Source organism: Primulina tabacum, chromosome 5 (genome assembly GCF_025594145.1).
Source record: "Primulina tabacum isolate GXHZ01 chromosome 5, ASM2559414v2, whole genome shotgun sequence".
NCBI lineage: Eukaryota > Viridiplantae > Streptophyta > Magnoliopsida > Lamiales > Gesneriaceae > Primulina > Primulina tabacum.
This window is the reverse complement of record NC_134554.1, coordinates 39,515,839-39,660,017: the sequence shown is the minus strand read 5'-3', so window position 1 is coordinate 39,660,017 and position 144,179 is coordinate 39,515,839. Positions and strand designations below refer to the sequence as shown.

Sequence of the window (144,179 nt, the reverse complement as noted above, 5' to 3'; positions counted from 1 at the left end):
GCTTTACCGCTTTCCAATCCTGATCTAAGCCCGGTCATGCTTTACCGGGGTGGAGAGGTCCTCGGCCACGTTCACCGACTTCCAAACCCGTTCATAGTTGGAGAGGTCCCTGGACACGTTCTCCGGCTTCCAAACCCGTTTATAATTGATCCAAGACATTTAACATATCTCAAAAACTTAAAATATTTTTTTTTGCACGTCAAACGTACTTACTTGGCGTTGAGGGATTCGTTGGATCTCGCTTGGGGCTACTGCTGCACATACTAACATAAGTTCAAACACTTATCTTTCATAACTTAGACGTATTAGTCATGCTCACAACCAAAATGAAAAATTTCCTTATGACGTTCTAAATCTCTCGGGACTTGACCTCTTTTAATAATCGTACTAAATCATGACATCAAACTCCAAAACAATCCCTAAAAAAAATATTTTTTTTATATAGGACACAGACCCCCGTGTAAGGGTCCAGGTAAGGATCCGGGTAGATACTGGAATTTCGCATTTCAAAGGAAACAAGGGCACGGATCCCGTGTAAGGGTCCGGCTTAGGGTCCGTGTACATGCTGGAATTGTAAACCAACGGAGAAACACTACACTTATGGCTTATTCCTCCTAACTCGATCATATGGAACGTGAACAAACGCCTCGAGACCTATCCTAGGATGCTACAGCATTAACTCAAACCCATACAAACGCCCCAAATGACGACGCACTCCAAACAACGCAACACAACCCGTAAACAATACATTTTGCACCAAAACGCATCCTACGACTTCTAACGCAATCAATTGCCTATCGACGCAAACCGACACACCAAAAACCATCCCAAAATTATACTCAACATACGTAAATGCATCAGCGATCACCCGTCGATCCCCAACGAAGCCTGCAATAATAAAACTTCAAAACACATCAAGAACACATTTTCAGAAAATCGCAGTTTGAGCAGTCCCACGAAAACCATCATAACTCACTCATTTCTTATCCAAATATTTTGAATTTACTATAAAATCGAAGGTATCAAAAAGTTCTACGATTTATATGTTGAAAGTTTTCCCAGAAAATCGACCAAAAAATCGCAGTATTTAAGATGACAGCAAATTTCGAGTTTTGAGATCCAAAAATCATTTCAAAAGCGATCCAACCATTTTTGCTCAAACATTTGCATAACATACACATGTTTTTCATACAATAAACATCAAAATTATTACTATGACAAGATCGATGTGAAAACTAAAGAATATACATGCCTTTTAATTTTTAAAGTTACCGAAACAACGATACCGAAGCGGAGATGATGCAAATGTTTATCCGGGACGCAAATGACACAATTTCTCGAATAAAACCCAACGTGAAATGCTGAAATTTTTGAAGAGAAATGGCGGCTGCTGGAGAGCACCAAGAACCCTAGATTTTCCTCTAAAAATATGACAATAAAATGTGTATGTGTGTGTTGTGTGTTTAACGTGTAGGGTGTGTGTAAATGTGTGTGGGCGTTAGTTAAGGGTAATTAGAGGAATATAATTGTTTAATTAAGGGTTAAAATTTTAATTAAAAGGTTAGTCCACTCTAACTTTAAAAAATCCTTAATCAAAATAAAATACACACTAACTTTACAAAATTCTCTAATTAACAAAATAAAAGACACAATGGCTAAACTTTAAAAGTTTTAAAAATCTTAAAGTCACTAAATAATTAAAGTAGGCTTTAAAAATGCTAAAAAATTAATAAATCATTTAAAATGACCCATTTTGAACTTAAAAAAAAATACCATATTTTAAAATTGCCAAAATCTTGCCGGTCTCTTTTCCTCGATCTCGCATCGAATAATCGCCTGAAACATGAAACTCAACAAAACATTTAACATGCATCACATAAACATAAATAATTTAAAATAATGCAATTTCATAAATCATGCATCTCAAAAAAATCATTTTAAATTTGATTAAATAATTTAACAATTAAATAAATGCTTGAGATTTACGTGTACTATTTTGGGCTCTACAGTTTCTCCCCCACTTAAATAAATTTCGTCTTCGAAATTAAACTTACCAAACAGTTCCGAGTTACGAATTCTCATATCTGTCTCAGCCTCCCAAGTGGCCTCCTCCACTGCTTGATTCAGCCACCGGACATTGACCAGCTTGGTCACCTTGTTCCGAAGTCTCTGCTCCTGTCTGTCTAGGGTTTGGACAGGTCTTTCCTCATACGAATGATCTGGAGCAAGCTGCAACGGCTCATAGCTCAAAACATGCGAAGGATTCGCTAGGTAGTTCCTCAGCATCGAGACGTGGAACACATTGTGTACACCGGCTAGATTCGGCGGTAGGGCTATACGACAAGCTAGTGTCCCAACTCTGTCAAGAATTTCGAACGGTCCAATAAATCTCGGACTAAACTTGCCTCTCTTCCCAAATCTCATAACACTCTTCATAGGTGCTATATTTACAAAAACGTGATCACCTATGGCAAACTCAAGATCCCTTCTTCTCTTGTCAGCATAACTCTTTTGACGACTCTGGGCGGTCTTCATCCTGTCTCGGATCTTGACCACCACATCTGTAGTTTGCTGAACAATCTTTGGACCAAGTTCTGATCTCTCACCGACTTCATCCCAATGAAACGACGATCTGTACTTCCTTCCATATAGTGCCTCGTAGGGAGCCATACCTATAGATGATTGGAAGCTGTTGTTGTATGTAAACTCCATAAGAGGTAGCTTCGATTCCAATTCCCATGGAAATCAATCACACAAGCTCTCAACAAATCCTCCAAAATCTGAATCACTCGCTCAGACTGGCCATCTGTCTGAGGGTGGAAAGCTGTACTGAATAGCAACTTCGTCCCCATGGCTGCATGTAAACTCTTCCAAAAGGACGATGTGAATCTCGGGTCCCTGTCGAACACGATAGAAACTAGGATTCCATGCAATCGAACTATCTCTCTGATATAGAGCTCCGCATAATGCGTCATGGAGAAAGTCGTCTTCACTGGCAAGAAGTGTGCCGACTTAGTAAGTCGATCCACTATAACCCAAATAGCATAAACAACGAAGTCCATGGTGATATTCTCCCACTTTCACTTGGGGATAGGGAGCGGCTTAAGCATCCCTGCTGGCCTCTGATGCTCTGCCTTCACCTGTTGACAAGTGAGACATTCAGAAACAAATCGGCGGATGTCTCTCTTTATACCTGACAACCAATAAAGAATCTGCAAATCCTTGTACATCTTAGTACCTCCTGGATGGATAGAATACGGAGATGCATGTGCCTCTGTCAGAATATCCTCTCTGATCGAATCAACACTAGGCACCCACATCCTTCCTCTGTACCTCACAATACCGTCAGACACAGTGTAGAGTACACTGCCCTTGGCTTCTTCCTTCAATCTCCATTTCTGCAACTGCTCATCTGAAGGCTGACCTCTACGGATTCGGTCAAACAAAGAAGACTGGACTGTCAGATTAGACAACTTAGGAGCTCTACACTTAGGATAACCTCTAACCCAAATCTCTGAATCTCTGACTGCAGAGATCTTTGTACTGACAGCTGTGCTACGACTGCAACCTTTCTGCTCAAAGCATCCGCCACAACATTAGCTTTTCTCGGATGGTAGCTAATCTCACAATCGTAGTCTTTACCAATTCCAACCACCTTCTTTGTCTCATATTCAGCTCTTTCTGTGTGAAGAAATACTTGAGACTATTGTGATCAGTAAATATCTGGCACTTCTCGCCGTACAAATAATGTCTCCATATCTTCAACGCAAAGACAACGGCGGCTAACTCAAGATCATGAGTCGGATAATTCTTCTCATGCACTTTCAACTGTCTGGAGGCATAAGCTATGACCCGACCATGCTGCATCAACACTGAGCCTAACCCGAGCTTAGATGCATCGGTGTACAACACGAAATTGCCTTGCCCTGCTGGCATGGCCAACACTCGCACTAAAATAAGAGCTTGCTTCAACGTATCAAAGCTCTTTTGGCAATCATCATTCCACAAAAATTTGGCATTCTTCTTGGTCAATGAGGTGAGTGGCACCGCTATCGAAGAAAATCCCTGAATGAACTTCCGGTAGTAGCCTGCTCTGACGCATTCTTCGGCTCAACCCATTTTTTAACTACTGCCACTTTAACTGGATCCACCTCAATACCACTGCTGGATATTATATGACCCAAAAACGCTACCTTCTCCAACCAGAATTCACACTTACTGAATTTTTCATACAACTTGTGACTATGCAAGACCTGCAAAACTGTACCCAAATGCTGACGGTGTTCCTCGTGGCTCTTCGAGTATATAAGAATGTCGTCAATGAACAATATGACGAACTGATCTAGGTAGGGCTGAAATAGTCGATTCATGAGGTCCATAAATATCACTGGAACATTCGTCAGTCCAAATGGCATCACTAAAAACTCGTAGTGCCCATATCTAGTCCTGAAGGCTGTCTTATGTACATCTGCATCTTTTACCTTCAGCTGATCATACCATAATTGTAGATCTATCTTAGAGAACACCATGGCTCCCTGCAACTGATCGAACAAGTCCTCGATCCTTGGTAGTGGGTATTTATTTTTGATCGTTACCTTGTTTAGTTCTCGGTAATCGATACACAATCTCATGCTCCCTTCCTTCTTCTTTACGAAGAGTACTGGTGTGTCCCATGGTTAGAAACTAGGGCGGATGAATTCTTTATCCAAGAGCTCCTGAATCTGCTGTTTAAGTTCTAACATCTCAGCTGGAGCTAAACGGTACGGTGGCTTTGAAATTGGCACGGTGCCTGGCACAAGGTCAATGAAAAACTCCACATCTCTCTCTGGAGGAAGGCCTGTGACGTCATCTGGAAAGAAGTCAGGAAAATCTCTGACTACTGGTACCTTAGATAACAACGGAGTGGATACGTCAGGTGTGGAAACAATGCTGGCCAAGAAAGCCTGACAACCTTTATGAATAAGTCTCCATTCCTGCATGCAATAGATCATGTGAGTGAAACTCCTCCATCTATCCGGCTCAAAGAGAAACTGCTCTATGCCCAACGGTCTTACCAACACTGACTTTTTCTCGAAATCAATGAGAATTCTGTTCTTCGCCAGCTAGCCCATTCCCAAGATAATATCAAATTTTGGCATCGGCAACACAATCAGATTGACATACACTAGGTGGCCTTGCAGTTCGAGATCGATGTCTCTGACCACGCTAGTAGCTGACAATTCTTCCCCTGATGGGACTGTCACTGAATAGCTAACGTCGAGTCCACTAGACTTGACGTCCAGATGATTAACGAACGTCTCCGAAATAAAAATAATGAGTGGCCCCTGAATCTATCAAGGCCTTCGTGGCTACCCTCTTAATGACAATATTTCCTGAGAGATGTTGGTACAACACAAAACTTATATCCCAAAATTCTAATATTAAAATCAAGCATAGTAGAAAAATCTCTACACAAATCACTCAACAATATTAACTAGCACACTAATAATCCCAAATAAAGATTCGAAACATGCATGGCAAAATAATGCGGTGCTGAATTAAATAAGTTACTAGTCAACAAGGTCGTATCTGGGTTCGCCTCCTCTGCTTGCATGTCGAACACTCTTCCCTGGGTCGGCTGCCTCGACTACGGGCAGTCCTTCAACATATGATCGCTGGCTCTGCATTTGAAGCATTTGCCCGATCCCATTAAACACGGTCCCGGATGCTGACGGTGGCACTTCGGGCACACTGGGTACTCACCGGGCTTCTGTGGAGCCTTCAATTGAGGAATAGGACCCTTGCCTTTCGGCGGTCCCTGAAATGGTCTCTTTCCCTGCTGTCCATGGAAAGGCCTTTTAAACTGAGGTTGCTGCTTTAGCTGCTGCTGAATCTGCCGTGGAGCCTATCGACCTCAATGTCCCTTTGGTCCTGCTCTGCCGCCTAAGCTCTCGACACGGCAACTGCATAAGTCGTTGAACCAGCAACTCGAACATCACTGCACAAGATCGTCCGCAACCCATCCATAAAATGCCTCAGTTTCTCCCGCGCATCATTTGCAATCAGAGGCATAAAGTGACACCCCCTCTCAAACTTTCTGACGAAGTCTGCCATGCTGCTGTCTCCCTGTCGCAGCGACATGAACTCCCTGGTCAGGCGGGAGCGTATTTCTTCAGTGAAGTACTTGGAGTATAAAACCTACTTGAACCCATTCCACGTCAGTGTTTGTAAGTTCACTGACACTGATGCACTTTCCCACCAAAGTCTGGCGTCTCCTGTCAGAAGCAATGTGGCACACCTGACCCTGTCTGCATCCTGCAGCTCCGTAAACGCAAAGATTACCTCGATGGACTTAATCTATCCTTCTGCTATCATCGGGTCAGTAGTCCCCGAGAACTCCTTCGGATCCATCCTCCTAAACCTCTTGTAAACTGCCTCTGGTCTGGGCCTCGCCCTTGTATCCACGGTAGCTTGGTTCCTCGCAAACTGTGCGAAGAACTGAGTCATTCCTGCAAGCATCTAGGCCTTCATATCTAGGGGTGGACGATGAGGAGTAACCCTCTCCCCATCCTGAGGTTCTCTATCCTCATCGCCTGCTCCACGCACAATCATACGTCTGGGAGGCACACTGTTCCAAAATTTGTCCAACACGTAAACCCAATATGCGTGAACATAATAACTATATCGTAAGATGCACGTAATTCGAGCTTAAAACATGTACATGCTGAAATCATGACTTGATGCTTACTATATGAAATAATTTAAAACTTTAAAACTTACAGACTTGAGGTATGACTTCGTGAGCTACTCGTAACTAGCAGTAGGCATAACCCTTTACAAGAACACCTCTCTGATATCAACTGTAATCAACTGTACTTTTGACTATTTTAAAATTTGCGGAAAAATTAAAATTTTCTTAAACACAAAATAAACTTTCAAATTTGCATTAAAATAACTAGCTCGTCTAAAAATATCTGCAATAAAAACAACCACAACCAAGTTTTCCAAAAGTAATAATCGTTTAAAAATCATAAACCACTTCATGAAAATCAGAGTATTTGAAACAACATTAAAAGTATTCATAAAAATATGGGCGGGCCTCGGGTTTAGCCTCTTGCGCAGTCCAAGCCAGCTCATTGGTCCCCATCCCTCGTCTCCTAAAATCATCCTCACCTGCATCGATCAAGTCTAGTGAGTCTAAAAACTCAACATGTATAAACTTGAAATAACAAGTAATACGTAATAAAACTGCATGCATATTTAAAACAGAGCGTACATACTTGAAACTTGAACATTCATATATAAGCTTGAACATACATACATAACATAGACGTGCCATCAATGTAAAACTTTTCTTAAACATGCTTGCATCATACATATTTGAACATACATAAAATTCATCATTTTGTGTAGATATATGTTTCAAAGCAAGTGACCCATACATCAATGCGTCTGATCAGACTAAACCACAATACTGCGCTGACAGGGAAGATCCAGTGCCACATACATGAGATCCCCAGTCATGCTTTACCGGGTGGATTGGTCCTTGGTCATGCTTTACCTCTTTCAAATCCTGATCTAAACCCGGTCATGCTTTACCGGGGTGGAGAGGTCCTCGGCCACGTTCACCGACTTCCAAACCCGTTCATAGTTGGAGAGGTCTCCAGACACGTTCTCTGGCTTCCAAACCCGTTCATAATTGGTCACAAGACATTTAGCATACCTCAAAAACTTAAAATATTTTCTTTTGCACATCGAACATACTTACTTGGCGTTGAGGGATTCGTTGGATCTCGCTTGGGGCCACTGCTGCACGTACTAACATTAGTTCAAACACTTATATTTCATAACTTAGACGTATTAGTCATGCTCACACCCAAAATGAAAAATTTCCTTATGAAGTTCTAAATCTCTCGGGACTTGACCTCTTTTAATCATCGTACTAAATCATGACATCAAACTCCAAAACAGTCCCTAAAAAAATATAATTTTTTTTGACACCAAAATGGATCCTAGGATGCTACCGCATTAACTCAAACCCATACAAATGCCCTAAACAACGACGCACTCCAAACAACGCAACACAACCCGTAAACACGACATTTTGACACCAAAACGCATCCTACGACTTCTAACGCAATCAAGTGCCTATCGTCGCCAACCGACACACCAAAAATCATCCCAACATCATACTCAACATACTTAAATGCAGCAGCAATCACCCATCGATCCCCAACGAAGCCTGCAACAATAAAACTTCAAGAACACATCAAGAACGCATTTTCAGAAAATCGCAGTTTGAGCAGTCCCATGAAAACCATCATAACTCACTCATTTATTTTTCAAATATTTTGAATTTACTATAAAATCGAATGTATCAAAAAGTTCTACGATTTAGATGTTGAAAGTTTTCCCAGAAAATCGACCAAAAAATCGCAGTATTTAAGATGATAGCAAATCTCGAGTTTTGAGATCCAAAAATCATTTCAAAAGCGATCCAACCATTTTTGCTCAAACTTTTGCATAACATACACATGTTTTTCATACAATAAACATCAAAATTATTACTATGACAAGATCGATGTGAAAACTAAAGAATATACATGCCTTTTAATTTTTAAAGTTACCGAAACAACGATACCGAAGCGGAGATGATGCAAATGTTTATCCGGGACGCAAATGACACAATTTCTCGAATAAAACCCAACGTGAAATGCTGAAATTTTTGAAGAGAAATGGCGGCTGCTGGAGAGCACCAAGAACCCTAGATTTTCCTCTAAAAATATGACAATAAAATGTGTATGTGTGTGTTGTGTGTTTAACGTGTAGGGTGTGTGTAAATGTGTGTGGGCGTGAGTTAAGGGTAATTAGAGGAATATAATTGTTTAATTAAGGGTTAAAATTTTAATTAAAAAGTTAGTCCACTCTAACTTTAAAAAATCCTTAATCAAAATAAAATACACCCCAACTTTACAAAATTCTCTAATTAACAAAATAAAAGACACAATGGCTAAACTTTAAAAGTTTTAAAAATCTTAAAGTCACTAAATAATTAAAGTAGGCTTTAAAAATGCTAAAAAATTAATAAATCATTTAAAATGCCCCATTTTGAACTTAAAATAAAATACCATATTTTAAAATTGCCAAAATCTTGCCGGTCTCTTTTCCTCGATCTCGCATCGAATAATCGCCTGAAACATGAAACTCAACAAAACATTTAACATGCATCACATAAACATAAATAATTTAAAATAATACGATTTCATAAATCATGCATCTCAAAAAAATCATTTTAAATTTGATTAAATAATTTAACAATTAAATAAATGCATGGGATTTACGTGTTTTTATTTTAGGCTCTACAGTATCACCTATGAAGAGAGTAGGCCACTTCAGCGAATAAGAAATTAAACCCAAGAAATGTCGTACCCTTCGAAATTCTCGAAAAAGTCGGAACCTTAGCTTATCGGCTAGTCTTGCCACCGGACCTGTCAAGAGTCCACAATGTCTTCCACGTTTCACATCTTAGAAGATACATACCCGACCCGGGCAATATTCTTGAAATCGCACCGCTGTTAATTGAAGGAAATCTGAACGAAGAACTGAAATATGAAGAAGTTCCTGTTCGAATAGTGGACATCAAAGACCAAATGTTGAGGCGCTGAACAATTCCATATGTCAAGATACAATGATCAAATCATACCGAGCGAGAATCAACTTGGGAATTATAAGAAAAGATGCGCACTCAGTATCCTCATCTCTTTGAAGATCATGCTAACTTAAATTTTGAGGACGAAACTTCTAATAAGGAGGGAGGGATGTGAGGACTCGGATTTCTCGAAAAAAATCACCTCGAAAAAATCAAGAAATTAGTTAAAAAGAAATCAAAGAGATGCCAAACCGCAAAGATCGACGTGTGGCCGTTCGGGGAATAAAAACCCTAGCTCATGAACCCAAGATTCTACCTCAAGGAAGCTCATTGATCCATGTCCTAAAGGAGCCAAAAATTCAGACATGGAATGAGCTAGAAGTTGGACATAATTAAGATGTAAGGAATGACCCTTGAGTGGACCAAGGTGTCCGTTAGTTTTGGATAAAATTTTACCATTTGGAGGTTATTTAGACCATCACTTGTGGGTATTTGGAAGGACAATTTTGGCTGATATAGGGGGGAGGATCTACAATTTTTTCACCTATAAATACCTCATCATGTGGTGAGAAATAACACACCAAAAAAACTCTCACAAAAATCCTCCAAATTTCAGCCACTCTCAAGCAAGGAAGGAGATGTTTTGCTAGTCCGTTTCAGGCAGCAACTAAAAGATACCCAAGATGTTATTCTGCTCAAGAATTTCATCCAAAACCTACTCGAGACGGTACCCAATTCACACCCAATAGTTATCCAGGTTCAGCCAAGGTTTCATTCAAGAATCAAGCAAGTTTCGAACCACATCTTTGAATTACAGTAAGTTGGCTTTTGCTATGTATTTCTTTATAAGTGGGTTTTTGCTTAAGTATTTTTATGACATGCTTGTTTATTGCAAGTGTGTCTAATTATTATTGAAAAATGTTACAATATATTTTAAAATCTCCATCTATGTACTATATGTCTATTTTGTTCTCGATTTCCTTTGATACTGTTGATTCAACTCAAAAATCAGATAAGTTCTATTTGATGAATTTGATTCTGTAATAAACTGTTATGATTTGAGTTGGATATGGAACGAAGATTGTAAATTCTGTCTGGCCCCCATCAGTGGGCATAAAACTATGTTCTGGCCCCACCAGAGAGTATAAAACTTTGTTCTTGCATGACCCCTTAGAAGACTAACATATGAGGAACAATTTGACCATGGATAACGAGATGAATAACAGTTTTTCGTTTGTTTTGATTTGATATATTCTGATTTGTTCTGATAAGCTCTATTCCACATTTCGATTTTGTTATTATTTTGATATGATAAATCGATATAATATGTTTTGAAAATCTGTTTACGATATGTATTTTAAATCTATCTTTATATGTATTTGTGATAATCAATCGGTCCTCCCTTACTGAGTGTTTTTCAAAATACTCACCCCCTTACGTCCTTTCCCAGATAATGATGAAGAACGGGTAGAAAAGACTGAACAAGATCAATTTTGGGGCTTGTGAAGAAATCCAGAGTCACGAGGACCAAGTCCCGTATTTCATGATTATATTTTATTCGGTTCCACATTTCACAATTTCTTTGTAAGAACAACTTCCGCATTATTCGTATTTCAAATATGTAAAAACAATATTTTTTTATTAATTAGACTGGTTTTTGGCTATTTGCTATGAGGCTTATTGTTTTATGAAACTGTTAAAACAATGCCGGATGTCACCGACGCCTCGATCTCGTGGTGTGACATACCCTTTTACCACCAATCTAGCACCATACCACTCCACTTGGTTATTACCATCACGCTTGATCTTATAGATCCATCTGTTACCAATGACTTTTCTCCCTCGTAGTAGTGTAACAAGATCTCAAGTTTTATTCTTATCTAATGCCTCCAATTCTTCTTGCATTGCTATCATCCACAAGGATACATCCAAGCATTGAGTAGCCTCGTGGAAACTCGCCATCTGATAATAAAAACTATGCAACATTACTTCCAGTGATATAATCTGAAAGCCAACTTAGCGGTCTTCTGTCTCGAGTTGACTGTCTCATATTTGAAAACTCAGACTCAACATGTTTTTGTTCTTCGTGCTCTGGTACTGCTTCACAAGAAATTTGAACTTAGTTTATCTTATTTTCTACATGAAATATAGTAGTTTCTGAATTCAGCGTGCCTTTGTCTCCCTTTACTTTATCTTCCATGAAGATAACATCTCTGTTGATGACAAGCTTGCGGACAGTAGGATCCCACAAGCGAAACGCCTTTACTTAATCAGCATAACCCAAGAAGATATATTTTCTAGATTTCGAATCCAACTTCGATCTTTCTTAATAATTGTACAAAACGTACATAAAACTTCCAAATGTATGCAAAAATAGAATAATCAGTCAGCTTCCCAATCCACATCTCCATCGGAGTCTTCAGATCAATCGTCATTGAAGGAGAACGATTGATAATATAAAAATTTGTTTTAACTGCTTCCGCCCAAAATGAATTATCTAGACACACAGTCTTCAACATGGCCCTTGTTCTGTCCAACAAAGCCCTGTTCATCCGCTCCGTCGCTCCATTCTGTTGAGGTGTGTAAGCTGTCGTAAACTTTCTTTTGATGCCATCATATTGAAAAAATGCATCAAAATTTTCACTGGTATATTATCATCCATTGTCAGTTCTCAAACACTTGATTTTTTTTCAGAATCAAGTTCAACTCGCGCTTTGAAATCTTTAAAGATCTAAAAAAAATCTTATTTCTTCTTGATTGGATACACCCAATATCTTCTAGAGAAATCATCAATGAAAGAGACAACATATCTCGCTTCTCTAATATAAAATCGGCGCTTGCCAAACATATGAATGAACCGGCTCCAATATGCGTTTTCTTTTGGCATTGGAAGTGCCAAACTTTAATCTGTGTTGTTTACTGGTAACACAATGCTCACAAAAGGGTAGTGACACTTTTGAAAGTTCCAGAAGCAGCTTCCGTTCTAAAAGAATTTTCAAACCTCATTTCAACATATGCCCGAGCTTTCTATGTCATAACATTGTTAATTCTTCTCCTAAACCAATTGATGCAACAACTAGTTCCGCCTCTTTGTGTGTTTCTCCCAAAAGTATATACAGATTTGCAGCAACTTTTTTCGCCTTCATAACCACAAGCACGCCCTTCACAATTTTCATTATCTCATTCTCGATACGAGTTTTGCACCCGATATCATCCAATTGCCCCAATGACAAAAGATTTTCTTTAGTCCCTTTACATGTTGTACATCCTACATGGTGCGAATGGTGTCATCAAACATTTTTATTTTGATAGTACCGACCCCAGCGATTTCCAAGGCATGATCATTTTCCATGAATACAGATCCTTCTGAGACTGGTTCATAATGATCAAACTATTCTCTCCGAGACGTCTTGTGACACCTCGCTCCTAAATCCGTAATCCATGTGTAACAAAATTTGTGCCTGCTTTCTACAACTATTGTCGCTTCGCTGAATAATATTTCACCACTGCCTGAAGTACTGGCCATGTTTCCTTGAGAACTCTTCTCGATATTCGTACACTCTTTCTTCAAATGCCTTTTACCGCCAAATTTGAAGCAGTAAATATTTTTCTTCTTACTTCTCGACTTTGATCTACCTCATCGTTGGCTCCCGCTGGAATCACGGTCCATAAATCTTCCTCTTATCATCAGTAAAGCCTCTGCCTGCTTCGAATTTACCAACATATCTTTCTTATTATTGCGCCGGCTTTTCCCTCCGAGAACCGCAGTTAAGACATCGACGAATTTTAAAGAGCCCATAAGAATATTGTTGGTTAAATTGATGATAAGTTGATAATTTGAATCTGGTAGATTTTGAAGTAAAAGCTTCACACGTTCATTTTCTTTTATTTTATGTCCCATATAAGTAAATTGAGAAAATAGAGTATTTAGTTTGTTAATATGATCGGTCATTGATGATGATTCCACCATCCGAAGAGTATAAACCTTCTATTTAAGAAAATATTTTTGTGTAGTGACTTGACCTCATACATCTTTGTCAGAGTATCCCAGATAAATTTTGTTGTTTTTATCTCAGAGATACTTGATAGTACTTCGTCCACTATAGCCAAGTTTAAATTGGTAACAACATTATCATTCATCTCATTTTACTTTCCATTGTCCGTCATTTCCACCAGTCACCAATAGAAACCAAGCAATATTTCTTTCTTAAAAATACTTGTATCTTTATTTTTCATAATATAAAATTGCTTCAATTGAACCTTGTTATCTCGTACATGTCCGCCGTTATGTATACAACAATTTAGTAGACTGGATAAAATAATCTAGCCTTAATAAAAAAAATTTCAAAAAATTCTTTTTTGATGTGAAATATCAATCTAGGCTGCAACCACAGAGCATACTCAAAATTTATTAAAATTTAAACCAAGGCTCCGATACCCTCTTGTTGGTCCCACGTGCGACAACTTGATATAATAATATGAAAATAAAAAATAAAACTGAACATCGAGATTTACGTGGAAAACCCCTAAAAATTATTATGGTAAAAACCACGGGTAAGATGAAAAGAATTTCAATATAATATTTTATGGTGAACAATCACTCACTATATTTCCAAAGAGAACATACACTCTCTTAATATAGGAGAACAGACACCTTACAAATATTATAGAACTAAGCACTTAAATGCTATGAAATGAGAGAAAAGAACTGATAATGAAATGATTTCTGAATGAGAGGAGGGAGCATTATTTATAGAGTTCCTCGTTAATGTGAAAACGCGTCTTCCCATCTGAATGCTTCTGTTGTCAAATTTGATACACGAATCATTTCGCTCAATAACCACAACCAGAAATGCATTTAAGACATTTCCTTTGTCAATCCATTTCTTTGCCGACATTTAAAAGATATAATATAATATCAAATGTTAGTAACTTGATCATGCTATAAATAGACGCATAATGCATCCTTTATTTGTCAGACTTGATCCAGTGATCAGAAAATCTGAAATTAAAAACAATAAACTATTGGATTGTGAAACAACTTGTCGGACCGAGTGCTTACCGCTTTACCAAAAGCTATAGTTAGTGGTAATGATGCAACTCAAATCTTTTAAACCGCACAGCATCACAAGCACCACGGTTCGATCGCTCTACCAAGCAATGACAATTATTGTACCCAACAATCTCCTTCCCAATAATTGCACTCCTTGCAATCAATGAGAATCGAACCCGTGACCTTGGCCTGATACCAATTGTAGGACCGAGTGCTTACCGCTTTACCAAAAGCTATAGCTAGTGGTAATGGTGCAACTCAAATCTTTTAAACCGCACAGCAGCACAAGAACCACGGTTCGATCGCTCTACCAAGTAAAGACAATTATTGCACCCAACACAACTCAATGCTGTTATTTGTCAATCACCAAAATTTAGGATACTAAAAATATTCTAACCAACATGGATTTTTTTTATTCTTATCTAGGGCGGGAGTGTGAGGAGTGAATATTTTGTGAAATACTCAGCAAATGAGGGTCGATCAAACAAAAAAAGCAATATTTTTTCTACTTTTGACATAAAAAGTAATACTTTTGTAGTGAAATATGATACTTTTGACATACAAAATAATTACTTTGAGTCAAATAAACATAGATTGTCAAGTAATACATTTGACATAAAAAGTAATACATTTATTATAAAAACTAATATGTTAGACATAAAAAGAAATACTTTTATTCATAACCTAATTAACACTAAATTTTTCTCACTTGTTATAGTAATTATAAAAATGATACTTTTACAATAAAAACCAACACTTTTGACATAAAAAGTAATATTTTTCAGTCAAATAATTATATAATACAAAGTAATATTTTTACTGTAATAACTAATACTTTTGACATAAAAGTAAAAATACATTACAAAGTAATAATTTTGACATAAAATTAATATTTTTCAGTCAAGTAAGCATATATTACAAAAATACTTTTTAAATAAAAAATATTTTGAAGTGAAACTAATATTTTTGTCATAAAAAATAATATTTTTATAATTTAATATAAAACAACTTAAAGGTAAATAAATATTTTAGTGAATCAAGAACCAATTTTAATTTCTAAATTGAAATGAGGAGAAACATTCAAGACCCATAGCAATCAAGCATATGTTCAATGCTAATTTTGCAAGAAAAATAAGAGATGAAGGGATTTTTCATTTGAAATAAATAGAATATACTGAGTGAAGTGTTATTTATATTTTAAATAGCATTAATAAAGTTTTAATTTGATTTTCAAATTTCTAATGAAATTCAAGATATATTTAAAATTTGTAAATTTAACAGACAATTTTATTATTTTAAAAAATATATATTATTTTAAATTTTAACTATTGTGTAATGTGTCCCGAATTAATAAAATTGTAATTTAGTTTTAAAATTTCTAATGTAATTTACGTTACACTTCAAAAATTGAAAAATTAATAATAAAATATATAATTTTAAGTAATATATTGATTTTAATTTAATTATTGTATAAACTCTATTTATTAGATAAGCAAGGAAAATTGCAATTTTAGTCATCCACCGAATATTGCTTATTTGACTCAAATGTTCTCCAACATGGCTCATGTGACAAAAATAAAGTTTATATTACACACATTAAAATATATATAAACAAAAATAAATGGAAAAGACAAAATTTTTACCTCACATTTTTAATTATTGAGGATCGTTTTGCATTACTTTTCTCTTTTTTTATCAGATAAATTTTAATACAAACTGATATGATGCATTTGAAATTAAATATATTCTGATATCAATGTTCAAGTCAAGAATCTCATGCTCAGTCTAAATGTGCCTGGTTGTGTAGTCTCTGATCTGCCCTAGACATGTTTTAGCTCCCACACTCATCATCAAGACATGGACATGAAATGTCTAGGGTCATCAGAGCCCACGGGTCCCGTCAGACACTACTGTAGCTCTTGATGCCTTATCGTCCATAATAAAGAACAGGACTGAGCAGCCCCAACAAACGAGGTATACCTCAAAAGATATCAGGCCCAACGTCATATGTCATGCAAAATATGCCAAAGCAGTAAAACATGTATCATGCAACAGATAAATATATTACATATAAATGTATATACTACGTTTGAATATCTCTGTCAGTACTTCAAATACCTCACTAAAACCAAGATTCTAAAAAGCGTGAAGCGCCCCGAAGCGCGGATGTCGAGCTCCAAGCTTTTCAACTTTAAGCGAGATTAGAACAAGTTTAAGCGTGAAAAAGCGTTTTTTATTTTTAGTATAATTGTAATTATCTCAAACTAATAAATAGATAAAATAATACATAAATATGATAAATTTAAGTATGATGCATTAATTCTCATATTTATAAAACCATAAAAATCTCAAAATTGCAATCTTTATTTGTTTTTGCAACTAGACCACATTAAAAAATGCTAAATATTCGACAAATCATTATCTGATATGCTTAATCATAATTAAAATTAAAAAATAAAAATATAAATTATAAACATAATTTATTATTTTAAAATAAAAAGATATACCTTCAAAATAATTTTTTTATAAATAAATAGATGCGATTAATTGTGCTTAAGCACACTTAATTAAACGCCTTAATTACGTTTAATTCGGTCAAACTACAATTTGACCGTATTTTTCCGATTTTCTCCGAATCAGCGTGTTTTTGTACAGTTTAAAACAATATGACAAAAAGTTTACTCGTCTGAACCTAGACAATACTAACATAATAAAATCATTATCAAGCCTGATCCTGAATCACCAAACATGCTTCAAAGTTTCTTTTTAATGATCCTTAAATCATTATTTAACGCTTTAGGATTATACATGCATCCGTATTCAGCCCGCTGATGATGTCTTGATCTGGGTCCCGGTTCACCGACCCTCCTCGATTCGGCACTAGCTCCGAAACTTCCCGACACTAAACTGCCTTAGAAACTGTCTAGAAAATCTAAGGTATATGGCTAGAACTCAGAGAGAGTAGCTGAAAGAAGTGGTGTATGAAATAAATGAAATCAGTTTCAATTTTATATACTGCATCTGAACTAGTTCAAATGATCCAAAATCAATCTTATCTGCCACATGTTAGAATCTAATTCTTCTAGTTGGATTTCTCGGGATAATGGAATATGAAGTAGATTGGGTTGTCCATTTCAAATTCGGTGGATCCCAATATGTTGATCTCGAATTATCAATTCCTTAATAATGCTCAATTAACAACTCTTTAGTCATCTCATAATTAGTACTTTATTCAAAATAAGGATTTGGGTCATTACGTCCTCCCCTCCTTACAAAGATTTCGTCCTCGAAATCAAAACTGAAATACAATACAACTGAATAAAATACAACTCATGATTACAAAGATACAACTCAAAATAAATGAGGATACTCTGAGCGCATACGACTCTCTAACTCCCTAGTCGCCTCTGCAGTACCTCAGGTTGCTATTGCACTAGAACAAGTTGAATGGTCTAGTTTTTGAGCTTATTCTCTTTCCTACCCAGGATTAAGAGCGGTTGCTCAATGTAAGTCAAGTATTCTTCAATTTGAATATCTGACTGATCAAGAACGTGCGATTCATCTCCTACATACCGTCGTAGCAACGATACATGAAAGAAATTATGAATGTTGCACAGATATGGTGGTAAAGCCAATCGATACGCAAAATTTGCAACACATTCCAATATCTCGAAAGATCCGATGAATCTCGGGGCTAATTTTCCCTCAAGTCCGAATCTCATCACTGTGCAGAATGATGAAACTTTAAGGAAAATATTTTCCCCTGATTGAAACTGTAAGGGTCAACGCTTAGTATTTGCTTAACTCGGTTGACAATCTTATGCAATTTTAATTCTCTTCTTGATCAGTTCCACTTGCTCAATCGCTTGTTGCATCAATTCAGGTCCTTGCATTTGTCATTCTCCTTGCTTAATGGTCAATAGTCCCATCTCCTTTGCCTGACAAAGAGCCGGCGGAAAGTGATGATTGATGAAGGCCTGACGGAAATGTTCCCAACGAATCCGTCCATGCTGCTGAACTAGAATGGCAGAAACATGTTTCCACCATTTTCGAGCTTTTCTCTGGATCATAAAACCGTCTACGTCCATCTTCTCATCCTTGTCATAGTGCAGCACTCGAAAACACTGCTCCATGATATCGACCCAAGCTTCAACAAAATCAGCATTCTCATCTCCTGTCAACGGTGAAGGTCCAAGCTTCAGCAAATCCATAATGTTGCTGCAGTTCCTATGTCTCATTTCATCATGATCTCAGTGACGCCTTCCGTCACGATCTCTACGACGATGTTCTCGGCCAGCCTCATCATCGCCATAACGGCCATGTCCCACACTTTCGTGACTGCTTCCATCTCCTGACATTTTAAAGGAAACAAAAATCAACCTCTAAATCCTTGAAAAAGAATTACTATTGTCCCAAAAATCTTGGCATGATCTGATACCACTAAATGTAGCGCCCTTACCCGAGCAACTAATAAACAGATTAATAAGCAAGCAAAATTAAAATTTGATAACAACAATTAAATAGCGGAAACAAAATAATTTAATCATTTTACAACCCAAACGAAAAAAAAAACAATAATCTTAGTCTTAAACGTTAATACAACCATATTGAAAGAATAATCGTGCACGAAAATACGAGAAACCAAATAAAACCTCTACTGGATCACCGCCGAAAAGCCAACTGCTCTAGCTACTGCCCTGGCCGTTCGAACCGTCCAACCTAAGACATGTCCCGTGGAATGGAGTGCCCAAGATGAAAACAAGGACGTGAGCAACAATCGTCCCATACGAGAATGTACGAGTATACAAACTGATATGATTAATGTGAAATGCAATATGCTCGGATATCAAGGAGCAAGTCAAGAATCTCATGCTCAGTCTAGATGAGCCTGAGTGTGTAGTCTTTGATCTGTCCTAGGCATGTTTTGGCTCCCACACTCATCATCAAGACGTGAACCTACAATGTCTAGGGTCATGAAAGCCCACGGGTCCCGTCGGATACTGTAGCTCTCGATGCCCAACCGTCCACAATACAGAACAGGACTGAGTGGCCCCAACAAACGTGGTATATCTCAAAATATATCATGCCCGACGTGATATGTCAACTATAATATGCCAAAGCAGTAAAACATGTAACATGAAACAGATAAATATGCAGCGTATAATTGTCTATACTACGCTTGGATATCTCAATCAGTATATCACGTACCTCACTAAAACAATACGATAGAATGTTTACTCATCTGAACCTAGACATACCAACATAATTAAATCACTATCAAGCTAGATCCTGAATTACCAAACATGCTTCAAAGTTCTTCCTAATGATCCTTAAATTACTATTTAAGGCTTTAGGATTATACCCGCATCCGTCATCTGTCCACTGACGATGTCTCGAACTGCGCCCCAGTTAATCGACCCCTCCTCGAGTTGGCACTAGCTCCAAAGTTTCCGGATAATAAACTACCCTAGAAACTGGCTAGAAAACCTAAGGTATATGGCTGTAACTCGAGAGAGAGAAGCTGAAGGAAGTGGTGTAGGAAACAAATGAAATCAACTTCCATTTTATAAGTTGCATCTGACTAGTTAAGAAGATACGAAATCAATCTTATATGCCACATGTTAGAATTTCATTTGTCTAGTTGTATTTCTCGGGATAATGAAATTTGAAGTAGATTGTGTTCTCCATTTTAAATTTGATGGATCCCAATAGTTTGATTCTGAATTATCAATTCATTAATAATGCTTAATTAAAAATTCTTTAATCATATCTTTATTATTAATTTATTCAAAATAAGGATTCAGGTCATTACATTGACCCCATATGTTGTAGGTCTTTGCAGTGGTGGCGGATTGTCATTGAAGTTTGTGTTTCTCATCCCTTGGATTGTGGTAGCCGCAATGGTTGATATGGCCATTAAGTCAGCTTGACTTAGGCTTAATCCTGTGGAGGTGGCGGAGGTGGATTTCCTTCATTGTCATTGTTCCAGTTGTTGTTACAATTTCTGTAGCGTGGATTGCGGTTGTTTCATACTGGTCTTCCGTCCATGTCCTACAAGTGGACAAGTTTCAAAGATTTTTTTTTGTTGCAAATATATATAAATCAGTCAGTAATGAAATGGAGAATCAATGAAATCGACAAATGATTAAACCAAATAAATTTTTAATTATTCCAACGAAAAGGGAAAGCAATATAAAACAAAATTTTAGGAATTACAAAAGGAAATAAAATGCAAAAGAAAGCAAATGGATTATAAATTCTTATAACAAGAGTACAATGTCATTATCTAGTCTAATCATTTAAAATTTATCCATTTCCCACCGCTTCATCTTCCATGGGCTCTACTTCAGGCTCTTCCTCAGGATCCTCCTCATCCAAATTGGCCAACAAATCTTGAAGATGATTAACATGGTTGTGCAACTAGTTGTTTTGAGAAGGTGAGGCCTGTACTGAATTTTGCAGCCCTTGGATGGTTGCCTCATCTTGTTGACGATGTTGGTTTTTCATCAACATAATCTGTTGAATATGGGCCTGGAGTGCCTGGGCTTTCTATAGCATTTGTTTGCGTAAGCGGTCCAGTTCGAGGACTGTTGCCTGTGAAGCCTCTAGTTTGTTCTTGATCACCTCATGTTATTTTTCCTCTGAGTTGAGATATTAGGCAAATCTCTGTACATCAACCTGGAGGTGGTCCTTGAGCTCTTATAGCTGTTGTTTATCCTTCTTCAAATCTTCATATGCCAAGTCTTAGGCCAACATTTTCTCTTGATGTTCTTGTTGCTCTTCGTAGAGTTGAGCTCTAAGGTTCGTCATCGCAATCTCGTGGTTGCTAAGGGCGAGTTCATGCATACGTTGGGGTATTTCAGCACATGTACGGGGAGCCATTTCCTGAAATGAAACAAATGGAAAAGCTTTAAACAATAGGATAAGATCAATAATGATACAAGAAATATTAATTGATAGTTTTAAATTATTTCAACACAAGGTACGAGTGGGATGAAGTTTTTCAATAAAATTTTCAAAAATAGAAAGCTAGGAAATTTTTATATGGATCGAAAGCTTAATTCAGGAGGATAACGTAACCGTTGACGGAATTGGATTGCAGGCTTTCTACAAGAAGTTAATGGCTTCACGATTATTGACAAAAATAGAAAAAACACGATTTTGGATGCCTAAACGATTGAATTTGGCTGAAATAAGGGTTTGATCATCACAAAAATTATCGTTTGTTGGATCATTTCGAAGGGGAGTACATTAGGTTTTTCCATCACTATGTGAAATCTCACATTTTTTTGGAGAATCCTAGGCGGATTATGAATCTGACGGCTCTAATTCCACTTGAATTCATGCCCCGAGACAGAGACGCGTCATCAGTATTATTTAACAATTTAAAAAACAAGTCTCACAGTATATAAAATAGCCAAAAGTCAGTCTATTACATAAATTAAAATTGTTTTTACAGTGAAAAACACAAATGCGGAAATCTAGGGGGCCATTCGCACGCAAGAATATTGAAATATACATATAACATGGGTTCAAGGTGACATGTCGTAGAACAGGTCGCAACATGAATCAAGACATGAGACAAACAAAATTCAAAACAAGGCATCATATCATAACTGAAGTATACACTTATACAAGACACTATGTTGGAATATTTCATGTTCGCAATCTTGATTTTGATGTTAACAAAACTTTTTATTTTGTTTCTAATGAATTTACCTAAGTGCGTAGAGTTAGGATCAATTATGAGCTGTCAAAGTCGCAAACTGAAGACTAAACTCATCGCACAAACTGAACCAGTCGAACTGAAATGTCAACGAACAATTCAACTAATTGTCCAGCTGATAGGTGGTTCAGCAGGAGAACTTCATAAGCATGTCCAGCTGATGGAGTGTTCAAGTGATGAAGAGCCCAGCTGACCAGTTCAACTGAAAGAGTGAAATCAGTTCAACTAACGAGTCAAGTGATTTCACCAGCCCAACGAAAGATCAGTTCAGATGACCAGTTTAGAGCATCAGTTAGAATCAACCAGTTGCAGATCGAGACAAGATTATTCAAGTGGATTCCAGCTATGCACAAGGTACAAAGCAATTGTCCAGTCAAAGGACAATAATGAACGTTGCATCATAGCTTAAAGACAAAAGGTTCTAGAAGAGCTGTCGGAAAAGTCGAGACACAAAGTTCAAGAAACGGATTCAAAATGCAACATATATAGTAATTGAGTCTCACTGTATGATCAAGCTTCGCGCTTATAAATATAAGATGAAGATCAGTGAAGACATAATAGATGAACAAGAGAGAAGTGAGGAAAAAGAAAGGACACGCATATTGCACATCAGCTTACAAGAAGCAATCAGCCCGGAGAGAACACTTCAAGTTATATCAGCTTAGTTTAGAAGCTCATTTCCCTCAGTGTGTGAGAACATCTTTCTGGTGTATTCATTGTTTAGTTCTCACACACACGCATACACTCCACCACCACTCAAAAACAGTCTTGTACAAAGACAATAAACTTGTGTATGTAGTCTTTAACACATATAAGTTAAACAAGTGTTGGCTGAAAGGTGCTGTCTTCGGTCTAGGCTAGGAGTTTAGTTTAGGCAGTAACGTAAGTCCTAACTGAGTGAGTTTATATAACGTGTTGTATAGATCAAAGTCTTCTAGTGGATCATACCCGAGGAGGTAGAAAGGGTGACGTAGGAGCAGTTGAAGTCTCTGAACATCCATAAACATATCTTGTGTGCTTAACTGATTAACTTTCGTTTCAAAGTGATTTGATCAGTTCGAGTTGTCATCAATTCAGTTCTCATTATAACTGAACTAATATATGCGAGAACTGATCCCTTTCTTTTCAGTTACTCAGTTCACATAAGTTAAAAGGCTTTCAAATACAACATCTTTCCTCACGAATGATTACTTCGGATATTTTCCGCTTGGTGTTTAACCAAACCCGATTTAATTCAACGGTGTTAACATTCTTAGAAAATGAACTACTGCAGTTCATGGAGAATATTGTGTTTGAAGCACCTTTGGGTGCCCAGCACACGATCCATCACATTGTTATTATCTCTTTATCCATGTTATACTGATCAGTCCCCAATATTTACTCTTGTAAGGGGACAAGACCATATATCGGTTATTATAATTCACTGCATCAGAGCCATATCTTATCATGTTTCGGAAATTTCTTTACCACTTTTAATTTGAATCCTAACAATGCATTTCAATATTTCATAGAAAAACAAATGAATGTTCAAATAATGCATTTCAATATTTCATAGAAAAACAAATGAATCATGTGGAAAAATATATATGGAATCAAAGGACATGAAACAAGTAATGTACGATCGAGTTTTCAAAAACAGAAACATCATTATTTTAAAACGTATATATAAGCGCCTTACAAAAATATAAATGTACAAATTTTATAAAAAGAATATAAATACCAAAAGCCCACTTATTTGATTATTATCTTAAAAATGTGAGAATGATTAACAGAAACAATTGATCGTAAGGGCTTCCTAATTGCTTCAAAAATAGAAAAAACTTAGCTTTGAAAAGCTACAGCAAGCTTTGATTTTAGCTTTTGAAATGTCTCCAAATTGTACAGGAACTCGGATGGAAAGTTGATTCAATTGGACCGCAACTCTGTTCACAAAAGGCACCACAACTTTGTACGAAATTTTGTTTGTTCCTTGATCGTTTTCGGGAAAGATTTTGGCTTGAGATATACTGCTAAAGATTTGATAGTTGTTGCAGATGTTTTGCTTCAGAACTTGGACAGAAAGTTGACCTCAGAATGCTGTTGAAAGAATTGAAAAATGGGCAGCAACTTGGACTGTTTTCCTCTTCAAATGCTGCTGAATTCTCGAGTATTTTGGCAACACTTATGCTCGACAAACTCAGCACTTGTGCTCAACGGTCTCGGGTTTTTTGATGTGGTTTTCCACTCATCAAATGTCTCCATTTATAGGCTACAAGAGGTGAGCTGAAAGGGAGACATAATGGCCCTCCTTCGATGGTCATAAATTTGTTTTTATGAGAAATAACAACCCCTGATTTTCTTGTCAAATTCAGCAATTATCTTGTGCCAAATTGAGCCTTTAAAATTTAAAAAATGCAAGGCTTGGATGGTTGTTGCATGGCCAGAGATTGTGGTTAGCGCCACCATTATTATGAAGGTAAATGAATATAATTAAGGTTGTTTTCACAATGTATCCATTTCTAAATCTTGGCTTTGTACAAGGGTGTATGCATAATGGCTGCATGAATGTCAAAATTCGATTTCCCTTAAATTCAAAAATGGAAATCAGATTTACACTTTGTCCCTTGATATAGATAAAAATATCGAATTAGGTCCCCGCATGCTGATTAAAATTTTTGGTCTGACATTTAGTCTTCCCTGGGCATGAAACAGTAATGCTTGATATGACCAAGTTTGAAACAGTAATGACACTCAAAGTGACGTTTCCTTTGCTTCGGCTTTTGAGCAGCAGCTTGCTTGTTTGGTGGAAACTTCTTAGCCGTAGAAGCAATTGAAGGTGTTCCTGACTTATGAATTCTTTCTTTCACAAATATAGTTAGTTTAAATGATTCATCAACTTCAAACAAACTATTGTTGAAACCTAGATCAGCCTTTTTGTTCTTTCCCTTCATTAGTATTGAATCAAGCTTGGTTGTGTTGGTGTTAAACTTAGTAAGGGTCCGAGTTGCCGTTTCAAGTTTACCCTTGATCTTGCACAATTCCAAATCCTTGTTGCTTAGGATTATTTCAAGTTTGGCCAAAGCACTTTTAGCTCAGTATTTTCTTTTGAGAGAATGATGTTCATTTTATTTCTCTTGATCCAATCGGCATACAACTTGTTTTTATAATTTTTGTACACTCTCCAATGTGACATTCTCTCCATCTTCCTCCAGAGTTTTTTGAATACTTGAATCCCCAGCAGTTGTAGCTTTAAGGCATACTGATTTTGGAAAGATGTTCCAACCAGGTGTGGCAAAACTTAGTGGATTAACCTGCAACTAACGTTTTTCTTCCAAAGATGGAGTCATGGAAGTATGTTTTTCTCCTTCATTGGATTCTTGCTCTTCATCAGATTTCTCATCACTCAAGGAGACATTTCGTCCTTTATTTTTACGAAGTCTATTTTTACATTCATTTGCATAATGTCCAAACCCCATGCACTATCTATACTGCACAGAATCAAATTGATTCTTGCCTTCATTTCCTTAGCCGAGGCTGTCCTTGAGTCGGCAGAGGTCTTTGAAATTTTTCAATAGCAGTGTGACTTGGAAGCATAGATTGTTGTCTAGTTTTCTTTTTTTATCTAATTCTTTTCAGAAAATTTCTGAACTTCTTCGTGATCAAAGAGATAGAGTTTTCACATAGATCTGACTCATTGACTTCCTGATTTAATTGAAAAAGATAGTGGAAGGAATCATTGGACACTTGGAAAGCAATGGTCTTACCTTTGTCATTCTTTTGTAAGCCATGTTAATCTTGAAAGTATGAAGAGAGCTGACCAAGTCTTCCAGAGAAAGTTGAGATGTGTCTCATGCTTCATCAATCACACAAATCTTGATATTGAATCGTTTATATAGTGATTGTAGAACTTTTCTAACCAGTTGTTCGTTTGAAATTGGATGACCAAGGCTGAATGCTTCATTGGTTATCTCTCTCAAGCAGCGATCATATTCTGTGATTGTTTCAGCCTCTTCCATTCTCAAAATTTCAAATTTTGATGAAAGCTTCCTCAACTTTGTCCTTCGCGCACTTTCAGATCCTTCACCATATTTTTGAAGGATTTCCCATGCATCCTTAGTAGAGATGCAGTTGGTAATCAAACTGAACATGTTTAGATCGACTGATGCGAAGATGTAATTTAAAGCCTTTGAATTATGGTTCGAAACTTGGACTTCATCATCTGCCTATTCACTTTTTGGCTTTGGCCGATTGTCACCATCTTCATCTACTCTTTTTGGTGGAGTCCAACCGCTGACAAATCGTTGCCATGCTCTCTCGTCTATGGCCTTAACATATATTCTGATGTAGATTTTTCATAGACTGTAGTTGGATTCATTCAAGATAGTGCAGTGTTTGTGTAACACATAATTAAACATAGATTTCAATTAAAAAATCTAAAAAATAATAAAATTAACAATACTATTGATGTGATCCCGTTAAAATGGGTGAGCCGGGTACGGGGCTCCAACGGACCAAATCAATAATTTATAATGTTTGGGAATTTGAGTGAAGATAATGGCTTGGATCAACACCTGCAAACAAGAAAGTAACTCGTGAATGGGCGCCGGAGGGATGTCCGACGTGGCCACTCCGATGCTTAAGTCAGCAGGTTTTTAGATGAACACGAGCAATATTTGAGGGAAAATATGTAAGTGCTTTTAGTTCAAAGATCTCAGAATCAGTAAATGACTTTAATACCTGCTATTTATAGTGGAAGAATGGGTAGTTACCTCGATTATCACACCACCTACTAAGTCGGTTTATCATACTAGCTTCTGATGACTTCTCGGACACTCCAAACCCAAGTGGTTTTGACGGATTAGACTGCTTGTATCGATCACACTCGAGTGTGGTGCGATTCTCGAGGTGGCCTGGGTAGTTGGTTACCTGGGTACCTGTATGCGAAACCGAGTGGAGGAAAAGTACCCGGGCAGTTGGCTTCTGATCCGGGCTATTCAACCGATAACCCGGGTCATCATTAACCCGAAAATGGGTCACCATTAACCCGGACCTTTACAGGGGTATCACCACACATCCTAAAAATAGTCGGGCTAGAGCTTGACTCGCTGTCCCGATCAGTTATGCATGTTTACTTCAAAACATATCCCAGAGTGAATAAGAGCATTGGGTCTCTAAATATCCTGCAGAAGTGAGGAGGTGTCAGGTTTCCATATCTATCAGGTTTTGAACATTCATCGTTTAGTACTCTCGGGAAATCCAATGAATGTCGTTATGTTGCATGCGTTAACAGTGATACCGTCGAAAATTTGTTCGTATTCCGAGGTAATAATGAGCCTGCTTCCTCGATATCCGTACACGTCTTTTCATCTGCCTGCTCAATTTCCTAGATTCCCTCTGATCGTCCGATTGGATTCGGATCGACGGTGGAGACTGATTCCTTCCTATATATATACAGTAACCCGCTTACCTATTCTCCTACATTCCATCAATTCAGTCCTCAAGAAGTGCAATGGCGGGTCCAGTGGTTCGAAAGCTCCCGACATGACAGCAGAGTTCATGCAAGCAGCTTTTGAGAAACGGAAATCTGAATTGGAAGATGAAGTCTTTCAAAAGATCCTCCATTACTGGGAGGAGCTGCAAGGATTTCAGCTTCTTCACGAGTGGGAGGAGGCTATCACTCCTGAGCTGTTGGCCAAGCTTGCAAAGTATCGGGAACGCTTGTAGATTTCCGATACGGAGGACCTCTTTGAGGACGACTTCCTCCTCCAACTATTGCTTCATAAAGAGAGGAGGACGCTGCAGAAGATTGCCGACTCCGCTAGCTTTATGAAGGCGTTCACTGGTAGCTCTGTAAAGAGTTTTGTGATTAAGTGGATAGCCTCTGTAGAAGAGGAATTTTTTAATGTAACGGGTAAGGAATTCCCGGAATAATAATAATAATAATAATAAATGCTTATCTAGTTACTCTTATTGCCCGTATTTTATTGCCACCACATGATATATGTACCATAAAATGAATCAGAATAAATATCCAGAACTGATAAGTGACCAACTGAAAAAACCGGGCCTTAAAATTCACCATGCTCAAAATGAAGTACCGGGGTCTTACTCTTCCCGGGATGAAGATAAGATGCCGGGGCCTCAGACCTCCCGGGCTTAAGATAAGATGCCGGGGCCTCAAACCTCCCGGGCTATAGTGAGATCTTGGGTAACCCACGGGGTGCCATGATAACGCGTGCCCTTTCTTTCAACGGTCAGGAACGTTTCGTATTTCGAGGAGCCGATAAGTCTGACATTTTTAATTATTGCGTGTGTCCCATCATATGCCTGGTACAATTTTCTAGGCAAATCGTGGTCGTCCACGCATGCTTTTTAAATAAACGGCTGAGATCTTCCCCCACCGACTATATATACTAATTAACAGGTTTTCCAAAAATTACTCTCAAATTCGAAACTGCAGCGAAGCTCTTGCGAATTCTCTTCTCGAGACTCTATTTGTGCGAAATTATTTCCGGCAATCTTCCACCGCATATATCGTCGTAAGTTTTCTTTTTCTTAAAATGTCTCACTCCACTTCTTCCACCTCAGGAGCGAATGCGCGAGGCTCTCCTAGCGATGAGTCTTCCGCACTTCGTTCCGATTCTCCCCCCTCTCCCCCACGTCGCTCCATCACCCAACCTTCTAAAAAATCAGTGACACTTCCAACAAAACCTCTCTTTTCTAAACCTTCATCTTCTGGCCCCTCCCGGGACCGAGCTCTTGCGAAGAACAAGGGTAAGGGTAAAGCCAAGGTCTCGAGTCCTCGGGCGGTCGAGATCTCGGGAATTCCCTGGTTCTCCTCTATGCGAAGCGCCTTACGCTCGGGGGCAGATGAGGAACTCCGAGCGCTGGGCAATATTCCTTCTTCCATTTCTATCTTGATACCTGGGACTTTTGATAGGGCCGATAACCCTCCTCCCAGGTACACAACTTTCATTCGAGACCAGGTTAGGAATGGTCTTCGTTTTCCTGTTCATCCCTTTTATATTGATGTTGCCAAATTTTTTGGTGTACCTGTCAATCAATTTCATCCCAATTCTTTCATGATTATGGGCTCGACCTATGTCCTTTTTAAAATGAATAATCTTCTCATCACCCCCCTCATCCTCCACTATTATTTTTCTTGCCATTTCGGGGATAATGCATTTTCCCTTAAATCCCAGCTAAACACCCGATTCCTTGATGACATCCCTTCCTCTCAAAAGGGATGGAAAGGAAAATTTTTGTACATCCAACTCCCGGGTCCTCTACCTTGTTTAACTCGGTTTCTCCCTTCCCTTCCCCAACAACCTTACCTTCCTCCATCCTACAAATTTGAGGAGCCTTTCCTTATGAGTCAAACCCTCGTGGAGGGACACAAGTACTCCTCTTCCATCCTTATCTCAGAAGAGAACTTAGTGGCCTACGGGTTGAGTTCCCGAGCTGAGGACCCCATAGACCGGGTAATTGATGAGGTGGCTGGCTCGGGCTCTCAACCTGGTACATACTTTATCTTCTGTGCTTCCTTATTTCTTTGTCCTGTTTATTTAATGTATCATAACCATGTCACTCCTCTATGCAGATAACTTTGAGATGCAAGCAGCTTTTGCTAAAAGGCGTGCAGCTGAGAAGGCAGCCCGAGAGAAGGAAATGGCGGCTCGTCGGGCAGCTGCGGAAGAAAAGAAACAACGGGATGCAGAAGCGGCAGCCTTGAGAGCTGAGGTGTCCCGGGAAGAACCTACCCAGGATGGCGCTTCCCGGGCAATGACTGAGAACTCGGAGGAATCTGAAGATCTCATTCCCATCAGTCAGAGAAAACGAAAAGCTACTGCAGAACCCGAGCTGGTTATTCTCGAAGACCCTCCCGAGGGTGACCAAGGCGCCTTCCGATCTGCTCCACCTCCTCCTCTCCCCCCCCAGTCCAATGAAGAACCTTGCCAAGATCTCCCTCCAACCGACCAGCTTTCTCTGGCTAATTTCTTCGAGGGAGCTTCTGCCGTTGGTGTTAAACGCTTCAAGAAGGTGCTCAGCCCTTCTGAGATAGCTATCCTGAAAAGCACTCCTTCTAGTGTGAGGTTTTTGGAGGGGTCCAACCGTCTTTTGTCTGTAAGCTTTATTCTTTTATTTCTTTTCCCTCTCTCTCCCTCCCCCCTTTTTCTTTTTTAAGGTTCCTTCTTGTCCAGGCTGCCCAGATGCTAGTTTCGGCCTTTGAAGAGGTGGCAGCGGTGGCAAGCAAGAAGGGTAAGCAAGCCCGGGCGGCTCAGGATATCCATGACCATCTTCAAGGAGAGATGGCCCGGGCTCAGAAGCTTCACGAGGAGACAACTGCCAGTCTCCAAGCTTCCTTGGAAGCAGCTAATCAAGAGCTGGCCGCGGCTCAACTTTCTCGTGATGAGAGCATATCCCGGGAGGAGGCGTCTCAGAGGCAAACTGCGTTCCTGGCATCTCGGATTAGCTATCTCGAGGATGAGGCCAGTGCCCAGCAACATCGAGCCGAAATTGCTGAGGATAAGCTTAGACTTCTTCAGCTGACCCATGAAGAATGGAGGACTATTTTCCTTTAATCGGCGGAATTCCAAGCAGCTGTTGAAGATAGGGCATACAAATACTTTACAATTGGCTTTGAGAAATGCCAGGAGCAATTTGAGGAGATAGGTGTGATTCCAACAGATAAGGAGGGCTTTCCTGATATTGATAAGGCCATTGCTTCCCTTCCCCAAGATGATGCTATCGAGAAAGAGACTGAGAAGACTCCCGGGGAATCCGGAGAACCATCAGGGCAGCAGACTTTAGAATAGGCTTGTAATTTATTCTGTATTTTTTCCTTTGTATTTCTTGCCTTTGAACTTTTGTAAGGAAATGTTGATTTCTTTCCATCGCTGTGCCTTTTTCCATATGGTTTTTGACAATTTTTCCGCAACCCGGGTAATGCAATAACTTATGAATATTTCTTAATAAGAGAAAACGGTAATTTCAATAAAATACCCGGGGTCCCGGTCCATACGTTAAATAAGTAGCTTAACTAATACTCCAAATGTAGAGATTTAAACCTGAACTCAAAAGGAGTATTTCTTGGATTCCACAAACCAGGGTGTAGTGCCCTGAGCTTTTAAGAAACGAGGTTCGGAGCCTTGGGCCGGGGATCATGTCCCGGGACTTGGGAATGGTCGAGGTGTGGTGCCCCGAGCCAGGGAGTAGTGCCCTGGGCTTTTTAGGAACCAAGGTACGGAGCCTTGGGCCGGGGATCATGTCCCGGGACTTGGGAATGGTCGAGGTGTGGTGCCCCGAGCCAGGGTGTAGTGCCCTGGGCTTTTTAAGAACCAAGGTACGAAGCCTTGGGCCGGGGATCATGTCTCGGGACTTGGGAATGGTCGAGGAGTGGTGCCCCGAGCCAGGGTGTAGTGCCCTGGGCTTTTTAAGAACCAAGGTACGGAGCCTTGGGCCGGGGATCATGTCCCGGGACTTGGGAATGGTCAAGGTGTGGTGCCCCGAGCCAGGGTGTAGTGCCCTGGGCTTTTTAAGAACCAAGGTACGGAGCCTTGGGCCGGGGATCATGTCCCGGGACTTGGGAATGGTCGAGGTGTGGTGCCCCGAGCCAGGGTGTAGTGCCATGGGCTTTTTAAGAACCAAGGTACGGAGCCTTGGGCCGGGGATCATGTCCCGGGACTTGGGAATGGTCGAGGTGTGGTGCCCCGAGCCAGGGTGTAGTGCCGGAGCCTTGGGCCGGGGATCATGTCCCGGGACTTGGGAATGGTCGAGGTGTGGTGCCCCGAGCCAGGGTGTAGTGCCCTGGGCTTTTTAAGAACCAAGGTACGGAGCCTTGGGCCGGGGATCATGTCCCGGGACTTGGGAATGGTCGAGGTGTGGTGCCCCGAGCCAGGGTGTAGTGCCCTGGGCTTTTTAAGAACCAAGGTACGGAGCCTTGGGCCGGGGATCATGTCCCGGGACTTGGGAATGGTCTAGGTGTGGTGCCCCGAGCCAGGGTGTAGTGTCCTGGGCTTTTTAAGAACCGGGCCATAGCAGCTCCCGAGATATAATAACAAACGCAATACTCTGAGAAAATATATTTTTTATTGATTTCTTCCATCAAACAATTACATCTATTATGCATAGTACTTCTTTAAGTTAAACACATTCCAAGGCCTTTTGAGGGGACGTCCCTGCGCATCTTCTAAATAAAAGGATCCCGAGTTGACTTTCCGAGGGATTTTATAAGGTCCTTCCCATCGGGCTTCCAGCTTCCCAACTTCCCCAGCAGGGTTGACTTTTTTCATGACTAAATTCCCAACTTGGAAGTCTCGGATGCGGACCTTCTTGTTATATGATTTCATCACCCGACTTCTGTATGCCTCCATTCGAATAAATGCCTTTTTCCTTTTTTCTTCTATTAAGTCTAATTCCATGGCCCTGCTCTGGTCATTGTCCTCCGGGTAAGATTCTACCCGGGAAGAAGTCTGCCCGATCTCTACTGGAAGAACTGCTTCAGAACCATATACCAAACTGAAGGGAGTTTCTTGAGTAGGTGCCCGGGGAGTAGTTCTGTAAGCCTATATAACACTAGGTAACTCCTCCACCCAATTCTTTCCTTTACCTTGAAGTCTTGCTTTTAATGCTTGCACAATGATTCTATTGACAACTTCTGTTTGACCATTGGCTTGAGGATATGCAACAGAGGTAAAAGATTGAGTGATTTTCATTTCCTGGCACCATGACGTAATTCCTTTACCTTGAAACTGTCTTCCATTGTCCGAGATTATTCTCCTGGGCACACCGAACCGGCACACAATGTTCTTCCACAAGAATTTCAATACTTCCTGCTCGGTGATTTTTGCTAAAGGCTCAGCTTCAACCCACTTGGAAAAGTAGTCAACAGCTACTAGTAAGAATTTTTTCTGAGCCTGGGCAACCGGAAAAGGACCCACAATATCCATGCCCCACTGATCAAAAGGGCAGGATGCCCAAATAGGCTTCATGAGAGTGGCGGGGCTGTAGCTGAAATTCGAATGATGCTGACAGCCCTCACAAATCTGGACCAAACGAGCAGAATCTTGTTTTAAGGTGGGCCACCAGAATCCAGCAAGCATTGTTTTTCGAGTTAAAGACATTCCTCTGAGGTGCTCGGCACAACACCCCTCATGAATCTCTCGGAGAACATAATCCACCTCTTTTTCATTTAAACACTTCAAAAGCGGTCCTTGGAATGATCTTCTGTACAAAATTTTATTTAAGAGAACAAACCTGGGAGCTTGTTTTTTGATCGTCTGAGCTCGGGCTTTATCCTCAGGGAGCTCATGGTTCGTAATGTACGCGATCAGCGGTGTCATCCATGAATCTTCAGGCAGGAGTGATGCTTCTTCCTCCGTAGAGAGAACCAGCCGAGTAATATGCAACACCTCCCGGGTATTAACTTCTGATAAAGAAGCGGCCATTTTGGCTAAAGCGTCTGCCTCACTGTTTTCTTCCCGGGGTATTTGTTCAATACTCCAATCCATGAAGCTTTCTGCTTGGGCTCGAATGAGCTGTAAATATTTAAGCATCCTGTCATCCTTAGCCTCATAAATGCCCTTTATTTGTTGAGTGATGAGCTGTGAATCAGAATATAGAATAATCCGAGAAGCTCCAACTTCCCGGGCAGCTCGAATACCTGCAAGAACAGCCTCATACTCAGCTTCATTGTTGGTTATCCGGGAATCAATTCTTAATGCTAATTTGACCTTTTCTCCCAGGGGAGACACTAACACCACCCCTACTCCGCACCCCACCAGGCTAGATGCCCCATCCATTGATACTTTCCATACCTCCTCCTCGCTGGGCTGGATCATTTCAGATAAGAAATCTGACAAAGCCTGCGCTTTAATGGCCACTCGGGGCTTGTACTCGATGTCAAATTCACCCAACTCTACTGTCCATTTTATCATCCGCCCGGATACTTCAGAGTGAGTCATGATCCTACCCAGAGGACTATTGGTAAGAACAATAACCTGATGTGACAGAAAGTAAGGTCTTAGCTTCCGGGCGGTCATGACCAGGGCCAAAGCAATTTTCTCCACTTCGCTATACCGGAGCTCGGGCCCCCTCAGAGCATGGCTGACATAATAGACAGGTTTTTGATCAGTTCTTTCCTCTTTTATTAGAACAGAGCTGACAGCATACTCTGTAGTGGATAGGTAGACATATAATTTTTCTCCAGGTTATGGTTTCACCAACACCGGGAGCCCGGCAAGATGAATTTTCAAGTCCTGGAAGGCCTGTTCACATTTCTCATCCCATCCGAATTGCTGGGCCTTCCTTAAGACTTGAAAAAAAGGATAACTCCGGTGTGCTGATCGGGAAATAAATCTGGAAAGGGAAGCAATTCTCCCAGTTAGCTTTTGTACCTCCTTGACAGATCGGGGAGATGGCATACTTAGCACAGATTTGACTTTCTCTTGATTCACCTCGATCCCTCGGTCTGTCACAATGAATCCCAAGAATTTGCCACTCCTCACGCCAAAAATACACTTGGCAGGATTAAGCTTGATTCCATAATGCATGAGAGTCGCAAAAGTTTCTTCTAGATCACTAATAAAGCTGGCACCCTCCCGAGATTTGGATAGAATATCATCCACATAGACTTCCACATTCCGTCCCAGCTGCTTCTCAAAGACTTTATCCATCAGACGCTGGTAAGTAGCCCCTGCATTCTTCAACCCGAAAGGCATTACAATATAACAAAATGTACCTCCCAAGGTGATGAAGCTGGCTTTGTCTTGATCCTTTTTAGCCAGGGGGATTTGATGGTACCCCTGGTATGCGTCCATGAAACTTAGCAATTCATAGCCCGAGGTGGAATCCACCAGCTGATCAATCCTGGGCAGAGGATAATGATCTTTGGGACACGCCTTGTTGAGATCGCGGAAGTCTACACACATGCGCCACCTCCCGGTAGATTTGGGTACCAAGACCACATTCAAAAGCCATGTGGGGAATTGAATCTCCCGAATGTGGCCAGCTTTCAGAAGCTCCTTAATTTGCGCATCAATCACTTTGTCCTTTTCAGAGCCAAAGTGCCTCTTTTTTTGTTTTACTGGGTGAGATCCCGGGAGGATGTTCAATTGATGTTCTGCTATCAAGGGAGAAATCCCTGTCAACTCCTGTTGGGACCAAGCAAACACACGAATATTAGTTTTTAAACAATAAATCAGACTGACCCGAGTGGATATACTGAGATCTCGGGCCACCCGGATTTGCTGGCTTGGTCCGATTTCTATTACTTCTTGTTCTTCTTCTGCCACAAAATGCACCTCTCCTCTCCCCATCGTTCTTTCCCCGTCCACCCTTGCCTTCTTCCCTTCCTTCATTGTTCTACTCTGATCAGCCCGGACTGCCTCCACATAGCATTTCCGAGAGGATGGTTGATCTCCTCGGACTTCTCCCACCCGAGCTCCTACTGGAAATTTTATCTTTTGGTGGTATGTTGATGCTACGGCTCTCAATTCGTTCATAGCCGGTCTCCCCAAAATGATATTATATGATGACGGGGAATCCACTACGGTGAATGAAGTCATCACCGTCCTCTTAAGATCCTGAGAACCCAAAGTTAATGGCAACATGATCTCCCCTTCCGGTTAAACCATATGGCCAGCAAAACCAAAGAGGTCAGTCTCTACAGCCTCTAGGTGGTAGCCCTGCAAATCCATCTGTACAAAGGCATCTTTAAAAATTACATTTACAGAGCTGCCTGAGTCCACAAAGACCCGTAGAATATCATAATTCGCCACTCGGGCTTGGATCACCAAGGCGTCGTTGTAGGGCAGATTCACCCCTCTCAAATCTTCCGGGCCAAAACTAATGATCGCCTCATTCCTTCTTGCTCCCTCTACCTCCAAACATTCCCTCCTGCTTCTCCCCTTCCTTGCCCGGTTAAAGTCTCCATCAGTAGAGCCTCCTAATATCATTTTGATCATTCCTGTGGCTGGGGGCGAATTCTTTTTTCTCTCGGGCTCAGGCTCCCTTCTTCTACTGGGCTCAATCCTCGGGATATTCCTCACACTTCTTCCTCGGGCGCTGGATCCTGGTGGCCGAGATGTCCAAGGTGGCACTCTCGGCCTCTGGCTATTGTTACTGGGTCCCGGGATGGAGGGTGAGACATAATTCCCCTTTAGTGCCTTGCAGTTTTCAGTGTTATGGTGGCATACTTTGTGAAAAGAGCAAAATCCACTCTTTTCTGGCCGGGATAACTGATGATCCGGGGCCAAATCTCTTCTGCACTCCTGCACTTCCCTCTCCCGAGCAATTTTCAGAGGCACGTGGTGAGAAAAATGCCCTGTATTGCCTCTTTACTGTCCCCTCTCCTCGGGCTTAGACATCCGGTCTCCTTTTTCCTTTCTCACAGCCTCCCTCTTCTGTTTCTGGGCCTCCTCCATATTGATATATTTTTCCGCTCGCGACAATAGATCCTCGAAATCTCCCGGCACCTTCTTAGTCAGTGACTTGAAGAACTCACCCTCTCTCAAACCCTGGGTGAATGCAGTAGTCTTTGTTTCAGTGGCGCAAGTAGGGACGTCTAGGGCCACTCTGTTGAATCTTCTGATATAGGCCCTTAAACTCTCTTCTGGGTTCTGCTTAACTTCAAAAAGACTAAAAGCAGTCTTTTTGTACTTTTTACTGCTGCTAAAATGGTGTAAAAACACCTTCTGGAAGTCTCCAAAGGAACTGATACTTTGGGAAGTCAAGCCTTCGAACCACCTCTGAGCTGAATGCACCAGTGTTGTTAGGAACACTTTGCACTTGATTCTATCTGTGTAACAGTGCAACATGGCCATATTTTCAAACCTGGCCAGGTGTTCCTCCGGGTCTGTATTGCCATCATAGTCTTTCACCTTCGCAGATTTGAAATTTCCAGGAAGAGGCTCCCGGACGATGATATCAGAAAATGGGCATCCTCTCGGGACTGCCCGGGCAACGCTCCGTCTTTCCAACTGTCCTTCCAAGACCTTCATCTTCTGCCTTAATTCCAACAATTCCTCTGCCACGGTAGGAGATTTGGACCCAGCGCTGGATCCCTCGTCTTCTCCTACCATCTCGTTATCCCTCCTTCCCTGCCCCTGCTCCTGCTCCTGCTCAGATCCCTGATCACGTCCCTGTTTATCGCCGGGTGATGTGACAAGGTGAGAGACTTACTTCCTGGCCATAGCTAGCACAACGGCATCGACCATCATTTTCTTTAACTCTTCAGGGGTCAGGGTAATGAGGTTTGTTCCAATGTTATTAACATCAGCTTGTCTTGAAGTTTGTCCCCCATCACCCTGGGCGTGAGAATTACCCTGGTGGTTCTTCTCGTACGAGCCATATCAACGTCTCGAACTCAGTGATTTCCCACAGACGGCGCTAGTGATGTGGGTGAGCCGGGTACGGGGCTCCAACGGACTAAATCAATAATTTATAATGTTTGGGAATTTGAGTGAAGATAATGGCTTGGATCAACACCTGCAAACAAGAAAGTAACTCGTTAATTTGCGCCGGAGGGATGTCCGACGTGGCCACTGCGATGCTTAAGTCAGCAGGTTTTAGATGAACACAAGCAATATTTGAGGGAAAATATGTAAGTGCTTTTAGTTCAAAGATCTCAGAATCAGTAAATGACTTTAATACCTGCTATTTATAGTGGAAGAATGGGTAGTTACCTCGATTATCACACCACCTACTAAGTCGGTTTATCATACTAGCTTCTGATGACTTCTTGGACACTCCAAACCCAAGTGGTTCTGACGGATTAGACTGCTTGTATCGATCACACTCGAGTGTGGTGCGATTCTCGAGGTGGCCTGGGTAGTTGGTTACCTGGGTACCTGTATGCGAAACCGGGTGGAGGAAAAGTACCCGGGCAGTTGGCTTCTGATCCGGGCTATTCAACCGATAACCCGGGTCATCATTAACCCGGAAATAGGTCGCCATTAACCCGGACCTTTACAGGGGTATCAACTATGTTTTATAGATATCATTCGACATTATCAGTCCATGAAAATGACCATGTTGCAAGAGTATCATTGTTTGAAGACACTGCTACAATGCTAATTAGAGTACCAATCAACGATTTCATCCAAATGATAACAAATAATTCAATTTAAAATATTTACTTTATTACTATAAATCATGATTTCATTTCATAAAATAATTAAAAAAAATAATAAAATGCATTTAATTATAGGAAAACATTTAAATTGACGGCTTGCAACTGCTCGAAGAAGCACAACCACAGAAATACGAATTTGTATTTAGATTAACCAAATATGGTGAAGATCAAAATGATGACCAATCAATTATAATACATGAATTGCAGAAAACAAAAAATGTGATAGTAGAAATAGATTAACCAAAGGAAATGATGAAGACGATAATCAAAGAGATACAAAAACGAAAAGGAAGATACATAACAACCCAACGAAAGATCAAACTACAACAAAAATTAACATAAAAATCGAAAAATCGAAGTGATTGAAATAACAGATGATGCAAAGTCATCAACATTTGTAAGTAAATAAACCAAAAGAGAAATACAAAACAAAAAGAAAAAGATAACGAGAAAAATAAAATTAATTATGATCTACAAAATAAAAGTATTACAAAATTATTTTTATTAACGTTATAGATAGGACAAAACCACGTTTTAAATTTTGAACCCGTTCATACATTGTCGCACACTTCTCAATTATAAATATAGGTAGTGAGTGCATTTGAATATCAAAGAATATAAGAATTGAAGCTCAAAAAAAATACCAATTTTAATATAATATAATCACAGAATGGCCCTATTTTCAGATGAATCTGTTCGATTGGTTGGCAACTTTTCTCCAAGCCTATGGGGAGAACAGTTCTTGAATTTTACATTTGATAATAAGGTATTTTATTTCAAGTCATTGAGTTTATTTGGTGTTCTACTTGCGAGATATTATTGTAGAGCCCAAAATCAGTACACGTATAACCCATGCATTTATTTAATTGCTAAATTATTTATTTAAATTTAAAATGAGCATTTGCCATGCATGACTTATTTAAATACATCATTTTAAATTAATTATGTTTATGTGATGCACGTCAAATGTTTTTCGAGTTTCATGTTTCAGGCGATCATCCGATACAATCGAGGAGAAGGGACCGGCGACGAGTTTGGCAATTTTTAAATGTGGTATTTTATTTTAAGTTAGAAAGGGACATTTTAAATGACTTATAAGTTTTAGTATTTTAAAAGTCTAATTTATTTATTTAGTGATTTAAGGGTTTAAAACTTTTAAAAGTTTAGCAAGTGTGTATTTTATTTTAAATTAGAGGATTTTAGTAAAGTGGATATTAGCTTGTTAATTGGTTTAATATTTTAAATTGCTTGATTAATTATTTACTTAAGCAATCTCCCCCTAATTACTCACTCACACACATGTTACACACACTCACACACACTTACATGTTTTTACACACACTAAAACCGATTAACACACACACACACAATTCAGATTTTTATTTTTTGAGAGAAACCTAGGGTTCTTCTAGCTAGTGGCAGACGCCCCTCCCTCCTCTAAGAATTCAGCAATTTTCGTCCCTTTTCTTCAAGGAAGATAGTGCCACGTTCGTCCCGGATCTTCTCTCGCTTCTTTCCCGCGTTGGAGTCGTCGTTTCGGTAACATTATTTATCAAAAGGCACGTATATTCTGTTATTTCTGCATCGATCTCGTCATATTATGCGTTGTGTCGTTATTTATGCGTAAAAATACATGTGTGATGTGTAGAAGTTTGAGCAATGATGTTTGGATCAATTTTGAAAAATATTTTGGATCACAAATCACGTTTTTGCTGTCTTTTCAAAAACTGCAATTTTTCGGTCGTAATTCTGAGGAAACATTCAACACAAAAATTGTATAACTTTTCGATAAATTCGATTTGACAGTAAATTCGAAATATTTGGATAAAAATTGAGTGAGATATGGCGTTTTTCGTGGGAGTGCTCAAACTGCATTTTTTCAGAAAATTATGTATTGATGCATTCATGAAGTTTTATCGTTGCAGGCTTCGTTGCGGATCGACGGGTGATCGTTGCTGCGTATAGGTATGCTTAGTATGATGTTGGATTGTTATTTGGATTGTCGGGTAGTGTCGATAGGCACTTGAATTCATTAGAAGCCGTAGAAAACGATTTGGGGTTAATTTCCTTGTTTTGAGTTGTATTGTGTTGTAGGGTGGATGTCGTTGTTTTGGGGTGGTCGTACGGGTTTGGATTCAAGGTTATAGTATCATAAGAAGGGTCTCGGGGTGTCGACTCTTGGTCGGGATGATCGAGTTAGGAGAAATAAGCCTTGAGTATATGAAATTTTCGTTGGTTCACGCGTACCAAGTCTGCACGGACCAGTACACGGACCCTGGCACGGGGTCCATGCCCTTGTTTCCTCCTTAGTGTTAGTAAACCGAGCCTACACGGACCCTTCGACGGACCCTGACACGGGGTCCGTGCCTTTGTTTCCTTGGAAGTGTCAAATTTGCGAGCCTACACGGACCCCTAGAAAGACCCTAGCACGGGGTCCGTGTCCTCACTTCTTTTCGAGCATTTATTTTCCGAACCTACACGGACCCATACATGGACCCGGGCACGGGGTCCGTGTACTTCATATTTTGGGAAAAAATTTAGACTTCACCGCAGGTTTTGTTTTGGGGTTTAAGATAATGGTTAGTACGATGATTAAAAGAGGTCAAGTTCCAAGGGAACTAAAATGTCATAAGCTACTTATTCACTTCGGGGGTGAGCTCGAGTACCTAAGTCTAACTTATGCAAGTTAAGTATTTCAAACTCATGTTAGTATGTGCAGTAGCGGCCCCAAGCGAGATCAAACGAATCCCTCAATGCCAAGTAAGTATGTTCGACGTGCAAAGGAAAATATTTTCATGTTTTTGAGGTATGCTAAATGTCTTGTGACCAAATTAAGAATGTGTTTGGAAGTCGGTGAACGTGGCCGAGGATCTCTCCACCCCGTTAAAGCACGAACGGGTTTAGATCAGGATTGGAAAGCATTAAAGCATGAACGGGGACCAATCCACCCGTTAAAGCATGAACGTGGATCTCATGTATGTGGCAGTGGATTCGTCCCTGTCAGCCCAGTACTGTGGTTTAGTCTTATCATGCGTATTATGTATGGGTCACTTGCTTTGAAACACGCCTCTACGCAAAATGATGAAGTTATGTATGTTCAAGTATGGAAGCATGTTTAAGAAAGTTTTATGTTTATGGCACATCTATGTATGTACGTATGCAAGTTCAAGTTTAAGGGCAAGTTCAAGTTCATGTATGTACGACCTATTTTAAAGTTGCGTGTGGTTTTATTATGTATTACTCGTTACTTCCAGTTTATATGTGTTGATTCTTTAGACTCACTAGACTTGATCGATGCAGATGAGGATGATTTCGAGGTGACTAGGGGTGGGGACCAAGGAGCTGGCTTGGACTGAGGAGGAGGCTAGACCCGAGGATCGCCCAAGTTTTTAAGCTTTTATGAAAATGTTCAAATACTTTGTCAAACTTTATTTTTAGATCTTTTGTTGCAACTACTTTTGGGGACGTACGGTTTACGTTATCGAAATTGAAGTTTGATTACTCTTTTAAGAATATTTTTTATTTTTTCGCAAATTTTAAGTAGTTTAAAGTACGGTACGTTATAGTTGGTATCAGAGCGGTGTTCTTGTAAAGGGTTATGCCTACTGCCAGTCGCAAGAAGCTCACGAAGTCACACCTCAAGTCTGTAAGTTTTAAAGTTTTAAATTTATGTTATGTAGTAAGCATGAAGTTCTGATTTCAGCATGTGCATATTTTTAAGTTCAAGTACGTGCATCTTATGTTATTGATATCATGTTCATGCATGTGGGGCTTACGTAGTGGGTAAATTCTGGAACAATATGCCTCCTAGACGTATGGTTAACCGGGAATCTAGGGAAGAGGACCGAGAGCCTCGAGATGAGGAGAGGGCCAATCCCCCACCTCCACTACCAGATATGTAGGCACAGATGATTGCAGGCATGACTCAGTTCTTCGCACAGTTTGCGGGGAACCAGGTAGTAGTGGATACAGGGGCGAGGCCCAGACCAGAGGCAATATACGAGATGTTCAGACGGATGAGCCCAAAGGAGTTCTCGGGGACCACTGACCCGATGATAGCTGAAGGATGGATTAAGTCCATCGAAGTAATCTTCGATTTTATGGAACTGACCGATGCAGATAGGGTCAGGTGTGCCACGTTCCTTCTGACAGGGGACGCCAGACTATGGTGGGAGAGTGCGTCAGTGGCAGTCAACTTGCAGGTGTTGCGTTGGAATGGTTTCAAGGAGGTATTCTACTCCAAGTACTTCACTGAAGAAGTACGGTCCAGACTGTCCAGGGAATTCATGACGTTGCGTCATGGGGATAGAAGCATGGTGGAGTTCGTGAGGAAGTTCGAAAGGGGGTGTCACTTTGTGCCCCTGATAGCTAACAATGCCCAGGGGAAGCTGAGGCATTTCATGGATGGGTTGCGGTCGATCTTGCGCCGTGATGTTCGGGTTGCTGGTCCGACTACCTATGTCGTGGCAGTATCTAGAGCCTTGCCGGCAGAGTAGGACCAGAGAGATATTGAGGCAGACAGACAGGGCAAGAGGCCCTATCAAGCCCCACATCAGCAGCAGCAACAACGACCTCAGTTTAAGAGGCCGTTCCAGGGGCAACCAGGGAAGAAACCCTATCAGGGACCACCGAAAGGCAAGGGCTCTGTTCCACAGCAGAAAGCTCCTCAGAGCCCGGAAGAGTACCCGGTGTGCCCGAAATGCAATCGCCAGCATCCGGGGAAGTGTTTGTATGGGTCAGGCAAGTGTTTCAAATGTGGAGCCAGTGACCACATGTTGAAAGAGTGCCCACAGTGGAGGCAGCCAACTCAGGGAAGAGTGTTCGCCATGCATGCACAGGAGGCGAACCCAGACACTACACTGCTGACGGGAAATATTTTCATCAAGAGATTAGCTACTAGGGCCTGGATGCGAATTATTCCGTGACAGTCCCATCAGGGGAAGAATTGTCAGCTACTAGCGTGGTCAGAGACATTGATCTCGAACTGCAAGGCCACCTGGTGTATGCAGATTTGATTGTGTTTCCGATGCCAGAATTCGACATTATCTTGGGTATGAACTAGCTGACGAAGAACCGAGTCCTGATTGATTTTCAGAAGAGATCAGTATTGATTAGACCGTTGTGCATGGAGCAGTTTCTATTTGAACCAGCAAGATGGAGGAGTTTTCCTCGCATGATCTCTTGCATGCAGACGCGGAAGTTTATTTCCAAGGGGTGTCAGGCTTTCTTGGCCAGCATCATTTCAACACCTGACATACCCACTCCGTCAATATCAGATCTGCCAGTAGTCAGAGACTTCCCAGACGTCTTTTCTGATGACGTCACAGGCCTTCCACCAGAGAGAGAGGTGGAGTTTGCAATCTATCTTATGCCAGGCACTGTGCCAATCTCTAAGGCACCGTACCGTTTAGCTCCAGCTAAGATGATAGAACTCAAACAGCAGATTCAAGAGCTCATTGACAAGGAATTTATCCGCCCTAGTTTCTCACCGTGGGGCGCACCAGTGCTCTTTGTGAAAAAGAAAGATGGGAGCGTGAGACTGTGCATCGATTACCGAGAGTTGAACAAAGTGACGATCAAGAATAAATACCCACTTCCTAGAATCGAAGACTTGTTTGATCAGTTGCAGGGAGCTACAGTGTTCTCTAAGATAGATCTTCGATCAGGGTATCACCAGCTGAAGGTGAAAGATGCAGATGTGCACAAGACAGCCTTCAGAACCAGATATGGGCATTACGAGTTCTTAGTGATGCCGTTTGGACTGACGAATGCTCCAACGATTTTTATGGACTTGATGAATTGAGTATTTCAGCCCTACCTAGATCAATTCGTCATAATATTCATTGACGATATTCTTATCTACTCGAAGAGCCATGAGGAGCACAACCAGCATTTGAGGACAGTTTTGCAGACCCTGCAGAGTCGTAAGTTATTTGCGAAGTTCAGTAAGTGTGAATTTTGGTTGGAGAAAGTAGTGTTTTTGGGTTATATAATATCTAGCAGCAGTATTGAGGTGGATCCAGCTAAAGTGGCAGCGGTTAAGGAATTGGTTGAGCCAAAGAATGCATCAGAAATCCGCAGTTTTCTGGGCTTAGCCGATTACTACCGTAAGTTTATTCTGGGATTTTCTTCGATAGCAGTGCCACTCACTTCACTGACCAAGAAAAATGCTAAGTTCGTGTGGAGCGATGGGTGTCAGAAGAGTTTCGATGCTTTGAAGTAAGCCCTCATTTCAGCGCCAGTGCAAGCCATGCCATCTGGGCAAGGAGATTTTGTGCTATACACCGATGCATCTAAGCTCGGGTTAGGCGCAGTGTTGATGCAGCATGGTCGGGATATAGCTTATGCTTCTTGGCAGTTGAAGGTGCATGAGAAGAATTACCCGACTCATGATCTTGAGTTAGCCGCCATTGTCTTTGCTTTGAAGATTTGGAGACATTATTTGTACGGCGAGAAATTCCAGATATTCACTGATCACAAGAGTCTCAAATATTTCTTCACGCAGAAAGAGCTGAATATGAGATAGAGACGGTGGTTGGAGTTAGAAAAAGATTACGATTGCGAAATTAGCTACCATCCGGGAAAAGCTAATGTTGTCGCAGACGCCTTGAGCAGAAAGGTGGCAGTTGTAGCTCAGTTATCAGTGCATAGACCTCTTCAGTTTGAGATTCAGAGGTTTGGGTTAGAGGTTTATCCCAAGGGCAGAGCTCCTAGACTATCTAATCTGATAGTCAAATCCGATTTGCTAGACTGAATCCGTACAGGACAGCCTTCAGATGAGCAGTTGCAGAAATGGAGGCTGAAAGATGAAGCTAAGGGCAGTGTACCCTACACAGTGTCAGATTGTATTTTGAGATACAGAGGTAGAATGTGGGTGCCTAATGTTGATTCGATCAGAGAGGATATTCTAACAGAGGCACATGCATCTCCGTATTCAATCCACCCAGGAGGTGCCAAGATGTACAAGGATATGCAGATTTTGTATTGGTGGCCAGGGATGAAACGAGACATCCTTCGGTTTTTGTCTGAATGCCTCACTTGTCAGCAAGTGAAGGCAGAGCACCAAAGGCCAGCAGGGATGCTTAAGCCACTCCCTATCCCCGAGTGGAAATGGGAGAATATCACCATGGACTTCGTTGTTGGCTTGCTGATATCAGTCAGAGGATCCAATGCCATTTGGGTCATAGTGGATCGACTCACTAAGTCAGCGCACTTCTTGCTAGTAAAGACTACTTTCTCCATGACGCAGTACGCGGAGCTTTATATCAAGGAGATAGTCCGATTGCATGGGATCCCAGTTTCTATTGTGTCCGACAGGGATCCGAGGTTTACATCGTCCTTTTGGAAGAATTTGCATGCAAACATGGGGACGAAGTTGTTATTCAGTACAACATTTTACCCGCAGACAGATGGCCAATCTGAGCGAATGATTCAGATTTTAGAGGATTTATTGCGAGCATGTATGATCGATTTCCATGGGACTTGGGAATCGAAGCTACCTCTAGTGGAGTTTACATATAACAACAGTTTCCAAGCATCTATAGGTATGGCTCCCTACGAGGCATTGTATGGAAGGAAGTGCACATCACCAATTCATTGGGATGAGGTTGGTGAGAGAGCCGAACTTGGTCCAGAGATAGTTCAGCACACTGCAGATGTGGTGGTCAAGATTCGAGACAGAATGAAGACCGCCCAGAGTTGCCAATAGAGCTATGCCGATAAGAGGAGAAGAGATCTAGAGTTTGCAGTGGGCGATCACGTTTTCGTAAAGATAGCACATATGAAGGGTATTATGCGATTTGGTAAAAGAGTCAAGCTGAGTCCGAGGTTTATTGGACCGTTCGAGATTCTTGACAGAGTTGGGACACTAGCTTATCGTGTTGCCCTCCCGCCGAATCTGGCCGGGGTACACAATGTGTTCCATGTTTCAATGCTGAGGAAGTATCTAGCTAATCCATCGCTTGTTTTGAGCTACGAGCCGTTGCAGTTGGCTCCAAACCTGTCTTATGAGGAAAGACCTGTTCAAATACTAGACCGACAGGAGTGCAGACTTCGGAACAAGGTGACCAAGTTGGTCAAAGTCCAGTGGCTGAATCAATCAGTAGAGAAAGCCACATGGGAAACCGAGACGAATATGAGGAATCGCTACCCGGAATTGTTCGGTAAGATTTAATTTCGAGGACGAAATTTATATAAGTGGGGGAGGAACTGTAGAGCCCAAAATCAGTACACGTATAACCCATGCATTTATTTAATTGCTAAATTATTTATTTAAATTTAAAATGAGCATTTGTCGTGCATGACTTATTTAAATGCATCATTTTAAATTAATTATGTTTATGTGATGCACGTCAAACTTTTTTCGAGTTTCATGTTTTAGGCGATCATCCGATACGGGATCGAGAAGAAGGGACTGGCGACGAGTTTGGCAATTTTGAAATGTGGTATTTTATTTTAAGTTAGAAAGGACATTTTAAATGACTTGTAAGTTTTAGTATTTTAAAAGTCTAATCTATTTATTTAGTGATTTAAGGGTTTAAAACTTTTAAAAGTTTAACAAGTGTGTATTTTATTTTAAATTAGAGGATTTTAGTAAAGTGGGTATTAGCTTACCATTTTTATTAGCTTGTTAATTGGTTTAACATTTTAAATAGCTTGATTAATTATTTACTTAAGCAATTTCCCCCTAATTACTCACTCACACACATGTTACACACACTCACACACACTTACATGTTTTTACACACACTAAAACCGATTAACACACACACACACACAATTCAGATTTTTATTTTTTGAGAGAAACCTAGGGTTCTTCTATCTAGTGGCAGCCGCCCCTCCCTCCTCTAAGAATTCAGCAATTTTCGTCCCTTTTCTTCAAGGAAGATAGTGCCACGTTCGTCCCGGATCGTCTCTCGCTTCCTTCCCGCGCCGTAGTCGTCGTTTCGGTAACGTTATTTATCAAAAGACACGTATATTCTGTTATTTCTGCATCGATCTCGTCATATTATGTGTTGTGTCGTTATTTATGCGTAAAAATACATGTGTGATGTGTAGAAGTTTGAGCAATGATGTTTGGATCAATTTTGAAAAATATTTTAGATCACAAATCACGTTTTTGATGTCTTTTCAAAAACTGAAATTTTTCGGTCGTGATTCTGAGAAAACCTTCAACCTAAAAATTGTAGAACATTTTGATACCTTCGATTTGACAGTAAATTCGAAATATTTGGATAAAAATTGAGTGAGTTATGGCATTTTTCGTGGGAGTGCTCAAACTGCATTTTTTCAGAAAATTATGTATTGATGCGTTTTTGAAGTTTTATCGTTGCAGGCTTCGTTGGGGATCGACGGTTGATCGTTGCTACGTATAGGTATGCTTAGTATGATGTTGGGTTGGTATTTGGATTGCCGGGTAGTGTCGATAGGCACTTGAATTCATTAGCTTCAATGTCACGCCCCGGGACGGGGGTTAGTTGACACCGGCGTTGCTCTCAAATTTACATTCGAAAACAACAAGCCTCAGAAGTACGAAATTCAGAAACCAGTCTTTTTATTCATAATACGAAGTAATTCATTGTCTGATACAAACTCGAATCACTAATGTTTTACAGCGGAAATGTAAAACAGACATAACATTGCTTCTACAGATACAGCGGAAAATATAATCTAAAACTGAAAGTGACAGTCTTCTTCTTCACCATCCCCAAAATTGGTTCTGCTCCTCTGCTTCTAATATTTCTTCATCGTTCTTATCTGAGATGTTTTGGTGGGTGAGTGATATGATTGTCACTCAGTAAGCAGGGGTGGGAATAACTCCCAATTTCGAAATCGTTTTCAACAGAAACAGTAATACAATAATATACAGAAACTCTTTATTTCAGAACAGAAATCAGTATTCAGAAATCAGTAATCGGGAATCAGTATTCGGTATTCAGAAATCATAATTTAACAAGTAAGCACTGAGCACATTCGTGAATTTCATGGCTAAACTGATATCAGTCCCCTATATGTTCTCTCCTCTAAGGGGTGAGGCCAGTAATCAGTAATCAGTAATGTTCAGAATATATATTCCTACCATTAGTTCACTAAGTTTCAGTGCTTCGAAATCAGATATCAGGATTCAAGAATATACTTTGCTTTAAAACAGAAATCATCAAACGGTTTTCAAGATATTTATACATAAGCCCACTTACAGTAATTTGTTAAAAGTGTTTCGGTTGAAATCTGAAATCTGCTTGTTCTTGCTACTGGTTTCTGCTGCTCGAAAATCAGCATCCTCTTAGCTCGAAAATTTCAGTAATAATCTCAAGTTTGTGTAACACCAATTCAGGGACTTGAGGCTGTTATTTATAGGCCGAAATCTGACTGTTAGGCTCCCTATTAATGGCCATAATCTGCATTTAACAGCCTTGATTCCATTTTAAATGCTTCAGTTACAAGTCATGAGTTGTATTAGTAACTGTCTGCTGGAATCTCGTTCTTCTGCTGCTGGATTATATCTGCTGGAATTCTATCTGTTGGAAAATATCAAATTCTGAATATCAACTGATGCTGGACTTGTTATCTTCTGCTGGAATTTTTCCTTGCTACTGAATATTGCTAGCTGCTGTAAATATTAACTTCTGCTGGAGTTTTGCATAGCTGCTGAAATGCTGAAAATTCGGGTCCTCACATCCCTCCCTCCTTATGAGAAGTTTTGTCCTCGAAACTTGGCTATACGTGATCCTCGAAGAGATAAGGGTATTGCCCTCGCATCTTTTCTTCCAATTCCCACGTAGCTTCTCTTTCGGTGTGGTTGGACCATTGTACTTTGACATATGTAATAGTTCGTCTCCTCAGTACTTGGTCTTTGTTATCCACAATACGAATCAGAATTCCTTCGTACTTCAATTCTTCATTTAAATTGCCCTCGACCAGAAGTGGTCCGGCTTCAAGAACATGACTTGGATCGGAAATATATCTTCTTAGCTGCGATACGTGGAAAACATTGTGGATCCTTGACATATCGGGTGGAAGTGCTAATCTATAAGCAAGTGTCCCCACTTTCCCAAGAATCTCAAATGGTCCGACGTATCTGGGATTCAGTTTCCCAGCCTTATTGAATCGGATTACACCCATGGGTGACACTTTCACATATGCCTTCTCTCCAACTTCAAATTCCACGGGCCTTCTTTTCATGTCAGCTCAGCTTTTCTGTCGATCTTGTGCAGCTTTTAGTCGCTCTTTGATCATAGCAACTTTATCTACTGTTTCTTGTATCAATTCGGGTCCAACGATGGCTATTTCCCCGACTTCATCCCAATATAGTGGTGATCGACATTTTCGTCCATACAAAGCTTCGTATGGTGCCATTCCAATGCTGGTGTGGTAACTATTATTGTATGCGAACTCGATTAAGGGCAGTTGTTCGCTCCAATTACCACTGAATTCTAGAGCACAAGCTCTCAACATGTCTTCTAGAGTCTGAATTGTCCTCTCTGTTTGGCCATCGGTCTGAGGGTGATATGCCGTACTAAGAGTAACCTTAGTCCCCATAGCTTGTTGTAAGCTCTTCCAAAAGCGGGATGTAAACCTCGGATCTCTGTCTGATAGTATGCTAGCTGGAACTCCATGCAATCGTACGATCTCATTCATGTTCAATGTTGCTAGCTTGTCCAAATTATAGTTCATGCGGACAGGTAAGAAATGTGCAGATTTTGTGAGTCTATCTACGATCACCCAGATGCCATCATGACTTTGTCTAGACTTTGGTAACCCGACAACAAAGTCCATGGAAATATGTTCCCATTTTCATTCAGGGATTTCTAATGGTTGAAGAAGTCCACCAGGTTTCTGGTGTTCTGCTTTGACTTGTTGGCACACGTGACACTTGGAGACATATGTCGCAACATCCTTTTTCATTCCATTCCACCAGAAATTCTTCTTCATGTCTCTGTACATCTTGGTACTGCCAAGATGCACTGAAAATTTTGACTTATGTGCTTCAGACATTACTTCTTGTCGAATGTCATCGATGTCTGGTACACACAATCTTCCTTTCATCCATAAGGTTCCTTTGTTGTTTGTCTCGAAATCTGGTGATTTCCCTTCTTTGGCCTGCTCTTTCAGTTTCACCAAAGCGGAATCTCTATCTTGACTTATCTTGATTGTCTCTCGAAGACAAGGTTGTGCTGAAAGTGACGTTAGGATTACCTTGCTCATATCTTTCCGACTCAAAGCGTCTACTACCTTGTTGGCTTTACCTGGGTGGTAGCTTATCGTCAAGTCGTAATCCTTCATGAGTTCAATCCACCGTCTCTGTCTCATATTTAATTCCTTTTGAGTGAACAAATACTTGAGACTTTGATGATCGGTGAATATTTCACACTTAGCACCATATAAATAGTGTCTCCAAATCTTTAATGCAAACACCACGGCTGCTAGCTCGAGGTCATGTGTTGGGTAATTCTGTTCATACGGCTTCAATTGTCTCGACGCGTATGCAATCACCCTTCCCTCTTGCATGAGTACACATCCTAAACCTCCTTTAGATGCATCACTGTAGATTGTGAAGTCTTTGTCTTCCATCGGTAATACCAACACTGGCGTGGAGGTAAGTTTCTTCTTCAAAGTCTCGAAGCTTTGCTCACATTTTTCACTCCATTGAAACTTAGAATTCTTCTGTGTGAGCTTGATGAGAGGTATGGCTATTGAAGAAAATCCTTCAACAAATTTTCGGTAATAGCCTGCTAGTCCCAAGAAACTTCGAATTTCGGTCGCATTCTTTGGTCGGGGCCAATCTGAGATTGCCTCTACTTTCTTTGGGTCCACAGAGACTCCTGCTGCTGATATTATGTGTCCCAAGAATGTGACGCTCTCTAGCCAGAATTCGCATTTCTTGAATTTGGCGTAAAGTTCCTTTTCTCTCAGCATCTGGAGGGTAAGACGAAGATGTTCTTTGTGGTCTTCTTCACTTGACGAATATACTACAATATCGTCGATGAATACCACAACAAACTTGTCAAGAAATGGCTTGAACACTCTGTTCATGAGATCCATGAATACTGCCGGAGCGTTTGTTAACCCGAACGGCATCACTGTGAACTCATAATGTCCATATCTTGTTCTGAAGGCTGTCTTCGGAATATCGTCTGATTTGACCTTGAGTTGGTGATAGCCTGACCTTAAGTCGAGCTTGGAAAAGACCGTAGCTCCCTTGAGTTGGTCAAACAAGTCATCTATCCTTGGAAGTGGTATTTATTCTTGATTGTGATCTTATTCAGTTCTCTGTAATCGATACACAATCTCATGCTTCCGTCCTTCTTTTTAACAAATAGGACAGGAGCTCCCCACGGAGATGCGCTTGGCCGTATCTGCTTCTTATCCAACAATTCTTGAAGTTGCTCTTTGAGTTCTTTCAACTCTGCCGGAGCCATTCGGTATGGTGCCTTTGAGATTGGTGCAGCATTGGGTACTAAATTAATCTCAAATTCCCCTTCGCGATCGGGAAGTTCGCCAGGGATTTCTTCAGGAAAGACATCCGGAAACTCTTGTACTACCGGAATCTCTTCTAGTGTCAGTGTGGTTCTTTCTTTCTTTACCTCGCTTAACATAGCCAGGTAAACTTCTTCTCCACTTTTCATGGCTTTCCAAGTTTGAGAAGCAGAAAGAAGAGTCTTTCGTTCTTTTGTCTTGCCATGAAATAAAAGTTTCTCTTGGCGTGGAGTTTGGATGGTTACCGTCTTTCCATGACAGTCCACTAAAGCATGATTCTTGGCTAACCAATCCATCCCAAGAATTACGTCGAATTCCACCATGTTTAGTTTGATTAGGTTTGCCTTGAAATTCTGATCTTCTATGAGAACACTAATATTCCGCGAGTTTCTAAAATTCGATTCGCAGGAGTTGCTACTCTATATGGTTCTTCTAAGTTATCTGGCTTAGCTCCTAACTTCTTGGCAAATCTCTTAGACATGAATGAATGCGTAGCACCACAATCAAATAACACATAAGCAGGTATATTATTGATTAGAATGGTACCAGCTACGACATCATTCGAGTAGTCAGCCTCTTCTTGAGTTATAGCATAGATTCGAGCATTTGGCTTATTCTCCTTTGGCTTATTTGGAGTTGTCCCACCTGCTGGACCATTCCTTGGATCTGGAAAAGGGCATTGAGCAATGCGGTGGCCCATCTTTCCACAACGGAAACAAGCTCCAGAATTCTTACGGCATTCACCAGTATTTTTGAATCCAAATTTCGGCACTTGACTCCCTCTTTGCTTGATGGAGAAGAAATGGTTCCTTTAGCTGGATTACTGGTGAATTGGTTACTTGAAAACCTAGGCCTCTTGAATTGTTAGCCCGGTTGGTACTGGCTTGACTGAGGACGTTTGAGTGCTTCGAAATCAGATATCAGGATTCAAGAATATACTTTGCTTTAAAACAGAAATCATCAAACGGTTTTCAAGATATTTATACATAAGCCCACTTACAGTAATTTGTTAAAAGTGTTTCGGTTGAAGTGTGAAATTTGCTTGTTCTTGCTATTGGTTTCTGCTGCTCGAAAATCAGCACCCTCTTAGCTCGAAAATTTCAGCAATAATCTCAAGATTTGTGTAACACCAATTCAGGGACTTGAGGCTGTTATTGATATGCCGAAATCTGACTGTTAGGCTCCCTATTAATGGCCATAATATGCATTTAACAGCCTTGATTCCATTTTAAATGCTTCAGTTACAAATCATAAGTTGGATTAGTAACTGTCTGTTGGAATCTCGTTCTTCTGCTGCTGGATTATATCTGCCGCAATTTTCCCTTGCTACTGAATATTGCTAGCTGCTGTAAATATTAACTTCTACTGGAGTTTTGTATAGCTGCTGAAATGCTGAAAATTCGGGTTCTCACAGAAGCCGTAGGAAACGATTTGGGGTTAATTTCCGTGTTTTGAGTTGTATTGTGTCGTAGGGTGGATGTCGTTGTTTTGGGGTGGTCGTACGGGTTTTGGATTCAAGGTTATAGTATCCTAGGAAGGGTCTCGGGGTGTCGACTCTTGGTCGGGATGATCGAGTTAGGAGAAATAAGCCTTGAGTATATGAAATTTTCGTTGGTTCACGCGTACCGAGTCTTCATCGTTTCTTGGTGATTTACAGCTTTTTAATTGGGTTTATATATTGCTGAGATGACATTATTTAGCAATTTATGTATTCCGCTTCTTGTCCGTGTGTGAGCTGTGGATATGTTTTTACAGTTCCAATTTCTTGAATAATTCGGTGTTTTCCTATTTTTGAGGTTCTTGATGGTGACTATTAGTTATGTTGTGTTTGTATCATTGTGTATTGCAATATATACAGAGGGCCACCCATAGCCCATATATTTTTTTCTCGGGCCTTTTTGTGATTTGTCTTGTATTGATCCTTATGATAAGGATCCATATCAAGATATTAGCACGAGGAAATAGATCATATGATAAGGATTGTTTTCATTGGAAGAATTTAAAAATTATCCGGATTGACTGTGGAAGATTTAATTAGAGAGGAATTGTTGCTCATCAAAACATACAAGTTGGTTCAATAATATATATCTTTGTTGTTTGTTGATTTGCACAGATAAAGATCACGTTACTTTGTTTCAAGAACATTGTGAAACAAATAAGATTTGGCAAGTGTTCAAGGAATTATTGATTTTATCGTTATTAATTTTTGTTTTTTTTTTTAAATTATAATGTAGTTATAAATGGTAATTTATAATCAGAATTATCAAATATAATAATAGTTTTTTGTTGTTGTTGATTTTATATTTATCATTTAACAAAGAAATTGTCATTCTATTTTTTGAGTTTGATGCCAGCACCAACTTATATGTCAAACCAAATTCTGACATAGATTAATTGTTAGTTTTCATTGTAATTTTAAAAATATAAGAAATAATGTCAGATTGTTGGAAAAATTACTTGTGAATTTAATAATCGAGGTGTCGACAGTATTAGGGGATTTTTTATGTGATCTTCCATACTCACCCCCTACTAGCCTCTGCTCTAAATTGTCCAGTTTAGTGATAGAAGCGTAAAAAAAGCTGTATGCTCGAATCTTCTGAGATTTAGATATACATGCATGTTTTTAATGGCATTTTACATGTTATTTTCCATTGTCAATATTTTTCTCTCTTTATGGACTATGTTATGATTCATAGCTGGATGATTTTCATCATGTTACCCCATCATCTTCTTGCTTCTCTGTTGCCAATGCAAGGATCAACTAATAGAATATTTTTAAAATCGGCCGCACCTACACGACAGGTCAAGTATACTCTTTCTAATGTTTGCAGATAATGCTTTCTTTCCTTTGGTTAATTTTAATTGTTCTTGAATTTTTATATTAAGAATTTGAGTACTACATGCCGATATCTATGAATACTTAAATGTCTTTTTTCGAGCATTATAAAAGTTTAATTTAATAAACCATGGCTATATATACATAAACAATTTAGTGACGTGCGTATGGTTCTTTATTTAATTTGCATACATTAATTTATATTTTAATAAAATTTTAGAATTAATATATAGTGATATTAAAATATTTTGTTAATTTAATATAAACTACAGTATTCTAATTATGTATGTATAAATAAAAATAATGTAAAAAAGGTAAAAAGTTAATTAATATATTTGGAATTTAACATAATTAAATTGATAATTTGATTAGTAATTTTAATCTAAGACCAAATTTAATTATGGTAATTCATAGGAAATAATCTCTCTTATTTGACATTTTATAATGGGAATTCGCCCAAAACACATTCATATGGCGTGAAAAATTAATGTCTCACAACTCTTATCAGGTTTAATTGAAATAATTAATGTCAATACTAAATGTCATGCCATTGCAGATTTAATGCTTACGCAAGTATGCTGTTTTATTTAGTACTGTGTAATTTTAGAGAAGATTTAAGAAATTACCTTTTGACCAAGATTTTGAGACATAACCAGTTCAATTTTGTTTACTAGTATGACTTTTCAAACAGTCATTTTTTTCCCATTTTATGTGGCAATGACGTGTGAATCCACCAATTTTTATTGTACAAAAAAGAGAACTTAATATTATATGTTTAAGTAGTTTTTCATTGTCTTTATCTTTCTTTAATATATTTCTAGATCTAACTTGAACAATACTTTTCATAGTCAGTGAGTTGCCATTATTGTAATTGTAACGTCCCAGATTCGACGACTGTATTCACTGTACCAAAACGAGTCTTTCAGCGTGCTTATGTCCTCACTCACACGCACCCTAGGAAACTTTCCAGGAGATCACCCATCCCAAAATTGCTCCAAGTCAAGCACGCTTAACTTTGGAGTTCATATGTGATGAGCTACCGAAAAGAAGATACACCTTCGTGATATGAGTAGTACATATAAAATCTTTTAAACCCTCTTCAACTGTACATTCCATTACATTGAACAGTCTCGGAATCCCTCTCATTCCAGTGTGGGATCGGTTTATTCATGTTCCCTCCACCTAGAAGCCTGCCAGGAGCCGCTCATTGTCCGTGCAAACTCATGGCACCGACGATCACCCCCCGCCCTCTTCGGCCCCAGGCCTCACATTCCCACCAGCTTCCGCTTGGTTCGTCCCCGAACCACACCGTACTAAGAGAGATCGGCTCTGATACCATTCTGTCACGCCCCGAGCCCGGGCCGCGGCTGCGTGACTGCACAATGGGCCCCTATAGCAACTACTTCGTATTCGTCCTCGCAATGGTAACAGTGCTACGTGCATGGGAGCCACCTCTTGAACCTGCGGGCAAAGTGCTACATGACTGGAGCCACCTCTTGAACCTGTAGGAGCCACCTCTAGATTCTCGACGCTGGTGGATCGAGGGGTCAGGCCGCGACGAGAACGTCACGTTCTGAAAGAGGGGTGATTGTGATACCCTTGTCCCACATCTTAAAAATGAAAGATTTAAAATGAATTTATAATGGCTTATAATGGACTTCTATAGCAACTTGGATTAATCATTTTCGTAAAAAGAGGACGAATACGAAGTAATTGCTATAGGGGTCTATTGTGCAGTCACGCAGCCGCGGGCCCGAGCTCGGGACGTGACACTAATACTATGAACACTTACTTATACAGGGGATATTGCTTGGATTAGCTAACACTGCTGGAGTTCTGAAGTGTGCTCAATCTGTGTGCATGTATAAATATTAATTGTGTGTATTATTTTGACATAGATGGTAAATACTACTTTGACACACGATTTTTATTTGTTTAAAATATAATGATGTATGGATAAGTTTTTTTGTATTTAATACAAATGAAAAAGGTTTGTTCAAGAGATGGATAAGGAATGGATGCATCTGCCTTCTAGGCTTGTACCCGAGTATGAAGAAGGGGTAAAAAAATTTATAGCACAAGCTAGGAACTATGCAAAAACACGTGAAGTAATCTTATGTCCTTGCAAGCGTTGTAAAAATAAGAAGTATATGAAATTTGACCAAGTGTACGGCCACTTAATTATTAAGGGGTTCGATCCTTCTTACACTATTTGGGTTTTCCATGGTGAAACTTATAACTCACAATCTCAAGCTGAAGGTAGTTCAGGAGGAGTTCAGACAAAGGATGAAAGTAGAGAGGCATATCACTTAAATAAGGATGTTTTTTTGCCGGAAGAAGAGGTTGGACACACTATGTCTGAGGCAAAAGATTATGAGTTTGATGATTTATTAAAAGATGCAGAAACTACTCTCTTCCCTGGTTGTACATCTTACACAAAGTTGTCAGCAGTCGTCACACTATACAATTACAAGTCTACTAATGGTCACACAGACAATAGTTTCAATGAGTTCCTTAAGATATTACGTGACATGATTCCAGAAAACAACACACTTCCAGAAACTGTTTATACGATGAGAAAGTTGTTGAAACCATTTGATTTAGGATATGAGAAGATTCATGCTTGCCCAAATGATTGTTGTATATTTAGAAAGGAGCTTCAAGATCTGGACTCGTGTCCAAAGTGTGGATCCTCAAGATGGAAGATAGACAAAGTCACCACCAAAGTTTGCAAAGGAGTTTCTGCAAAGGTCCTATGGTATTTTCTAGTGATACCAAGACCGAAAAGGAAGTTTAAATCAAAAGAAAAGGCTGAAGAGTTGATTTGGCACTCCAAACACAAAAGTCAAGATCATATGATGCGTCGTCCAGTTGATTCAGTAGCTTGGGATACAATAGATCATAAGTGGCCTGATTTTGCATCAGATCCTAGAAATCTCCGCCTTGGTCTTGCAACAGATGGATTCAACCCTTTTGGTGACCTTAGTTCCAGATATAGTTGCTGGCCAGTTATTTTGGTCAATTATAACCTTTCTCATTGTTGTGCATGACAAAGGAAAATATTATGCTGACATTAATGATTCTAGGTCCGAAGCAACCAGGAAATGATATAGATGTATACTTGGAACCCCTTGTGGAGGATTTGAAGGAGTTGTGGGACACTGGTGTGGAGGCATATGATGCATTTAGCAAGTCAATGTTCAATCTGAAGGCTATTTTGATGTGGACAATCAATGATTTTCCAGCTTATGGAAACCTAGCTGGATGTGCCACAAAAGGGAAACTTGGTTGCCCAATATGTGGTGAAAACATATGTTCTATGTGGCTTAAGTATAGTAGAAAGTTCGCATACTTAGGCCACATGAGATTTTTTGATCTTAATCATTCATTTAGTCAGAAAAAGAAGTGGTTTAATGGGAAAAAAGAGAGTAAAGGGAAACCTAGACATTTGAATGGGTTAGAAATTGCCGATACATTGAAAGATATTGAAAATGACTGGGGTAAAAATCAAAAGGGTGAGACTGTCAACACTTTGAGGAAAAAGAGGAAGAAGCTTGATAGTTCAAAAGAGGTACAAAAACCAGTTCAAAGGTGGAAAAAAAGTCAATTTTTTTCGATTTGCCATATTGGAGTGTAAGTTATTTCGCAATCTATTCATTAGCTTTTGCAAATTTTTTTATTTTTTGTTCCTAAATTTTTAGAAATATTCTGAACTAACACTATGAAACTTGTTTATGGTTATCTTTAGGGCCTCCTGCTACGTAATAACATAGATGTGATGCATGTTGAAAAGAATGTCTGCGAGAATATCATAGGCACATTGTTAAAACTGAAGGAAAAATCCAAAGATGGTGTGAATGCTCGCAAAGATTTGGTACACTTAAAAATAAGAAAAGAATTACATCCTCAAGAAAAAGGAGAAAATAAATATCATTTACCTGCTGTCCTGTACACACTGTCTAAAAAAGAAATGGATGTATTTTGCTCTAGGTTGAAGAAAATAAAGTTACCTGATGGATATAGCTCAAATATTGGTAACTGTGTTTCTGTAGAAGATCGTAAGCTTATTGGGCTGAAATCTCATGATTCTCATGTTCTGATGCAACAATTGCTATCAGTAGCATTGAGAGATATTCTACCGAAAGGTCCACGCAATGCTATATTTCTGTTGGGTGCATTTTACAATGAATTATGTCAAAGAATATTAGATAGGAACCATTTAGAACAACTCGAGGAGAATATTGCTGAAATTCTATGCATGTTGGAAAGGTATTTTTCATCCGCTTTCTTTACGATCTCGGTTCACTTGACAATTCATTTAGCAAGAGAGACTCGCTTGTGTGAGCCAGTCCAATTCCGTTGGATGTATCCATTTGAAAGGTATTAAGTAATCATTAATCTTTTTGATAAATTTTATATTTTTCTATCAACACTTATTTCATGTGAATTTTGCTTTGTGATTTAGATTTATGAAAATACTAAAAGGGTATGTGAAGAACAGGGCAAGACCAGAAGGTTGTATATCTCAGTGTTACTTGGCAGAAGAACGAATGGCATTTTGTAGTGCTTATATAAAAAAATGCTTCTAGTATTGATGTTCGTTCTAATAGGAATGATGATTTGGAAGATGGATTATTAGAAGGTCGGCCAATTTCTAAAGGGATAGAAAAGATTTTAGAGGATCACGTGTTACAAGCTGCATATCGATATGTGTTGTTCAATACTGCAGAAGTTGAACCTTACTTACAGTGAGTGTAGTTAGTTTCATACTGTTAGTCTTGATTTATTACATATCTTGTGTATTCTAACATCTTCATGATATTTATTTTAATTAGGATGCACATTGACGAGCTTAAACAAACAGATCATCGTTTCTTAAGTAATGAAACATTGTTACAAAAGCAACATATGGAAACATTTGCTGAATGGCTATACAAACAGGATCATGTCAACTCTTCAGACCGAATTCAAGGGCTATCACATGGTCCAAGAAAGCACGTTACATCTTATACGGGGTATATTGTAAATGGCATCGGTTCCACACAATTGATGTTGGAAGGTCGACACAAAATAGTGGTGTTTCAATTGAAGCTGATACTGTTTGTCAATCTAATGCTAATGAAAGTTCACATACAGTAGGAAAACTATCATACTATGGGGCTATACGAAATATTGTTTTGCTAGACTACTATTCTTTCAAAATGCCTGTTTTTAGGTGTGATTGGGTCAATCCTGGAACTGGTATCAAAATTTAAGATGGTTTTACACTGGTCAACTTACAACAAGGACTAAAAACTTTTGAAAGTGATCTATTCATTTTAGCATCACAAGCAAAGCAAGTATTCTGTTCCAGGGACAATGATGAAACAAATTGGTATGTGTTGCTAAAAGCGCCGCCTCGGGGTATTCATAACATGAATGTGGTTGAAGAAGATGCTTATACGTCATCAACACCTCTTGATGTGTCCCTACTTGAGATTAACATTACTGAGAAAGAACCGTACTCAAGGAATGAGTGTGAAGGAATCGATGTGACTGAGACATGACTGAAATTTTCAGCAATAGATTTTATAGTTATTTATTTTGATTGATACATGTTTTTCTAAAGTTACGTAACTATTTATTTAGTGTTTAAATATATTTGTTTGCTTGTTTATTTTCAGTGATGCATCATGTCATATTACACGTTTATCAGGTCATTAAATAACATTCAAAAGATGAGAAAAATGACCAAAAAACGAAGCAAATGATCTGTAGATGAAATTCAGGTGAGACATTAAATCTTGTTTTATTTTGCTATAGCACACTAGTATATTTCAATGTATATTTTTTTCATTTTACAGGAAAATATATCTAATAGGTTATCGAGAATGGAGTCTAACAATTCAACTAATTCATCACATGATTTGCATGGTAAAGAACCAATTGATGATGAGAAAACAGATAAGAAAAAAGGACGGGGTGCATCAAAGTTGAAAATGGTTAGTGGGCCAAGACAAGTGTAAAGATCTGGAGCGTAATGAGTTTGGACGGTCGGTTGGAGATAATTCAGTGAAGTACGCTTCTTTCCTAGGGTGCATGATAAAATAATTTGTGCCTTATACATTAGATGGATGGAATGACATAGGCAAAGAAGTGAAGGATAGGATGTGGAGGTGTCTTCAGGTAATATATTTAATTACTTAATTTTTCATTTCCATTTTCATAACAAAATGTTGACATATTTTCTTGTTATTTAATGTACAGCTGACTTACGAAGTTGAGGATTGTGAAAAGAAATAAATTTTTCGAAAGTTGGCTAAATTGTGACGCGATAGGAAATCCAAATTGCAGATACTTGTACGAGAAGCTAATACAAGTCGACTGGCTTCACGAGATCTCAATCTTTTGAAGCATGAATTTATGGACCAAAATCAGTGGGACTTGTTTGTACAGAGGACATTATCACCTAACTTTCAAGTAAGAATTTTTCTGGACTCTTTTATGGTCACTTAGTACATTTGCTTTACCTTTCAATTTGTTGGTACTATTTTGATTCACAGTTTTTTTTATAGCACGTTTGAATGCATTCTTTATTGCTATACAAATCATTTTTATCTAAGTCTTAAAAATAATAGACAATTTTTAACATTTTTTAAGATATGTTCATTTGTGTACAGTCCCACTCGTATAGTTTTAACATTTTCATAAGAATGAGAATGGATTGTAGGAGCACACTCATTTTTGTAATATGAATAGATACTATAATAACTTACTTAAATACACAAATATGACCAAAGGCACCACATAAACAAGCAAATGTACATTAGAAGGGCGTTTACAAGCAGCTTGTTGCCTTGTTCAACAGAAATTTTAAACTGTCTTAGGTTAGCAGAAATCGCTGATATTGAGGAATATTATAAAAAACGAGTTCACATAGTATACGATCTGTCGAACGACCTTTCTCTTCCCACTTCAAGATCAGGGGTAATGTATACGTCCAACATAAATGTGATGTCTGCTGCCAAGAAACTAGCAATATTTTCGTCTGTTTCAGTCCCAATCCAACATCTGCTTATCACAATGCTTTCTGAAACTGAATTCATTGAACAAACAATTCAGCTATCTGCCTGGTCAGCCTTTCTTGAACTTGGAGCTTGAAACCATAAAAATGTACTATTGATTGTAGAATTGATTTTCCAATAGGCTTGGCTCCGTTGGAACCATAATAGCCTATGTGCACCATACCATGAAAGGGAAGCAAATGGTGCTCACATAATGACCACAACGACAGGTTCAGCTCAGAACAAAGACTTTGTTTTTCGTTACAACTTAGATCCACATCAGAAGTTAAAGTATCTATCTTACTATGAACAAATCCATTAAGCTTCAGGTCCAAATCTAAGTTTTTAAAGTTCATCAACCACTTTAAATAGCAGGATGGAGTTTTTATAAGCTCTTCCCTCAATGGATTCTCGCCCAAGGAACAAAGAATTGAAGCTGCAGCATCAAGCATTGTCGAATCTGATCCAAGCTTCTTGGAAAAAGTCTGATATGGACACCAATATTTGTCATTCGAGGATGCAGTCCGGGTATCATCATCATTAATGCCCCGGAATCTCAAAAGACCAATAAAATCGGTCCTAGATACCTACCTTCTCACAGTCAAAAACTCCTGATCCTGACTTTACTGATATCTTTTCCCAACCCTGATGATTTGGATCGGAGAGTGCAGACTCAAAATTTGGGAACTGAATGTGGTAACACTGAAGGACAACAGCAACTCCAGTGGGTTGGATACCATGCTGCAAAGCTCCGCAAATGTCACTGGCCAGTCGTTGAGGGTCTTGAAGCCGCTTAGCAAAAACTTCAGCAACTTGAGAGAGCTTGCTTAGGCCTAAAACTCGCTGACCAGATGCGACATAGCCGATATGACACTTAATCTGGAAAGGAAGCAAGCAATACTCGCAATATGAGAATAGATCAAGATCCCGAACAATTACTAGTCCACCTGCTCCACCACCATGACAAATTCTGCTTTCTACCCCAGCTTCCGGGAATAAACTGCCATCAATAATATCTTTCACCTTCTACTTATAACCTGGAAACATGAGCAGATATCACAACTCCATCTTTTAGCAGAAAAACGCTTTCAACCCCTACAAAATATGAAAGCGGAGCCTCAGAAAGTAAATATGAGATTAGTAAGTCAACTATAGTTTTACTTTTTAATAATTAAATCATATGAATAAAGAAAATATATTAAAGATGATATTGTATTTTCGTTCATGATTTGATTTATGCTCTTGAAGTGGGAAGAGAAATTCATACACAAATATGACTTTTCTTTTTCTTTTCTTTTTTGAATTGTTGGTTTTCTGGTTCTTCTCAACTATATTGTTGATTATGCGATTTTAACTAATCTCAGGAAAAGAATGAAAGATTTAGAACGATGAGGAAAAAATAAGATCACAAGATATGGACATTATGAGTTCACAGTGATGCCTTTTGGGCTGACCAATGCGCCTGCAGCCTTCATAGATCTAATGAACAGAGTGTTCGAACCATTCCTGGACCAGGTTCATAGTGGTATTTATCGACGACATCCTCGTCTATCCTTCCAATGAGAAAGATCACGAAGAACACCTCCGCCTTGCACTACAGACTTTGAGAGAGAAGGAGCTCTATGCTAAGTTTAAAAAATGTGAGTTCTGGCTAAAGAGTGTATCCTTTTTAGGACATGTGATTTCTGAAGCAGGAGTATCAGTGGATCCCAAGAAAGTAGAGGCAATTACAAAGTCGCCAAAACCTAAGAAAGCTACAGACATCAGGAACTTTCTTGGACTGGCAGGTTATTACAGAAAGTTTGTCGAAGATTTTTATTCAATAGCCATACCACTGACTAAACTCACTCAGAAGAATTCCAAGTTCATCGGGGACGAAGATTGCGAGAAAAGTTTTCAGACATTGAAAGAAAAGCTCGCATCCACACCAGTACTAATCTTACCCACTGAAAATAAGGAATTCACCATCTACAGTGATGCATCTAAGGAAGGTCTGGGATGCGTACTCATGCAAGAGGGAAAAGTGATCGCCTACACATCAAGGCAGTTGAAACCGCACGAACAGAACTACCCTACGCATGATCTCGAGCTAGCAGCAGTTGTCTTTGCCTTAAAAATTTGGAGGCACTATCTCTATGGCGCCGAGTGTGAAATTTTCACAGATCATCAGAGCTTCAAGTACTTGTTCACCGAAAAAGAACTAAACATAAGGCAAAGGCGGTGGATCGAACTACTGAAGGATTATGACTTGACTATAAGTTACCATCCAGGTAAAGCAAAAAAGGTGGCCGATGCTCTGAGTCGGAAAAATGGAAGAAAGCTCACTCTAGCTTCACTTTTCGCTCGACCATGTCTGCCAAAGACCGTCAAGTTAAATCAAGACCGAGACCCCGAGCTAAAGAAATATAAGGAACAAGTCGAAAGCGAGAAGTCTCAAGATCTATAAATTGATGACAAAAGAGTCCTATGGATGAAAGGACGACTGTGTATACCAGACAGCGATAACCTTCGCCAAGAAATACTGTCAGAAGCACAAGTCCAAATTCTCAGTCCATCTAGGGAGTACAAAAATGTACTGAGACCTTAAGAGAAATTTTTGGTGGAACGGAATGAAAAGAGACGTGGAAGAATTTGTCTCTAGATGTCAAATTTGTCAACTGGTCAAAGCAGAGCACCAACGACCCGGATGATTATTGCAACCTTTAAAGATACCTGAGTGGAAATGGGAACATATCTCCATGGACTTCGTAGTAGGGTTACCAAAGTCGAGGCAAGGTTAGGACGGAATATGGGTAATCGTAGATAGACTTACAAAATCTGTACACTTCCTACCCGTCCGTATGAACTCTAATCTCGACAAGTTGACTACATTGTACATGGATAACATTGTACGACTTCATGGAGTGCCAGTGAGCATCCTGCCCGACTAGAGACCCGAGGTTCGTCTCACGTTTTTGGAAGAGCTTCCAAGGGGCCATGGGAACGAAATTTACTCTTAGTACGACCTATCACCCTCAAACCGATGGCCAAACTGAGAGAACGATTCAAACCCTAGAAGACATGCTGTGAGCGTGCGCCCTAGGATTCAGTAGCAATTAGAGCAATCATCTACCATTGATCGAGTTTGCTTATAATAACAGCTATCACAGCAGTATTGAGATGGCTCCATATGAAGCTCTATATGGAAGGAAATGCCGGTCACATCTATATGGAGATGAAGTGGGAGAAAAAGCAGTAGTAGGACCCGAGCTTGTACGAATAACAATAGACAAGGTTACAATCGTCCGAGAGAAACTCAAGGCAGCTCAGGATCGAAAAAAGAGTTGGACAGATCTGAAAAGAAGGTCAGTGGATTTCATTGTTGGCGAGAAGGCCTACGTAAAAGTATCGCCTATGAAAGGGGTTGTCCGATTCAGTAAAGCTGGGAAGCTGAACCCCCGTTATGTGGGACCCTTTCAAATTTTGGAAACAGTGGGCACACTGGCATACAGATTGGCACTTCTACCAAATATGTCTAGAATTCACAACGTTTTTCACGTGTCCCAACTACGGAAATACATCTCGGATCCAAGCCATGTGTTGGAAGTAGAACCGCTCTTGATCGAAAGTAACTTGAGAGAAGAGCTGAAGTACGAAGAAGTTCCCATCAGAATCATGGACACCAAGGACCAAATACTAAGGCGACAAATCATTCCCTATGTCATGATGCAAAGGTCTAATCACACTGAAAGAGAAGCCACGTGGGAACTATAAGAAAGAATGAGGAACCAATACCCGTACCTCTTCATAGACCAAGCCAACCCAAGTTTCGAGGACTAAAACTTTCCATAAGGAGGGAGGTCTGTAAAATCCAAGATTTTCAGTTCAATCGTGATAATATTTAATGATACTACGATTTTGTGCAATCTTGGAGATTTATCTCATTATAAGATGTAAGATTTGCAAGATTATCTAAGTTGAGTGGATAATTTTATCGTGTACAATATTTTGAGCTCAAGATTTAAGATATTATCATGTATATATTTCGAACTGATGAGAAGATAAAGATCTAATAATTGAGATGATATTGAGATAACAAGATAAAGATCTAAGATTCGAGATGATATTGAGATACCAAGATAAAGATCAAGAAAAGGATAATGTGATCCCCTAGATTTCAAATTCATGGGTATTTTTAGTGTATAATTTCGAAATAATCAATAGATGGGGATAAAGATTTCGAAATATCACCCAAGATCATTGATAAAAAATTTATAATTATCCTAGATTGAACTTTATTCAAAATTCAAGCACGAGGATAATACACGATCAGGATAGCAACCAACCCCTATAAATATGAAGGTCATGTAACTCGAAATTCACACCTCAAATTCACTCAATATTTTCGAGTTTCTCTCTAGTCTCCTTAGGAAATTTTCGAGATTTGCCCTCGTGGTTCTGCCGAGTATCGAAGTGCTACTGCAGTCCAAGCCAAGGAAGGAAATTCGAAATTTCCAGTGCAAGAAACCCCCACTCTTTTCATGTTTTCTTCAAGGATCAAGGTAAGTGGGATTCTTTTAAAGATTAAAAAATCCGTTATGCATGTTTCTTCGTTTTTTTGAAAATACGGTCGAGTACAACTTCTTCTCCTTCTCATTTTCTTGTGTTGATTGTCATACGGTTTTGGGCACTGTGATGAGTCGACTGTATATCGGTGGAAATCCCAACCATGACATGACCTTTTTCCAGTGGGGATGTAACCGCTATATGGACTCGCCCCCTTAGAGGAGTAAAAATTAGGGACTGATATCAGTAAATCAGAGAAAGTTGAGGAATCTTGGTGTCTGGTAAATGTTATGCATGTGATATGAATGATGTTATGCAAGTCATGTGATTTCGAAATTTTATGCATGTTGTTATAATTGTGCTCGAACGGCCCCTCACTTGCTGAGAATTTTCCAAAATACTCACCCCTTACTCTCCCCTCCCCAGATTTATCCGAAGAACAGGTTGAGGAAGAGGAATCCAAAAAATTTTGGGGCTGGTGATTCGCGAGAATTTTTAGTAGCCATGTTTTGTTATTTCGAATTTTCATATTTTTTATTCCTTATAGACACTTCCGCATTATTTATTTCAGTTGTAAATACATTGGTATCTTTTTGGGAATTATGAAATAAACTGGTTTCGATTTATACTGTTCTACGCGGTTGGTTGTTGTCGATGTCGACTAACCCCGGTCGTGGGGCGTGACATCCCCGATCTCTATTCCTCGTTCGAGCACGAAAACTATTAAAAGCCCTTATGCATGAAAATTTAATAAACAAAAAATTAAAAACACTTATTCATGTTAAAATCATACATTTAATGCATTAAAATAATTTAATTAAAATACATAAGAAATTGATAACTTGCATGCGTGTGGTTTACGTGGACCTTCAAATTTTCGGGATGTTACAAGATTACTCTCTTTGAGACCTAAACCCGAATTTTGCTGACATATCTTTCATTGTGTATCTCGAATAGGGTGTGTGATCGTGTTGGAATCTTGCTAGTGTTGTATGATGTGTGCTTTCAAAACCTTTTTTAGGCCTTTCATTCTGATCAGTTAACCTATATCTCTGAAACTTCTGCTATTCGTTTTTTTTGAAAAGTACTAGAATTTTTTTTTTAACAAACTCTCAAATTTCAGTCCTTGCCTACATATATACATAAAAACACTTTTGCACCCTTTTAAAATAAAACATCCACTAGTACTTGAAAATCCTAAGGGAATAGTCAAACATGAAATCGTAAAACGTTTTTACCAAACCTAAAAAGCAATAAATGTTGAAAAGTGTAGCCCATACTAAACCTCTCAAAAATCTCTCAAAAGCATAAATAAAATGTCGTAAAATTTTTTAATGTAAAATCATAAACTTAAATGCGTAAAATAGAAGCGCTGGTCATCGGGTTATGTGCACCTTCAGTCCAGTCAGGTCAACCATCAAGACCTCCATCTAACTCACTTGCATCAAACACACCTAGTGAGTCTAAAGACTCAACACGTCATATCCTTGATAACAAGTAATACGTAATACAGATCACTTACAACAGTGAAAAATACTTGTACTTAAAATAACATTTTCATAATAATGCATAAACTTTAAACTTATACATTTTCATAAACATGTAAAATCATAAACATTTTCATATCATCATAAACATATACATATCCATATTCATGTTCGTGTTTTGTTGAATTCAGATCGTTGATTGTGACTTTCGTGTTCATATACGTGTTAGGCGATGGATCCATCTACATGTAACCACAGTACTGGGTGGCGGAGGACACCAAAAACACTCTCACCGGTCAACTATGCCCTTACGTATTAACATATCATCGTATACATATACATATATATATATCCGTATCCAAGGAAACACGATCGTCGGGCTCCCCCACTAGGACCATAACCCTCACGAAATTTCCAACATATCATCGTAATAGTCACAATCCCTTCCCGTCCTTCAACATGTTATCATTACACAATAAAAAATCATGCATATACGTATCGTTTTTATTTTTGAAACCAAGCATGCAACATTTCTTTTAAATGTCCAATAATTAATCCATAAAAATCCATGAACATTTAAAAATCATGATTTAACATATAAAAATTCATAAACATCCATAATCATTGAAAACGATCATATTAGCATATAAAATAACATTTAGGACACTTCCATGACGCTTACTAATTTTTATGTGTAAAAAGACCGTTTTACCCCTGAACGTAAAATTTCTCGTTTTTGATGTTTTCTTGATTTAATTGACTCTAAAATTTCTATAATTTTATTTAGCTTAAAAACTAGACTTTTTAATCAATTCGTAATTAGACGTTTTGAAGGCGTTTTAATTACGAAAAATCCCAAACTTTAATATAAAATTTCTAAATTCTAAATTTAGTCTTTTTATATTATTTTAGGCCGTATGAACCACGACTCGACCCCCGTGAGCCATTTTTCAATTTATTCTAATTTAGAAACCCTATTATGACACATAAACTTCGACCCCGAGCCATCTTTCGATTTTCTCGAGTCACTCCCGAACCATGTGGATCCAAAACCTGACCAACACACTAGAGTACCCTACTGGATCCTTAGACCACTCAGGAACCGTCCCCAAACCCAGAAATGAAGTCCCCCCAATTACCCCTATGCTGGCCGAGAGTTTAGTTTAGCATGGTTCCTAAGTTTGTGAACCTATGGACCAAGCCATCGCTCCAGCACCTGAACCACCCTCTAGTACATCTACCTAGGACCCTAAAGACTCGCCCTATCCCAGCCCTTGAGCCCTGGACCGAGCCCTCGACCCATTGGAAGCCTGCACTCCTCGCGCAGGTGCTGTGCGTCTTCTCAGGTAAGAGTCCTAGCATGGCTAGGACTCTTTCCCCAGCCCCTAACTCGAGTCCTAGCCTGGCTAGGACTCTCCCCTCGACTGAATCAACCCCTGACCGAGCCCTGGCGCCAAGCCGTGACTCCTCAGCCCTCTCAACAAGGAACCCAATCACCCCAAACCCCATGACAGCAAACTGTTTCCAACAAGCTTATATCCTTCGGTTCTGTGGTTTAGGCGTGAGTGTGTGGCTCTAAAATAGGTGTGAACCTCTCTTGATCTTACTTATATCATGGCAGCCCCTTAGCCAAATAATATACAAGTTATTTGAAACAAAAATCATGTTTTAACATCACCCATGCATGAAAAACGAAATTTAAACAAGTGATCCATGTTTATTCATACAAAACGATTTTAAACATTTACTATGGTGTGAAAGACGAGAAAAGGAAGAATTATGGCGTGCCTTTGCGTTTTATACGCACGAAAAACCGTTGACGACGAAGAACGGAGTGAAACCTTGGCTAGCTTTTCCTTGAACCCTTCGAAAATCCCTTCAATATGCTGTGTGTGTAGTGTCATGTGTGTTGTGTGTCTTGGGAGATAATTTCTGAATTTTAGTTGTTTGCAAGGTATAGGGTTTTTAGCATTTTAAATACCAATTAAACTACTAATTAGGCTTAGGCCTATTAAGCCAATCAAATTAGGCTCATTAGTCTTAATTAGGATTTAATTAAATCATAACAATGGTTTTGATAAAATAAGTTTGTGAATTTAATAGCCGGGTTACTAAAAAGTTCGTATTTTTATTGAAAATCCAACACCGATAAAATTTACGTCCGGCGTATCAAATCACCTCAAAACCCCATATTTTCAAAAATATGAAAAAACAACACTCATATTTTAAATAATTAAAAACAATTAATTAATAAAAATATTTTACGTTTTTCCGCCCTCGGTCTCCGTTATTCGATCGCAACTTAAATAATCCTTAAAAATACAGTTTTATGCATAAAGATAATAAAATCCTATTTAACATATAATCATGCATGACAAATAAATAATTAAGCAATTAAATCAATTAACTACTTATTTTTCATATTTCCTAGATTTGCATGCAGTTGGGTTACGTCGTCTAAATTTTGGACCTTACAATCTCTTTTGAACTGGTTTGCAGTTGTAGTAATAATTATGTTTGACCTTCATAGAGTTCTGTCTGGTGTGACTTTTATCATTCCAACTTGATTTGGAATGACGATCATATCCATTTTTGCTTAGTCTCTTTTTGAGCTAAACCCACGATGCATTTTTTTGTTATTATAATAAACATGCTGATTAACTTGAATTTCATGCTCTAAGTGATCATATATTGTGTTTGTCAGAATTTAGACTTTCATTTCTCTTCACACAGTTAAGTACTTGTTTCAGATTAATTATATTCATCTTGATCAAAGCCTAAGCCAGTTTTGGGTGAGAAAAACCAGGAGAGTTCGAAAGATTGTGTCTCAACCCTCCAACACTTCTGAAGATAATAGATTTCTCATTATTAAACTCAAATACAAAGAAATGGAATACAAATCTTTTGGTCTTTGGAGAGCCTCCATTTTTGGATTCGATTTTTAAGACTAAAAATTTCTAGATTTACTCTCTAATCAACTAAAGATTGAAAAAAAAAATGTAATTCCAAAAATATGGAAAAACACAAAGATAGGGAGATTATTGGAGAAATAACTGGGAAGAGTGAATTGAATAAACATTCTCATCTCATTCTCTGTACGCGTATCATTTTGATGGGATAACAGTTTCAATTCTCCATTATCATATTTCACAAAAAAAATTCTTATCTTCATAATAATAATGATAATTTAAAGTTTTGTGCTTTGATATCTGAATTCATAGCAACAAAAATGGCCCAAATTCCAGAGGAAATTGTTTGCCTGATAAGTAACTTTGCTCCAAGCTTATGGGGATCAATCAGTTCTTGAGTTTTACATTCTAGAATGAAGTAATTTGTTTCTATTTCCTTTGTTATCATCATAATTACAAGCTACTAAATTACTTGATTTTCTTCTACTAGATTTATTTAATGGGAAAATGTTTTTTTATTTATTAACTTATTCAATTTTGGGTTATGATTATCTAAAGAAAATGAAAACAAATTATTTAAACGTACCAAAAACTTTTCAGTTGTAATTATTTAAACATAGTTTACTGTTTGTTTACTCGTGAATTCTTATAATTGAAGACAACAACGATAAAAAAAAATGGATTTCAAAAACTATTTATTTACGTAGATCCAAACTGTTGATATTATAAAAAACTATATGCAATATTAATTATATACAATTCTAATATTTTAAATTATACAATAATTCATATATAACGTGTTTATCATTTTCTTAATAGAATGTCACATCCCGAGATTAGGCCCGTATAAACACAACAGTATATTGAATAGTTGAAAGATGAAGTGAAGACCCGGATTATCGGGTCAAAGGAAGGTCCAATTTAGACAATGTTTTTGGATGAAATAATTAATCGAAATTTAAACATAAAAAAATAGCACCTAAAGTTTAATTTCATAAATATAAATTATATCCTCTTAATTTTCGGTTTGATCCGAGTTCCACTCAGCATCCACATGATATTTCTAACTCTCCTACGAACAAAAATGACTCGATAAACCATATTTTTTTCCAGTCGAAGAAGTTTTGGTAAAATGCAGAATTTATTTATTCACATTGACATTTAACTAAAATTTAGCACATATTTTGTAAAATTTTCATTATTGCAATACATCTCTTGCTCCATCATGGATAAAGGTAGCGAATATTAATGATCTAACCCTTTTAAATTATACAATGATCGCACGTAATTTTATGCATTTCAATACAAAATGCATTATTACACTGATTATTTAAAGCTGGGAATAAAAATAAAAATATTTATTTTTTTTAAAAATGGAGCAACGCATATATTGGGGACTATTTGAGATTATATGGATATTTTTTTCTTTGAGGCTAGAGATCATGTGGTGTTAGTGTATTAGAGTCAACTTCCAGAAGAGATTCCCGACGGAAGATAATTAGGATAAGTAAAAAGATTAAAGTCAACTTCCAGAAGAGAAATGCATGATGGAATGCAAGTTGATGCCTATTATTTTAATATATATTAGTAAAAGATGCACACACGTTGCATCTGTTATTATTATTTTTAATTTGATCAAATAATAATAAACAATTAACACGAGATTATGTGGTGTTAGTGTATTAAAGTCAACTTCCGGAAGAGATTCTAAGAAGATTAGGATAAGTAAAAGATTCCAGGAGAGATTCCCGGCATATATACACACACACACACACACACACACACATATATATATATATATATATATATGATGTTAGTGTATTAAAGTCAACTTCCGGAAGATTAGGATAAGTAAAAGATTCCAGGAGAGATTCCCGGCAGATATAAATATACATATATATAATATTATTATAGTTTTTTAATGATGTAATAATATAGTTTTAGGCTATATTTAGACGCATATCCAGCTAGGTTATCGCAAAAAAAGAAATAGTGAAAGTCTCGTTAAAATTGAGAGAATGCCATATAGTGAAGGAAAAAAAGAGTGATTTTGAGTATACAAGAAGAATAGAGTTGTAATACGACAATTTTATCGAAAAATATTATCATATTATAATTCATTTCATCAATATTTCTTTTTGTATCATATATTATACGTACTCAACAAAAATGAACCCGGAGGAAATTGTTCGCCCGATAGATAACTTTGCTCCAAGCCTTTGGGGGGATCAGTTCGCGAATTTCGCATTCGATGATGAGGTACTTTTTCTTCTAATGTTTATGTTTTTTTTTCGACGTGTTTAATTACGTGCGAAAGATTAGATTATTATTAAAACAATTGATTTTCCCAAATTATTTCTGATCTCGCAATGTATATTTTAATAGTTTATATTTTTTTAAAAAAGGCTTGCATGCAATTATTATTGTTGTTTACATTTTTTTTATAATCGATTATACTAGACTTCAACGAAAAAAAGATTGGAAAAATTCACTTATCCAGGACGAATTGCCCTATTTTTTTAGTAGAAACTTTTGTTTATAGGCTATATTGATACTAAATTTAATTTCAAATAATTAAATTTCTTGTAAAACAACTTTTACCATAAATAATTAAAATCATATTTCAATTATTTATTTTGTAAGAAATTAATTTTATAAAAATTATTGTAGGGGTAAAATCGTCCGTAATTTCATAAAATATAAATTTAACCCAAAATTTTAAAAAATCAGAAAATTACCCCTGGCCCGAACAATTCAAGCCCACGACCCAGCGCGGTGCCCGAGATGTTCTCGGGTACCCGTCCGCGCCGCCCGCCCGCTGTGCGTTGGCCGCTCGCACAGGCGCGCAGGCCTTGCGCGCGCGCCGCGCGCCTGCCGTGCGCGCTCGCTGCGGGCGCGCCGCTCGGCGCCTGGCCCGCACGTTACGCTGCCCTGTGCGCGCGTCTGTTCCAGGCAGACCAAATTTTAATTTTTTTTTTCAAAAACAGATTTTTCAAAAATAATTTTTCGGGGCGTTTTTCATAAAATTCTTACGCGGTTAGAAATAATAAACTCAATACAATTTAATTAAAACACACGATTGAGAATAACCTGGCTCTGATACCACTGTTGGGACATCAAATTCTCGCACCCAAGAAGCAACGGAAGTTTAAAAATTTTGGTCTTGGGCGTCGTGTGTTCAAAACATTCATAGGGTATTTAGAATTATACCTTTTCGTTCTAAACACTGGACTCCAAACAATTCTGATGTTTAAACGGATATAGCTCTTCTTGTAAATCTCTACGAACGGCTCTTCTCCTATGATCGCCTAATTAGGTCCACGATCGAAAACTGTTTTCCTCGTTTGGTTTGCACTAGAAAATCCAAACGATTTGCGCGTTGAGACTGTATTCTCCGAATTTCCAAAATCCGGAGACGAAGCGACACGGCGGTTGAAGAAACTTGTGGCCAAATTTTTCCCCTCAATTTTCAAGAGATGGCCGAGAGTTCCATCCTTCAAAAATCATGGTCTTTGGCTAATTAGTTCTTAATCAATTATTAAGCAATATTATGGATTCTTAATCCATAATTAAAACAAGTCTAATTTGTTTTAGGCGGCTGATTCGACTAGGAACCTGTTTAGAATATACGGTACACTTCCTAATGAGTTTCATGATCTTACGTTGTGACACAGACCTCATGGTACCTATTGTATATTCAAGGACTTTATCTATGCAGCTTGCATGGGTATACAGATAAAGTATAATGCCATAATCGAATAAAATCGTAAAATATTAATAAAATAAAGATTGTTTGGCATTAGAGTCAATAAAAACCCCAGCCACAAGTTGGCTTGCCGGACACCTACTCCAACACTCGCAATGTATATTTTACATGTTTATATTTTAAAAAAGGCTTGCATGCAATTATTATTGTTGTTTACATTTTTTTTATAATCGATTATCTAGACTTCAACGAAAAAATGATTGGAAAAATTCGTTTATCCAGGATGAATTGCCCTATTTTTTTAGTAGAAACTTTTGTTTATAGGCTATATTGATACTAAATTTCTTCACATGCAAGAGACATGCATGTTAGATTATAAATACAAATTTAGGATGTTTAAATTTTGCTTCTGGTATAATATCGATTTTAATATGATCATATCTTTAAAGGGTTCCTGCTAATTTAATATGATCATATCTTTAAAGGGTTCCTGCTAATTTAATCTATTTCATGCATTTTGAAATTATAAGAGAATGTTTGATTGATGTATTTTATGCAGATAGCAAAAAAATATTCCAAGGAAATTGAATTGTTGAAAGATGAAGTGAAGACTAAGTTAACAAATCCAGAAAGCAAAATGGTGGATACAATGAGTTTGATCGATGCACTAGAACGCCTTGGCGTATCGTATCACTTTGACGACGAAATCGAAGATAAATTGGAGCATTATTTTGGCCTGAATACAAATTATGAAGATGAGGCCTATGACTTAAACACAGTTTCAATCCATTTTCGATTGTTTAGGCAACATGGACTTCACTTAACTTCTGGTATATGCAATACAAGAAATATACATACATATATAAACGTACACTGTGTGTGTGTGTGTGTGTGTGTATAAGATATATACCATAATTATCCTCTGAAAGATTGACTATCGTTATTATTTATGTTTCAATCAGATGTATTTAGCAAATTCAGGGGTGGCGATGGAAAGTTCAAAGAGTCTCTTAAAAGTGATGTTAGGGGTTTATTGAGTTTGTATGAAGCAGCACATTTGAGAAAGCGCAAAGAAAATATACTGGAAGATGCCCTTGTTTTCACAAAAGACTGCCTCAAATCCATGGCAACAAACCTCCAATCACCCCTCAACAGACAAGTCGAGCATGCCCTCGTGCAACCATTGCATTTGGGGTATCCAAGATTTGAGTCACATCATTACATCACTGTCTACGAGGAGGATGTATATTCTAGAGATGAATCACTTTTGAAGTTTGCTAAATTAGACTACAATGCAGTGCAAATGTTGCACAAACAAGAACTCTATGAAGTGTCGAGGTAACATTGCTGTCATAACTTAATGTCGAACACACACACACACATTTTTATGTAACGAAGATTTAAGAAGTGACAATTTAAGACAGTCCTTACTTTTGGACAGGTTCATTAATTTTAACATGCATATCTTGAAACTTAAAATGTTTGTAATTAATTGTTCTTGTTATTTTACAGGTGGTGGAGAGAAATGAATCTTACATCCCAACTTCCTTATGCCAGAGATAGAATTGTCGAGTGTTACTTTTGGGCAATGGGAGCGTCTCATTTGCCACGATTTTCTCGAGCTCGAGTTATGTTGACAAAAGTCATCCAATTTTTATCTTTAACCGATGATACATTTGATGCTTATGGTACAATTGAAGAACTAGATACATACACTAAAGCAATTCAAAGGTAATTAAAAATAAAAAATTCACAACTTGGCTCTTAACAAATAAAATTTCTGCTCAATAATTCGTTGTTGGTTGTTTCAGGTGGGATATTAGAGAGATTGATCTACTCCCGGAGTACATGAAACCACTTTATACCGCCATTTTAAAACTCTATGCGGGATTTAAGGAAGAATTAGCAAAGGAAGGAAGATCCTATGCCGTCGACTATACGATAGATGCAGTATTAATTTTCTCATTATATTACAAGATAAAATCATTTCATCTGATTATATTGAATCCGACATATATGTTTGTAATTTGTATGCGATGTTGTTTAGTTCAAAGAACAAGTGAGGAGCTACAATGTGGAGGCCAAGTGGTTTATTGAGGGTTACTTGCCACCATTTTGGGAGTACCTTAGCAACGCGCTCACAACTTGTGCTTACTTCTTCCTTTCGAATGCATCATTGATGGGAACGGATTTTGCTACGAAGGTAGAGTTCGAATGGCTGAATATGATGCCGAGGATTCTTGGAGCAAGCCTAGAAATTAGTCGTTTGGTTGGTGATAAAGCTACATACAAGGTACAAACTGGATGACCATGATGTCTATATATCTAAGTCTAATCTGTAAAAGATTAATGATTTCGATACATGAAGGAAAAGGCGAGCTTTTTAACAGTATTTATGCCTAGATACCTGATGGAATTGGAAAATCTTTCTTTCTAATCTTATAGGTTTGAACTTCATTTCCAAGGTCCACGTACATGTGAAACTAATCATTATCATATATGCTTTCATCAATTCAAATATATTTTTATTTCATGAAAATGATTAACCTCAGTCCATGAACAAGTTAATTGTACGGCCTTACAAATACCTAAAGATTGCAACTGGATGGAATGATTTCAGTGGATTTGGTCTCAAATCCATTGTATCAGTTTGAGTAAAAAAAAAATGATCTATACTTTTCAAATCCTTTTATCACAAATACTTCGGTCCAAACACAATCTAAACTTTATTCAGTAGTTTTAAAGGTAGTTTCTTAGGGTTCCGGAGGTAGCTTGCATGTGTATATTACTTTATTCAGTAGGTTAAATCAGTATCTCTTACATATGCTCAACATATTCGTAGGTCGAAAAAGGAAGAGGCCAAAAATCCACCGGTATCGACTGCTACATGAAGGATTACGGTGTGACAATGGAAGAGGCAATGAATAAGATTGAGGAAATGACTACAGATGCGTGGAAGGATGTTAATGAGGATTTCAAGAGACCATTTCCGTGTTCGAAGGAGGTTCTTATGATAATCCTCAACATCACAAGGGTAATAGATGTTATATACAAGAACAATGAAGATGGATATACTCAACCAGAAAAGGTTATAAAGCCCCTCATAGTTGCAATGTACATCGAACCCTTCAAGATTTAGACATTTCAAATCAATGTAAGCATTGTTTTTGTTTCTGTTAACTATGTTTGATCAAGAATGTGACCTTTAACTTTGAATAAAATTAATTTAAAATAATTAGTTGTATTGTGCTAGAAAATTATGTTTCCTCGTGTACTTTATCTAATGTTTAAGGAATTTTTTTCTTAAAAAATATAACCTCCTTTGGAAAAAACACATAATACAAAACTTGAGATCATGTGTTTTTATTTAAAGAATGTTACAAATCAAAAAAGATTTTTGACCAGGATCAAACACCTAATTAACTGCCCATTTAATATGAGGTGCATGCATTAATTTCATTGTCATCAGCGTACATTTTTAATTGTTCATGAACCTGTTTGAATAGATTAATGCGTCTGTAAATTGGACAAACGTTTACCTAAGTTGTGTTAATTGTTATTTCCCAATGGAGAGACAATTCTTCAACTTAATTTTCATTTGATGATGATGTGTTCTTTTTCTATTTCTTATGTTGTTTAAACTTATTAGGTGCAAGAGATTATACTATTATTACTAGTTTCAAAATTCAATATTGACTTAATGGTCAATCATGGCAAAGATGTTGATGCAGTAAATATACAATGTTACCGAAATTAGTAGATCTGAGTGATCAGTCAATCCGTGTGTCTAGATGATCCTTCAGTGGTTCTCACAAGTAAACTTTGGGGGTCGCCACCTATATCACGAACAATGTTAGAGGTGTTTGAGGATACCCGGAGAAAACCTTCCGGCGCTTAAGTCAGGGATCACTTCAAGAAATGTACTCCGGAAACTAGAGATTGTTTAGAGTAAAAAATAGAGTATATATACCTTGAAATGAGGATGATCTTCCGTTTATTTTCCAAGATTGATAATAAGCTTGAAGGTGTGACCCATTTCTTTTGGGTTTAATGACATTTTTTTTAGAGTTTTTCAACAAAATCATGTTTCTACACAACTATGAACATGGTAAACAATATGCGGAAGCTGTTCAAGCGTTACCTCCGGTCATCGAATAATTTGTAAGTTTTCTGTTTTCCTCCAATTGAAACCTTCTAAGCACTCCAACTATATTGGAAACAAAACATATATAGATTTCTTAAGCTTACATACCAAATGTTTACCGTTACTAGAGAAAAATCCTTCAGGTTGTTTCATATAAACCTCTTCCTCTAATTCTCCGTTGAGAAAAGCCATTTTCGCATCCATTTTTAGTAAATCTAAGTCAAAATATGCAACTAATGCTAGAATGATATGAAGAGAATCTTTCTTAGATACAGGAGAAAAAGTCTCCTTATAGTCAATTCCTTCCTGCTGAGTGAATCCTTTATCTATGAGTTTTGATTTATATCTTTCAATGTTGTCTAATGAGTCTTTCTTTGTTTTGAAGACTCATTTACATCAAATGGATTTTACACCATCAGACAACTGAACAAGATCTCATACTCCAATAAATGCCATAGAATTCATCTCTTTTTTCATAGCACTAAACCATAATTTTGATTCATTACAACCAATGGATTTTAAAAACGTTTCAAGATCATTTTCAGCTCCAATGTTAAAATCCAATTTTTGTAAATACACAACATAATCACTAGATATAGTTGATCTTCTAATTCTAGTAGATCTCCTTAGGTTGTTTGGTTGATCAACAATTTCTTGTTGTTCTTCATTAACAACTTGATCTACTAGATTTTCATCAGCGATTTTTGGAACTTTAGTAACCGGTTGCCTAACACTTGTTTGGTCTTGAGGAGTGTGAATAACGATCAATCTATCATTTGAATAAGAGGGGTTGTGAATTATTGTGATCTTTCTAAAAAAACTATGTCATTTGAATGATCACTCCCACTAATCAAGTCATTTTAAATAAATTTTGCATTTCTTGATTCTAAAATTCTAGTGTTTTGAGGTTTACAATATAATCTGTACCCTTTGGATTTTTGGGCATATCCGATGAAATATCAACTTATAGTTCTTGGGTCCAGTTTCTTTTCATGTGAGTTACAAACTCTTATTTCTGAATGAAAACCCCAAATGTATATATGTTGCAAACTCAGTTTTCAACATTTTAATAATTCAAATGGCGTATTTGGAACAGCCTTAGTTGGAACTCGATTTAATATATACATATTCCCATGCTCTTGGAGAAACTTCGCAAACGGACAAGGTGTCTGTCCATTCTCAATGTATTTACCATAATATTCTCCACCGAACCGTTGTCTATTATTGTGTTTTTTTGGGCTACGACAACGGTTTTTAAAAACCGTTGTCTTTCAGCTGGTTTTATTAGAGCTATGACAACAGTTTTTTAAAACGTTGTCTTTTCTTAGGTTTTTATATGGTTAACGACAACGGGTTTACAAAAACCGTTGTGGTATAATTTTTTTTAAAAAAATTTGTAGTGTTATATACACTTGCAATAAAAGGGAGAAGAAAAAGAAAGAAAACCCAAACCCATTCCCACGCTACATCGCCCTCTTCCCCCCAAAATCCCAATCCGACGCCGCCGCTTCTCAATGCCAAGGAAAAACGGCCGACCACCGTGCGATCTAGCCATCAAATTCGCGACCTTGGTTCGCCAAGAAGACACCATTATCTTTTATCTGATCGAGAGAGCTACCCATTGCAACACGCAGCAAAGAAAGCGAACACAGTCTGATCGAGAGAGCTACCCATTGCTTTACCTTTCCCTTTCACAAAGCATAAAAGCGAACACAGTCTTTTGAGACCCTGCCCTCTTCCACCTCCGCCGGCGGTGGCGCTTCGAAACTCCTGCTTGTTGTCAAAAATCTCTCCGCCGTAATCGCGGAGTGCAAGCAGCCCATTCTTAAAGGCGTTAATCTTACGGTTCACGAAGGCGAGGTACCTAATTTAAGTTTTTCCCCCCTTGTGTGGTATACAAAATGATGTCGATATGGTTTATTCCATTTTGCTGCATATGTATTTTTTCCACCCAATTTGATGCAATTATGATAAACAGTTAAGTGGGGGCTAAGTTGGACGGGTATAGATGTTAAGTGGGCAAGATGATAGTTTGATAACGAAATGTAATTTATCTTTTCACAATTCTGCTGTGTAATCTTGAAGATCACAATATTATATACCGTTTTATGGATATTATGCGGAAAGACATTGACATTTTTGTTGCATTCAAATCGGCTTTATGAATTTAATTTGTGTTCCACGGTGATGTATTGCATCTGTTGGAAGGATTCGAGTTGAATATTTTTGTAATCACATGACCACTTTTATATTGTAGCGTAGGTGTTCGAGAATTTGCTTAAACTAGGTTTTTTTTTCCTTGCAAATTTTTGGCAAAACCTTTTTTTTGTTGATATTTTCTTTTTTCGATAAAGCATGTATATTTTTAGTGAGACGAATTAATAATGATGGTTGAGAGGGAAACTAAAACTATATATATATCTTTTATTGAACAAAAGTAAATATTGAGACAAATAAAGGTTTTACTCTAATTCTAGTTGTAAGCACATAGTTTTTCAGTTTCTTTGACTCCTAATTTGGTTGTTGGATATGAAAGGTTCATGCTGTGATGGGAAAGAATGGATCTGGGAAGAGTACATTCGCAAAGGTCGGTGCCTTTTTCGTGGTTTTTTGTGATTTAAATATTGTAGTTTCAGACGCATATAAAGAATGAGTCGAGAATGTTATATTTCTTGTCGAGCTCAAGTTTTAATTGCTTTATTTTATTGGGCTGAATTGAGCTCATACAAGCTGATTATATGAATTTTGGGTTAAGAACAAGTTTGAGTTATTCTCATTGAATATAAATCCTTCAAGCTTGTACTTTAGCTAGTCTGAGCAAGCTTCTTTGATGCGGATTTGAGCGGTAATTCCTTTGTTATGGTTGTTTTTCAAGTGTAGTTGTGTCACGTGATGGGCCTGATATGAATTTTTCATTCTTTATGTGCACAAAATTGAAGGTGACAGTGGGGTAGGAAATTTGCTTACTTTCAAGTTTACAGTCGGTAAAAAAGCTGTGGCGACGGTTTCTTGCAGGTATGTTTCTGCATATTTACGAAATAAATTAATGTCATTTTTGATAAAGCCATCGCCACAAAAATACAACGAATGAAGCTATGTAACACGAGCATTGTTGATAGATTCATCACAACATTGATGTCTAATTTTGTTGTTTACAACTCTTTTGAACACCAACTTAATAATGTTTGTACAATTGTTTTGAAGGATTTGACTCATTGATGGGTGGTTAGTGGTACGTATAATGGACAAAGATTGGATGGACCAAGATTGGATGTCAAAGAACAGGTTGTCACATGAATATGAGGTTGGGGTGGAGTATTTCTTGCAGTTTGCATCGCGAAACGCTAACAATCCGAATGCAATGCCTTGCCCATGTGCAAAATGTGGTAATCTAAAGACGAAAGTTATTGACACTATAAGGGCTCATTTGTGTTGTAATGGTATAGATTTAACATATCATACATGGATTTGGCATGGCGAAAGATCTAAGTTCGGGAACTCAATGAATGATAGTGATCGAGTAGGGCAAGATGAACGCAAATATTTTACCGAGGAACCTATAAGTATGGTACATGGTGCATATTTTAGTTATGCTAAGAATCCAAACCAATTCCATAAGCTACTTGAAGATGCCGAGAAACCTTTATATCCTGGATGTGTTAAATTTACAAAGTTATCTGCACTTGTGAAATTATATAACTTGAAGGCAAAATATAGTTGGAGTGATAAAAGTTTCACTGATTTACTTGGTTTGTTTGGGCAAATGCTTCCAGATGACAATGAATTGCCTTTATCTTTGTATGATGCAAAGAAAAGCTTATGTGCTTTAGGGATGGATTATGTGAAAATTCATGCTTGTCCTAATGATTGTATCTTATACCGGAAGGAGTATGAGGATTTTACCAGTTGCCCTATTTGCGGGATGTCAAGGTGGAAGTTGGGTAAAAATTCTACGATAAATGGAGGAGTTCCTGCAAAGGTCCTTTGGTACTTCCCACCTATTCCCAGATTTCAAAGATGGTTTCAGCAGAAGGTGATATATAAGGAATTAACTTGGCATGCTGATAAAAGAATTCGTGATGGATACTTGCGTCATCCGGCTGATGCACCCTCTTGGAAAGTAGTGGATCACAACTGGCCAAATTTTGCTTCCGAGCCAAGAAATCTAAGATTGGCCATATCAGCAAACGGCATGAATCCACATAGTTCGATGAGTTCTGCATATAGTTGTTGGCCAATTGTGATGATCACTTACAACCTTCCTCCAAGTTTGTGTATGAAAAGAATTTATGATGCTCACTTTGTTGATTTCTGGTCCCAAACAACCGGGAAATGATATTGATGTCTACTTAGCACCTCTAATTGACGAATTAAAATTTTTATGGGATAATGGTGTTGATACATATGATGCATATCGAAAAGAAATGTTCTCGCTTAGAGCTGTGTTACTATGGACGATCAATGATTTTCCTGCGTATGGGAACATGTCAGGTTGTATTGTGAAAGGATATCATGCATGTCCAATATGTGGTGAAGAAACATATTCGACGAGGTTGAAGCATAGTAGAAAAATTGTGTATACAGTCCATAGAAGGTTTCTTCCTACAAGTCATCCATATCGAAGGCAAAAGAAAGCATTTAATGGGAACCAAGAGTTTAAACTCGCACCAAAACCATTAACTGGGCATGAAGTTTTAGAAAGAGTTGAAAGAATTAATTATCGTCTGGGAAAAATGAGTGGGAAGCTTCAGTTGAAGGTAGGTGATGAGAAATCATGTTGGAAAAAGAAATCTATATTCTTTGAACTTGAGTATTGGAAACATCTACATGTTCGACATGTTCTTGATGTGATGCATATTGAAAAAAATGTTTGTGAAAGTCTCATCGGTACGTTACTTGACATTCCAGGAAAAACGAAGGATGGAGTTGCAGCAAGACCAGATCTCATGGAGATGAATTTGAGGACTGATTTGATACCAAAGATGGGGGAGAAAAGAACGTATTTGCCAGCAGCCTGTTATACTCTAAGCAAGTCTGAGAATAGAAAATTTTGCAATTCTCTGTTTGGAATAAAGGTCCCTACGGGTTACTCATCTAATATTAAAAACCTCGTGTCGATGAAGGACTTGAAACTTGTTGGCCTTAAGTCACACGACTATCACACTTTGATGCAACAATTGCTTCCAGTGGCCATACGAGGTGTCCTACCTAAACATGTTAGAGATACTATCACTCAGTTGTGTGGGTTCTTCAATGTGTTATACAATAAAGTGATAGATGTCTCAAAGTTGGATGAGATACAAAGAGAGATTGTGATGATATTGTGTTTACTGGAGAAATATTTCCCCCCATCTTTTTTTGATATAATGATTCATTTAACCGTTCATCTTGTACGCGAAATAAAATTGTGTGGACCGGTTTGGTTTAGGCATATGTATCCATTTGAAAGATTCATGAAGATATTGAAAGGCTATGTGCAAAATCGCAATCGGCCTGAAGGGTGTATAGCCGAACGTTATATTGCTGAAGAGGCTGTGGAATTTTGCTCGGACTACATGTCTAGTGTAGATACAATTGGTATCCCATCAATGCATCGGAGAGCACAACTCACTAAGCCTCTGTCTGGTTCAGTAATGCACTACACTAGTGATGATGAGTTGAATCAAGCACATCGTTATCTACTGGAAAATGATGTTGACGTTGAGCCTTATATCGAGTAATTTCTTTGACTTAGTAATACTTTCTTGCTATTCTTTTACATTCAATTGGTTAACTTATCCTTAATCATTTCATCAGGGAACACATGACATTTTTGGATGCAAAATTTCCCCATAAAGCAAAGTCCAAAAGGTGGTTACAAGATGAGCATAACCGAACCTTTATTAACTGGTTACGTGATACTGTAAGTTGTCTAAATATCAATATCATGGAGTTTTTTTAAAACTTAGGGTTAAATTTTAGCACTTTGTGAAATATAGGTTGCAAGTGCAGTTGGCAATTCCATTCGTGAAATTTCAGAAAAATTGAAGTGGGTAGCGCGCGGACCTAGCAAACAAGTGTTAAAATACTCTAGTTATTTGATTGATGGGGTCACTTATCATACAAAAGAGCGAGATGATGTACGAGTTGTGCAAAATTCCGGAGTAAGCTTAGTCGCAACGACAATGCAAGTTGCTAGTGCAAAGGATAAAAATCCAGTTGTGTCAGACATGATTTTTTATGGAGTTATTCAAGAAATATGGGAACTTGATTACCAAATGTTTCAAATTCCAATGTTTAAATGTAATTGGGTTGAAAATATTAACGGTATTAAAGTTGATGATCTTGGTTTCATGTTGGTAAACCTGAAGAGAATTGGATTCAAGTCTGACTCTTTTATCTTGGGCAGTCAAGCAAAGCAGGTGTTTTACATTGAAGATCCTCAAGATCCTGCATGGCATGTTGTACTTGCAAGTCCCAGAAGAGAGTATATTCACTACATGAATGGTGATGAATTGGAGAATGATGTATCCCACTATCAATGTTTTACGCGAGGGTTTATATCAATGGATGTTGATGGAATAGATGAAAATGAACCTCCATGCATTCGTGAACATTGTGATGGGTATTGGATTGACAATAATTAAGTGCAATCCTAAATGACTTGAACCAGCATGATAGGTTACATTCCTTTACTGTTCTGCATATTACATTTTCATGTAGAAAGAAAAATAAAGAACTGAGTACTAATTTTTTTATGACATGCATTGCATAATGCATTTTTCTGATTGCCTAACAAATTGTAAATGCTTGCAGGATGTCAAAGAACGAGAAGCCTAAACAGAATACTGCATATTCTGCCAATGACAATAGTTGTGGGGGCGAAACAGTTTTGGAATCTACAGAGACGGAAACAACAAAATCATCTAGAGGCCGTACACATTTGGATAGGCTTGTTAGGCAAAGGGTTCATGGAATCAGAAAGGATGTGAGGTTCAATAAATTGGGACAGCCAGTTGGAGAATTTGCAGGTGAGATGCAAAGTTATATTGGTGTTCTTGTTTGAGAAAAGGTAAAGATAAGTTATCAGACTTGGAAAATGGTTCTAAATGATGTCAAAGATTTAATATGGGAATCGGTTAATGTAAGTTATAATGTTTTGACTATTTTAATTATTTTTCATATGGTTATGATATGTTTAATGTTATGGGTTAATATGACTTCTACAGCTGACGTACAATGTTGATCAAAGCTGGAAGAAGGGATGTCTGAACTCTGCAAATAACAAGTGGCGACAGTTTAAAGCTTTTCTCACTCAAAAGTTCATTTTTAACAAGCGGGATCACACTGAGGATTTGAAAGAACCACCTACTGGGTTTGGTATTACACGAGATGATTGGAGTTCATTTGTAATCAGTCGCTTGTCTGATGACTTCATGGTAAGATTCTTAATTTGTTACTTTCAAATTAGTAGACCATAACAAATTATTTCAATTGACATATGATATATGTGGGCAATTTTCAATTAACTAGAAATTGCGTGATGAACAAAAGAAGAGAAGAAAGCAAAACATATACCCCCATCGTATGTCTCGCAAAGGATATGCACGTTTCGCCGACGAAATAGTAAGTATGAGAAACTGAGTTAATTCGAAAAGTTTACTAAGTCCATGCTATGTGATTTTTAAATTTGTTGATAACATACATATTGTTTGTAGGCAGATGAGTTATGTGACGATGATGATATAAATCGAGCAATTATGTGGAAGAAAGGACGAGTCAATAAGAAGGGTCAATATGAAGGCGATGAGTTGAAATCGGCAATAGAAAAGATTGTAAGCAAACAATACATGAAAATGAATAATTTTTATTCATTATAACTGTTTTTAGTAATTATCTTGTTCTTTTGTGCATGACAGGATGGTTATGTGCAACAAAAAATCGAGGGTACGTTGCAATATGAAGAGGGAAAAAATGATATCCTTACGAAAGCTCTGGATTCATATGAACATTCTGGTCGTGTGAGAGGTGTTGGAGGTCATATCACTCCAAGCATCTACTTTAATATTGGTAGAGTATGGAAGAGTCCTTTTGGTGATGACCATATATTTCTTAATCAAACAAAGGAGTTGATGGAGGCAAAGATATTAATCTCAAAACAAGATGCACAAATCGCAGAACAAAATGCACGCATATCAGATCAAGATGCACGCATACAGAGACTTGAAGAAATGTTCAAAAAGGGTGCAAGCAACTTTGACATTGAAGAAAAAGGTAGTTGCTTAGTAAAGTTGCATCCCATGAGTGACGATAAAATCAAAAAGGGTGCAAGCAACTATGCAACTTCGCATGATGATGACGTGAAAACTTTGAGCAATGCTGAGTTTCTGCAGGTATCTGATTATTGCAATTGTCCATGACTATGATTTGTATCAATTTATAACATGATTATTTGTCTTCTAGGGCAAGCCGGTTGCATTGGCATTGGAATCTAGGACCAACATTGTTGCCTACGGTACAATTGTCCATGTCAATGCGGATGATAAATTATTTCATGGTGTTCCATCCCCCATTACTTGCATGCACGTATCCATTGATAATGCTGTGGAAAAATTAGCACATTTGCCATTTCCAATTCCAAACGAATGTGATACTGTTGGTGATGCTGTTGGAACACATGTAGCTTGGCCAGCACACTTCGTAGTAATTCAAGATGAGGTAAATGTCAATTTATATTTAAATTTAAAGTATCATAAATAATTCAATATTGCAGCTAACATATGTACATTTGCAATGTTTAGAAGCTTCAAAAGAAGAAAAATGTCGACCACAGAAATAAGATTGGTTTGTCTTCAAGTGTGCCAAGATCTTTACATCTTTTGTATTGTTATTGTAAACGTGCTCTAACCGATGAACAAAATTTATCACTGCTTTTTTATCATGATTTATTTGACGAGAGTTACGAACTACTTCTGCACCTTGAAGACATCATTCCTTTCTATAGTTTGGATCCAATATCTGCCAATTGTATAGTTGTGTACATGTGGTAAATCTTCTTCTTTTGTTTGTTGACCACTTAAGCTGTATAAACTTAATTAATTTATCATATTCACATTATTCTGTTGGAAATTGTAAGCATCTGTATAAAAAGACAACAAGACTGACAAGTTTATAGTAGTGTCTCACGATCTTAATTTGTTTTCCACATTGCTTATCCACTTCATCCGTAAAAACCTTAAAGGCTTCATTTTTGTTATGAAGCATGTAAATATACATGTATCGTGAGTAATCATCAACGAAGGAGATGAAATATTTCGGACTTTGCATGTCCATATCTGGACAAAAAATATCTGAACGTTTGATTTCTAATATTTATGTACTCCTCTTCACACCCTTTTTATACATATTGGTCTGCTTTCCCTTTATGCAGTCCACACAAATATCAAAATCAGTAAAATCTAAAGTACTAAGTATTCCATCATTCACTAATCTTTTAATCCTCTCTATGGAGATGTGTCCCAATCTCCTGTGCCACGATATAGATGAATCTTCATTTATAACACATCTTTTAATACATTTTTGAACATGCATAGTGATATTATTATTTTGTAAAGAAATAGAGAAAAGACCATCAATCATTGTACCATTTACAACAATATTTGATTTATAAAATAAATTTATTGATTTATCCAAAAAATGAAAGGAATAATCAATGGGGTACAAGATTTGAAAGTGAAATTAAATTCCTAGAAAGACTAGGGACCTAAAATGTCTTTTCTCATTTTAAAATAAAACTACTATCCAATATAAGGCAACAAGTCTCAATAGCCTCCAAATGCGAAGACATCTTGTTTCTCGAATAGATGTTCCGCTCATTTTCTAGAGGTTCCTTAGGATTTACATACTCTACAAGGTATTTGTAACATGAATTATAGAACCAGAATCAATCCACCATGTGTTATAAATCATATCAATCATATTAGATTCATAACATACAAATGAAATATGAATATCTTTCTTTTCAAGCCAATCTTTAAATTTATGTGTCTTGTCCTTTTACAGAATAATCACTTGGATTCTTTCTTGATTTCATGTTGGGATGGAATTATTCATTTCCCTTTATTCTTTCTTGATTTCAGGTTGGGGTGGAATTATTCATTTCCCTTTTTCCTTGACTTTGGCCTGTTTCTTATACTTTCCTTGTGTAGTCATAGAAGCATTATCATTTTTTTCTATTAACAACTTTTTTCCTCTTGAACACACATGATCATTAATTCATTTATTGACCACTTATCCTTATGTGTGTTGGAGGAAATTTTGAAGGGTCCATATTTTTGTGGAATAGTGCATAAAATATAGTGCACAAGAAAAGTTTCAGACATTTCCACTTCAAGTGTTTTGAGTCGAGCAGTTATGTCCCGCATATTCATGATGTGCTCTCGCACACCTCTCACACTGATGAGCCTTGATAAAGAGAATTCCATAATTAGGAAGACGGAAAATACCTTATCTGAAGACTGAAATTGTTCATCAATAGCATTTAGAAATTCTTTGATATTATTATGATGATCGACGGAACGTCGTATATCAGCACATATTTTGGTCTTTATGAACCTTACTCAGAGTCGATTAGATCACTCCCATTTTTCATAAAGATCAACATCATCTGCAATGTTGTTTTCAACAATAACAAACAGTTCGTCTTTCCGTATAGCATATTAATCAATATCTTACACCCTAATTGAAGAAGAATTCTTTATTTTCATATTTTATAATTATCGCCCTTCAGTTCGGGAATGTCACATTTCATATCAGAAAAAATCGTCGGTTGCATAACTGCATAAAAATACAATATACTTATTATTATTTTTTTTAATTTTTTGAGGTAATATCACGTTTTACCAATGTAAATCACGTTTTAAAATTTTAGTGACATAAAATTTGCATGTAGGCTAAACTTTTAATTCAATAAGATTTTTCTGGAACTTTATGATAAAACTATCAAAATATGTTTTCTTTTAACTCCTGTGGGAAATTATTCGATACACATTAACTTACCAAATTTCGAAAACTTGGTTCCCAAGTATATACAATTTCAAAATTTATATTGGACTGGGTGGTTGAATGTAGACTACTTTCTTGTACATATTCATGATGTACCTATACTACGTTGAATTCATTAATTTCTTTGTTGAGCAAAAGTTATCTTGCGTGTAATATTTCTTCCAAATTTTATTGATATCCTATACTTAAGTTTCAAAATTATTGAATATATTGTACTAGATTTTCGAATTTCGTGTATTTATTGAAAATTCGAATACCATGTATAATTTAATATTTTCTAATTTATTTTTTTTACAATAATATCATAATACATTTTTATACATTTCTATATTTAAATAAATAAGTACATGGTCAAAAATCGTGGTTCTCACGGGTTAGATTTGTTCTGCATAAGTATTTCAGAAATATTGGCAAGTCTACGGTCTTTGGGCCGAGGAACCGATATTTCTCGAGAAGGCCAATTGACAAAAACCAGTGGTTTCAATGGAAGCCGTCTCATCAAATATCCATGAACTACCATGACAGTAAGAATCCATCTTACCTCAAGTCAAGAAGATCAGAACTTGGGAGAAAATCTGTTGAACATGTTAGACATGAACACGTGAGCAAAGACGAGTCCAAGAGGTAAGGACCAGGTAACGAGAATTCGATTTGTGCTTCTTGCTAGGAGGGAGTTTGGTGAAGCTTGGAGAGTGGCCCATCATAAAAGGTTTCTTAAGCTACTCATTTGGACACAAAAAGAAGGTTATTCATGGAACGAGCTGCTTCTAGGAGAAAGAAGCTTAGCTAGATGAAAATCAAATCTAAATTTGGTAGATCGGGTACGAAGAACAAATCTAGTGATGAATATAATGAATCAATTAGCGAAGAAGATGTGAAGGAACGCAGAACACTTGACTTTTGTGTGAGAAAGTTTTAAGTCTCCATAGATTGTGATACACGCATTGTCATATTTCTAGAGAATTTCAAACTAATGAAAGAAGAGCCCAGGGAGTTAGTGCATAAGGAATCACTGCAAGAAGAGATAAATATTAGTAAACTCCTAGAAGAAGGCTCGGGATTGGTCATCAAAGAGAATGGGTAGCAGGTAATTCCAAGGAATGAAATAAAGAAATGTTTTGTTCCTAAAGGAAAGATTTTTTAGAAGAAATGGAGATGTAATCATATTGATGGTGAGAAGAAGAGAAGTATGAATCAAAACACAATGATTCGAGGGAGTCAATTCAGAGACATGGTGGAGTCCACGGGATTTGGGCCGAGGAACCGACACATCTCAAAGAAGATGATGAATTTTAAGCTAAAGAGACAACATGTTACTGTAAAATCTTTTTACTAGACCAAGAGGAGTGTATAATCCCCAAGGAATTTAACTCTTCAAAAACCGAAGGAATCCTGGATCATTATCAAGCGTTCTCGGGATATCATATATTGTACCTAGCTCAAAGATTGGTAATCGAGAGTAGTAATGACTAAAATTATTTTCAAGGAATTCGCTGTAGTTGCAACAGCCAAGGAAAGAACATATTTCCAGTAATTGTTGCCCAATTTAGAATTTCAAGAAACTCGAGACACGAAAATGATACAGTAATAAAGTATGGATTAGTCCTACAGGCTATCAAAGAAGTTGAAATGTACGTGATCTTACGGATTGGGGTTTTGGTTCCAGTGAGTTGAAGAAAATGAAGAACAGAAGGGATTTAGAGCTTGCTTTATGGATTTCTGAGACGAAATGAGTGTTTAGGCCATTCAATTGCTTTGATTCCAACACCACCACCAAATCACCGTTCCATCATCAAATCCCAATCCAACAACAACACTCCACAATACTTCACAGGAAAAATAAATAAAGCAAGCCTAAGATGTAAAACACCGATTCTTTTCAGGAGATAAGAATTTTGATGCTAAGGCTAATTTTGGGATAAATAAACCAAGATCTAAAATTTGATATGATACAGATATCAATAAAGATCTAAGATTTGATATGATATTGATATCAGATAAAGATCTAATATTTGATATGATAATTATCCTAGATTTAAAGTTTAATTTAAAAGTTCAAACGCGAGGATAATACACAATCATGATAGCAGTCACATCTCTATAAATAGGAGAAGCTCCCATTCAGAATTTACACCTCATTTACACATCAAATTTTTGGTTTTGCTCTCTAATTTTCGAAATTCCCTTCCAAAAATTCTGCACGAGTTATCAAAATTCTGTCCATGTTCAGAAATTCATTTCTCTCGCTCGGGTAGAAGGAATCCGATCTCCACTGTTCAGAATATGCTTTCATATGTTTATAATAACATATCCAAATTTCAGCCAAATCAAACGGTTAGTTTTTTGTTTATAGCCTTCGTAAGAAAACTGCTCATATTCTGCGCGAAAAAAAAACATACCTACGGTTTTCCTCTATAAACATGATAAAACAACTTAAAACCCGATCTTCACCGTTCATAACTTTTTCGACGTACTTTTGAACATACTGTGAAAATTTGAGCCCGATCCAACGGTTCAATAAGGCACAATGAATTTTTCAAGACGGCTGATTTTTCGGGCGATGGTGTAGCTGCGTCTTCGAAGTGCCAGTTGCACGATTCTTCTATGGTTTTCGAATTCTTCATGTTTTCTTCCAGGTCCAAGGTAAGTGGGTTTTTGTTATACTATAATACGCACACTTGTCCTTCATAAGTGCGCTTTTGTTATGTATATATTCTTTCGTAAGTGAGTTTTTGTTGCCACATCTTTTCTTTGAAGTTTGCTTGCGTTTAAAAAAATTATAATTTATGTACGAATCTCCCTTGAGTTTTTGAAAGTTCGTTCGAGCATAATACCTTGTTCATTATATATTTTCTTCAAGATTTGTCAAGTTATTATGTTCAAAGCACTGTTAGGATTCAATTGGATATGGGAAAGGATTTCCGAACTATGATCCTTATACGGTGGGATGGTTACCGTTGTACGACTTCACTCCATAGAGGATTAACATATTGGACATGACCTCACTCTTTAGAGGATTATTATATAGGAGACTGATATCAGGAAACCATGGAATTGAGATGACTTTCAGTGCTATATGAGTATGCTAAACAAGTATGATGTACGAATATGATATGTGATGACATGTTATGATTATGAAGTATGAGTATTCGTTATTATTCAAGTTACGATATGCTATGTAAAATTTGAATTCAAGTATATGTATATGTTGTTTCGTGTCTCGAACAGCACCCCCACTTGCTGAGTATTTCCCAAAATACTCACCTCTTACTTCCTCTCCACCCATATAAGAACGAAGAGCAAATGGATGAAGATGAGCAAGAGCAATTTTGGGGATGGTAGAAGATCCCAAGTTATTCCAGAAGTTTTAAAGCTTAGTTTAAGTTTATCGCTTCCGCACTATTTAAAACATTTTTAATTAGTTTATTTTGGTATTTAAGTTGTAAAGACGATTTTTTTGTTGATTATGAGAAATAAATTGGTTTTGGTATATACTGTACTACAAGGCTTGTTGTTTGACGATTATGTTATTGTTGAGCAACGTCGACGTCGACTAACCCCGGTCTCGGGGCGTGACATTTAAGTGGTATCAGAGCCGCCAGGTTTATAATCTAGTTGGGGAAAGTTTTACCAGAAGGATAAAAAAAATCAGACAGATTTTTGCAAAGAGCCGATCTAGTCTCCTTCAGAACGACCCAACGAGTAATATCCATAACGAAGTTGAGAGGCATTGTCCGAAAACGCAAAATTCCTTCGTTTAGGCATCTAAAATCGCGTATTTCCATTTTAGAAAAGTTCGTATATCCTATAACTTTCTGAAGAAAATTACAAATTCGATTATGTCAACTGTTCTGGAATTCTCTCAACGTTTTCTTTCAATCCATATGTTTATCTCCAAACCTTCCATTTTTGGAAAATTTCTCGAAAAATCTCGTTCAACGCATTTCTTGTAGTGTTTATCGGATTTTTATGGAATTAGATTAAAGAAACAATTAGCATTGACCTATATTGTTGGGATTGTATCTATCTGAGATAAGATGACATAAGCTTCTGACTTAAGATGAAATATTTGATTCGGGGACAATAAATTATTAGTATGTGAAAATCTGAGATAAGAGTTATAAGTTTCGAATATTCTAATGTAGAAGTTGGTTTTGGGTAATAATTAAATGTGTGAACATTAATTAGGGTTCTTAAGAATGCTAAGCGTTAACTTTAAATATGTATGATTTTGGAATATCTTGTTTAAAATGAAGTTGGGGGACAATATCTTAAGGTTAAGAAATTTATATTATTTTGGAATAACTAGTAGATTACGACCTTATGTGAATAAAATAAGTGATGAGATATTGCTGGATATTGAGGAAAATATATCATAATAAGTTTTGACTTTTGTTACGGTACTAAGAATGATTCAAGGATAAAGTCATTCAATAAAAATAGTTTATGTTGGAGCTCTCTAAGATCATTATCTTGTTGAAAGTAAGATTTAGCACAAGAATTAATTGAGGATTAATTTTATTCGTACAAGGTTGAATAAAATTTTATTTTATGACGACTGAGTTATAATTTTTGAGATTTAAATCAATAGGCTATAGATTGATATTGAGTTAAGTTCCAAGATTTTATATGGGTTTTAAGTTTTGAGGTATGTAAATATTGGGTTACTGTAAGTTGTTGTAGATTCAATGATTCTAATAATTCTTGTTCAATAGGAGTATTATAATTGAGGTGTAGCAATATAAGTAATAATAAGAAAATATTGTTATACAAGTATAATTCAAAGTATGAGTAAGTCAACACTTTAGTTATTAAGATGTCTGACAAAAATCATTAGGATGTGATTTAGGAATTTTAGATGATTTTCTAATCATACTGAAAGGAAGCCACGTGGGATAAAGAATGCGAGAAGAATATTCTTATATTCAAAGATCAAGCCAACCCAAGTTTCGAGAACGAAACTTTCCATAAGGTGGGAGGGATGTGAAACCCCGATTTTTTTCAGGAGATAAGAATTTTGATGATAAGCCTAATTTTGGGATAAATAAACCAAGATCTAAGATTTGATATGATACTGATATCAGATAAAGATCTAAGATTTGATATGATATTGATACTAGATAAAGATCTAAGATTTGATGATAATTATCCTAGATTTAAAGTTTGATTTAAAAGTTCAAACGCGAGGATAATACACGATTATGATAGCACTCACTTCTCTATAAATATGAAAAGCTCCCATTCAGAATTTACACCTCATTAATCCTAATTTCAGTCTTCTTCGCTTCGAACCACGCCGCGCCGCCGCCATTCCATGCACCGCCGCAGCCGTTCCACCACCGAGAGAGAAGAAGGCGGGACGAACAACACCACCACTACCACCACCATTCCAAGCACCGAGAGGGAAGCTGCGACTAGAGATACACCACGTTCGCTTCGAACCACCAACACCACCGCCGTTTCACTCACCGAGAGGGAAGCAAAACACCACCACCACCACCGTTCAAAGCACTGAGACGGAAGAAGCGACTGAGATACACAATTGCCGTCCTCTACGCCTTTGTTTCTTCTCCATTTTGACTGGAATGATATTGCTTTACCTGTGTTAGTCCAGTCACCAGTTTCCCGAGGTATGGTATTTATTGGAATGATAATTGGTTAATTTCTTGTTGTCGACTTGTTTGTCCGTCTCTGGGTTCTTAATTTTCGGCACATGTGAGAGTAATTCAAATCAAAATTAATCAGGAACAATGTTGCTTTATTTTCATCAATAGGTAGTGTTCTTTCATTTTTTGTGCGTTCAAGAAATTAAATTGAAAATGACATTATTAAATGTAATATTTTCAAGTTTAGATCAAATTTATTGTTATATATTTCTGGTATTTTGCTGTATTGAAATGGATAAATCTTGGATTCACTCGGATAGAATGTCAAAATAGTACGAGGAGGGTGTGGAACAGTTTAGAGGAGGTTGTTTAGAGAATCCCCATATTGACCCCAATTTAATTCATTGTCCTTGTTGCAAATGTAAAAATCTTAAAAAAAGACCAGCTAAGTCCATTCGAGAGCATCTTTATTTCCACGGTTTTAGTCAAAATTATGTGAATTGGATTTGGCACGGTGAGTCTGCTGAAAGTGACAAAGTAAAGGAGCACCAACAAGGAGCCAATTGGTAACTATCACGGAGACTTTGAAACCACTAATATGTGTGAGGCAGCATATGATAACTATACAGAAAATCCAGAAGCGTTAATGGAATTTTTGAAGGAAGCAGAGAAACCTTTGTATAATGGATGTAAGCGTTACACAAAGTTGAGTGCAATTGTGAAACTATACAACACCAAAGCAAAGCATGGAATGAGTGACGCTCTATTTTCCGATCTACTAATGGATTTTGGGAATATGCTACCAGATAATCACAACTTGCCAACCAAAATGTATGATGCAAAAAAGACATTAGTTGTTTGGCGTTGAGTTATGAAAAGATTCATGCTTGTTCCAATGATTGCATTCTTTATAGGAAGCAATATAAAGACTGCGTAAACTGCCCTAAATGTGGCTTGTCATGGTGGAAGCTAACCAAGAAGAACGTCGAGAAGAAATGTGTTCCTGCAAAGATGTTGTGGTATTTCCCTCCCATACCAAGATTTAAGCGCATGTTTAAATCTCTACATACCTCCAAAAATTTAACATGGCATGCAGAAACCACAGGAGTTCCCGGTCAGTTACGTCATCCAGCTGATTCACCATCTTGGAAGTTGGTGGATCATATGTGGCCCTACTTTGAAAGTGAACCAAGAAATCTTCGCCTGGCACTTGCAGCTGATGGAATTAATCCTTATAGCAACCTTAGTAGTCGGTACAGTTGCTGGCCAATTATGTTGGTCACCTATAATCTGCCTCCAAACATGTGTATGAAGAGAAAATTCATCATGCTAATTATGCTCATTTCAGGGCCTAAACAGTCAGGAAACGATATAGATGTCTATCTTGATGTGTTAGTTGAAGATTTGCAACGATCGTGGGATGGAGTTGATGGTGTCTATGATGCTTATCGAAGACAATTTTTCACTCTTAAAGCAATCTTATTATGGACCATCAATGACTTTCCAGCCTATGGTAACCTTAGTGGATGTACTACACATGGTTATTATGCATGCCCAGTATGCAAAGAAGATACTTGTGCAAAGCATTTGGAAAATGGGAAGAAAATGTCATTTGTAGGTCATAGACGATTCCTACCACGGTTTCATCCATATCGGAGGCAAATGAAAGAGTTCGATGGTATGGAAGAACATGGAGAATCATCTACACCATTATCTGGGGTTGCTTTGTTTGACAAGCTTTCTGACATAAGGTGTGTTTTCAGAAAGAAGATTAGTGTAAAAGGTAAAAAAAGAAAGAATGCAAAGGACAATAATTTGGAAGATAGTAAAGAAGAAAAAGATTTTGGATTAAAAGATTTCAGAAAATGTTGGAAGAAGAAATCAATTTTTTTCAATCTTCCTTATTGGAAACACCTGCATGTTAGGCATTGTCTCGATGTGATGCACATAGAGAAAAATGTCTTCGAATATCTCATTAATGCTTTGATGAATGTTAAAGGAAAAACCAAGGACAATGTGGCAGCTAGGTTGGACATGGTTCAAATGGGAGTTAGGCCTGAATTGGCACCTAAATTTGGTGAAAAAAGAACATATCTTCCTCCTGCTGCATGCTCATTCACAAAAAAAAAAAAGTTACAAGTTTGTCAGTCGATAATGGATATAAAAGTCCCAGAAAGTTTCTCATCGAACCTGAAAAATATTGTGTCCTTATCTGAGTTGAAATTGATTGGCTTGAAATCTCATGATTGTCATGTTCTAATGCAGCATTTCCTGCCAATACTCATACGTGATGCATTACCAAAACATGTTAGATATGCCATCATAAGATTATGCTTCTTCTTCAAAGATATTTGTTGCAAGGTGATAGATGTAGCCAAGTTAGATAAGCTGCAATCTGACTTGGTTGTTACACTTTGCTTATTGGAGCAGTATTTCCCCCCTTCTTTCTTCGATGTCATGCTTCACTTAACAGTTCATCTTGTTCGAGAAGTTCGATTATGTGGACCAGTGTACTTCCGGTGGATGTACCCGTTCGAAAGATCCATGAAGGTGCTTAAGAGTTATGTAGGCAGTCGAAAACATCCTGAAGGTTGCATTGTTCGGAGATATTCAGCCGAAGAAGCAATTGAGTTTTGTTCGGAATACCTAAATGACCTTGATCCTATTGGGGTCCCTCAATCAAATCGCGATCCCAAATCAAACATTCCTGGCTTCTTAGCATGCAAAACACCAATTATAGTGCCACAAGTTGACCTTCAACAAGCATATTTGACTGTGCTGGAAAATACAGAAGAAGTATCTCCCTACATTATGTAAAAGTGTATTTCATTAATCTATGATTCTGCACCCATGTGATTGTAAATATTTAATATCCAACACAAATTGCTATATAAATATTTCCACAGTGAACATAAATATTTCCTGAAGTCAATGTTTCCGAAAAAAGAGAAAGATGAAAGGTGGATACAAGATGCTCACAATAAGAAGTTCATTGACTGGTTTCGTGCAAAGGTTAGGTGGATAAATATGCTTTATGCATTTTGAGGTGAACAGTTTGTAGCTAGTATTTTAATCACCCTATTCTAATTGTATAAATGTCAGGTGGATGCTTAAATAGATAGCTGCAATGGTGGAACGACATCAACATTGACATGGCTGGCTCATGGTCCACGTGGGCAAGTCATTAAGTATAGTAGTTACTTGATAAATGGCAATTTATACCAAACAAAGGCACGGGATGATGAGAGAGTTTGCCAAAACAGTGGGGTTTCTCTAGTTGCTAGCACCATGCTTGTCTTTAGCGCCAAAGATAAGAATCCCTTGATGACTGATGTGACTTTCTATGGAGTGATTGAAGAAATATGGGAGTTGGACTATCATCAATTTCAAGTTCCTCTTTTCAAGTGTGCGTGGGTTGCAAATGACAAAGGAGTAATCAACAATGATGAATGTGGATTCACCTTGGTCAATATGAACAAAATAGGGCACAAGAATGACTCATTTGTCCTTGCAAGTCAAGTTAATCAAGTCTTTTATATTGATGACCTATTACAAAAAGGGTGGTCAATTGTACTCCCTGTGCCAAATCGATGTTACGAGGGAGATGATGATGGTTGGACTAGTATTCCTGTTTCTCGACCAATTGATGATGTTGATACTCATTGTATTCCGGCTCATGAAAGTTACTTTAGATCAGAAACTGAGGGTGGCTAGGGAAACGAACAAGAAAAAATGATGTTTTTCACTTTTATGTCATGTTTTTTGTTATGCTATGAACATAACCTCATTGCTATTATTTATGTCATGTTTATTATTTATGTCAGGTTTCTACAAGTCATGTTTATTATTTATGTTATTATTGTTTCTGTTATTATTTATGTCATGTTTATACATGTCTTATTAGAATTATTGTTTATGTTATTTTAATGGTTAATGTTATTGTGTAGGTTTTAACATTGGTTTCATTCATGTAAATATGCAGAAAAAAGCTCAATGGGTCGTAAAAAAAAGGAATCAAATGCTACAGTTGAGATGATACAAGGAGTACATGATGATAAGCCAAATGAAGTTACTAATGCAGAGCACCCTATATTTACTGATGGAGAAGAACATCTTGTAGATGTGCAGAGGAACAAGCGAGGCCTTACGTTGATGGGTAAACTAATTGCTACTGCTAGATAGGGGAAAAAAGCAAAGATTGATTATGATGACATGGGGCGGCCAGCATACAATGCAAATGGAAGGGCTTTACAATCATACATTAGTTCTATTGCTAGAGCCATGGTGCCAATCAGTATAAAGTCATGGTCTGAAGTTTCAGAAAACATAAAACAAAAACTGTGGGAAGAGATCTCGGTAAGTACAAGCTTCAATTTGAATTTACAGTCATACTTGCACCTCTAACTAATCTGTTTTTGTTGCAGAATGTCTTTGAACTAGCGTCACAAAGTGAGTATGCTATGATGAATTCAGCATCTCAGAAGTGGCGAGATTTCAAAAACAAATTGACTAGTAGATTTGTTTGGCCGAACAAAGATAATCTTGAAAAGTTGATTTCTCCACCAAGTCAGTATCAACTCTCAATAGCAGATTGGAAAGCGTTTGTGGAAGCGAGACTGGATCCATCATGGGATGTACTTTAATAATTGATATGTTTCCTCACGAATTTATTAAATTCAATACTTAACTGAGCCAACATAATGATGTAGGTTACTCATGAAAAACAAAAACAACGGACCATGCATTGTAATATCACCACGGAATGTCTCGCAAGGGTTACATTGGCTTGGAGGCTGAACTGGTAAGAAACAAAGCAATATATTTGTAATTTTTGGCATGTTCTTCATGTTATTAAACATATGAATTTTGAAATTGTAGCGGAACAAAAACTTGGTTGCTGAAGATGAGGAAGTTGATAGATCTGTGCTTTGGTGTAAAGCTCGAGAAGACAAATCTGGCAACATAACATGTTCGGAGACATCAGAAGTAGCTGAAAAAATTGTAAATGTTTAGTTTTATTCAATCGCCATATTGCCTATATAAATAACACTGTAATTTGTGAATTGATTTGTCATGTCTCCAACTGTAGGATGAATTGTTGAAAAAGAAAGGCAAAGGAGAGTTCAAATCTTCTGGAATGAATGACGTGTTAACCGCTGCCTTAGGAAGCCAAGAACACTATGGAAGGGTTCGAGGTGTGGGAGGTTTCGTAAAACCACAAGTATACTTTAAAACTCCAAGAAAGAAGAGAGAAACAATCTCAAAAGCTTTGATTGAAAATGTAAAAGCACAATCAGAGGAGACTAAAAGTTTGAAATCTGAATTGGAGATGCTGAGGTTTCAACTTGCTGCTGTGATTCCATTAATCAATGATCGATCTTCTGAGACTGTAGCATCAAACAAGTTCTCAGGAGTGAAAGACACAAAATTGTCAGATGATGTGGAAGAAGTTTATGATTGCGGCACTTCAAATACGAAGGTTGTATGTCTCTGAATTTAATGTCAATTAAATTCTATTCACCTCCATATAAAAATATATCATGTCTTTTTGTTCTTGAAAGGAGAAAAAATGTCACCTGGCTGTAAAAGAACGCGAAAACGTGGTGGCTTATGGCACAATAATATCATAAGGAGGTCCAAATGTTATGATTCACCATGTTCCACTTGGGGAAGAGAACTTCAAGGTATCTATTGATGTTGTCTTAGATGAAAAAGCACAGCTTCCGATCCCAATTAAGTTTGGACCAACAATCATCAATGATGCTGTTGGAGTCATTGTTGGTTGGCCTAAAGAGTTGGTTATTTTTCCAACGACAAAGGTACTTTAGGTTTTCATTTGACTTTGTGTTTGCAATTGTCAGATATGTTGCTTGAACAATTTTTTATTTTAAAATACTTGTATGAATAATATTTTTAATTGTAGAGGAAGGGGAAACCTCAATCATTTTCGCTTGCGGATGTTCCTGGTCAGCGCGACAAGTTCAAAAAAATTGAAAAAACATTACCCATGTCGTGCAAGTATATCTACTCTCATGTTGTTAGATTGCTGAATGAATCGGATACCATATACATTGAGTTTGAGGACGCTACGTTTGGACATCCTAAAAGCATATTGTTGCTAAGAGAAGATATCTTACGCTTTATTGAGATGAGGGAGATAGGTTCCAGACAAATTTTAGTTTACATGGGGTATATATAATGTCTAACTTACAATATTTGTGCATTTATATGATATTTTTTGTGGTACTTGTTCATATTTTGAAAATTTTCTAAACGATATATTTGTGCATCTATATCTTGCAGTCACCTCTACAAATATTTGAAGGAAAAAGACAAGGCTGATTATTTTTCGTTTGTGGATCCCGATAATATACCTACATGCCCGATTGGCACAGATGGCCGTGACTTATCACAACATATTGCTAACCAGTTGGAAGCAGTGTGTAGAGATAGCATCTGCCTCATCCCATACAACACTGGGTAAGATTTTAGTTATTTATAGATTTCTAATTCATGATAGTCAATGCTGTAATTTCATTTTTTCAGGTACCATTGGATCTTGACTATCGTCAACGAAGATAAGAATATGATATATTTATTGGATTCTACGTCTAACAGGAACCAAGATGATACATGTAAAACTATTGTGACAAAGTAGGTAGTAGCTTATGTTGATTTTGAATACATTAACTTATAAATATGCAAAAAAATAACTTCTTACTTTTTAAAATGTAGTTGGGTGAAGATGTACAATGTCTCGAAGGGTATTTCTAAAGGGCCAGGTTTTAAAATATTGACGGTATGTATCATACTTATTTATGAATACATGAATTGATAGTGGTTATTAATTAGATTGTGATTGTTGCATTAACTTTTCAATTCCATTAGGGTAATCTAAAACAAAGTGGTTCTGTTGAATGTGGATATTGTGTGATGAGGTACATGAAAGAGATAGTCGATTGCGATGATCCACAGTTGGAGAAGATAATGAGTTTCTTCTTGGGATAAATTTTTTGATTGATTGGGATGAATTGTTGCCATTAAGATATATTTTATTGTTGAGATAATGTGTTGCCATTGAGATATATTTTATTGTTGATATAATTGCTTGAGATGAATTATTGTCATTGTGATATATTTTATATTAGTGATATTTTAGCTGAACACAGTAACTTGTTTGCCTTTGGATTCTGCAGATTTTATATTAGTGAAATATGGATTTTGTGTTCAGATTTTAGCAGTACCGTAGCTGCTAAAATCTGAATACAAAATCCATATTTCTAAAATTCAGATTTTGTATGTTGGATTCTGCAGTGTGAATAACCACTGATATTAGTGAATAACCACTGATGTTAGCCGAGTCAGAAACCATAGGCTCTTCAATGAAAAGTTTCATGAATTGGTAGCCGATTCAGAAACCATATCATCCTGAATAACCACTGATATTAGTGAATTGGGTCTAGAAATTGGAAAGTTTCATGAATTGGTAACTCTTGAAAACTATACAGATCCCCATGATTCTTCAAATCCGTACCATTGCATAATATTGCTTTTACCTATCTTCTTCGTTCATTTTCCTTTGTTGTATCTACAGAGAGTTCTTAAATGCTTTAATTAAGTTCCATGTACTTTTAGTTTGTAGTTACAGTAATACAAATTGAGATACAAAACTGTTATGGAATTGTTAACTTGGTGAACTTAGCAATGAAAAGTCCACTGATAAACGAAGTTGATGGATCGAAACGCAGTGTCTTTGGTATTCTTGCAAGGGTAACCCTTTGCATCTTCTATCTCTACCAATTCTGTAAAAACGGTTTTCCTTCTTGCATAGCTTTATATCCAAGTTGTCATCTTCATGTCTGCACTGCCATCGTTAGCTTGTAGCCGAGAAATGGAAATGCATATTTTGTGATTTTTGGACTTTTCTGCCGAGAAATGGTACATTCACATTAACCAAAAACAACTCAAAACAGAAATTCTAGACATTTTTTGGTTATGTGATTTTTGGACTTTTCTGTCCAAGCATCTGTGTTTTCAGTCGAGAACTGGTACAGTCATATTGTATGCTGATGCACAATCAGATTTTCCTTTGAGCCGATTCTTGGTTGCATGCTTCATTAATCTGTTTCTCAGTTTTGTGAAGTTCTCACACATGGCTGTTAGCATATCTGTAATTTTTGTTCATTATATCTCCATTTTTTTATTTAAGTGCCAACATATATGTAATATGTTCAGATTCCATCAATTTAAATACTTTTTAAATATATATCTGTCAATTTTTATTTAAAATAGAATAATTTAATGTATTTTCTTTTTTAAATTTCAGTTTGCAGGATGCATCAAGAACCAATTTTACAACAAATCTCAATATGATGAGGTCAGAAGTGAATGGAGTGAATTTGTCTACTCCTATGTAGGTGATTAAATGGATGTTGTATGTTGGGATAAATATTTTGTTTGTCATTGTGGATTTTTGGATATACTTTTGGTTTTGTGGATATATTTTTGGGTTATTTGTGGATTGATGAATATGTAATTGTGTATTCGTGGATCTTCATCATTTTTAGATGGATAATTTATGAATTTAATTATATTAGTGTATTAAGTCATATATTGCGAAGTCTTTTTTTAACAATTACTTCATCAAAATAAAAAATAATGAAGTGTAACAGATAAATTACTTCGTTGTTATTTGCAAATTGTGAAGTAACATAATATTAAATACTTCGTCAATAAGAAATCAGACGAAGTGATAGAATTAATTTATTTCACCATTGTTCTGTAAAAACGAAGTTGTTTTGCGTAATTACTTCACCAAAATACAAATTATTGAAGTCTTTCGAACCACTTACCTCGTTACTAAATGTAAATTGTGAAGTAACATAATATAAAATACTTCAACAAATAGGATAAATGCTGAAGTTATAGATTATATTTACTTCAACAAATGGGATAAATTGTGAAGTTGTTTGCGTCTATTACTTCACCAAAATACATAACTACGAAGTCTTTCAGATGAATTACTTCGTCACTCAATGTAAATTGTGAAGTAAAATATTATAAACTACTTCGCTAAATAATAATTAAGACAAAGTTATATATATTCTATTACTTTACTATTTACAAAAATCGATGAAGTAAAACACATTTCTTACTTCGGCACCGTTCCAATTCCGGACCGGTTTTCGAAGGAAAACCGGTCAAAGACTTCAGTAATTTCAATCATACAACTTCGGTTATTATGCAAAGTAAAAGGTACATCTATTACTTCACGTCCATATACTTCGGCAATTAACTACCTTATTACTTCATTGAATATGCGAAGTAAAAAGCGATTTTTCTACTAGTGAAAGTGACCAAATTTTGACCAATCACTATGAGGGAGTATGACCAGCATATAGCCTAACATTATCATGGTCAAAACCAACAACCAATAAGCAAAGAAAGATGCATGCACACAAATATCTGCTTAAGAAGAATGTTGTGAACCAGGTGAAATGCATCATGCAATTTTAAATATAAAGAGAACATAACAACTGTTAAAGATTCATTGGCTCATTGTAAAGCTGTTATGGGGAGTTCGGCCAAAATATGGTATGTCAAAAAATTGTCTTAGTAATACTTGCCACCAACAAAAAAAGTTTTGGTAAAGGGCGTACCATTTTTGTTTGATTGTGGCAGTAATATTTTCAATTTTTCCTCGATCTTATAAAAGATTTTAGCAGCCGGTGGAGGAGTTTCTAGAGTTGTGAGTAGATCCATAGCTCGAAATAGATGCAACAAATTTGGTAAGGCATCAAACTCCCCCGTCAGGCAAATGATAATTACAAATACAAGAAGGCCAACTAATGGCTGAAAAAATTCAAACACATTAGTTAGGTAAAGTAAACGAGATGAGCGAGCCAAGGAAGTACTTTATCTAAAAGATGCATGAGACTGAACAAGGGGAGTATCCAATAGAGAGGCAAGAAAGGATGTTGTAACATCATAAGAACCAATATGAAACGATGGTAGATATGGATGGGGCAACAACTTCTGATGATAAATTTGGTGCAGCCAAAGTGATCAGAGATGGGGGAATTGTAGCAATCATAGACCTGGATAGCATCAGCGGCAAGCTCGGAACGAATGATTGGTCGTGACTAAAAACAACTACAAACATATAAAGGTTGTACGAGGAATTCACAGGTTAATAGAAATTGTCAAGTCAAGGCCAACCAATGGCCAACTTGCTATAATCATGATAGTGAAGGTTAATGAATGGCCAAAAAGCACATAGATGACCAATTCCCCAAAAGAATTCCACATAGTTAAAAAAAAGTAGCATGTAGACAATTAAAAAAGCCAAGACACAATGAAATACACATGCATGAACATACAACTTTGTTTCAGTAACTGTGAAGCCACAACATGACAAGATGAATCAACTAAAGCAAAATAGGAAAGCAGGCCAAGCCAAACCAGAAATAAGGCGGCTTCGTTTCCCCACAGGTAATATTGCTAGTCTCATGAGGTTCAATTGATTCAATATATGAGAATATTTATAGGTAAATGAGCATAATTAAAGGCATAAAATCCAAGTAAAGAAAACAAGATAACTATATGTGGTCATGGGACATGGAGAGTTAGCTTGGGGAGTAGCTTGGGCTCTAGGCATCACAATAGTAAGGGCGTCAACTGGATCGACAATCTGAACAAAGTTGGAGGCTAGAAAATGTTTATGGATTTCATGTGGACAAATTGAAAAACACCTTAAAAATATTTCTACAAGCAAAGAAGAGCTTGTACCAACCTTAGCGTGACACTAAATGGTAAGGGAGAGGACTTGGGTCAGAGCACATTCGATGACGATGGCTTGAGGTAGCATGAATTGGTTGAGTACGAGAGTAGTTTAGCTGCAAAAAAAGGGAAAAAAGTCGAGTTCATGGCTGCCAAGCCAACGACATGAGAAAATGATGCAGCAAGCTCAAGCGCTGTGCACGTTCGGGCGACAATTGTGGCCATTCGTGAATGTTTTTGGTGAGTGTAGGTGAAAAGGTGACTGAGAATTTGTTAAAAGATATATGAAATAAAATTTCCAAAAAATGAAATTGGGGATTTTAAAAAGCATGGTTTCTGAAGAAAATTTTGGAAGAAGAAGGAAGAAAGCGGGACAAAATATTTTTTTTGAATTTAATTATGAGACCATTTGCAAATTTGAACTTTTTTTAATCATTCTAGTGGCTCAATTCCCTAAAGTTGTTGTGGGCCAAATGATTAATGAAATAAAAATGAAAATGATTTTGTTTTGTTAAAAAGATTATACACAAGAATTTTTGGCCCAATAGGCCAATGCCTGTGGGGATATTTTTTTTGCACCAAAAATAAATTATTGTCCCAAGAAAGTGTGAATGAAAACCAACAAATTAGAAAAAAAAATTGGCCCATTAGACTAAAATATTTTAAATGGCTAATTGGTTGAAATATTGAAAAAGTATGTGGACTCACACCAGTGGCCCTGAAGCCCACATGCAAACGACGTGAAACATCGGAGATCGTGTATTAAGATCATGGGAGAAGTGGGGAAATCCCCAGAAATGAAACAAAAACATCGGCAGAAACAAGTGAGAGACGCAAGTTCTCTCTAGTCAAATTTATATCAAACTTTCACAGTTTCTTAGTATTTCTAGTATTTTGTCTAGTTTTTCGTTCAGATTTTCAACAACTCTTATTTCGTTTTTATGTTCATTTTAGATTCTTTGTGATTGTATAAATTCAATGATCATGGTATGAATTTTTTTTTCCTAGTATCGTTTTTCATTCAAATATCCTTCGGTTTAGCCTCATATTTTCTGAAGATATTAGAACTAAAGATCGAATTTAAGATTCACGCCCGTATTCTCAAGAAATTGTGCAAACACTTTGTCTATCTAGAACACATGAAAACATCATTGAAGGATACAGATCTTTAGAGGAAAGAATAATATATGTAGGATATAGAGCTCTATATTGAAATATTTTTTGTGCAGTTTTGCTCGACTTTCGTGAGAAATGTTCAGTTATTTATACATAAAACACCAATAATTTTTATGCTTAAAATTATATACAAAAATATTTTTCTTCAATCCCATAATTTTTCTTATAAAGTTTTGTTTGTTTAATATTTACTTTCATCATTCACATGATATTTCTAATTTTACTAGATAGTGATGGCCTATGTAATATTTATATTTAGTCAACAAGTCATTAATAACCTATAAAATTCACTCCTGTAACTTTATATTTAACTAAAAACTTAATGTGAGAACCTGAAATTTTTTACCATGAAATATTTAGCATCACAAAACTCGAAGTCGGATGCTAAAAATGGATGGACTCTTTAGCTGAACCATGTGGTTCCTAATTTTCGAAAATTATTTGACTGAATAAGGCTCAATGATGGAACAATTGACCAACTAAAATTTAGCAGCAAGCAGCCAAGCCAACAACTTAAAATTTCAAAATTTAAACTTCAAATTTTAAAATTTAAAGGCCCTTCACGTTTTTAGACCTTAATCAAGTAAGTGGACTTACGCTTATAAATTATATCTATATATGTTTGAAAATTTGATCGACATTATATATATTCTTTCAATTCTATATATGTGGGTCATCTTTTTGATTCGCTTTGGTTTGTTAGGTCATGATTTTTTTAAAACCTTCAAAAGTATGTTTGAAATATTAAGGGCACTGTTATGATTTGTATTTGAAATGGCAAAGGAATTTCAAATATATGTTTGAAATATTAAGGGCACTGTTATGATTTGTATTTGAAATGACAAAGGAATTTCTAATATTTCTTATGATATGGCCCTAATATAATGGGATATAATAATCGTTAACTAGTCTTGTCCTTCAGATGATTAAAAATTAGAGAATTATCAATTAACAATAATAGAAAATAATATGATTTTCAGTGTCATTTATTTTGTTACGTTCTGACTTGTATTTGATATGATTATATTTCGAAATGTGTAAATATATATGTTGTACCTTTATTGTTTGTTATGATCGATCAGCCTCACCTATTGAGTATTTCACGAAATACTCACCTCTTACTCTCTCTCTCTCTCCCAAGATAAGAACGAAGAGCGGCTAGTCGAGGGGCAAGAGATGTTCTAAGGGTGGTGATGATCAATCTCAAAGCCATGTTTTAGTTATGCTTTTAGTTCAATTGTAATTGTTTCCACACTTTATCTATTTTGACTTTTACATTGTACGGACAAGTTTATTTATGAAAAAACACCAGTTTGTTGTATATGGTACTACGAGGCTTATTGTTTACAATGTTAAATTGTTAAACAATATCGGATGTTATACACCTCGGTCTCGGGGCCTGTGACTAAAGACATGCTTGTCTCCATAATAGACAAAGGAGGTTCATTTGAATAAAATGATCAATGTCGATACCCAAAAACTTATCATATTGTGTCACAAAATCTATAAATTATAACAAAATAATCACACCATTAATAAAATTAGTCAGCTTCTTAAATTGCATATAGCCTACCTGTACATCTTAAATCGCCGGCCTAACTGCAGCCCTAATCCTCTAATCACATGCAAGATGGTAAAGTTTATTAAGCTAGTAGGCTTATCATCTATTGGAGGCACACTGCATGCTGCAAAAAGAACCACTGAAGCTACATGGAATTGAGTTAAGGTCAATTACTTTTGAAAGGAAAAATTATCTTGGATTCCAAATATAATTTATCCCTTGAAATATTTTTTATATAGATAAGATTTCATGAGATATTGAATTATTGCTTTTACCTTTCTAGATATGATATTTATGATAATGATTTTTAAGATATGATATTATTGATTTTTTTGTAAAAAAGAGGTTGTTTCTAATAGAACTCTTGATTTCTATATCTTGAATATTTTTTTGAAGATGAATCCTAGAAGATGAGACAACTATAAATAAAGGAAGCAAGTTAAGGAAAGGTGTGGTCGTTCCTTTTGGTGCTTTAATTCTATTTGATCTCAAGATCGATTCGTCTTTCACTCTCTACTGGAAGTTTTTGTGGCTGCATATCGTCTGCACTTTGCATGTATTTGTGGCTGTATATCGTCTGCACTTTATATGTCATGGATTTCAGAGAAAAACATTCTACAAGGACGTTGTTGTTTTGAATAGTGATGTTTCATGTGTTGCCATGATTGTTGGAGATATCTACTGACAACATCCGTGAAGGAGCTGGCTGAAGATTTGTTTTTGTTGCTCCAGTTTTTGGCATCACTTTTTTTCTTTCTTAATTGTCTTTTAGTGTTTAATTGTTTTAGAAAACATGTTATTTTCTCAACGTGTTGAGAAAATTGATTTTCATTAAAATCACTAGTGATTGGTTTTGTAAACTGAAAGTTATTTTCTAGTGATCACTTTTGTCCTGAGCCATTGCACAAGTATAACATACTTGTGTAAAATTTATTATGTTCCATCGCATCTACTTAATATTGATTTGTGTTACAAACTTAAATATTCCGCTGCATGTTGTTTGAAATGTTGTAACATTTCACGTAACACTTAATTCTGATAAAACACAAATTTACGGTCACATACGAGATTACTTGTTTTTAACTGTTGGACAAATAGGTCCCAAACCTTACAAATTTTCAGCGAAAAAATATCTGCATATCTATTTTTTCTTGTAGAACATAAAAATAGGGAGTCATATAATTTAGAGGACCATGCACGTTCCAATATTTTACCGACCTCAAAATTGTGTTAGGAAGAGAGTATCAGTCTCAATTCCCAAAACGATAAATCGCACGAGAAATAAATACTAGAACACACGAGATTTATAGTGATTCATTCTCAATGTAAGAGTTACGTACTTGTCACCGATAAAATATTTTCACATTAACTATAACAAATTTTTCAGATTTATAAAAAGCAAATCGTTTATAGAGTTACTGAATAATATTGTTTCTAAATTTTCAATAGATATCACTCATTAATAATCAATAACACGACGATTTTAAAATTCAAAATGATGATCACATGTAGTTTTACGTATTTAACCACAATCTTGCATGCTTGCATCAATTTGTGCGTGAATAGAGTTTCTAGGAATTATAAAAACTAGCGTCTATGTACATGCTTATACAGTCGATTTTTTTTAAAAAAAATTCTTTTAATTAATTATTATTTTTAATAGAATAATTTATATTAAAATTCGAATAATATCATAATTATAAAAATTGACGAAAAAAATTATTTTAATTAATTAATATTTTTAATAGAATAATTTATATTAAAATTCGAATAATATCATAATTATAAAAATTGACGAGGAGTCATAATGCAAGCAATCTGTGGAATTGGCGGTACCTAACTTACCAAATTTTTCGTCTCTTTTAGGCTAACATTTAATACAGTAGAGATAGAGACAGAGACAGCGATAATAAAAAATATAAACCGCTTAAAAATTCATTTCTTATCTATAATATATATTATCTCCTATAGTTTAGGACACCTAAAATAATTAATTTTTTTTTACGGTGAAATCTTGTAATTTATTGAAAAGTTAAGATGAATTTTAATGTCATGATGAATTTTTTAAAATACTAACAATATCCTTCTAAAATTATAAAGTACTTTATTTTCTTTTAACAAAAAATATTATAAAAAACTATTTTAGTAATTTGTGTTTTTCTTTCATCACTATCATATATACTGTTCAAAAAATTTTAAACTACTAAAATATTTCTTTAATATTTATTCAAACTTTGGAATTTTTAAATGATTATATCATTTTATTAAAAAATATTAAATTATAAATAAAAATGTAAAACAAAAATATCACATATATATACACATAAAGCTTGCAAAAAAATCGCTAATATTCAATAAACATCGAGTTCCAAGTTTAGAGTATTTAAAAAATATATTATTAGAATTAATGCGTGTCATCTTAAGATTTTCTCACGTTAAAACGTAATTTTGTTAAAAAAATCGCATTTGGAATTGCAGTCTAATCAATTAAAGATTGAAATAATAAAAAGAATAATTGTAAACAAAATGGACAAAGAATTTTTTTTTATTACAACACATGCGGAGAGGAGGATCGAACCCAAGGAGGAAGAACCAATTAATCTGACGAATGAGACCACTAGACTACAAGTCCGATTTCGAAAATGGACAAAGAATTGAGGTGTCTAAAGTGGGGATTCGGGATAAATATATACTTGTAGATATGGTGGAAAATGAGCCACGACTGAAACTACTTGGAATGGAATGTAATGTCGCGATATTTTTTGTATATAATATTATAAATTTTTTTTTAAGATATACTATAATATTACTTTTTGTTGACTTGACTATTATGCTATAAATAGACGCACATCTGCATCCTTCATTTTGTTAAATATTTTTTTCTATTACATATATAATACACTGAAAAATGGCTCAAATTTCAAAGGATATGGTTCGCCCGATAGACAACTTTGCTCCAAGCCTGTGGGGGGATCAATTCTTGAAGTTTACATGTGATAATGAGGTAATTTGTTTATGTGTCTTATGTTTTTTTTATAACTGACAAGTACATGCATATATTGTATTGTTATTCTTAAGTTGTAATAATTGTCCATGTCAGAAGAGAAACCGTAACGTGACGTTTGAGTTATTACACCTTTTAAATATTGGAGTTGCACAATATCCACTAACTATAAATTTTCGTAAAACGTCAAGCGCTCAGTTCTACAATTAGTATCAAAATTAGAATCACATGTTTGATTCTCATTGAATATAAATAAGTTAAATTATTGGGAGGAGAACATTGAGGTTCAATAATTACCCATATTTGAGAGAAATCGAATCGTGATACTTGAGCTTACTGCTCAATAATTGTCCCTTCCGTAAGAGAATTAAAAACGTGACGTTTGAGCTTCTATGATATTTAAAAGATTGAAGTTGTATCATTAGCATTAGGTATAACTTTTTGTACAATGACTAAGTGTTTGATCATACAGAAGAGACATTTTAATTGTCACTCGACACGAGACATGACCATTATCAAAATGTTATTACCCTATTAATCAAAAAGTTATCAATAACAGCAAAATAATATAGTTTTTCAATGCAGGAATAGCTAAAAATATAAACCGAAAAGATACCGCAAAATTATATAGTTTTTCAATGCAGGAATAGGCTAAAAATATGAACCGAAAAGATACCGCAAAATTTCTGGTTGTCATATTAAATATCCAAAGTCAATAAATAATATATTTTCATGATTGACCCAAATAATCTAGTATATAAGAAATAGGCTACACTTAATTTAATATTATCATATTAAATTAAGTTTCATGCATGACGGTAAGTATGAAATTTAGGCTCACTTAATTTAATATTATCATATTAATGGGTTCTTTCTTGTACAAAATTTTCTGTTAAAACATTTAGTACACATAATCTACGAATATGGAAAAAAAATTGGAAAATCTTCAACTATTATGGATATATACAACATTTTCTTGGAAGAACCGAGTGACATAACTTTGGAATAGAGATTTATCATTCATATAGATCTAATGGAGTGAACAATGTTGTAATTAACCATGAAATTATTTTTATTATATTATAAAAATGCATGGAAATGAAATTTATATTATAAATGTGGAATTAAGAAAGTGCTATTTCATCTTTGTTGGTCTCACGTGCGGAATTTGAGATAATAAAACTCGAAAATAAATAATAAAATGGACACCGAGATTTACGTAGAAAACCCCTAAAAATTATTAGGGTAAAACCACGGGCAAGATGAAAAGAATTTCCACTATAATATTTTGTGGTGTACAACTCACTCACTGTGTTTCCAAAGAGAACACACACTCTCTTAATACAAGAGAACAAAACACCTCACAAATATTATAGAACTAAGCACTCAAATTCTTATAAGATGACAGAAAACTCGAAGAAGGGATGATTTCAGAATGAAGGGGGAAGCTCTATTTATAGAGCCCCTTGTCAGTGTGAAGACGCGTATAAAATTATACACGTCTTCCATCTTTCAACGAAATTTCCGCCAGTGGAAATTTCCTTCTGCCCACATTTAATACACGTTTTGACTGGCCCCATTTTGAAAAACTCTAGCCGACATTTCTCGCACTTGGAAATTTGATTGCGAATCAAACACATCTCCACACATCCTTTCAATCTTGCCATTCCCTGCTGGTTACGTTTCTGCTAGACCACTTGAGAATCTACACCACTCAAACTTATCAGTGTTTACTGGCTTGATCAGAGAATCAGCTACGTTATCCTTCGTATGGATCTTCTACATATCCACGCTTCCTTCTTCTACTACTTCCCACAAAAAATGAAATTGTACTCCAATGTGTTTAGTCCTGGAATGAAAGGCTGGATTCTTTGCGATGTGCAAGGCACTCTGACTATCACAAAACAAAGGAACATTCTCTTGTTTGTGTCCGATTTCCTCCAATAACCTTTTAATTCATATTGCCTCCTTGCACGCTTGAGTAGCTGCCATGTATTCTACCTCTGTTGTAGATAACGCTACAACAGTTTGCAGTTTTGAAACCCAGCTTACTTCTCCCCTCGCAAGTGTAAACACATAACCAGTAGTAGATTTTCTTTTATCAGGATCACCTGCATAATCTGAATCGACATAGCCCCTGAGTGTAAAATCTGATCCTCCATAACATAATGCAGCATTTGAGGTACCCTTAATGTATCTAAGGATCCTCTTAACAGTGCTCCAATGCTCTCGTCCAAGATTCGCCATATACCGACTAACTGCTCCCACTACTTGAGCAATGTCCGGTCTTGTACATATCATAGCGAACATCAAACTTCCTACTGCTGATGCATACGGTACTCGAGACATCTTCATCCTCTCTGCTTCACTGTTAGGACACATCTCGGAGGATAACTTGAAGTTAACAGGAAGAGGGGTTGAAATTGGCTTACTATCTTGCATGTTGAAGCGTTGCAAGATTTTTTTCAAATATGTTTTCTGGGAAAGCCAAATCTTTCTGTTACTTCTGTCTCGGTGAACTTGCATCCCTAGAATCTTGTTTGCTGGTCCCAAGTCCTTCATATCAAATTCCCTAGCCAACTGTGCCTTCAATCCTTGGACCTGATCTTTGTTGAGGCTTGCTACCAATATGTCGTCCGCATACAACAGCAAAATAATATAATCATCACCAGACCTCTTGAAATATGTACAAGGGTCTACACTCAGTCTGTTGTATCCAAGGCTCATGATATATGAATCAAATCTCTTGTACCAACACTCGGCGCCTGTTTGAGACCGTACAGAGATTTTTTCAACCTGCAAACCAAGTTCTCTTTACCTTTTTCTGCAAAACCTTCTGGCTGGAGTATATAGATTTCTTCTTCAAGATCTTCATGAAGAAATGCAGTTTTTACATCTAGCTGTTCTAGATGTAGGTCAAACACCGCACACAATATCAACAATACTCTGACTATTGTAAGTCGAACCACAGGAGAAAATATCTCATTGAAGTCAATGCCTTCTTTCTGAGCATACCATTTTACCACCAATCTAGCACGATACCGCTCCACTTGGTTATTGCCATCACGCTTGATCTTATAGACTCATCTGTTTCCAATGGCTTTCCTTCCTTGTGGTAGTGTAATAAGATCCCAAGTTTTATTCATATCTAATGCCTCCAACTCTTCTTGCATTGCTATCATCCACAATGATACATCCGAGCTTTGAGTAGCCTCGTGGAAACTCGATGGCTCACCATCATCTGATAATAGACAATATGCAATGTTACTTTTAGTGACATAATCTGAAAGCCAACCTGGTGGTCTTCTGTCTCGAGTTGACTGCCTCACATTGGAAACCTTAGACTCAACATGTTCTTGTTCTTCGTGCTCTGGTACTGCTTCACAAGAAACTTGACCTTCGTCCGTCTTATTTTCCACCTGAAAAATAGTATTTTCTGAATTCGATGTGCCTTTGCCTCTCTTTACTTTATCTTCCTCGAAGATAACATCCCTGCTGATGACAAGCTTGTGAACAGTAGGATCCCACAAGCGAAACCCCTTTACTCCATCAGCATAACCCAAGAAGATACATTTTCTAGATTTCGAATCCAACTTCGATCTTTCTTTCTCATTGTACAGAACGTACACATGACTTCCAAATGTATGCAAATGAGAATAATCTGTTGGCTTCCCAGTCCACATCTCCATCGGAGTCTTCATATCAATCGCCACTGAAGGAGAACGATTGATAATATAACAAGCGGTTTTGACTGCTTCCGTCCAAAATGACTTTTCTAGACCTGCAGTCCTCAACATAGTTCTTGTTCTGTCCAACAAGGTTTTGTTCATCCGCTCCGTCACACCATTTTGTTGAGGTGTGTAAGCCGTCGTAAACTGTCTTTTGATGCCCTCATGTTGACAATATGCATCAAATTCGTCACTGGTATATTCTCCTCCAATGTCAGTCCTCAGACACTTGATTTTCTTTTCTGCATCAAGTTCAACCCGCGCTTTGAAATCTTTGAAGATCTGGAAAACATCTGATTTCTTCTTGTCACCTTTCACAATTTTCATGATCCCTTTCTCGATACGTGTTTTGCACCCGATGTCATCCAATTGCCCCAAGGACAAAAGATTTTTCGTCAGTCCTTTCACATGTCGTACCTCCTGTATGGTGCGAATGGTGCCATCAAACATTTTAATTTTGATAGTACCGACCCCAGCGATTTCCAAGGCATGGTCATTTCCCATGAATACAGATCCTCCTGAGACTGGTTAATAATGATCAAACCATTCTCTCCGAAACGTCATGTGCCACGTCGCACCTGAATCCATTATCCATGTGTCACAAAATTTGTGTCTGCCTTCTGCAACTGTTGCCGCTTCGCTGAATAATATTTCACCACTGCCTGAAGTACTGGCCACATTTCCTTGAGAACTTTTATCGATACTCGTACACTCTCTTGAAGTGCCTTTTACCGCCACATTTACAGCAGTAAATATTTTTATTCTTACTTCTTGACTTTGATCTACCTCGCCTTTGACTCCCACTGGAGTCACGGTCCATAAATCTTCCTCTTATCATCGGTAAAGCCTCTGCTTGCTTCGATGTTACCAACCTATCTTCCTTATTCTTGCGTCTGCTTTCTTCTCCGAGAACCGCAGTTAAGACATCGTCGAATCTTAGAAAGCCCATCAGAATATTGTTGGTAATGTTGATGATAAGTTGATCATATGAATCTGATAGACTTTGAATTAGAAGCTCCGCACGTTCATTTTCACCTATTTTATGCCCCATTTTATCTCAGAGATACTTGACAGCACTTCGTCTGCAATAGCCAAGTGTAAATTGGCAACAGCATTATCATTCATCTCATTCCACTTTCCATCGTCCGTAATTTCCATCGGTCTATCTCCAATAGCCGCCAAGCAATTCTCCTTTCTTAAAACTGCTTGTATCTTTATTTTCCACAGCATAAAATTGCTTCCATTGAACTTTGTTATCTCGTACCTTCCCGCCATTATGTCTACAACAATTTTAGTAGACCGGACAAAATAATCCCGCCTTAAATAAAAAATCTCAAAAAATCTTTTCTGATGTGGAAGATCAGTCTAGGCTGCAACCACAGAGCATACTCAGAATTTTAAGAAATTTTAAACCAAGGCTCTGATACCACTTGTTGGTCCCACGTGCGGAATTTGAGATAATAACACCCGAAAATAAAGAATAAAATGGACACCGAGATTTACGTAGAAAACCCCTAAAAATTATTAGGGTAAAACCACGGGCAAGATGAAAAGAATTTCCACTATAATATTTTGTGGTGTACAACTCACTCACTGTGTTTCCAAAGAGAACACACACTCTCTTAATACAGGAGAACAAAACACCTCACAAATATTATAGAACTAAGCACTCAAATACTTATAAGATGACAGAAAACTCGAAGGAGTGATGATTTCAGAATGAAGGGGGAGCTCTATTTATAGAGCCCCTTGTCAGTGTGGAAGACGCGTCCATCTTTCCACGAAATTTCCGCCAGTGAAAATTTCCTTATGCCCACATTTAATACACATTTTGACTGGCCCCATTTTGAAAAACTCTTGCCGACAATCTTTTCATTCTAAATTTGACTTCTCGTGCAGAATGGGGAAGAGATACACTACAACAATAAATGGCTATTGTGACACTTTTTTGTAGACACTTTTAATTAAATGTTGTTACAAATACTTAATAATGACACTTGTAAAAAATTAATAATGTGTAAAATAAAAAAAAACATATTAGATTAGTTATCATGACATTTTTAATTGATGTCATCTTTTATATGGAGGGAAACAATTGCTTTTCCCACATCGTTAAAAAACTAAAAAATTTCACTATAAATAAGTGTGAGAATATTTGGGTTAGATAAATATTGGAGGAGGGAAAATAATTGTCTCCCTCCATATAAAAAATGACATCAATTAAAAATGTCAGGATAACTAATCTAATATGTTTTTTTATTCTCACATTTATTTTATCTAATTTTCCCTATTGTCACTATAAATAACATACACGACACTTTTAGTTGTCATTATAAATGATTTTAACTGACATATAAATTTGTCATTATTAATATAATAACAAGGCATCTATAAATGAATTTAAACATGAGTTTTCCTGACATTTAAAATTGTCATTATATGAATAATTAGTAACACGTATGAAGTTGTCATTAACATCTTATAATGACATTAAAAAATGTCAGTAAGTTTAAGAAGACATTGGAATAGATTACATTTGTTGGAGGTGTCACTAAAACTTAAATGTCACTAAATATTGAATATGATGACATTTATTAATGTCACCATAAGCATTTATTCTTGTAGTGATAGTAGGTACATAAATGTGCAAATGATAAGACAGACAGAAGCTCAGGAGGAATTATTGTGGTATTATTTACTTGAGATAATCGGAGCTCCATTTCAAAAACATTTGATCAAATCTCTCTCATCTTGATTAAAAAATCTCATTAAAGTTAATGTATACTTGTACATTTCGATATTTATGATTTATGTAGACTATTTACGAATTATGTCCATAAAAAAGAACTCATTCCCATAAAATAAAAAAATTAATGCTTTCATTTCTCACAAAATTAATACATTCCAAAGAATATATAAATAGAAAAAAACTAACTTATGATAGAAATAAATGGTTAAAAAACTTCATAAAATAAAATGAATCAATTTCATCCATTAAATTGGTACAGCTAATAGAGGTGGCAACGGGGTCGGGACCCAAGCCGATCGGATGCAAATATTCGGGTATATCAGATAATTAGTTGAGTTCTTTTGGTATTCACATAAAAGCTCATAAATAATTTGGTTAAAAATTAAATTTAAAATGGGTGCATACCTAACCGCGATCCGACTAGTCGGATTAGTCATAATAGTTTTTGAATAGTACTATTGCTCAACTCGACCCAACTCACCCGAATTGACACCCTTAATCTAGTTGATGAATATATATGTAAATTACTAGGCAAGTAAGGATTAATTGATTAAATTTATGCAGATAGCAGAAAAATATTCCAAGGAAATCGATTTGTTGAAAGATGAGGTGAAAATTAATTTGACAAATCCAGAGAGTAAAATGGTGGACACCATGAATTTGATCGATAAACTCGAACGCCTAGGCATATCTTATCACTTTGAAGACGAAGTTGAACAAAAATTGGAGCAATATTTTGGTCTGAATACAAATTACGAAGATGAAGCCTATGACTTAAACACAGTTTCACTTCATTTTAGATTATTCAGGCAACATGGACTTCACTTAACTTCTGGTATGTGTCATTACCTCCCTCATGTGTTTACATTCCTTTTATAATATAAAAATAATAATAATTTCTCTAGCTCTTATAAAATTTACATAGAAAATGTTTCCCATTTTTACAAGAAATTGTTTACTTTCTTTATAGCACGGATGGGACGGAATGTGCCACAGTATTTAAACTTGATTAGATAAAATTACAAAATTCTTTCTATAAATTGTTTTTGGTCTCATGTATTGGAAAATTTAGTTTTTCTTTGTCGGCCAATAAGTTGAAAGTTTTTACTTTTATGCATTTTTCTGTGACATCTAACATGACTCACGGTAATGTACAACTTTGTGTCGATTTCTGCTGTGCAACGACACATAGCAGAAAACTAGTTGAAAAGGAAAAACGAAATCAATCAAGTTATTATACTTGGACTGAACTTAAACCAATTTAGAGGATAAACAACCAAATTAAAATACGTCAACTAATGGGTTGTATTTTTATTGTCCCATCTTGATTATATCATGCAAACTCGAGCATAATGGGACAATTATCTTTGAAGATATCATAATTCTCGAAAAGATAATTACTATTATTTATGTTTCGATCAGAAATTTTTAACAAATTCAGAGGCGGCAATGGGAAGTTCGCTGAGTCGCTTAAAACTGATGTGAGGGGCTTGTTGAGCTTGTATGAAGCAGCACATTTGAGAAAGCACAATGAAGATATACTCGAAGATGCACTTGTTTTCACAACTGAGTGTCTCAAGTCTATGGCCCCAAACCTCAAACCACCCCTCAAGAAACAAGTCGAACATGCCCTCATGCAACCGTTACATTTTGGGTGTCAAAGATTTGAGTCATATCATTACATCTCTGTCTATGAAGATGATGAATATTCTAGAGATGAATCGCTTCTCCAGTTTGCCAAATTAGACTATAATGCAGTGCAAATGCTGCACAAACAAGAACTCTGTGAACTCTCAAGGTAATATTACTTTGTCGTCCATAAAGTAATGAGGAAAGTAAAGACAGTCATCTCACTTTTGAAGGGGAAATTTTTACAGTTACATATAATCTATAGGTTTTGTCATCTTATAACATATTAAACATTTGGTGATTGTGTTCTAGAACTCAACGAGACTAGCATTTTAGTCGGCATACATTTCATTTACTACTTCAATTCTTGTTATTTTACAGGTGGTGGAAAGAGCTGAACCTTTTGTCTAAACTTCCTTATGCTAGAGATAGACTTGTTGAGTGCTATATTTGGACTGTGGGAATATATCATTTGCCTAGGTATTCTCGCGGTCGAGTCATGCTGGCGAAAATAGTCAAAATGATATCTTTAATCGACGATACATTTGATACTTATGGTACAATTGAAGAACTAGAGGCCTTTACTATGGCGATTCAAAGGTAAAAGAAAGCACTAATAGCTCTTGTAAACATGAATTTATCTGCTTCATGTGGTCATATTGTCTATAGTTTTGAGTCATTTAACCACTTCTCATTGGTTGGCTAAAAGAGTTTGAAGATTGAAATTTATAACAACTATTCCACATGCTTTGATTGTTATTTTGATTTTTGGTTGTTTCAGGTGGGATTTTAAAGAGGCTGATCTACTACCAGAATATATGAAACCACTTTATACCGCCGTCTTGAAACTCTACGGAGAATTTAAGGAAGAATTAGCAACAGAAGAAAGATCTTACGTTGTAGACTATACCATAAATGCAGTATGACTTTTTCATTTCAAATGACTAAATAAATCATTTCTTCTTATCTAATCAGCATATAATTAACATGGATTTTGATACTATGATATTTAGTTGAAAGAACAAGTGAGGAGCTACAATGTCGAGGCCAAGTGGTTTATTGAAGGTTATTTGCCTCCATTTTCCGAGTACCTTAGCAATGCTCTAACAACTTGCGCTTGCCACTTTCTTTCGAATGGATCATTAATGGGAATGGATTTGGCCACTAGGAGGGAGTTCGAATGGCTAAATATGATGCCAAGGATGCTTAAAGCATGCCAAGAAATTTCTAGATTAGTCGATGATATATGTACATACAAGGTACAAATGACCATGATTCCCATTATTCTTTCTAATCCGTAAGAATTGATTACTTCAAATATATCTTCATTCGTGAAAATGATTAATATAAGTTGTTATTTTAATTGTATCACAAATACATACTTTAGAAATTTTTCCCTCATAAACCAATGTACTGTCTGTGTGTTATAATCATCACTCCGTTTAGAGCATAACCACTTATTTTAATTACCATATTATTGTAGATTGAGAAAGGAAGAGGCCAAAAATCCACCGGCATCGACTGCTACATTAAGGAAAATGGCGTGGCAATGGAAGAGGCAATACATAAGATTGAAGAAATGGTTGTAGATGCATGGAAGGATATTAATGAGAATTTCAAGAAACCATTTCCATGTTCGAAAGAGGTCCTTTTGATAATCCTCAACTCGGCAAGGATTTTAGATGTAGCATACAAGAACTATGAAGATGGTTATACTGAACCGGAAAAGGTTTTAAAACCCCTCATCGTTGCCATGATTGTTGAACCTTTAAAGATTCAGACATTTTAAATCATGTTGCGACTCATGATGTGTTGCAAGAAAAACATCCTTTTATTTGTGTTATTTTTTTAAAGTTTTTTGTGGGGATGTTTGTTTCTGTAATATATATGTTTGATCAAGAATGTTATCTTTTAATAAATGTAAAACAATGAGTGATCAATTTCTCCCATGTACCTTATATATTTTCAAGTTGTCGCGTCAACCTTGAAACTATACACATTTATATTATGAAAATTTTAGTGTGTATTTGTATTTTTATGGTTTTTGTCCTCTATATATATGTATCAAATTTTAATCATAGTCACCACATTTACTTTTTGTGTAATTATGCTCTTGTTTTCCGACGTGGCAGAGATGTGACTCTCACATATATAATGTCAAATCAACATTTTTGATGAAAAATTATTAAAATTGCCAAAAATTTTATACATACCAGACTAAGACTAAATTTTAAAACATAGAAGAAGAAAATTGAGAATAGACAGACATACACAATGAAAATTACATTTTCCCTATTATCAATCATCTAAAGAATTTAATTGTTGACATGCAAATAATTATCTTATTTCTTCTCTATTTTTTTTTAATAATTTTCAAAATCACATCCACAAAATTAATTTTATTTTCAATGAAACATTATATTCTGCATATTTATATGAGGACGAAGATGTTTTGAGAATCTAATAGGAAATCGAACAACATTGAATGACTAGCTTTACTGGACTAATGAAAATAAACAAGTGCGAAAACAATTTGAGTTGAATGGTGATAAATTATATGTTCAATGCCAACGACAATTAACAAGAAATAGATGGATAAAGAACATGCAAGAATATAAAGTACGTAAAGGAAATAAGACAAAAATTTATGTATGTTGGGATATAAACACTCTTATGTCTTACCCTTTCTTCTACTAAAAAAGGAATCCAATAAAAGTATTTGGTTTTACAACTTCTTGTAGCTGAAATTCTTATTGATTACTTTATAAGTTCTGGATGTTTTAAGAATTCTCAGTTTACAAGACAACAAGACAAAAAGCAACATTAGCTTGAACGTTTTGAGTTGGTAGGGTGACACTAAGTGATCCTTCAAGATCTGATATGTTCTTATGTACGTGTACTAAGTGTGCTCGAAAATCTTGAATGAATGCACACTTGAAATATGTAAGTTTCTAGTCATGGTTCAACTGACTGATTTTTCAATCTTCAGTCTGCATATTTATAGTTGACGAAGGATTATTTTGAGTATTTTCCTCTTGGTTTAAAACCAGACTCGATTTAATTCATCGATATTTACATTCTTAGAAAGCTGGTTAATTTGAATGCATTTTTCCTTGTGTGAACTGAATAACTGAAATGAGAGGGATCAGTTTTTGCATATATCAGTTTAGTTATTGTGAGAATTGAACTGATAACTGCTCGAACAGATCAAATAAGTTTGAAAACGATAGTTAAACAGTTAAGTACACAAGATATGTTTATGGATGTTCGGAAACTTCAATTGCTCCTATGTCATCCCTTCTACCACCTCGGATAGAATTCACTAGAAGACTTTGATTTATACAATGTCTTGTACAAACCCACTCAGCTTAGGATTTACCCTACTGCCTAACTGAACTCCTAGTCTAAATTGAAGGCAATACCTTCCAGCCAACACTTGTTTAACATCTATGTGTTTAAAACTACATACACAAGTTTATTGTCTTTGTGCAAGACTCACTCATCTTTTCAATACGCTCAAATCTCTTTGTGTATATGTGAGTGGTGGATTGTGTGTGTGTGTGAGAGAACTGATCTATGAATACAATATGAAAGTGTTCGTACACACTGAGGGAATTATGCTTCTAATCTAAGCTGATAACACGTTGAGCTTGCCCTTTTTTTTTCTTTCTTGAGTTTCACACAATCTCTCTTGTTTTCGTTGATATTCTTGATCTTGTTTATATAGAGGCAATGTGATCGTTCACCAAGGCTCATCGAATATGTTCGTTGCAGTTTGAATTCGTTCCTCGATATTTGTGTTTTGTCATACTTGACAGCTATTCTGGAACGTCTCGACTTTAAGCTCTGCTCCTACGTTCATTATTGTCCTTTGACCAGACAGTTGCTTTTATACCGTTGTGAACCAGTCCATTAGATAAGCTTGTCTTGTTATGCAAACTGGTCTGTTTCTAACTGATGCTCTGAACTGGTCAGTTGAACTGGTCTTGAACTGGTTTGGTGAAATCAGTTGGATTGTCAGCTGAACTGATTTCACTGCTTCAATCGAATTGGTTAGCTGGGCTCTTCATTAGCTGAGCTCTCCATCAGCTAGCAGGGCTTCTGAAGATTTTCTGCTGAATTAGCTATCAGCTGGACAATCAGTTGTACTGGTTCAGTTTGGGCAATCAGTTGACACTTTCAGTTTACGTCTCGATAGCTTCAGTTTAGGCTTGGTAGCTTTCTACGCACTTAGGTAAATTCATTAGAAACAAAATAACAAATTTTGTTAACATCAAAATCAAGATTGAAAACTTGAAATGTTCCAACAATATTTATAGTTGAAATTCTTCAATAGTCGGGTATTGCTTTTCAACGATCATATGTACTTGTTCCTGACGGAATGACCTTTTCACTATCAGCATCTTACACTGTAATAAATTTCATTTAATGTCCCCTTAGCTTTTTCGAGCTTTAGCTCATATAGCCTCTAAAATTTGATTGACTTTGGACACTTAAGGAAAAACTATATCATATGGAGTTGATAGGATACTGTACCATTATATTTTAACATAAATGGCTTGAGTTCAACATACCATCCTCGATTTGCTCATATCTAACCGGTTGAAGTGCGGTTGGACTTTAACGGTAACACTTATGCAATCACAAATGTTGCGGTCAGAAAGCAGATGATCTCTGAAGTTTGTGGCAGAAGTTGTTGAAGTGCTGAACGGTCATACTTGATCCAGTGACCAGAAAATCTGAAATTACAAACAATAAACAGTTGGATTGTGAAACAACTCAATGATGTCATTTGTCAATCACCAAAATTCAGGGTAATAAAAATATTCTAAAAAACATGGATTTTTTTATTCTTATCTGGGCGGGAGTGTGAGGATTGAATATTTTGTGAAATACTTAGCAAGCGGGAGTCAATCGAGCATAGAAGCAACATAATATACATATATATAATCTTTTAAAGTTGTGCGTAACAGATTATTCAGTTTAAGTATAACAAATATATAAAATTTAGTTTCCATATTATTATTAATGAGATTGAGATTATTCAAGTAATACATTTGACATAAAAAGTAATATATTTAATATAAAAACTAATACGCTTGACATAAAAGTAATATTTTTATTCATAACTTAACTGACACTAAATTTTGCTCACATATTATAAAAATCATGAAATCGATAGTTTTACGGTGAAAACTAAAACTTTTGACATAAAAAATAATATTTTTATAATTTAATATAAAATAATTCAAAGATAAATAAATATTTACTGAATCAAGAACCAATTTTAATTTCTAAATCGAAATGAGGAGAAACATTCAAGGATCATCATGAACTATAGACCATATAGAATTACAAGCTCTCATTTGCAGTTGTTTCTGTAACGTACCGTACTTTTAAACTATTTCAAAATTTGCGGAAAAATAAAAATATTCTTAAATAAATAAGAGTCATTCAAAATGCAATAAAGATAAATTATTCGACCAAAATATTTGCAAGAAAAAGGTTACAAATAGAGTTTGCGAAAAATAACTTGTTCAACAACGTAAAGCAATCTCGTGAAAATAAGAGTTTTAGAATCATCATGCATAAAATCTTAAAACATTGGCGGTCCTCGGGTTTAGCCTCCTGCGCAGACCGAGCCGGCTCATTGGTCCCCATCCCCCGTCTCCTCATACTCATCCTCATCTGCATCGATCAAGTCTAGTGAGTCTAAATACTCAACATGTATAAACTGGGGATAACAAATAATATGTAATAAAACCACATGCAACTTAAAATTAGGTCGTACATACATAAACATGAACGTAAGGACATAAACATAAACGTGCCATCATCATAAAACTTTTTCATAAACATGCTTGCATCATACATACTTGAACATGCATAAACTTCATCATTTTGCGTAGAGATATGTTTCAACGCAAGTGACCCATACATAAATGTGCCTGATCGGACTAAACCACAGTACTGGGCTGGCAGGAAAAATCCACTACCACATACATGAGATTCCCAATCATGCTTTATCGGGTGGATTGGTCCATGGTAATGCTTTACCGCTTTCCAATCCTAATCTAAACCCGGTCATGCTTTACCGGGGTGGAGAGGTCCTCGGCCACGTTCACCGACTTCCAAACCCATTCATAATTGTTCATAAGACATTTAGCATACCTCAAAAATAGAATATTTTCTTTTGCACGTCGAACATACTTACATAGCGTTGAGGGGTTCGTTGGATCTCGCTTGGGGCCATTGTTGCACATAGTAACATGAGTTCAAACACTTATCTTTCATACTTAGACGTATTAGTCATGCTCACATCCAAAAATGACAAATTTCCTTATGACGTTCTACTTCTCTCGGGACTCGACCTCGTTTGATCATCGTACTAAATCATGACATCGAACCCCAAAACAATCCCTACATTTTTTTCCAAAACGTGGAAGACACGGACCCCGTGTAGAAATTGGGTCGGGGTCCGTGAAGACTCTGCAATTTAACAATGGAATTAACAAAGACACGGACCCCGTGTCAGGGTCCGGCTAGGGGTCCGTGTAGACTCTGGAAACTTCACCTACATAAACAACAAAGGCACGGACCCTGTGTTAGGGTCCGCCTAAGGGGGTCCGTGTAGGCTCTGAAAATGTGAACCAACGGGAATCACTACACTTAAGGCTTAATCCTCCTAACTCAATCATACGGACCGTGAACCAATACCTCGAGACCCATCCTAGGATGCTATGGCAATTATTCAAACTTCCATGATGCCTCAAAACGACGATACAAACCATACAAGCAACTCAAACAGTGAACACGACATTTTGACTCCAAATGTTTCCTACGACTTCTAATGCAATCAAGTTCCTATAGACACGAAAAGAAGCACCAAAAATCATCCCAACATCATACTAACAATACTTAAACGCATCAGCAATCACCCAACGGTTCCCAACAAAGCCTGCAACAAATAGCTTCAAGAACACGTCAAGAACTCATTTTTCAGAAAAGTACAGTTTGAGCAGTCCCACGAAAACATTCATAACTCACTCGTTTCTTGTTCAAAAATTACAAATTTACTGTCAAATCGAAGGTATCAAAAAGTTCTACGTTTTATATGTTGAAAGTTTTCCTAGAAAATCGACCAAAAAGTCGCATTATTTAAAATGACAACAAATTTCTAGTTTTTTGATCTAAAAGCGTTTCAAAACCGATCCAACAATTTTTTGCTCAAACGTTTCCCAATATACATGGATTTTTAAGCATAATAAATATCACAACACATAATATAACGAGATCGTTGTAGAAACAATATATTATACATGCCTTTAGACTTTTAAAGTTACTGAAATGACGATACCGAATGCGGGAAGGATGCGAGGGTTGATCCGGAATGAACGTGCGATTTGCATGAAGAAAGTGATGAAAACTTACTGGAAAAATTCAGAGGATAGGGGCGGATGCTCTTGGTTCTTAGAACCCTAGGTTTTCTTTTCAAAAATCTGAAATGTGATGGAATGAAATTGGGTGTGTGTGTGCTGCCGTGTATGTGTGTGTAAAAATGTGTGTGCGTGAGTTTTGGTGTGTGTGTGTTTTAGGTAATTAGGGAGTGTAAAAATTGCTTAATTACATAATTGACAAGGTAATTAAAATACTAACTCCCTACTCACTTCTAATAAAATCCCTTAATTTAAAAAATAAAAATGCATAAGTACTAAATCTTTAAAAGTTTTAAAATCTTAAAATAAGATAAAAATTAAATTAGGCTTTAGAATGCTAAAACTAAGTAAATTATTTAAAATGCCTCAATTCTAACTTTAAAATAAAATACTATATTTTAAATCGCCAAACTCATCGCCGGTCTCTTTTCCTTGATCATGCATCGAAAAATCTCCTGAAACGTGAAACTCAAGAAAATATTTTAACGTGCATCGCCTAAACATAAATAATTTAAAATAATACATTTAAATAAATCATGCATCTCTAAAAATCATTTTAAACTTAATTAAGTAATTTAAAAATTTAAATAAATGCATGGATTTTACGTGTACTGAATTTGGGCTCTACAATTTCTCTCCCCTTAAATAATTTTCGTCCTCGAAATTAAGTCTTACCAAACAACTCCGGGTAGCGGATCCTCATATCTGCTTCGGTCTCCCAAGTGGCCTCTTCCACTGCTTGGTTCAGCCACCGGACTTTGACCAACTTGGTCACTTTGTTCCGAAGTCTCGCTCCTGTCTGTCTAAGATTTTGACAGGTCTTCCCTCATACGACAGATCTGGAGCCAACTGCAATGGCTCAAAGCTCAAAACATCCGAAGGATTGGCTAGGTACTTCCTCAGCATCAAGACGTGGAACACATTGTGTACACCGGCCAGATTTTACGGTTGGACTACACGATAAGCTAGTGTCCCAACTCTGTCAAGAATCTAGAACGGTCCAATAAACCTCGGACTAAGCTTGCCTATCTTCCCAAACCTCACAGCACCCTTCATGGGTGCTATCTTCACGAAAACGTGATCACTTACGGCAAACTCAAGGTCTTTTCTTCTCTTGTCAGCATAACTCTTCTGGCGACTCTGGGCGGTCTTCATCCTGTCTCGGATCTTAACCACCACATCTGCAGTCTGCTGAACAATCTCTGAACCAAGTTCTGATCTCTCACCGACTTCATCCCAATGAATCGGCGACCTGCACTTCCGGCCATACAAAGCCTCGTAGGGAGCCACACCTATAGACGATTGGAAACTGTTGTTGTAGGTAAACTCCACTAGAGGTAGCTTCGATTCCCAATTTTCGTGGAAATCGATCACACAAGCTCTCAACAAATTCTCCAAAATCTGAATCACTCGCTTAAACTGGTCATCTGTCTGTGGGTGAAACGCTGTACTGAATAGCAACTTTGTCCCCATGGCTGCATGTAAACTCTTCCAGAAGGACGATGTGAATCTTGGGTCCCTGTCGGACACGATAGAAACTGGGATTCCGTGCAATTGGACTATCTCCCTGATATAGAGCTCTGCATACTGAGTTATGAAGAAATGCGTCTTCACGAGTAAAAAATGCACTGATTTAGTAAGTCGATCCACTATGACCCAAATGGCATTGGATCCCCGAACTGACCTCGGCAAACCGACCAGAAAATCCATTGTGATATTCTCCTATTTTCACTCGGGGATAGGGAGTGGCTTAAGCATTCCTGTTGACCTTTGATGCTCTGCTTTCACTTGCTGACAAGTGAGGCATTCAAACACGAATCGACGGATGTCTCGCTTCATACCTGGCCACCAATACAAAATCTGCATATCCTTGTACATCTTAGTACCTCCTGGGTGGATAGAATACGGAGATGCATGTGCCTCTGTCAAAATATCCTCTCTGATCGAATCGACACTAGGCACCCACATCCATCCTCTGTATCTAACTATGCCATCAGACACGGTCTAGAGTACACTACCCTTGACATCATCCTTCAGTCTCCATTTCTGTAACTGCTCATCCGAAGGCTGACCTCTACGAATTAGGTCTAGCAAGAAGACTGGACTGTCAGATTAGACAGTTTAGGAGCTCTGCCCTTGCGATAAACCTCTAAACCAAACTTCTAAATTTCTGACTGAAGAGATCTCTACACTGACAGCTATGCTACGACTGCTATTTTCCTGCTCAAGACATCTGCCACAACATTAGCTTTCCTCGGGAGGTAGCTAATCACGCAATTGTAGTCTTTCACTAACTCTAACCACCGTCTTTATCTCATATTCAGCTCTTTTTGCATGAAAAAGTACTTGAGACTCTTGTGATCAATAAATATTTGTCATTTCTCGCCATACAAATAATGTATCCATATCTTCAACGCAAAGATGACAGCTAACTCAAGATCATGAGTCGGATAATTCTTCTCATGCACTTTCAACTGTCTGGAGGCATAAGCTATAACCCGACCATGCTGCATCAAGACTGCGCCTAACCCGAGCTTAGAAGCATAGGTGTATAACACAAAATCACCTTACCCTGCTGGCATGGATAACACTGCCGCTGAAATAAGAGCTTGCTTCAAAGTATCAAAGCACTTCTGACATTCATTACTCCATGTGAATTTAGCATTCTTTTTAGTCAATGAAGTGAGTTGCACTGCTATCGAAGAAAATCCCTGAATGAACTTCCGGTAGTAGCCTGCTGAGCCTAGGAAGCTGCGGATCTCTGACGCATTCTTCGGCTCAACCCACTCCTTAACTGCTGCCATCTTGGCTGGATCCACCTCGACACTACTGCTACATATTATATGCCCCAAAAACGATAACTTATCCAACCAGAATTCAAACTTACTGAATTTTGCAAACAACTTGCGACTCTACAAGACCTGCAAAACTGTACCTAAATGCTGACTGTGCTTCTCATGGCTCTTCGAGTAGATGAGAATGTCATCAATGAATACTATGAAAAACTGATCTAGGTAGGGCTGAAATACTCGATTCATGAGGTCCATAAATATCGCTGGAGCATTCGTCAGTTTAAATGGCGTCACCAAGAACTCGTAATGTCCATATCTGGTCCTGAAGGCAGTCTTATGAACATCTGCATCTTTTACCTTCAGCTGATGATACCCAGATCGTAGATCTATCTTAGAGAACACCGTGGCTCTCTGAAACTGATCGAACAAGTCCTCGATCCTTGGAAGTGGGTATTTATTCTTGATCGTTACCTTGTTCAATTCTCAGTAATCGATACACAACCTCATGCTCCCATCCTTGTTCTTTACGAAGAGTACTGGTGCGCCCCATGGTCAGAAACTAATGCGGATAAATTCTTTATCTAGGAGCTCTTGAATATGTTGTTTGAGCTCTAACATCTCAGTTGGAGCTAAACGGTATGGTGCATTTTAGATTGGCACGCTGCCTGGCACAAGGTCAATGAAAAACTCCACCCTCTCTCTGGTGGAAGGCCTGAGACATCATCTGGAAAGACGTCAGGAAAATCTCTGACTACTGGTACATCCGATATAGATGGAGTGGGCACATCAGGTGCAGAAGTAATACTGGTCAAGAAAGCCTGACATCCCTTATGAATAAGTCTCCGAGCCTGCATACAAGAGATCATGCGAGGGAAACTCCTCTATCTATCTGGCTCAAAGAGAAACTGCTCCATGCCCAAAGGTCTTACCAACACTGACCTTTTCTGGAAATCAATGAGAACAATGTTTTTCGTCACCCAGTCCATTCCCAAGATAATATCGAATTCTGGCATCGGCAACACGATTAGATCGGCATAAAATAGGTGGCCTTGCAGTTCGAGATCGATGTCTCTGACCACGCTAGTAGCTGATAATTCTTCCCCTAATGGGACTGTCACTGAATAGCTCACGTTGAGTCCAATAAACTCGACATCCAGATGATTAGCGAACGTCTCCGAATTAAAAGACTGAGTGGCCCCTGAGTCTAACAAGGCCTTCGTGGCTACCCTCTTGATGAAAATATTTCCTGAGAGACGTTAGCACAACACACAAGACTTACATCCCAAATATTCTAATCTTAACCTCATGCACAGTAGAAAGATCTTTACACAAGTCACCAAAGATACTAACTAGCACACTAATAATCCCAGATAAAATTCGAAACATGCATATCCAAAAATAATGCGGTGCTAAATTAAATAAGTTACCAGTCAACAGGGTCGTGTCTGGATTCGCCTCCTCTGCCTGCATAGCGAACACTATACCCTGGGTCGGCTGCCTCCACTGTGGGCAGTCCTTCAACATGTGATCGATGGCCCTGCATTTGAAGCACTTGCCCTATCCCCATAAGCACTGTCCCGGATGTTGGCGGTGGCACTTCGGGCATACTGGGTACTCGCCAGGCTTCTGTGGAGCCTCCTGCTGAGGAATGAGACCCTTGCCTTTTGGTGGTCCCTGAAATGGCCTCTTCCCTTGCTGTCCTTGGAAGGGCCTCTTGAACTGGGGTCGCTGTTTCTGCTGCTGCTGAGGTGCCTGATAGAGTCTCTTGCCCTGCCTGTCACCCTCGATGTCCCTCTGGTCCTGTTCTGCAGTCAGGGCTCTCGACACGGCAACAGCATAAGTAGGGGGACCAGCAACTCTCACATCGCGGCGCAAGATCGGCTGCAAACCATCCATAAAATGCCTCAGCTTCTCTTGGGCATCATTTGCAATTAGGGCCACAAAGTGACACCCCTTCTCGAACTTCCTTAGAAACTCTACAACGCTGCTGTCTCCCTGTCGCAGCATCATGAACTCCCTAGTCAATCTAGAGCATACTTCCTCAGTGAAGTACTTGGAGTAGAAAACTTTCTTGAAGCCATCCAAGAAATGGTCTGCAAATTCACCAATACAGAAGCGCTCTCCCACCACAATCTAGCGTCTCCTATCAGTAGAAAGGTGGCGCATCTGACCCTGTCTGCGTCCTGCAGCTCCATAAACGCAAAAATGACTTTGATGGACTTAATCCATCCTTCAGCTACCATCGGGTCAGTAGTCCCCGAGAACTCCTTCGGATCCATCCTCATAAACCTCTCATAGACTGCCTTCGGTCTGGGTTTCGCCCCTGTGTCCATTGCAAACTGATTCCCCGCAAACTGTGCGAAGAACTGAGTCATTCCTGCAAGCATCTGAGCCTGCATATCTGGCAATGGACGAGGAGGAGTGACCCTCTCCCCATCCTGAGGTTCTCTGTCCTCATCGGCTGCTCCACGCACAATCCTACGTCTGGGAGGCATACTGTTCCAAAATTTTCCCAACACGTAAACCCAATATGCATGAACATAATATTAATATCATAAGATGCACGAAATTTTGAAATTAAAAATGTACATGCTGAAATCATGAACTAATACTTAATACATGAAAGAATTTAAAACTTTAAAACTTACAGACTTGAGGTGTGACTTCGTGAGCTTCTTGCAACTGTCAGTAGGCACAACCCTTTACAAGAACACCGCTCTGATACCAACTGTAACGTACCGTACTTTTAAACTATGTCAAAATTTACGGAAAAATAAAAATTTTCTTAAATAGATAGTAGTCATTCAAAATGCAATAAGGATAAACTATTCAACCAAAATATTTGCAAGAAAAAGGTTACAAATAGAGTTTGCTAAAAATAAATTGTTCAACAACGTAAAGCAATCTCGTGAAAATCAGAGTTTTAGAATCATCATGCATAAAATCTTAAAACATTTGCGGTCCTCGGGTTTAGCCTCCTGCGCAGACCGAGCCGGCTCATTGGTCCCCATCCCCCATCTCCTCATACTCGTCCTCATCTGCATCAATCAAGTCTAGTTAGTCTAAAGAATCAACATGTATAAACTGGGGATAACAAATAATACGTAATAAAACCACATGCAACTAAAAAGTAGGACGTACATACATAAACTTGAACGTAAGGACATAAACATAGACGTGCCATCATCATAAAACTTTTCATAATCATGCTTGCATCATACATGCTTGAACATGCATACTTTGGCATGGAGGGGGAATGCCTAAAGTCATATTGGTGCCTATAAATAGTGGCAAAGGAATGAATAGAAATCACACCAAAACATCATCAAAAGTTCTCTCCAAAAGTTGCAATTTTCGAGTACCAAAAATTCTGCACAATTTCAAAAAGTTTTTCTCATTGTTTTACACGTCCGAATCCGATCTCCACCGTTCAGAATACACCTACATGTGTTTGAGCAACATATCCAAAATTCAAATCGATCTAACGGTTCAATTAGGCGCAAACATTTTTGCAAGGTGACTGATTTTTCAGTGTCAAACTCCAACTTGTTCGTTCCAAGATTTTCGGAACAATCTTTCAAGTAATTGGGTTTTTGCTATACTCTTATGTACACTTGCATTTCATAAGTGTTCTACTTGATATATATATCGACATACTTGTTATTTGTAAGTATGTCCACATTTGCTTAAAAATATGTTATGTATGTTTCTTGAAATTCGATCGGCATGATATATTCGTTCCTATTTGTTACGAACATTCTTGAACAATTTGTTGTTGGATATTAGTTATAATATTTGAGCATATTTGAAATATTTCAAATACACTGTAATGATTCGAATTAGAAATGGCAAGAAAATTCCTATATTTGATATGTTTTGTTTAAGGCCCTGATGCGATGGGATATAATAACCATTCTTTTGGCATCGCCCCTTAGAAGAGTAAAATATAGGGGACTGATCACTAAACCATGAAAATGAGATGATTTTCAGTGCTATGTTTGTACTTTGTTTATATTCGACTCAACATGCTTACTATTGAAATTATGATTCCATTGAAATTATGATAATATATTCGTATAATTATCACCTTGATATTCGTTATACCAGATCGGCCCCCATTTACTGAGTATTTCCCAAGTACTCACCCCTTACATTCCCACCCCAGATAAGAACGAAGAACAAATCGAAGATAAAGAAGAAGAATACTTTTGGGGACGGTGATCCGATTCAAGACCAGTATCGTTATTCTATCTTTTAGTTAGATTATCGTATTTTACGCTTTCACATTTCGTTTTAATCGCATTGTAAAAACGATTATTGATTTATGTAATAGACTGGCTTTTGGCTATTTGATGTACTACGTGGCTTGTTGTTATACGATTTTAAATTGTTAAACGACGCCGATGGCACGTCTCGGGTTCGAGGCGTGACATTTAGGTGATATCAGAGCTGCCAGGTTCATAATCCGGTTGGGATTCTCCCGAAGTCCTCTTCGCGATGAACGAAGCCTTATTTCGACCAAATTGCATCGTTTGAGCCTCCAAAATCTCGTTTTTGCCGTTTTTGGTAATAATCGTGAGGCCAATAACTTCTTATAGAAAACTTGAAATCCAATTCCGTCAAATGTTATGTAATACTCCTGACTTAAGCTTGAAATCCATATAAAAAAAATTCCAAACTTTTCTATTTTTGGAAATTTTCTCGAAAATCCTACCGAGTGTCGAAATACTTTAAATTATCCGTTAATGTTGCTATCCACCTTATTCTATTGTTCTAAGCCTTTCCATTTGTTTTATTTCAGGAAATGGCTTCAAATTCTTCTATGCCTCGCACTCGAACCACGGCTCGCATGAGTGTTATACCAGTCCCTGACAAGGAAACCATCATTAAGGACCTCCGAGCATCTCTCGCTCGAGAACAGAAAGACAATGGGAAACTGATTGCAACTTTAGATACTCTACAAGAAGAAAAGCACGAGTTAGAGGAACAGAAAGCTCATCTCCAGGCTCTCTTGGAACAAACCTCTTTTATAACAGTCCAACGACATCAGCAAGATGCATTGGTCATTCAAGAACTGCAAGATTTGATGCAGCATCTGACTATGCATAACGAACACTTACAAAATCAGGTTCAACAACTTCAGGATGCCCTTATCGACTTGGAACCTGAGATAGAACCAATAGAAGAACCAATGTAAGACGAAGCTGTAGGAGATGGCGAGATTTTAGATGATTGAGGATTTAGTATCGTGACTAGTTGTAATAAGGATTTATAATCCATTTGCTCTCTCATGAATCTTCTCTCCTTTTGTGCTTCCTAAAACTTGGATTTGTATTGTTTCCCTTTTCGTTTGAATAAATAAAAAGTTTCTTTGGTTTTATCAATAGTCGATTTCAGTTCATGATTAACTCATATATATGTTGGCAAACAAATATCTTAGAAGCTTGTACCCTTGTAGGACATGGACGGAAGACTGGTACGTAACAACCGCAATCCACGCTACGGAAATCGCAACAACAACCATAATAACAATGACAATGAAGGGAACCTACCTCCACCACCACCACCACCAGGATTGGGCCTAATTCAAGTTGACTTAATGGCTTGTTGGCCACTACCATCCACGGGTTGGATAACACAAACGCCAATGGCAATCCGCCACCACCAGGACCTCTAGCACACAGGGTCAAATACCACTATGAGTCTCTACGAAAGAATCGCACTCAATCATTCAAAGGAGACCCGGACCCCGAAGTTGCCCAAAGTTGGGTCAAAAATATCGAGACCCAACTCTGCTTACTCGAGATTCCCAACGAGTTCAAGGTGGATGTGGTAACACCATTTTTAGAGAAAAGAGCATCCAAATGGTGGGAGACAGTCTCGTTAGCTATGACAGCAGATGGACCAATCACATGGCAACAGTTTCGAGAGCTTTTCCTGAAACAGTACTACCCAGCTGAAGTGAGATTATAGAAGTTGAGTGAATTTGAAAATTTCAGTCAAACTTTGGATATGTCTGTGGTGGAGTATACTTCAAAGTTCATGTAACGCCCCGAAAATTTGAAAGTCCACGCGAAACACATGCATGCGATTATTAAATTCCTTTGTATTTTAATCAAATGTTTTAATTGCATGGATTAAATATGTTGTGCATATTTACATGTTTAAAATATATTTTTCTACATTGTTGCATTAAAATATATTTTTAAAGGTTATTCGAGTTGCGATCGAGGAACGGAGACCGAGGGCTGAAAAATAGAAAATGTTTTTATTAGATAATTGTTTTTAATTATTTAAAATATGATTGATGTTTTTTATTATTTTTGAAAATAAAGGGTTTTGAGGTGATTTTATACGCAGGGACGTAAATTTTGTCGGTGTTGGATTTTCAACAAAAATACAAACGTTTTGGCAACCCGGCTAATAAATTCACAAACTTATTTAAGCAAAACTATTTAATATTTTAATTAAACTCTAATTAAACACTAATGGGCCTAATGTTTATGCTTAATAGGCCTAAGTTTAATTAAAGATTTAATTAATATATAATATGTTAAAATCACCCCAAACCCTACACAAGTCACGCCCCAAATTCAGATTCACGGCACACACAAATCTCTCCACACTATACACGACACACACCAACAAAGCTTGGGAGGAAATTCGAAACTTTCAAGGGATCACAAGCCTAAGCCCTCCTTCTCGTCGTTCTTCGTCGTCAAGGGATAATCGTGTGTTTAAAACGCAAAGACACGCCATAAATCTCCTTTTGCTCATCTATCACATCATATTACATGTTTTAATTATGTTTGCATAGAAAATATGTTGGCCTTTTATTTATTTTCGTTTTTATGTCATGGAATGATAATAACTCAAGTTTTTGTGATCCAAACCTTAATGTATTATTGCTTGAAGGGCTGCCACTTTAGGGACACCAATAAGGGATGAGGTTAAGAGGGTTTGAGGGCCTAGATAATTGGACGTAAGTGCTGGACATGGATAAGGAAGAGGCTGGACGAAAATAGACTCTTTAGGAACAAGGACTCTTAGACTAAGGGCTTCTTAGGGATCACAGCGGCTTGCTGCTGTTAGGGTCATGACCAGGAGATGTGAGAGGATGGTACAAGGGTCCTAGAGCGGCCTTACAAGGGTAGGAAGCAACTAAGAGAGGGGCCGCACGGTGGGGAGAACTCGAGAGGCTAGTTGTGGCTGTTGGAGGAACCAGGGGGAAGGTGGCTGCGCGGGCTCCTTCAGGGTGAAGGAGGGGCTCGTGAGGGTCCTAACCACAAGCCAAGGGGGTGCACGCAGGGCTGGAGGGGTTAAGAGTGGAAAGGCACACGGCTAGAGCACCATCTAGCTGCGGCTGTGCGTGAGCAAGAGAACCATGCATGTCCTCGTGTATGCCTCGTAAGGGCTGCTCTCAGAGTGTCCTAGAGGGTTTGGTTATGGTCCTAGGAGGGTCGACCAGGGCTGGACCCAGGGGTTAGGGGCTGGAGCCGAGATATGAGGAGTTTGAAACCTTCTAGAATTAGGATTCCTTGTGCAGAAATTCAGTAGCTGCTAGGAAGTGTTCAAGGGACTAGATGGGCTCGAATTGGGTTGGTAAAGGTTTAGTTGTGTGCTAGGAGGCTTTGGTTCAAGTTTGGTAAGTTTTGGTTAAGTTTCGAATCCATACGAGTCAAAACCGGGATATACGTCTAAGTTTAAAAACGAATCGAGGAATCTATCGAAAAGCTAAGTTTTAAGCCTAAGGAATAGTTATATGAGTGTTTTAAGGTTATATGTTAAGTTTGGAATGATTTGGGTCGTCTTTTAGAGGTTTAAGGATAAATACGAAAAACTATTCTTCAAGGTGTAAAACGGTCATTTTACACTGAAAAATGGGTAGACGTCCTGGCAGTGCCCCAAATGCAATAATATATGATGAAATGCTTATTTTAAATGTTTATGAAATTTTATGATCAAATGTTAATGATTGTCTTACAAGTTTATGAATTTTCATATGTTAAAATGTTTATTTTAAAGGTTTAAGGATTTTTATGATTTAATATGCTATTATGCTTATTTCAAATGTTTATAAATTTTTACATGTTAAATTATGATTTTAAATGTTTATGGAATATTATGAATATTTACGGAATTTTTGATGAAACGATAAAGTTAAAAGGGATATGTTGCATGCTTGTTTTTAAAAGAAAAAGGATATTAAAAGCATGATTTTTATAAAGTGATGAAAATATAAGACGTTGAAGGAAGTGAAGTAATTGTGACTATTGAGGATATGAGGATAAGAATGGGGATATCGTGAGGGAAAAGGCCCCAGAGAGAGCCCATTTATGGGAGAAGGCCCCAGAGAGAGCCCGATGATCGTATTTTCATTCGATGAGGTTAGGCCAAGGCTCAGTTAACGATAGATCGTTGCTGATGTCCCCGCCGCCCAATACTGTGCTTACATGTAGAAGGATCCATCGACTTTTGAGGATGAGGAAAGTCACAATTAACGATTTGAATTCAATAAAAAGGAAATGTTTATGATCATGATGAAAGGATACATGTTATGAATGAGGAAAAGGAAAATGTTGAGGTTAAAAGTATGCATGTTCATATGAATATGTTGACGGTGATATGAAAATGTTTATGAAAAGGTTTACGAAAATGTTTATGAAAAGCTTTTGAAAATGTTTGTGTTTAATGTTTATGCATCATGAAAATGGTTATGAAAATGTTATTGTTTTAAATTTTATGCATGAAAACAATATTTTAAGTACAAGTATTTTTCACTGTTGTATGTGATCTGTATATGTATTATGTTGTTATCAAGGTTATGGTTTGTTGAGTCTTTAGACTCACTAGGTGTGATTGATGCAGGTGATATTGATTATGTATATGATAATGGAGGTCTTGATGGTTGACTTTGCTGGACTGAAGGTGCACATAACCCAAGGACCGACGCTTTTATGATTCATGATTTTAAGTTATGTTAAAGATATTTTTACAACTTTTATTTATGTTATGAGAGATTTTTGAGAGGTTATAGTATGGGCTATACTTTTCAAATAATGTTTTTAAGTTGGTAAAACGTTTGCGATTTTATGTTTTAAAATATTTCCCTTTGGATTTTTAAATGTTAGTTGGATGTTTATTTTTAAAATGATGTCAAAAATATTTTATACAAATATGTATGGTTCGGGCGATGCTATGTAAGATTTAAAAAATAAAAAAATTCTAGTACAAGTTAAGAAAACGAATAGCAGACGTTTCAGTTCAACTCTCTTGGAACGTATGCCCCCACGATTATGGCTGATGACACCTTAAAGATGCACCGCTTCAAGCATGGTCTGAGCAGTCGTATTAAGTCAGCATTAGCAGTTTATCAACCCACGAGTTTTGCTGACCTAATGGGCGCAGCAATACGAGCTGAGACAGACATCAAACGCCGAGAGGATGAGAACAAGAATAAGCAACCTCCTTTTGGACAATCTTTTCAAGGGAAACAACCATTCAAAAGACCAAACTTGTCCAGTGTGACATTCAAGGGCTCTTTGTCCAGTTCAACCTATCAAGAGGCCAAGATGTGTCCTATCTGCAATAACCTCCATTCTGGGGAATCCCGTATGAAGACTTGTGCATGCTTCAATTTTGGGAAGTTGGGACATCAAATTGCTGATTGTCCTGAGCCTAAGAAAGGGACATGGTCAAATACTGATACTAATCCCAACAAGCCGAAGGAAAATAAGCCTAATGCTCGTGTGTTTGCAATAACTCAGAAAGAGGCAGATGACTCAAACGATGTCGTGGCAGATACCATTCTAATCAATGAAATTCTAGCTTATGTATTGTTTGATTGTGATTCCACTCATTCGTTTATATCTAAGAGGTTCACTAAGAAATTAAGGCTTATACCTGAGATACTTGTCGAACCCTTTAAGGTAGCAACTCCTACTAGTAAGATAATTGAAACACATAGGGTGCACATAGATTGTAAGATCTATATCAATGAGCACCTATTTCAAGCTAAATTGATTCAACTAAACATGGTGGATTTCGACGCCATTTTGAAAATGAATTGGCTATCAAAGAATCGCGCAATTGTAGATTGCCGCTTGAAGAACGTCAAATTAAGGGCTCCAAACCAAGAAGAAATCGTTTACTATGGCAAAGTCAAGAAACAAGAATCCTTACTATCTGCTTCCCAGACTTAGAAAGCCATGAAAAGTAGAGAAGGAGTTTACCTAGCTATGTTAAGCGAGGTAAAGGAAGAAACTATACTTGCACTAGAAGATATTCCGGTAGTACAAGAGTTTCCAGATGTCTTTCCTGGAAAACTCCCTGGAACAATCCCCGACCGCAAAGTGGAATTTGAGATTAATTTAGTCCCCAATGCTACACTAATCTCAAAAGCTCCGTACCGAATGGCTCCAGAAGAGTTGAAAGAACTCAAAGAACAACTTCAAGAATTGTTGGATAAGAAGCAAATCCGACCAAGCGCATCTCCGTGGGGAGCTCCTGTCCTATTCGTAAAGAAAAAGGATGGAAGTATGAGATTGTGTATTGATTACAGAGAACTGAATAAGATCACAATCAAGAATAAGTACCCCCTTCCAAGGATAGATGACGTGTTTTACCAACTCAAAGGAGCTACAGTCTTTGCCAAACTCGACTTAAGGTCAGACTAGCACCAACTAAAGGTCAAAACAGACGATATTCTGAAGATAGCCTTCAGAACAAGGTATGGACACTATGAGTTCATGGTAATGCCATTCGGATTAACAAACGCTCCGGCAGCATTCATGGATCTCATGAACAAGGTGTTCAAACCATTTCTTGACAAGTTTGTTGTGGTATACATCTACAATATTCTTGTATATTCATCAAGTGAGGATCACAAAGAACATCTTCGTCTCACCTTCCAGACGCTGAGAGAAAAGGAACTATACGCCAAGTTCAAGAAATGCGAATTCTGGCTAGAGAGCGTCACATTCTTAGGACACATAATATCAGCAGCAGGAGTATCTGTGGATCTTAAGAAGGTAGAAGCAATCATGGATTGGTCGCGGCCAAAGAATGTAACAGAAATTCGAAGCTTCTTGGGACTAGCAGGCTATTATCAAAAATTTGGTGAAGGAATTCTTCAATAGCCATACCCCTCACTAAACTCACGCAAAATAACTCTAAATTTCAGTGGAGTGAAGAATGTGAGCAAAGCTTCGAGACCTTGAAGAAAAAACTTGCCTCTACTCCGGTATTGATATTGCCAACTGAAGGAAAATATTTCACCATCTACAGCGATGCTACAAAAGGAGGTTTAGGATGTGTGCTCAATCAAGATGGCAGAGTAATTGTCTACGCCTCTAGACAACTGAAACTATATGAGCAAAACTATCTGACGCATGACCTCGAACTAGCTGTAGTGGTGTTCGCACTAAAAATTTGGAGACATTATCTTTATAAAGCCAAGTGTGAAATTTTCACTGATTATCAAAGCCTCAAATATTTGTTCACTAAAAAAGAACTAAATATGCGGCAGAGACGATGGATTGAACTCCTGAAAGATTACGACTTGACAATAAGCTATCATCCGGACAAAGAGAATAAGATAGTTGACGCTTTGAATAGGAAGAATATGGACAAAGAAATTCTAGTGTCACTTTCATCACAACCATGCCTCCGAGAAATGATCAAGATAAGCCAAGATCGAGATGCCAATTTGGTGAAACTGAAACAACAAGCTGAAGAAGGAAAATCATCGGATCTCCATACAGATGGCAAGGGAGTGGTGGGGATGAAAGGACGATTGTGTGTACCTGATATTGAAAATCTTCGACAGGAAGCGATTTCTGAAGCACACAAGTCAAAATTTTCAGTCCACCCCGACAGTACCAAGATGTACAGAGATTTGAAGAAAAACTTCTGGTGAAGTAGAATGAAAAAGGACAATGCAGTGTTTGTCTCTAAGTGTCACGTGTGCCAACAAGTCAAAGCAGAACACTAGAGACCTGGTAGACCTCTTCAACCATTAGAAATCTCGGAATGAAAATGGGAACATATTTCCATGGATTTTGCAGTCGGTTTACCAAAGTCGATACAAGGTCATGATGGAATATCGGTAATTGTAGACAGACTCACGAAGTCTGCACACTTCTTACCTGTTCGCATGAATTATAATATGGATAAACTGGTCACCTTATACATGAATAATATCGTACGATTACATGAAGTTCCAGCCAGCATACTATCAGACAGAGATCCTAGGTTTGCGTCTCATTTTTGGAAGAGCTTTCAACAAGCTATGGGGACTAAATTTACTCTTAATACGGCATATCACCTTCAAACTGATGGCCAAACTGAGAGGACAATACAAACTCTTGAGGACATGCTGAGAGGATGTGCTCTAGACTTCAGTGGTAATTGGAGTGAACATCTGCCCTTAATCGAGTTCGCTTACAATAATAGTTATCACAGCAGTATTGGAATGGCACCATACGAAGCTCTGTATGGACGAAAGTGTCGATCACCACTATATTTGGATGAAATAGGAGAAAAGACTATTGTTGGACCCGAGCTGATCCAAGAAACAGTGGATAAAGTTGCTTTATCATTGAGAGACTAAAAACTACACAAGATCGACAGAAAAGCTGGGTTAAACTGAAAAGAAGGCTCGTGGAATTTGAAGTGGGCGAAAAAGAATATGTGAAAGTGTCGCCGATGAAAGGTGTAATCCGATTCAATAAGGTTGGAAAACTGAATCCCAGATATGTGGGACCTTATGAAATTATTGAGAAAGTGGGAAAACTTGCTTACATATTAGCATTTCCGCCCGATATGTCAAGAATCCACAATATTTTCCACGTTTCGCAGCTAAGAAAATATATTTTCGATCCAAGTCATATTCTGGAGGCTGGACCACTTCTGGTTGAGGGCAATCTAAATGAAGAACTGAAGTACGAGGAAGTTCCAATCTGAATTGTGGATAACAAAGATCAAGTACTGAGGCGACGAACTATTCCATATGTCAAAGTACAATGGTCCATACACACCGAAAAAGAAGCCACTTGGGAGTTGGAAGAAAAGATACGAGAACAATATCCTTATCTCTTTGAGGATCGGGTATAGCCAAGTTTCGAGGATGAAACTCCCCATAAGGTGGGAAGGATGTGAAGATCCAAAGAATTAGCTACACAATTAGCTACACAAAGATATGAATTAAAACCCATTCAAACTATGCAACCTTTGGCATGGAGGGGGAATGCCTAAAGTCATATTGGTGCCTATAAATAGTGGCAAAGGAATGAACGAAAATCACACCAAAACATCATCAAAAGTTCTCTCCAAAAGTTGAAATTTTTGAGTACCAAAAATTCTGCACAATTTCAGAAAGTTTTTCTCATTGTTTTACACGCCCAAATCCGATCTCCACCATTCAGAATACACCTAGATGTGTTTGGAGCAACCTATCCAAAATTCATATCGATCCAACGGTTCAATTAGGCGCCAACATTTTTGCAAAGTGACTGATTTTCAGTGTCAAACTCCGAATTATTCATTCCAAGATTTTCGGAACAATCTTTCAAGTAAGTGGGTTTTTGCTATACTTTTATGTACACTTGCATTTCATAAGTGTACTGCTTGATATATATGTCGACATACTTGTTCTTTGTAAGTATGTCCATATTTGCTTAAAAATACGTTATGTATGATTCTTGAAATTCGTTTGGCATGATATATTCGTTCCTATTTGTTATGAACATTCTTGAACAATTTGTTGTTGGATACTAGTTATAATATTTGAAAGCATGTTTAAAATATTTGATATGCACTGTAATGATTCGAATTAAAAATGACAAGGAAATTCCGATAATTTATATGTTTTGTTTAAGGCCCGGATGCGGTGGGATATAATAACCGTTCTTTTGGTCTCTCCCCTTAGAGGAGTAACATATAGGAGACTGATCAGTAAACCATGAAAATGAGATGATTTTCAGTGCCATGAGACTGCAGCTGCTGAATCTTCG

General features: G+C 37.3%; 6 protein-coding genes, 1 long non-coding RNA gene and 1 pseudogene across 8 annotated transcripts; 7 read left to right on the top strand and 1 right to left on the bottom strand.

Moving 5' to 3' along the window:
* The first annotated feature begins 39,150 nt into the window (after positions 1-39,150).
* LOC142547645 (germacrene A synthase-like) lies at positions 39,151-77,712 on the top strand. Of its 2 annotated transcripts, none has more exons than XM_075656025.1 (7): positions 39,151-39,284; positions 75,080-75,350; positions 75,483-75,858; positions 76,033-76,251; positions 76,332-76,470; positions 76,568-76,813; positions 77,363-77,712. In XM_075656025.1, the coding sequence occupies exons 1-7, from the start codon at positions 39,189-39,191 to the stop codon at positions 77,657-77,659; spliced, it is 1,644 nt and encodes a 547-aa protein (XP_075512140.1). In that variant the 5' UTR covers positions 39,151-39,188; the 3' UTR covers positions 77,660-77,712. The 2 variants fall into 2 exon arrangements, with proteins under 2 accessions (XP_075512140.1, XP_075512141.1); XM_075656026.1 differs by lacking the exon at positions 39,151-39,284 and adding an exon at positions 72,791-73,073 and having other exon boundaries at positions 77,363-77,707.
* LOC142545073 (uncharacterized) lies at positions 54,428-58,166 on the top strand. The gene is made up of 5 exons (XM_075652053.1): positions 54,428-54,796; positions 56,631-56,692; positions 56,821-57,806; positions 57,917-58,117; positions 58,162-58,166. Exons 1-5 carry the CDS (start codon positions 54,608-54,610, stop codon positions 58,164-58,166), a joined length of 1,443 nt encoding a protein of 480 aa, XP_075508168.1. The 5' UTR covers positions 54,428-54,607.
* Positions 61,897-62,920, bottom strand: LOC142545072 (GTP cyclohydrolase 1 pseudogene; annotated as a pseudogene).
* A 3,804-nt stretch (positions 77,713-81,516) lies between the features above and the next one.
* LOC142544458 (uncharacterized) lies at positions 81,517-95,316 on the top strand. Its single transcript, XM_075651502.1, has 9 exons — positions 81,517-81,679; positions 85,460-85,787; positions 85,873-86,082; positions 86,177-86,269; positions 86,362-86,478; positions 86,563-87,036; positions 87,107-87,361; positions 87,445-87,689; positions 94,983-95,316. The coding sequence occupies exons 2-9, from the start codon at positions 85,743-85,745 to the stop codon at positions 95,314-95,316; spliced, it is 1,773 nt and encodes a 590-aa protein (XP_075507617.1). The 5' UTR covers positions 81,517-81,679; positions 85,460-85,742.
* LOC142544459 (uncharacterized) lies at positions 81,906-83,000 on the top strand. Its single transcript, XM_075651504.1, has one exon. It carries the CDS (start codon positions 81,906-81,908, stop codon positions 82,998-83,000), a length of 1,095 nt encoding a protein of 364 aa, XP_075507619.1.
* Positions 95,317-95,911: 595 nt separating the features above from the next.
* LOC142544457 (uncharacterized) lies at positions 95,912-99,495 on the top strand. The gene is made up of 5 exons (XM_075651501.1): positions 95,912-96,144; positions 96,228-98,109; positions 98,261-98,325; positions 98,436-98,995; positions 99,296-99,495. The coding sequence occupies exons 1-5, from the start codon at positions 95,912-95,914 to the stop codon at positions 99,493-99,495; spliced, it is 2,940 nt and encodes a 979-aa protein (XP_075507616.1).
* Positions 99,496-101,683: 2,188 nt separating this feature from the next.
* On the top strand, positions 101,684-102,279 carry LOC142547646 (uncharacterized). The gene is made up of 3 exons (XR_012820708.1): positions 101,684-101,793; positions 101,860-101,967; positions 102,202-102,279. It is a non-coding gene; the product is annotated as an uncharacterized LOC142547646 (long non-coding RNA).
* A 9,402-nt stretch (positions 102,280-111,681) lies between these two features.
* On the top strand, positions 111,682-121,921 carry LOC142547644 (germacrene A synthase-like). The gene is made up of 7 exons (XM_075656024.1): positions 111,682-111,833; positions 118,875-119,145; positions 119,733-120,108; positions 120,321-120,539; positions 120,721-120,859; positions 120,953-121,198; positions 121,423-121,921. Exons 1-7 carry the CDS (start codon positions 111,738-111,740, stop codon positions 121,726-121,728), a joined length of 1,653 nt encoding a protein of 550 aa, XP_075512139.1. The 5' UTR covers positions 111,682-111,737; the 3' UTR covers positions 121,729-121,921.
* Positions 121,922-144,179: the final 22,258 nt, after the last annotated feature.

Coding starts and splice junctions, on each gene's coding strand:
- LOC142547644 (XM_075656024.1), top strand. CDS start 111,738: ATGGCTCAAATTTCAAAGGATATGGTTCGCCCGATAGACAACTTTGCT. Junction 111,834..118,874: donor AGTTTACATGTGATAATGAG/GTAATTTGTTTA, acceptor AAATTTATGCAG/ATAGCAGAAAAATATTCCAA. Junction 120,109..120,320: donor GAACTCTGTGAACTCTCAAG/GTAATATTACTT, acceptor GTTATTTTACAG/GTGGTGGAAAGAGCTGAACC.
- LOC142545073 (XM_075652053.1), top strand. CDS start 54,608: ATGCATGTTTTTAATGGCATTTTACATGTTATTTTCCATTGTCAATAT. Junction 56,693..56,820: donor TGTGCTCAATCTGTGTGCAT/GTATAAATATTA, acceptor CAAATGAAAAAG/GTTTGTTCAAGAGATGGATA. Junction 57,807..57,916: donor AGATGGATTCAACCCTTTTG/GTGACCTTAGTT, acceptor TAATGATTCTAG/GTCCGAAGCAACCAGGAAAT.
- LOC142547645 (XM_075656025.1), top strand. CDS start 39,189: ATGGCCCTATTTTCAGATGAATCTGTTCGATTGGTTGGCAACTTTTCT. Junction 75,859..76,032: donor GAACTCTATGAAGTGTCGAG/GTAACATTGCTG, acceptor GTTATTTTACAG/GTGGTGGAGAGAAATGAATC. Junction 76,471..76,567: donor TCGACTATACGATAGATGCA/GTATTAATTTTC, acceptor GATGTTGTTTAG/TTCAAAGAACAAGTGAGGAG.
- LOC142544458 (XM_075651502.1), top strand. CDS start 85,743: ATGGTTCTAAATGATGTCAAAGATTTAATATGGGAATCGGTTAAT. Junction 87,037..87,106: donor GCAATGCTGAGTTTCTGCAG/GTATCTGATTAT, acceptor TTTGTCTTCTAG/GGCAAGCCGGTTGCATTGGC. Junction 87,362..87,444: donor TCGTAGTAATTCAAGATGAG/GTAAATGTCAAT, acceptor TGCAATGTTTAG/AAGCTTCAAAAGAAGAAAAA.
- LOC142544457 (XM_075651501.1), top strand. CDS start 95,912: ATGTGTGAGGCAGCATATGATAACTATACAGAAAATCCAGAAGCGTTA. Junction 96,145..96,227: donor CACAACTTGCCAACCAAAAT/GTATGATGCAAA, acceptor CATTCTTTATAG/GAAGCAATATAAAGACTGCG. Junction 98,110..98,260: donor TGCTGGAAAATACAGAAGAA/GTATCTCCCTAC, acceptor TTCCGAAAAAAG/AGAAAGATGAAAGGTGGATA.
- LOC142544459 (XM_075651504.1), top strand. CDS start 81,906: ATGGACAAAGATTGGATGGACCAAGATTGGATGTCAAAGAACAGGTTG.